Source organism: Sarcophilus harrisii, chromosome 2 (genome assembly GCF_902635505.1).
Source record: "Sarcophilus harrisii chromosome 2, mSarHar1.11, whole genome shotgun sequence".
In the NCBI taxonomy this organism is placed as follows: Eukaryota; Metazoa; Chordata; class Mammalia; order Dasyuromorphia; family Dasyuridae; genus Sarcophilus; species Sarcophilus harrisii.
Genome location: NC_045427.1, coordinates 283,131,790 through 283,275,968, shown reverse-complemented (window position 1 = coordinate 283,275,968; position 144,179 = coordinate 283,131,790). Strand labels below are relative to the sequence as shown.

The 144,179-nt window shown below is 34.7% G+C and overlaps 1 protein-coding gene across 1 annotated transcript; it reads left to right on the top strand.

Moving 5' to 3' along the window:
- Positions 1 to 39,827: 39,827 nt before the first annotated feature.
- On the top strand, positions 39,828 to 143,783 carry PRIMA1 (proline rich membrane anchor 1). The gene is made up of 5 exons (XM_031952329.1): positions 39,828 to 40,602; positions 41,120 to 41,238; positions 48,338 to 48,488; positions 108,132 to 108,261; positions 142,631 to 143,783. The coding sequence occupies exons 2-5, from the start codon at positions 41,146 to 41,148 to the stop codon at positions 142,731 to 142,733; spliced, it is 477 nt and encodes a 158-aa protein (XP_031808189.1). The 5' UTR covers positions 39,828 to 40,602; positions 41,120 to 41,145; the 3' UTR covers positions 142,734 to 143,783.
- The last annotated feature ends 396 nt before the right edge of the window (positions 143,784 to 144,179 follow it).

The following is a 144,179-nucleotide window of genomic DNA, read 5'->3' as shown; positions in this document are numbered from 1 at the left end:
TAAAATATGTGTTAAATCCAATATGTATAAACATATTTATACAATTTTCTTGCTGCACAAGAAAAATCAGATTAAAAAAAAGTAAATGAGTAAGAAAACAAAATGGAAGTGAACAACAACAAAAAGAGTGCAAATATTATGTTGTGATCCATATTCATTTCCCACAGTCCTCTCTCTGGGTATAGATGGCTCTCTCCATCATAAGACATTGGAACTTGCTTGTATCATCTTATTGTTGGAAAGAGTTACGTTCATAGAATTAATCATCATATAATCTCGCTGTTGCCATGTACAATGATCTCCTGGTTCTACTCATTTCACTTAGCATCAGTTCATGTTTCCATAACATTCATATGCCATAACTTATTAAGCCATTCTCTAACTGATGGGAATCCACTCAGTTTCCAGTTCCTTGCCACAATGAAAAGGGCTGCCACAAATATTTTTGCACATGTGGGTCTCTTTCTCTCCTTTAAGATCTCTTTGAGATATAGGCCCAATAGAAACACTGCTTGTTCAAAGCATATGCACAGTTTTATAACTTTTTGAACATAGTTCCAAATTGCTATCCAGAATGGCTGGATCCATTGATAGAGCTAAGAACAATGTATCAGTGTCCCAGTTTTCCCCCATTCCCTCCAATATTCATCATTGTCTTTTCCTGTCATCTTAGCCAATCTGAGAGGTGTGTAGTGGTATCTCAGAGTTGTCTTAATTTGCAGTTCTCTGATCAACAGTGATATAGATCAACTTCTCATATGATTAGAAATGGTTTTAATTTCTTCATCTGAAAATTGTCTGTTCATATCCTTTGACCATTTATCAATTGGAGAATGGCTTGAATTCTTATGAATTTGAATCAATTCTCTATGTATTTTAGAAATGAGGTGTTTATCAGAAGCCTTAAATGTAAAAATGATTTCCCAATTTATTGTTTCCCTTCGGATCTTGCCTGCCTTTAGTTTTTTTGTACAAAAACTTTTTAACTTAATATAATCAAAATTATCTATTTAATGTTCAATTTTGAGTTTCATTTCTTCTTTGGACACAAATTCCCTTCTTCTCCACAGATCTGAGAGGTAAACTATCCTATATCAATCTTTATGTCTAAATCATAAACCCATTTAGAGCTTATCTTAGTGTGTGATGTTAGGTCTGGGTCAAACTCTAATTTCTTCCATACTAGTTTCCAATTTTCCCAGCAGTTTTTGTCAAATAGTTAACTGTTATCCCAAAAGCTGTGGTCTTTGGGTTTGTCAAACACTAGATTTCTATAGTTATTGACTATTTTGCTCTGCGATCCTAACCTTTTCCATTAATTGGCTATTCTATTTCTTAGCCAATACCAAATATTTTTGACTTTATAATGTACTTTTAGGTCTGACTCAGCTAGGCCACTTTCATTAGCATTTTTTTTTCATTAATTCCCTGGAAATTCTTGACCTTTTTTTGTTCCTGAAGATGAACTTTTTACTATTTTTTCTAGATCTTTAAATAATTTCTTGGGAGTTTGATTGTTATAGTGCTAAATAAGTAGATTAATTTAAATAGTATTGCCATTTTTACTATATTCATTTGACTTATCCAATAGCACTTGATATTTTTCCAACCTAACAGATCTGACTTTGTGTGGAAAGTGTTTTGTAGTTTTGCTCATATAGTTCCTGATTTTCCCTTGTCAGATAGATTCCCAAATATTTTATACTATTGACAGTTATTTTGAATGGAATTTATCTTTGTATCTCTTGCTGCTAAACTTTGTTGATAATATATAAAAATGCTGATGATTTATGTGGATTTGTTTTTGTATGCTTCAGTTTTACTAAAGTTATGAATTATTTCTAGTAGTTTTTAGTTGATTCTCTGGGGTTTTCTAAGTATACCATCATATCATTTGCACAGAGTGATAATTTGGTTTCCTCATGAACTACTCTAATTCCTTTAATCTCTTTTTCTTCTCTTATTGCCAAGGTAACATTTCTAATACAATATTGAATAGTAATGGTGATAGTGGGCAGCCTTATTCTACTCTTAATCTTATTGGGAATGGTTTTAGTTTGTCCCCATTACATATGGTGCTTGCTGATGGTTTTAAATAGATGCTTCTGACTATTTTAAGGAAAAATCTATTTATTCCTATACTCTCTAGTGTTTTTAATAAGAATGTGTGTTTGATTTTATCAAATGCTTTTTCAGCATCTATCAAGATAATCATATAATTTTTGTTGGTGTGGTTATTGATATAGTTGATTATGCTAATAGTTTTCCTAATATTGAACCACCCCTGCATTCCTGACATAAATCCTACTTGGTAGGATTATCCTGGAGATGACTTTCTGCAATCTCTTTACTAATATTTTATTTAAGATTTTTACATCAATATTCATTAGGGGGACTGGTCTATAATTTCCTTTCTCTGTTTTCACCTTACCTGGTTTAGCTTTCAGCACCATATCTGTGTCATAAAAAGAATTTGGTAGAATTCATTCTTTCCCTATTTTTTCAAATAATTTACATAGTATTCTGTCTCTATTAAATTTTCTCTGAAGATTTATCATACCTAACTTTTCTGACATTTTGTTTATTTCCTTAACTTCTTTCTTATTTATTTTGTGGTTTGATTTATCTAGTTCTGAGAGAGCAAGTTTGAGATCCCCCACTAGGATAGTTTTGCTATCTATTTCTTCTTGCATCTCTTTTAATTTCTCCTCTAGGAATTTGGATGCTATGCCACTTAGTGCATATTTGTTTAGTATTGATATTGCTCATTTTCTATGGTACCCTTTAGTAAAATATAGTTTCCTTCTTTGTCTCTTTTAATTAGATCTCTCTTTGCTTTTACTTGATCTGAGATCAGGATTGCTACTCCTGTTTTTTTTTACTTCACCTGAAGCATAATAGATTATGCTCCAGTCCTTTACCTTCACTCTGTATATTCACTATGTTTTAAATGTGTTTCTTGTAAACAATATATTGTAGGATCTGGCTTTGAATCCAGTCTGCCATCTGCTTCCTTTTTATGGATTCGTTCATTCCATTCACATTCACAGTCAACATAAATAATTCTGTATTTCCTGCCATCTTATTTACCCTGTTATGCTTTTCTCTTTCCTTTCTCCCTTCCCTCCTCCCCAGTATTTTGCTTTTGATGACCACCTCCCTCAACCAGCTCTTCCCTTTTGGAGTCCTCCCTTTTTTATGTCTTTCCCCTAATACTTCTCTTTTACCTTCTATTAGTCTTTTTCTTTTCCCCTTTTCCCTCCCACTTCCCTATAAAGTGAGACAAGTTTCTCTGTAAAACCAAATATGTCTGATTTTTTCTCTCTTTGAGCCAAATCTGATGAAAGTAACATTCACACAATGTTCATTTCCTTCCCATCTTTCCCTCAAATATAATAATTTTTCTTTGTTTCTTCATGAGATATAATTTCCCTCATTTTACCTCTCTTTTTCCTCTTTTTCCAGTGTGATCCCCTTTCCTTGTCTATTTTCTTTTTCATATTATCATAATAAAATCAAATTATATCCACATTCTCTAAGTATACCTATAATAGAAATATTGGCTACTTACAATATCTGTTCCTTGGTGCAATAGTTCTGAAATTAAGCCATGATATTCCTTGGGGATTTAATTTTGGGGTCTCTTTCTGGAGGAAAGATTTCTTTCAATATCAGTGAATTATTTCAATAACTATTTTACCTTCTGATTCTAAGATATCAGGGCAGTTTTCCTTTATGATTTTCCGTAAAATAATGTCTAGGTTCTTTTTTTCATTATGGCTTTCAGGAAGTCCGATAATCCTCAGATTGTCTCTCCTAGATCTATATTTTCCAGGTCAGTTGTTTTTCCTAGGAGGTATTTTATTTTTCTTCTATTTTTTTTTCATTTTTTTGTTTTTGTTTGACTGATTCTTGAAGTCTTATTGAATTATTCACTTCCATTTGTTCAGTTCTACTTTTGAGTGTATTATTTTCTTCAATTACCTTTTTTAGCTACTTTTGTATTTGGCCAATTTTGTTTTGTTCATTGCATTTTTTCCATTTCATACATTTTGTAGGGCATCATATTTTTTTTGCATTCCTTCTTGCAATTATCTCATTTCTGTTCCCCATTTTTTTCTAACTCTCTTTTAAGTTCCTTTATGAAATCTTCCAAGAAAGTCTTTAGAAATGGGGATCAGCTCATATCTCCCTTTGGGCCTTCATCTGGAGTTGCTTTGCCTTTAGGAACCTTGGGATTTGAGGTCTGTTTGTTTCTCTCCATAAAAACTGTCTATGGTAAGAATTCTTTTTGTTGTTGTTGTTGTTGTTGTTCATTCTTTAAAAGCTTGAGGTCTGCTCAATGCAAAGGAGCAACAGCTGCTTTAGTCTGTAGGGCAGTTCTGCTGATTGATTTCCAGTGCTAGATAATTGTGGCTGGGTAATCACAGCTAGGTCTAGAGTTCTTCTGGGGCTCAGTGGTTTATGATTTGCCTTTTGTAGGAAATCTGCCAGACTACTTGTTTGCAACCAGAACAGAGTAGCCTAAGAGGCTCACAGAAGATTCCCAGATACTTGGAACCTATAATGCTCTGACTCCCCACCCCAGATCTTTGCCCTAGTTTCCCTGTGCTGTGGTCTGAATATGGCAAACTGTCCTTCTGCCCATTTGAAACAGACTTGTTCTAAAGTTCTTCTAAGGTGTCTTTTTCTGGGAATGTGTTGTACTCCAAATATTTATGGGTTCTCCATAGCAAGGTTAGAGATTTAATGTGCTGTTGGTTTGAGAGAAAGTCAGAGGAGGTCACAGAAAGTCATGTCTGCTCTCTGTCATCTTGGCTCTGCCCCAAGTTTATTTCTCTTAGTCTGTTTCTTCACCTATAAATAATAACTAGCATTTCTATAGAACTACAAGGTTATAAAACATTTTCCTCAGACCAGTTCAGTTAAAGGGGTGGTTCAAAGATCTTTATTTTAAAGATTTATAAACTAAAAGTTATAGAGCTTAATTAACTTATACATTTTCAATAAATACTTATTGTGTGCCAAACACTATGCTAGCCATGTCGGAATCAAAGAAAGACAAAAATATGGTTTCTGTTCTCAAGGAGCTTACATTCTAAAGAAAGAGAAAACATATAGATAACTGTAAATTAAAAACACATATGAAATAAATGGGAGATCATTTCTGAGAGAAGGCTTTAGCATGGTGGGAACCCAGAAAGATTTCTTGTAGAAGGTAAGATAGCAGCTGTCTTGAAAAAAGGCAGGGAAGTCCAGCTAGTAAATTATAAAAGTAGGATTAAAACCTAGGGCTTTCCAAACTCTAAACTAAGCCACTCTGTTGAGGATAATCACTGAGCAGATAAGAATTAGAGCTACATCTTAGAGTGGAAAGTGACATCCATATGACTCTCTATTCACTATATAATGTTGCCTTTGACCACTTTGACAACCACCATGTTATGTTCTCCTTTGCAACTCCAAAAATAATGGAGCAAGAAGAAAATAGGGTTAATTGAGAAGAGTGGAACAATTTTAATAAGAGTGATATTGGACTTGTATCCTAAGTTTCATCCTATTTCAGGTATAATCCTTGCATTTTTCTTTCCATGATCCTTCCTCCTTTCCTTCTCATTCTAATGTTTCTTAAACATGGTGCTGCAACAATATTCTTGGGAACATACCTAAACCTTAAATTTTTATCAAGGCTAATGCACCTAAACAAATCTACATGTTTACGCTCTTAATCTACTTTGTTACATAACCTCTAGCTAACCAAAACCCTGGGTAAAAAACAATCTCAAGATAAAAAGAAAATATTGGTTATTCCATACATTTTAATAAACAAAAGCTAGATATTGACAGAAGAAAGTGACATGTCAGCATGTTCAGTACATGACCCCAAAGTCAGACAGTCAACAGTCTTTTAGTAAGTAGCTACAATGTTCCCATTAGCACTGGAATTTCAAAGGAAAGCAAAAGCAAAAAAAGAAGTGGTACAATGTATTATATTGGCCTTGAAATGAGGAAAACCTGAGTTCAAATTCTGCTTCAAAAACTAATTTATGACATCACGTATATCACTTAAACTTTCAGTCTCAGTTTCCTCACCTTTAAAATGGAAATAATAATAATAAATGGTCATTGTGAAAAAATAAATGAGACAATAATTTTTAAGGGCTTTGCAAACTATAAAATGCAACATATACCAGGAGGTTCAAATCTGGTCTCAGACACATAACACTTCCTAGGTGTGTGACCCTAGGCAAGTTACTTAATCCCAAATGCCTCAGAAAAAAATGCTACACACACACACACACACACACACACACACACACACACTACACAGAGCTTCTATTATTACTAAGGAGTAGCCATGTGGATGCAGTGGATAAACTACCAAGTCTAGAGTAAGAAAAACTCATCTTCCTGCGTTTAAATCCAATCTCAGAAACTTACTGTGTGACCTTGGACAGGTCACTTAAAACTCTATTTTCCTCAGCTTCCTCAACTATAAAAGGAAGTGGAGAAGTAAATGGCAAACCAACCCAGTATCTTTGCCATAAAACCCCAAAATGGGATCATTAATAGCCAGACACAACTGAAATATGACTGAACAGCAACAAATAGTTACTATTAAAAACAAGGTTCTAACAGTGATGAAGCTCATATTCTAATGGGGGAGACAATGTGCCAATAACATAGATTTTGCCAATCATAATAACAAGTTATATAAAGAAGAAATGGAAGATTACATAACAAATCAAGTGAAAAGAACAAAAGACAAGGACTTGAGCCACTTAAATTCTAGGACCTGTTTTTCTTCTTTTCTTCATTTATCTATTTATTTTTGTTTATTTTTTTAAAACAAATACAAAATATTATTATGGAATATTATTGTTCTGTAAGAAATGACCAGCAGGATGAATACAGAGAGGATTGGAGAGACTTACATGAACTGATGCTAAGGGAAATGAGCAGAACCCGGAGATCATTATATAATTCAACAACGATACTGTATGAGGATGTATTCTGATGGAAGTGGATATCTTCCTAGACCTAGTTAGAAGACCTAACTCAGTTCCGATTGATCAGTGATGGACAGAAGCAGCTACACCCAGAGAAGGAACACTGGGAAATGAGCATAAACTGTCTGCATTTTTGTTTTTCTTCCCAGGTTATTTTTACCTTCTGAATCCAATTCTTCTTGTGCAACAAGAGAACTGTTCATTCTGCACACATATATTGTATCTAGGATATATTGTAATATATTTAACATGTATAAGACTGCTTGCCATCTAGAGAAGGGGTGGAGGGAGGGAAGGGAAAAGTCAGAACAGAAGTGAATGCAAGGGATAACGTAAAAAATTACATAGCCATATGTTCTGTCAATAAAAAGTTATAAAAAATACAAAATAAGAAAAGAAAAAATTGCCATGTGCACAGCAAAACATGAGAGGATTCAACATATGAAACAAATTTCCATTTCAAGAAATTCTATATAATAAATACTACACATTGTCTTCAGAGTTGTCTATCTTTTCTTTGCTTCCTTATAGCTTTTCTTTTGTTCTCTGTTGTGCACTTAACTATATTTTTTTTCCTTTATTTTAAACTTTTTTCCAACCCAAGAAGGCTACAATTAAGTGCAGATACACATATATGTATATATTAAAAATAAAAACATATGTATACATACATATGCACATGCATATATATGCACATACATATAAATTATTTCTATAAATCATACATACATTCACACACACACACACACATATATATATAAGATCATGCTGTGCTTATTTCCACTTGTCCTCTGTTTTCTGAAGGTGCATTACATCATTCTTAAGTGCAAGTCTTTCCATATTTTTCTAAATCCACCAACTCATCATTTCCTACACTATAGCAACATTCCAGCCTTATACTGTCTAGTTATTTTAAATAGTCTAAAATAATATTGATTAACATGACTGACATATAGTATAGTTATCTATTTTAGCTTTGTCTGAGATCATGATTGATTTTTTAGATAATAAATTTTACTCCTTATCTTTATATTTGTATATATTTTTCATCTTTATAATCTTTTCTGAAAGCAATATATTGTTCATTTTAGGTTTCACTCTCCTATCTATTTCCATTTTATGGGTGAATTCATATTCTAACTACTTATTGTAGGACTTATTTTTCTACTTACTCCTTGAATAATCTGGGACAGATTTTCTATGGTCCCAATAAAATGAGGAGGTTATATTTGATAATCTTCAAAATACCTTCTAAATCTGACACTCCTTTTTCAAAGGTTCCTTCCAGCTTTAGGTTGTTTTAGCAGCAACCCTTTTATGAGCTTAGCTGTAAAATTTACTTTTCTCATAATTAATACATTTTATTTTATCTTCAAATAGTGAAATATGTGTTGCTGTTATGTTGATTTAGTCATTTCTGACTATGATCCCATTTGGGGTTTTCTTAGCAAAGGTATTGGAGTGGTTTGCCATTTCCTTCTCTAACTCATTTTATAGATGAGGAAATGGAAGCAAATAGTGTTTATGGCTTGCCCAGGATCTCACAATTAGTGTGTTTGGGGCCAGATTTGAACTCAAGAAGATGAGTCTTCATGACCTCCATGCTTACCATTCTATTCTATATTCACTGAAATATATACATAAGAAAAAAAAACATGGAAGAAAAAATTTCTATAAATTATTGTGTATAAATCTTTATATTTCTTTTAAGATCTGCATTAATTTTGACCAGGTTTTGACAAAATCATCCTGACCTTCTTTGTGGAAAACAATATAATACTGCAGAAACTAAACTGTTTCTAAAATCAAAGGACCCAAGTTCCAATGCTACCTTTGATAATTATTATTTGTATATAAGTATCGAAGAATTGAGTAAAGAATGAATTAATGAAAATTTTTTTGAATTGTTAAATTGTGTGACCTTGGACAAGTCACTTACCCTAGATGAGTCTCAGTTTCCTCGTTTATAAAAAGAGAACTTGCACTTCATATTCTAGGAGCTCTCTTCCAACTCTAAATTCTTTCCCAGGTATGTTAACATGGTTCAGTTTCTGTTATTGCTATTTTTATTTACATAACTGTGATCATTTTATATATTACTTTTTAAGTTTTGGGGGGAGGCAATGGGGCTTGGTGACCTGCCTAGAATAACACAGCTAGCAAATATCTATGGATGCATTTGAAGTCATGTCCTCCCATCTCCAGAACCAGTGCTCAATCCACTGTGCCTCAGCATATTACTTTTTAAGTTCTATTTTTTCCATTCTGGGTCACTTGTTATATATTCCCATATTTGTTTGTTTCTTCACATTTGGCATGTCTTATGTCATAGTAAGATTCTACTACATTAATATGTTATAATTTGCTTAGTCTTGTCAGCTTTTGGATAAGTAGTTTATTTCCAGTTTGGGGATGTTAGCAAAGGCTAAGAATGTCTCTGTATAAGTATTTTTTCCTTCTTATTAATTTCATTAACTATCTTCCATTTGACAAGCATCAACTGAGATCCTGCTAAGTGTTAGGTTCTTTTCTAAAACGCCTTTTGCTCTTAAGGGTTTACACTCCACTGAAGGAAATGAAATGCATATAGACAAGAAAATACATAATACATAAAAATTAAGTCTGCTAAGTACTTTCTATATAACTTTATTCTGCCAGTGCAAAACCAATTACACCTTCTCCTCAGTGTTCTAGGGTTACTTCTGAGGAGTCAGGACGTTTCTTCATCAATGCTATTGGCTTAAGCCCTTACTCTGGGTATATTCTGCCTAAATCCCTCTGTTTGCCCCTAATAATTAACTCTCCAATTCCATTTAATCAATTTCCATTACTTATACAAATGGATACTTATTTTGAAGCTATAACAAGAACAGAAATACAACCATATTTCCCTAAAGCTTCAGGGACACAGTGTGCTCTGATACTTTTCCCCAAAGACAGTGGATTCAGACTGAACATTGTTTATACATAACATTTATCATTCTGAGTTCATGTCCAAATTCAACATCTGTAATGGATGAAACCTAGTCTCAGCCAGTGATGATCTAGGTCTCAAAGGAGGGTCGTTATTCTGTGTGGCATAGAAATTAGATTAACAGCAAAACCCAGCATAGAATCTACCCTAAAATTTCCTAGTGCCTTGCTTTTCTGACCTCTAGAAGCTTACAAGGTTATAGCATCAAATTTCAAAGAAAGAAAGAAAGAAAGAAAGAAAGAAAGAAAGAAAGAAAGAAAGAAAGAAAGAAAGAAAGAAAGAAAGAAAGAAAGAAAGAAAGAGCAACTGCTGAAACAGATAAAGAGCTTTGGCCCGTATTCCTAGGTCGTATGTTGGCCTTGAATGCAAGTCCTCACCCTTTGATAGAATTATTTTTTCACCTTTTCTCACCAGAACACCACTAGGTAGAATGATGTCAAACTAAAAGAATTAGCAAAATCCAGCCCATTAGTCCCTCTTAATTGCTTCTCCCCATCTTCAAGGTTTTGGCTACACAGCTATAGAAAATCAAAGAGGCTTCTGCCAGCATCTGGTTTAACAAACTAGAATTAGTTACTGTTTTTCTATTTTTTAGTCCAAAACCAGAAAGTTGTAATAATTATTGATTTAAAGTATAACTTAAGGTTTGAAAGTACAAATTATATATATATATATATTTTTTAAATTCCCTCTCAATTTCTTTCAATACTTTTGAGAGGCAGCATAGTATAATGACTAGAAATTTAGCTTCTTTGCCAGGTAGATATGAGTTTCAGTCTGATGTCTGAAACATGTTGACTGTATGACACTGAGCAAGTCATTTAATTTCTCTGTTCTATACAATTTAAGAATTGAAATTGCAAAGAAAATACATTGAAAAGATGCAATTCTTGAATCTAATTTATAAGAAATCAAGCCATTCTCCAATTGATAAATGGTCAAAGGATATGAACAGACAATTTTCAGATGATGAAATTGAAACTATTACCACTCATGAAAGAGTGTTCCAAATCACTATTGATCAGAGAAATGCAAATTAAGACAATTCTGAGATACCACTACACACCTGTGAGATTGGCTAGAATGACAGGGAAAGATAATGTGGAATGTTGGAGGGGATGTGGGAAAACAGGGACACTGATACATTGTTGGTGGGATTGTGAACACATCCAGCCATTCTGGAGATCAATTTGGAACTATGTTCAAAATGTTATCAAATTGTGCATACCCTTTGATCCAGCAGTGTTTCTACTGGGCTTATACCCCAAAGAGATACTAAAGAAGGGAAAGAGACCTGTATGTGCCAAAATGTTTGTGGCAGCCCTGTTTGTAGTGGCTAGAAGCTGGAAAATGAATGGATGCCCATCAATTGGAGAATGGTTGGGTAAATTGTGGCATATGAATGTTATGGAATATTATTGTTCTGTAAGAAACGACCAGCAGAATGAATACAGAGAGGATTGGCAAGACTTACATGAACTGATGCCAAGTGAAATGAGCAGAACCAGGAGATCATTATATACCTCAACAACGATACTGTATGAGGATGTATTCTGATGGAAGTGGATTTCTTCGACAAAGAGAAGATCTAACTCAGTTTCAATTGATCAAGGATGGACAGAAGCAGCTACACCCAAAGAAAGAACACTAGGAAATGAATGTAAAATGCTTGCATTTTTGTTCTTCTTCCTGGGTTATTTATACCTTCTAAATCCAATTCTCCCTGAGCAACAAGAGAACTATTCGGTTCTGCACACATATATTGTATCTAAGATCTACTGTAACCTATTTAACATGTATAGGACTGCTTGCCATCTGGAGGAGGGGGTGGAGGGAGGGAGGGGAAAAATTGGAACAGAAGTGAGTGCAAGGGATAATGTTGTAAAAAATTGCCTGTCATGGGTTCTGTCAATAAAAAGTTATTAAAAAAAAAAAGAAAGAAAAGGTGTAATTCTTTTCATGATTGAATTGTATATACTTGTGAAATCAGAAGCCTTGTCTCTATCCCACTTTTTTCTCCATCCTCCAGTCTATGAAATGTTCCATTAGAACTTTAATTGGTATTGAATTAATTCATAAATTAATTTGGTAGAGTAAATGTTACTCTCTAAGCTGGGCCCATCTGCACTGACTCCAATTACTTCTGCAATTATTTAATTATTGCTCTAGTTTTCTAAAAAGTGGTCTTATGTGCTTTGGTAAGCTAATGCCCAAATATTAAATAAAATTTGGTATTATTTAATTTTCCTGATTCTTCTTAATAACATAAATCAATATTAATGATTTAATGAAGTTGCTTTCTTCAACTTATTATTTTGATTAATTGTGTTGTTGTATCTCTTGGGTTTTCTAAATAAATCATTCTGTCCATTGCATCAAGGCAGTTTTACAATTGACAACTGACCAAAAGGCTTAAAGAACACAAAATCATACTCTGCTTATTGTTTGTCAACCGTCTAAGAATATTTGATATAACAAAGCAAAATAAGTGTCTTGGAGTTTTGCCTCTAACAAAGTATTCCCCACTTCTCTGACAAAATCACACAAGATTCTTTGAAACATAAAAGAGCATAATATGTTTTATTCAATGATCCTTGGATTATTAATCAAACAAGGCTTAAAACAGGGATGCAGATACTTGGCAAGTGTTTTACATCAATATCATAGAGGTGATTGTCTCAGACTTAAAGAAAGATTCCATGCAATGATAAATGCTCGAGTTTGCAAATTACATGGCATTGATTATATCAATTCTCAAAATATAACAGAGGTTCCTAAAGAAGCCCATGTAAACTCCAAAGAGTTTGTCCAAACCATACACAAAAGGGGAGAGGAGAAGGATAAAGAATAGTTATTTTCCAAATTTGGCATGCAGTTGAATTAACATACCTTAGTATTTATTTATCTATTTCTATCTATAGATTTATGAAGAGAACAGATGCATCTATATGTGTGTACATATATATCCATAAATAAATGCAACCATTTCTATATCTATATCCCTCTATCTATAGTTACATATAAAATTTCAATATTATGAATATTCAGAAATTTATTAGCAAATTAAATAACATATGATAAAATCACCATTAAAAAACTATGAAAAGATTAGCAAAGAAAGTGTTTTTTCTTAAAATGACTTTCTGTTCAATTTGCTTCTCTTAGAAAGCAAATTTGTTTGGGGGCACTATGCTGCTATATGATATACCAGCTCCTCCTGAGTTCTAGGTTGGCTCTCTATCCATTTTCCAGGATAATTCTCTATGAGGTTATTACACACCAAGAGTTCTACATCACCAAAAATAAGAACATAAATGAATTCCTAAATTTAATTAGTTAACTGTTTATAAATAACAAATCAGGCATTAATTAATTTAATGACTTGTCAAAATATAAAGCACTTATATTCACAAAACAGGAAATACTTAAGCAATGTCATGAAAAAAACATGAAGATCAAGCAAATTATCAAGAAAATTAAACCAAACATTTAAAGAACAATTAATTCCTCTACAAGATGAAGTGGTTTAATAACAAAGATAGCACGCAAGTAGATACTTTTTGTGAGACAATATGCTTAAATCATAAAAAAGAAAGATACAAGAATATCATCATCAATGATGACTATTTAAAAATATAAATTAAATATGAGAATATATTTTAAATGTATTGATATTGAGTACAATTAAACTAGGAGTACAAGAAAGTTTCAATAATATAAAAATTAAGAAATTTATTAGCAAGATAAGTCACAAATTATAAAATCACAATTTTTTAAACAAAAAGTATAGATTACCATGTTCATTAACTACTGTGTCTTGTGCACCAAGTCTTCCACTGATCCACCACTCTGTTTCTTAGCCATTACTAGATAATTTTGACAATTACTGCTTTATAATATAAGATTTGATATTGCTAGGCCACCTTCCTGTGTAATTTTTTTTTTCATTAATTCCCTTGATATTCTTGACCTTTTATTCTTCTACATGAATGCTATTATTTTTTTCTAGCTCTATCTGGTAATTTTTTGGTAATTTGATTGGTATGCCTCTGAATAAATAAATTTAGCAAATTTTTTTATTATATTAACTCAGCCTACCCATGAGCAAGTGATATGTTTCTATTTGTCTTAAAAATAAATTCCTAAACATTTTATATTGCTTACAGTTATTTAAAATGAAATTTCTTTTCCTATCTCTTTCTGCTGGACAATTGATTTCTTCTTGATTTCTGTTTGTTTTGTTATTGATATGGTCAATTATGTTGATAGCTTTCCTAATACTGAACCAACCCTGTATTCCTAGCATAAATCCCACCTAATCATAGAGTATGATCCTTTTGATAACCACCTTGCTAGTATTTTGTTCAAATTTCTTGCATCAGTATTCATTAGGATAATTGGTCTATAATTTTCTTTTTCTGTGTTGGCACTTCTTGGCTTAGGTATCAACATTATGTATGTGTCATAAAAGGAGTTTGGTAGATCTCCACCTATTTTTCCAAAATGGTTTATATAGCATTGGAATTAAGTGCTCTTTAAATGTTTGGCAGAATTTACCCATGAACCCATCTGGTCTTGGAGATTTTTTTCTAGGGAGTTCATTAATGGATTGTTTAATTTCTTTTTCTAAAATAGTGTTATTTAGGCTTTCTATTTTCTGATCTGTTAATCTAGGTAATTTATATTTTTTGTTTAATTTTCATAGATTTTGCCCAGATGAGATTTATTGGCACATAGTTGGGTAAAATATTTCCTAATGATTGCTTTATTTTCTTCTTCATTGGTGATGATTTTACTCTTTTCATTTCTGACATAGAATTTTTTTCTTTCTTTTTTTTTTTAAATCAAATTAGTCTTCCATGAGCTCATGAAATGTCAAATAAACTATATACAAAGTCCTAGCAATGTTGTGGGGTGATCAGCTGTGAATGACTTGGTTATTCTCAGCAATACAGTGATGCAAGACTGTTCTGAAAGAATGATGATGAAAATGCTATCTATACCCAGAAAAGAAATTGATTGGGTTGGAATCCAGATTAAGCATACTTTTTTTAAAATTTTATTTTTCTTGAGGGTTTTTTGAAGAGCCAGAGGAGATCTATGTTTTCTTTTGAAACATGACTTTTACAAAAATGTTTTGAATAATTTCAAATATGACTTCTCAATGGGGAAGTGTTAAAAATTGTGTTGCATGTAACTGGGAAAAAAATATCAAATATAAAAAAACTTAAGAAGAAAACAAAAAATTCAATTAATAATGACTTATCTATCTTATTGGATTTTTGCATAAAAGCTCCTGAATTTGTTAATTCAATAATTTTTTTTGACTTTAATCTTATTAATCTCAACTTTGATTTTCAGGATTTTCAATTTGGTGTGTAACTGGGGATTTTTAATTTGTTCTCGTTCAAGGTTTTTTTTTTTAGTTGCAAGCCTAACTCATTTTCCACAATGTTGCCACAAGAATTTGGAGAAATAATTTTTCCCCTGAGTACTGCTTTGGCAATATCTCATAAATTTTAGTATATTGTTTAATTTTTGCCATTATCTTTATTGAAATTATTGTTTCTATGATTTGTTTTTTGATCTACTTATTCTTTAGAATTTAATTATTTAGTTTCCATCTATTTTTTCTTTTTTATATATTTATTTATTGAAAATTAAATAAAAAATAGAAAAAATAGAAAGAGAAAAGGGGGGGGATTCATGTGCCCGGTAAAACATCAGGGAGAATTCAAAATATGTAACAATTAATTTTCATTTCAAGAAAGCATATATAATAATAGAAGATATTATATTCATCTTTTATGTCCATCTTTGCTTCTTTATAGGTTATTTTTTTGTTCTTTGCAGTACACTTTTTAATTTTTTTTCATTTTTTCCCCTCATTTTGGTTACATTATTAATATGGCTGACATATAATGCAGATTTTTCTTTTGATTGCATCTTTAAATTTAACTTTATCTGAGGTCAATGACTTCTAGACCTAATTTTTTTCTTCTAGTAAATTCTTCTCCTGGTCCTTGTTATTGTGTTCATGTATAGCTCTCATTTTCTATCCCTGCTAATTCTTCTACTATAATTCTACTCCTTAACTTGCATTGCTATTACTTAACATCTCCCTCCCCAAGGATCCCTCCTTTATGTTCTCCCCCACTCTTTTCTTGCCTTTTTATCCCACTCCCATTAAACTATGTACTTTATCCCATTCCCATTAATCTAAACCCCTTTCTATGCCCCACCCAAATCTATTTTCCCCTCTTATTTCTTTATAGATTTCGGAGAATCCTATGCCCTTCATGGATCATACTCAACTTTATCTCCATCTTTTTTGACCTACCTAAATACTGATGTTGATCTTTTTTTTTTTTTTAATTTATTTAATAGCCTTTTATTTACAGGATATATGCATGGGTAACTTTACAGCATTAACAATTGCCAAACCTCTTGTTCCAATTTTTCACCTCTTACCCCCCCACCCCCTCCCCTAGATGGCAGGATGACCAGTAGATGTTAAATATATTAAAATATAAATTAGATACACAATAAGTATACATGACCAAAATGTTATTTTGCTGTACAAAAAGAATCAGACTCTGAAATATTGTACAATTAGCTTGTGAAGGAAATCAAAAATGCAGGTGTGCATAAATATAGGGATTGGGAATTCAATGTAATGGTTTTTAGTCATCTCCCAGAGTTCTTTTTCTGGGCATAGCTAGTTCAGTTCATTAGTGCTCCATTAGAAATGATTTGGTTGATCTCGTTGCTGAGGATGGCCTGGTCCATCAGAACTGGTCATCATATAGTATTGTTGTTGAAGTATATAATGATCTCCTGGTCCTGCTCATTTCACTCAGCATCAGTTCGTGTAAGTCTCTCCAGGCCTTTCTGAAATCATCCTGTTGGTCATTTCTTACAGAACAGTAATATTCCATAATATTCATATACCACAATTTATTCAGCCATTCTCCAACTGATGGACATCCATTCAGTTTCCAGTTTCTAGCCACTACAAAAAGGGCTGCCACAAACATTCGTGCACATACATGTCCCTTTCCCTTCTTTATAATCATTTTGGGATATAATCCCAGTAGTAACACTGCTGGATCAAAGGGTATGCACAGTTTGATAACTTTTTGAGCATAGTTCCAAACTACTCTCCAAAATGGTTGGATTCGTTCACAACTCCACCAACAATGCATCAATGTCCCAGTTTTCCCGCATCCCCTCCAACAATCATCATTATTTTTTCCTGTCATCTTAGCCAATCTGACAGGTGTGTAGTGGTATCTTAGAGTTCTCTTAATTTGCATTTCTCTGATTAATAATGACTTGGAGCATCTTTTCTTTTTTCTTTTTCTTTTTTTTTGGCTATTTATTTATTTACTTATTTATTTAATAGCCTTTTATTTACAGGATATATGCATGGGTAACTTTACAGCATTAACAATTGCCAAACCTCTTGTTCCAATTTTTCACCTCTTACCCCCCCACTCCCTCCCCTAGATGGAAGGATGACCAGTAGATGTTAAATATATTAAAATATAAATTAGATACACAATAAGTATACATGACCAAAACGTTATTTTGCTGTACAAAAAGAATCAGACTCTGAAATATTGTACAATTAGCTTGTGAAGGAAATCAAAAATGCAGGTGTGCATAAATATAGGGATTGGGAATTCAATGTAATGGTTTTTAGTCATCTCCCAGAGTTCTTTTTCTGGGCATAGCTAGTTCAGTTCATTAGTGCTCCATTAGAAATGATTTGGTTGATCTCGTTGCTGAGGATGGCCTGGTCCATCAGAACTGGTCATCATATAGTATTGTTGTTGAAGTATATAATGATCTCCTGGTCCTGCTCATTTCACTCAGCATCAGTTCGTGTAAGTCTCTCCAGGCCTTTCTGAAATCATCCTGTTGGTCATTTCTTACAGAACAGTAATATTCCATAATATTCATATACCACAATTTATTCAGCCATTCTCCAACTGATGGACATCCATTCAGTTTCCAGTTTTTAGCCACTACAAAAAGGGCTGCCACAAACATTCGTGCACATACATGTCCCTTTCCCTTCTTTATAATCATTTTGGGATATAATCCCAGTAGTAACACTGCTGGATCAAAGGGTATGCACAGTTTGATAACTTTTTGAGCATAGTTCCAAACTACTCTCCAAAATGGTTGGATTCGTTCACAACTCCACCAACAATGCATCAATGTCCCAGTTTTCCCGCATCCCCTCCAACAATCATCATTATTTTTTCCTGTCATCTTAGCCAATCTGACAGGTATGTAGTGGTATCTTAGAGTTGTCTTAATTTGCATTTCTCTGATTAATAATGACTTGGAGCATCTTTTCATATGACTAGAAATAGTTTCAATTTCTTCATCTGAGAATTGTCTGTTCATATCCTTTGACCATTTTTCAATTGGAGAATGGCTTGATTTTTTATAAATTAAAGTTAATTCTCTATATATTTTGGAAATGAGGCCTTTATCAGAACCTTTGACTGTAAAAATATTTTCCCAGTTTATTGCTTCCCTTCTAATCTTGTCTGCATTAGTTTTGTTTGTACAAAAACTTTTCAGTTTGGTATAATCGAAATTTTCTATTTTGTGATCAGTAATGATCTCTAGTTCTTCTTTGGTCATAAAGACCTTCCCCTTCCACAGGTCTGAGAGGTAAACTATCCTGTGTTCCTCTAATTTATTAATAATTTCATTCTTTGTGCCTAGGTCATGAACCCATTTTGACCTTATCTTGGTGTACGGTGTTAAGTATGGATCAATGCCTAGTTTCTGCCATATTAGTTTCCAATTTTCCCAGCAATTTTTATCAAACAGTAAGTGTTGCCCACTATCACCGTTACTATTTAATATTGTATTAGAAACGCTAGCTTTGGCAATAAGAGATGAGAAAGAGATTAAAGGAATAAGAATAGGAAATGAGGAAACCAAATCATCACTCTTTGCCGATGACATGATGGTATACTTAGAGAACCCTAGAGATTCTACTAAAAAGTTATTAGAAATAATCCACAACTTTAGCAAAGTTGCTGGTTATAAAATAAACCCACATAAGTCATCAGTATTCTTATATATCACTAACAAAATCCAACAGTCAGAGTTACAAAGAGAAATTCCATTTAAAGTAACTTACTGATAATATAAAATATTTAGGAATCTATCTGCCAAAGGAAAATCAGAAACTTTATGAGCAAAATTACAGACCACTTTTCACACAAATTAAGACTGATCTAACCAATTGGAAAAATATTAAATGCTCTTGGATAGGGCGAGCAAATATAATAAAGATGACAATATTACCTAAACTAATCTATTTATTTAGCGCTATACCAATCAGACTCCCAAAAAACTATTTTAATGACCTAGAAAAAATAACAACAAAATTCATATGGAAAAACAAAAGGTCAAGAATTTCAAGGGAATTAATAAAAAAAAAATCAAATGAAGGTGGCTTAGCTGTACCAGATCTAAAATTATATTATAGAGCAGCAGTTACCAAAACTATTTGGTATTGGCTAAGGAATAGATTAGTTGATCAGTGGAATAGGTTAGGTTCAAGTGATGCTGATCTTTGTAATGGGACAGAATTCTGGAGAAATTCTTACAAGGTGTTAACTCAGTGGAATTGATAAGACAATGGTTATCTAGTTTTGCATGTTATTAACTATTAATCATAATACTTCTTTAATTCAGTACATGTACTTAGTACTTAATATAGTTCTACAAGATTGACACCTATTCTACAAGATTCACACCTATGATAATGTAATTATATTATAATAGCTGGGACAAACTCAGCCAGTTTCATTCATTCCATCTCCCCCACCGTGGTGGCAGGCCTGTCCTCTTTCATTTCTCCAGTGAGACCAAGGCCCATCTGGGCCAGAGATATTTCATCTTTGGTCAGGCTCCTGGTGGTTCTCCTGAGAGACTGGTTCAGACTCAGAGGGGCTCAGAGACAGACTCAGAAGGGTGATGGTCAGACTTGGAGGGGGCCAAGACACATTCCAGAAGACCTCAAGAAAGCTAGCCCAGGTCCCAGGCAAGGAACTAGACTGTGAAGGAGATATTAAAGAATTTGGACTTTAACACCTGGCTATTCTTGTGGCGATTACTCTGCTGAAATGAAGGCTGATCCAGAGACTTCCAGAAAACCAACCAGGAACACTACAGGAATGTTTTACATTTTCACATATAAAAAAAGTTTGTCCTTGTTGCATCCCTTAAAATTAGTTTTTGATGTTCATTCATATATGTTAAATTTTCGGCTGAGTTTGGGTTTAGTTGAGATAATATCCTGAAAATTTGTAAATTCATTGAATGTCAATATTACACTCAATTTTGCTGGATATGATATTTTGGACCTCAGGCCTACTTCTTTTATTGTTGATATATAATATTCCACTTCCCATGATCTTTTATCATAACTTCAGATAAATCCTGTACAATTCTAATTGTGGTTCTCACATATTTGAATTTTTTATTTTGTTTTGTTTCTTGTAAAATTTTCTCTTTCATCTAGGGGTTTTGAAATATAGCAATAATGTTTCAATGTGTTTTCCTTGTAGAATTTCTTTGAGAAGGTGATTAGTGGGGGGTTTTCTATCTTTACTTTCTCCTCATGTTCTACACAAGAAAATTCTCTTTGATTACTGCATTACTTTTCCTTTGGTCATAGCTTTCAGGTAGTCTAGTTATTTTTTTTTATTATTATTATTATAGATTTTTATTGACAAAACATATGCATGGGTAATTTTTCAACACTGACCCCTGCAAAAACTTCTGTTCCAACTTTTCCTCTCCTTCCTTCCACTTCCTCCCCTAGATGGCAGGTAGTCCCATACATGTTAAATACATTAAATTATATGTTAAATACAATATATGTATACATGTTTATACAGTTATCTTGCTGCACAAGAAAAATCAGATTTAGAAAGAAGGTTAAAAATAACCTGAGAAGAAAAACAAAAGTGAAAGCAAACAATAACAGAGAGAGTGGAAATGCTGTGTTGTGGTTCACACTCATTTCCCAGTCTTCTTTCACTGGGTGTAGCTGGTTCTGTTCATTACTGATAAATTGAAACTGATTATTAAGTTGCAGATCTGATACTCAAATTCAGATTTCTTCTCTCTTAGCCCCACATGACTCTAGTCAATACAACTGTCATAGAAGATTTGATTTGAGCAGCAAACCTTCTATCACCTTGGACTCCTAAATAGCTGATATGATTAGGCTGGCTATGTCATTTGCATAGACCTAATAAGTTTCTAGACAAGACAAGACACAAAGAAAAAACAAGCAAATCACCAAGATACTTTAACTAATAGCTACAATGATCATCAACTATTGCAACTAGACTATTAAAAACAAACAAAAAAAGGATGAAGAAGCTATTTGTGTATTCTTAACAAAAAATAAGAAGGTCATTTCTGATATTTTTATTTAGGGACCCAGAATATTAATTTCTGATGCCTTTCTTCAGGAAAAAGCAGGAATTTGCAGCATGAATTCTCCAATTTGATCCACAAGAAAATGATTTAACATCCATTTTTCTTTGTCTATCATAGTTCAAAATTAAATTGGCCAGCAACAATCCAGTTTTTCTTTTTTCATTTCCTACCCCTGCTTTTTTTACTTCACTTGAAGCATAGTAGATTCTGCTTCAGCCTTTTACCTTTACTCTTTATGCATTACCCTGCTTCAAGTGTGTTTCCTGCAAACAACATATAGGATTCTCGCTTTTAATCTAGTCTGCTATCCACCTCCACTTTATGGGGGAATTTACTCCATTTACATTTATAGTTAAAACTACCAATTCTGTATTTCCTGTCATCATTATTCCCAGATTATGCTTTTCTCTTTCCTCTCCTCCTTACCCCCCTCCCCAGTATTAAAGTTATGAGCACCATTTGCCTCCTGCAGCCCTCCATCTTTAGAATCTCTCCCTTTCCCTTAGAGTCCCTCCCCTTTTCTTAAACCTTTCCCTTACTATTTCTGTATTCCCTTATATTTAGCCTACCCCTTCCCTTTTTGCTTTTCCCCTCTCACTTTTCAATGAGGTGGGAGAAGTTTCTCCATAAACCAAATATGTCTAATATTTTCTCTTTGAGCCAATTTTGATGAGAGTAAGATTCACACTATGTTCATCCCCCTCCTTTCTTTCCCTCAGATACAATAGGTTTGCTTTGTCTCTTCATGAAATGTAGTAGCTCCACTTTTCCCTTTTTATGGTACCATTTCCTTTCTACCTCTAGTTCTTTTTTTATATTATAACAGTAAAATCAAATTATACATATAATCTCTATGTATATCCATAAGAGAAATACAGTTCTCAAGAGTTCATTTTACTTTTTTATGCTTCTCTTGAGTCCTAATTTTGGAGTTCAAATGTTTTGTTTAGCTCTGGTTTTTTCATCAGAAATAAGTGGAATTCGCCTATTTCATTGAATGCCCATCTTCTTCCCTGGAAGAAAATGCTCATTTTGGCTGGGTAAGTTATTCTTGGCTGCATACCAAGTTCCTTTGCCTTTTGGAATATCAGATTCCAGGCCCTTCGATCCTTCAATATGAATGCTGCTAGATTCTGAATGATCCTTATTGTGGCTCCTCAGTATTTGAATTGCTTTATTTTTTTCTAGCTGCTTGTAGTACTTTTTTCTTGATCTGATAGTTCTGGAATTTAGCCACGATATTCTTTGGAGTTTTAATTTTGAGATCTCTTTCAGTAGGTGATTGATGAATTCTTTCAATGGCTATTTTCCATTCTGATTCTATGACATTTGGACAGTTCTCTTTGATGATTTCCTAAAAAATAGTGTCTAGATTTTTTTTTTATCATGATTTTCAGGGAGTCCAATAATCCTTAGATTATCTCTCCTAGATCTATTTTCCATGTCTGTTGTTTTTCCAGGTAAGTATTTAAATTTTTTTTCTATTTTTTCATTTTTTTTGTTTTTGTTTTTGTTTTTGCTTGACTGATTCTTGGTATCTCCTTGAAGTCATTCATTTACATTTGTTCAATTCTGATTTGTAAGGAATTATTTTCTTCATTTACTTTTTAAATTTATTTTTGTATTTGTCCAATTGAGTTTTTAAATGAATTTGTTTTGTTCTATGGAATTTTTTTTCCCATTTCACCAATTTTATTTTTAAGTAGTTATTTTCTTTTTCCAATTCATAAATTCTGTTTTTCAGGGAGTTGTTTTCTTTCTCCACTCTTATCTTTTAATGAGTTATATGCCTTATCCAGACCCTCTTGCAAAACTTTCCTTCTAGCTCTCTTTTAAGATCTTTTTAAATTTCTTCTATGAGAGCCTTTTGTGGTGGGGAGCAGATCATACCCACCTTTGGGTTTTCATCTAGAGACAAACTGTTTTTAGTCTCCTCAGGGCTTGAAATATGCTCTCTTTCAGTACAGAAAATATCTATAGTTAGACCCTGCTTTGCCTTTTTACTCCTTAAAAAAACAAACAAACAAAAAACACTGTGATTTGCTGGTAGGGCAGTGCGGTATTTCCAAGCTGCCTCTACAGACAACAGGAAGTAGCAATGAAGTGGCAGTGGGACAGCAATGGCAGCTCTGGAATTAGTTGTACACTGAGTTTGTGCTGAGTCCCTCCTGGCTCTGGGTGGGTGTGCCCAGGTCCCAAGAGACTCTAGCGTTTTGTGGTTATAATCTTTACCCCCTGTGTTTATAGCTTCTCTGCTGATCTATTGGCTTGCTGCCAGGGCAGAGCAGCCTACACTGTGGTAGAGTTTTCCCTGCAGATTTTCTACCAGTGGAGACCACACCCTGCTCCCCTTCAGTCTGCTCAGCTTGAGCTGTTCTTCATGCTCTCACTGATTATCTGCCTGAATTTGTGCCTAGCCTAGCCCCTTTCTGTCCCTGTGCACAAGCAAAAACAGACCTTTTCTGGCAAATTTTTAGATTATCTTCTATTGGTAATGTGTTGTATTCCCAAAATTCATGGGTCAAGTCAAATCATAGTCAAGCACTAATTCAGAGGCTGAGTTTCATAAAATAGTTTGAGGGTAGAGGAGAGCTCAGAAAGACTTATGTGTCCTCTTTACTATCTTGGCTCCGCCCCAGTCCAGTTATTCTTCTATTTTCTCTTCTTCTTCTTTTTTTTTTTCCTAAAGCAATTGGGGTTAAGTTACTTGCCCAGGGTTGCACGCTAGGAAGTGTTAAGTGTCTTGAGTTCAGATTTGAACTCAGATCCTCCTGACTTCAGGGCTGGTGCTCTATCCACTGTACCATGTAGCTGCTCCTATGTTTTCTCTTTTTGATATGTTCTCCAGATCTATTGATTTTCTTATGTTTCACATTCTCTTCTATTTTTTCATTCTTTACATTTTGTTCTGTTATGTCTTGGTTTCTTATAGTTTCACTGGTTTCTACTTGCCCAATTTTAATTTTCAAAGCATTACATTCTTCTTTAAGATTCTGGATCTCCATTTCTAAGTGGTTACTCATTGTGATGGAGCTTTTGAGAGAGGAAGTTGTTCACTTATGTATTTGCTTATTTCTTTTTTTCAGAGGGGTTTTCTTTTTGAGTTTTTTTTCCCATTTGGTAAGTTTATTGATTTTTAATACTCATAGCTTTATGAATCATGTTGGGAGAGAAGAATCAGAGCGAAAGGGGCAAACAATGAGAGAGATTAAAAAACAGAAAAAAAGAAGTGAACATAGCATGTGTTAATTTAAAATCTGTCTCCTTAGATTTTTTCCTGGATGCAGATGCATTTTTTGTCCAAAGTCTATTGGGGTTGCTTTGGATCACTGAACAACTTAGAAGAACCAAGCCTTTCATCGTTGATCATCTCACATTCTTGCTATTATTGTGTACAATATATTCCTGAATCTGCTCGTTTTGCTCAGCATTAGTTCATGTAAATCTTTCCAGGCCTTTCTATAACCAGCTTGTTCATCATTTTTTATAGAACAATAATATTCCTTTCCCTACAGATACCATAGCTTGTCAAACCATTCCCAAATTGATGGGCATCCACTCCTTTTCCAATTCTTTGTTAACACAAAAAGAGCTGCTAGAAACATTTTTGCACGTGTGGGTCTTTTTCCCTCTTTTATGATTTCCTTGGGGTACAGATTCAGTAATAGCACTGTTGGGTCAAAGGGCATGCACAGTTTTATAGCCCTGTGGACATAGTTCCACATTGCTCTCCAGAATGGTTAGATCATTTCACAATTCTACTTTTTGAGGTTTTAAAATTGTTTCCTATCTATTGCTGTCCTTTTGTGCTTCTGTCTTTGCCTTTTCATCTCTGTTCCTGTCTTTCTCCTCTAAGGTTTTTCTTGCTGTTTTAAGGAGGGATTGTAGAGCTGAGATTTCTTATAATTGTTCACTATCCCAATTTGCTGGAAATTCCTGTCTTTAATTATTTCATGTCCTAACATTTTATCTTATAGAGTCTCTTTTAGCATTAATATACTGTGTTACACTATTTCTTCCAGCTTTAAATTATACATTCTAAAATCTTTTCCAGCACTTACTATTCTGTGACTCTAAATGGAGAGCTGGCAATGATCCACTACAAACTGTGTACATAGTCAATTAGGATAAGCCTAATTTTTTTAAAGATAAATTTTCTTGCATTTCCTTTTTTTGATTAAAAAATGGCCTAAACAGTCTCATACTTAGTAAGATACAGTTTATTGCTATTGTAATTACTATTATTACTACTAGTACTAGTAAGAAGCACTTAATTTGCTTTCTTTGTATCACTGGAAAAAAGCATAGTTCTTCATATATCATTCCCAGAATCTTGAAATTCTATAGTTGAACTGTGTCTACAGTAGTGAAGTGGTAAAATGAGAAAATTATCTAGGTGATTAAAACCATAACCTAGAAATTTTGTGTCAATTATCTAGTTTCCCCCTGGTCTGACTTATTCTCATAATAAGGATTATATTGTTCTACTAGACTTCTGGATCCATAGCTACAGACTTTGGTGTCCACAAAATCTATGAAGAACATTTATTGAATGTTTAATTGTATGGGATATTGTGCTAGACATCAGGAAGATATATTAAAACAAAGTATCCATTGTCCCTGTTCTCAATGAGCTTGAAATCTAATGTGTGCATATGTGTAGGGGATGGGAGGGGGGGTGGTAGTAAGATACATGAAGAAACAACCAAGAATTATATAGATTAGATTTACTTGAAATGTGTAATTATTTGCACAATGATGGGCAACAAGAAGCTTATGAAAGGATATTATTTCTCTGGCTCTTTCCTATGCAGCTGCTTCATGAAACAATGCTTGGATAGTTGACTGAAAAGTCCTACTGGGCTAAAATAGGTCATGTAAATATCATTACAAGCTTGTAAAATAGGTATTATGGGTGTAATTGTCCCTGATTACAGAAAAGCAAAATGAGACTCTAGGAGAATATATGATTAACTTGGGATTATTTGGCTGAATCCAAGTCTTCTTACTCTAGAGCCAGAATTCTTTCTACTACATTTCACTATTCTGAATTTGAATTATCCAATAATAATGATTAAACTAGGGCAGCTAAGTGGTATACAGAGTTCCAAAACATCTGAGTTCAACTTTAGCCTCAGACACTTAATATGTGTGAGTCTAAGCAAGTCACTTAAATCTATTTGCTTCAGTTTTCTCATCTGTAAATGGCAAGCCACTCTAATACCTTCGTCAAAATCAAACAAAACAAAACCCAAAATGGTGCTATGAAGAGTTAGAAATGCTTGAACAAGAAGGTTTTTTTTTTGAAGTTTTAATCAAAATCAAATCTAACTAGACTCCAGCCAGACACAGTAAGGCAAGTCCCAAATACCTGCTACTAGGGAGACTGAGACTGGTGAATCCTTAGTTTGGGATCTGTGAGCTGCAATATGACTAAAAAAGGCACTTAATAAATGCTTATCAAATGAATGATTAATGCTCACTACATTTAATTGGAGCATCTGGATAGCAATGTACTTGGCCTGAAGTCAGGCAGATCAGAGTTAAAATCTGGCTCAGACACTTAGTAGTTGTGTGATCCTAGGCCTCAATTGTCTCATCCATAAAATGAACTGGAGAAGAAAATGGTAAACTACTCCAGTATCTTTTGTCAAGAAAACTACAAAAAGGGTTGTAAAAAGTCTGACATGATTGAAAAAACTGTCCAAACAACAATGACTAAATTATGTGTTTTTTTATGTGACCAGCACTTAGTAAAGGGTTTTGAATGCATATAGTTGCCACAAAAATGTTTGTTGAATTGAATAGGATTAAATAAAATTGGGTTTTCTGTAAACTCAACTCAATCAATTGCTTATGGGGATATAATGAGTTCTTGGTTTTCATATATATATATTGTATATATATATTAATTCACACAAGTACTTGTATATATACTTTCTTATATACTTGTAGTCCTTATACATGTGGTTACTGCCTTCAACAGTGCAGATGACAAACCTACTATCAACTTTTTATTGTTTGTAACACTTGTCCTGTTTTCTAAAAATTTTCTATTTGGAGTCTACTCCAATATGCTGGAGACTTTCCTCTAGATCAGGGGTTCCTAATTTAGAGATGCATATACCCAGAACATATAAGAAACTTGCCAAGGGGATAATTTTGCAAATCATTGAATTATCCCATTGAAATATTCCAAAAATAGTTGCCTTATTTTTTTTAAAAAGTTACATTGAAGTTTTTTTTTTTTAAAAAAAATCAATGTTCTATTTTATTTCTCAAGTACATATGCATGGAAAACTCTGGGATTTATTTAATTTCATATCAAGTAGAGGGTATGTGAATGTCTACTGAATCAGTGCTGTAGATATACCTCTCAGTCAATCAATAAACATTTTTTGTTGTTCAGTCATTTCAATAGTGTCTGACTTTCCATGACTGTACTTTGGGGTTTCTTGGCAAAGACACTAGAGAGATTTGCTATTTCCTTCTCCAGCTCATTTTACAGATGAAGAAACAGAGGCAAACAGGCTAGAGTTTGAAGTTAGTTTCTGAACTCACAAAGATGAATCTTCCTAACTCTAAGTCTAGTGCTGTATATCCACTGTACCACCTAGCAGCCCTAACCTGCATTTATTAAGTGCCTACTATTAGGAACTAGGCTATGCTGGGGATCCAAATACAAATAATGATACAATCTCTCCTCTAAAGCAGCTTATATTTGATCAAAATGAGATCTCTTAATTGCCAAATGGGATGGTTTTTTCTCAGTTCTTATCCTTCATCAATTATCTGCTGTATTTGAGATTGTTGATTACTCTTTCCTCCTGAATCTCTTCTCTCTGTGTTTTCATGATGTAACTCTTTTCTGATTCTCTTCCTAGCCTTTTGACCACTCCTATTCAGTTTTTTAATGTGAACTCATGATCTATCATTCCATCTAATTGTGTTTTCCCAAAGGTGTCCCAGTCCCTCTTGTTTTCTCTATTTTATCTGTCTCTCTGATGCTTCCTCTTGTTCTTTCACTCTCCCTTTCTCTCTTCTTTCTCTTATTCTATTCTTTCCTCCTTCTCCTTCCACTTTCCTTGTCTATCTGTTTCTCTCTGTGTCTCTGTCTATCCCATCCTGTTTCTATGCATTTGTCTTTGTCTCTATCTCTCTCCACCTCTTTTTATTTCTTTATCTTTCTATTTTTGTCTGGCACTCTCACCTCATCTCTCCTATTTGTGACTCAAAGACCTGTTTTTCAGGTCTACCCTTTCTCTTGAGCTTCAATTGAACATCACTACTTACCCATTGAACATCTTAAAGTGAACATCCAAAGTGGATGTTCTAGAAATATTTAAAACCAAACTCATTTATTCTTCTCTCCCTTCTGTTTAGCACTGTTTTCCCCAAAGTTCTCTATTTCTGTCGAAGGCACACCAGCTTCCTTTCAGTGTCCCAGATCCATCACTTCAGTTTTCTCCTGGATTTCTCCTCTCCTTCAACCCATATATCCAATTAGCTGTCACATCTCGCCATTTCTACCTCCACAACATCTCTCAAATCCACCCCTTTCTTTTTATTATTATTATTACAACTTTTTATTTACAGAACATATACATGAGTAATTTTTTCAACATTGACCTTTGCAAAATCTTCTGTTCCAAAATTTCCCCTCCTTCCCCCCACCCTTTCCCCTAGATGGCAGGTAGTCCACACATGTTAAATATGTTAAATCCAATATACGTATACATATTTATACAGTTATCTTGCTGCACAAGAAAAATCAGATCTAGGGAAAAAAAAACCTGAGAAGAAAAACAAAAATGCAAGCAAACAACAATAGAAAGAGTGAAATTGCTATGTTGTGGAACACACTCAGCTCCCATAGTCCTCTCTCTGGGTGTGGATGGCTCTCCATTACTGAACAATTAGAACTGGTTTGAATGAATTCATTGTTGAAGAGAGTCATGTCCAGCAGAATTGGTCATCACATAGTCTTGTTGTTGCTGTGTATAATGATCTCCTGGTTCTGCTCATTTCACTTAGTATCAGTTTATGTAAATTTCTCCAGACCTCTTTGAAATTATTCTGTTGCTCATTTTTTACAGAACAATAATATTCCATAATATTCATATACTATAACTTATTCAGTCATTCTCCAATTGATGTACATCCACTCAGTTTCCATTTTCTAGCCACTATGAAAAGGGCTGCCACAAACATTTTTGCACATATGGGTCCCTTTCCCTTCTTTAAAATCTCTTTGGGATATAAATCCAATAGTAACACTTCTGGTTCAAAGAGTATGCAAAGTTTGATAACTTTTTGAGCATAGTTCCAAATTGCTCTCCAGAATGGTTGGATCTGTTCATAGTTCCACCAAAAATGTATTAGTGTCCCAGTTTTCCTACGTCCCCTCCAATATTCGTCATTATCTTTTCCTGTCATTTTAGCCAATCTGGCAGGTGTGTAGTGGTATCTCAGTTGTCTTAATTTGCGTTTCTCTGATCAATAGTGATTTGGAGAACCTTTTCATATGACTAGAAAGAGTTTCAATTTCTTTATTTGAAAATTGTTCCTATACTTTGATCATTTATCAATTGGAGAATGGCTTGATTTCTTATAAATTTGAGTCAATTCTCTATATACTTTGGAAATGAGGGCTTTATCAGAACCTTTGAATTTAAAAATGCTTTTCCAGTTTGTTGCTTCCCTGCTGATCTTGTCTGCATTAGTTTTGTTTGTACAAAAACTTTTAAACTTAAAATAATCAAAATTATCTATTTTGTGATTAATAATGATCTCTAGTTTTTCTTTGGTCACAAATTTCTTCCTCTTCCACAAGTCTGAGAGGTAAACTATCCTATGTTCTAATTTATTTATAATATCATTCTTTATGCCTAGATCATTAACCCATTTTGACCTTATCTTGGTATACTGTGTTAACTGATGGTCAATGCCTAGTTTCTGCCATACTACTTTCCAATTTTCCTAGCAGTTTTTGTCAAATAGTGAATTTTTATCACCAAAGCTGAGGTCTTTGGGTTTGTCAAACACTAGATTGCTATAGATATTAATGTTTTTGTCCTTTGAATCTAACCTGATCAACTAGTCTATTTCTTAGCCAGTAACAAATAGTTTTGATGACTGCTACTTTATAATATGGTTTTAGATCTGATACAGCTAGGTCACCTTCATTTGCTTTTTTTCCCCATTAATTCCCTTGAAATTCTTGACCTTTTGTTCTTCCAGATGAATTTTGTTGTTATTTTTTCTAGGTCAGTAAAATAGTTTCTTGGAAGTTTGATTGGTATAGGACTAAATAAATAGATTAGTTTAGGTAGTATTGTCATCTTTATTATATTCACTCAAACTATCCAAGAGCATTTAATATTTTTCCAATTGTTTAGACCTGACTTTATTTGTGTGGAAAGTATATTGTAGTTTTGTTCATATAGCTCCCAACTTTCCCTTGGTAGATAGATTCCCAAATATTTTATACTATTGACAGTTATTTTAAATGGAATTTTTCTTTGTATCTCTTGTTGTTGGATTTGTTAGTGATATATAAAAATGCTGATGATTTATGTGGATTTATTTTGTATCCTGCAACTTTGCTAAAGTTGTAGATATTTCTAATAGCTTTTTAGTTGATGCTCTGGGATTCTCTAAGTATACAATCATATCATCTGCAAAGAGTGATAATTTGGTTTCCTCATGACCTACTCTAATTCCTTTCATCTCTTTTTCATCTCTTATTTCCAAATTTAGCATTTCTAATACAATATTGAATAGTAATGGTGATAGTGGTCAACCTTGCTTCATGTCTGATCTTATTGGGAATGGTTCTAGTTTATCCCTATTACATATGATGGTTACTGATGATTTTAAATAGATGATACTGACTATTTTAAGGAAAAGTTCATTTATACCTATACTCTATAATGTTTTTAATAGGAATAGATGCAGGATTTTTCTGCATCTATTGATATAATTATATAGTTTTTGTTAATTTGGTTATTGATATAGTCAATTACGCTAATAGTTTTTTTTACTATTACCAGCCATGCATTACTGGTATAAATCCTACTTGGTCATAGTGTATTATTTGGGGGATAATTTTCTATAATCTCTTTGTTAATATTTTACTGAAGATTTTTGCATCCGTATTCATTAGGGAGATTGGTCTATAATTTTCTTTCTCTGTTTTCATCCTATCCGATTTAGTTATCAGTACCATGCTTGTACCATAAAAGAAATTTGGGAGGAATCCATTATTCCCTATTTTTTCAAATAGTTTATATAATATTGGAGTGAATTGTTCTTAAATGTTTGGTAGAATTCACATGTAAATCCATCTGGTCCTGGGGATTTTTTTTTCTTATGGAGTTGATTAATAGCTTGTTCTATTTCTTTTTTCTGAAATAGGACTATTTAAGCAATTTACTTCCTCATCTGTTAATGTATGCAATCTATATTTTTGTTGGTATTCCTCCATTTCACTTATGTTATCAAATTTATTTACATAAAATTCAGCAAAGTAACTTCTAATTATTGCTCTCATTTCCTCTTCATTAGTGGAAAGTTCTCCCTTTTCATTTTTAAGACTAACAATTTGATTTTTCTCTTTCTTTTTTCTAATCAAATTAACTAGAGGTTTATCTATTTTGATGTTTTTTTCTCAAAAAAACCAACTCTTAGTTTTATTTATTAATTCAATAGTTTTTTTTACTTTCAAATTTATTAATCTCTCCTTTTATTTTTAGAATTTCAAGTTTGGTATTTGATTGGGGTTTTTAAATTTGTTCTTTTTCTAACTTTTTTAGTTGCAAGGCCAATTCCTTGATTTGCTCTTTCTCTATTTTATGCAAGTAAGTCTCTAGAGACAGAAAATTTCTCCTTGTTACCATTTTGGCTGCATCCCACAAATTTTAGTATGTTGTCTCATTATTGTCATTCTTTTGGATAAAATTATTAATTGCGTCTATGATTTGCTGTTTCCCCATTCATTCTTTAGAATGAGATTGTTTAGTTTCCAATTACTTTTTGGTCTATTTTCACCTGGCTTTTTATTGAATGTAATTTTTATTGCATCATGATTTAGAAAAAATGCATTTACTATTTCTACCTTTATGCATTTGAATTTTAGGTCTTTATGTCCTAATATATTGTTAATTTTTGTATAGGTTCCATGAACTGCTGAGAAGAAAGTGTACTCCTTTCTGTCTCCATTCAGTTTTCCCCAAATATCTACCATACCTAACTTTTCTAATATTCTATTTACCTCTTTAACTTCTTTCTTATTTATTTTGTGATTTAATTTATCTAGCTCTGAGAGAGCAAGGTTGAGATCTCTCACTATTATAGTTTTTCTATTTCTTTTTGCAGCTCTCTCAACTTCTCCTTTAGGAATTTTTATGCTATACCACTTGGTGCATATATATTTAGTATTGATATTGCTTCATTATCTATGGTATCCTTTATCAAAATATAGTTTCCTTACTTAAGTCTTTTTAATTAGATCAATTTTTGCTTTTGGTTGTTCTGAGATCAGGATGACTACCCCTGCTTTTTTTTTACTTTATCTGATGCATAATAGATTCTGCTTCAGCCTTTTACTGTTTCTCTGTATGTATCATTCTGCTTTAAATGTGTTTCTTGTAAACAACATATTGTAGGATTCTGGCTTTTAATCCAGTCTGCTATCTGCTCATGCTTTATGTGAGAGTTCACCCCATTTCATATTTATGGTTAAAACTACTAATTCTGTATTTCCTGCCATCTTATCCCCAGATTATACTTTTCTCTTTCTTTTTCCCCTTTTCCTCCTCCCCAGTATTTAACTTATGAGCACCATTTGCTTCAAACAGTCCTTCCCCTTTAAACTCCTTTAGAGTCCTTCCCCCTTTCTTATACCTTTTCCCTAATATTTGTTTTCCCTTCTATTTAGCCTACCCCTTCCCTTTTTTGCCTCCTCCCACTTTTCAATAAGATGAGAGAAGTTTCTCTGTAAACCAAATATGTTCAGTACTTTCTCTTTGAGCCAAATCTGATGAGAGTAAGATTCACACAATGTTCATCCCCCTCCTTTCTTTCCAAATGTAATAGGTTTTCTTTGCCTCTTTGTGAGATTTAATTTTCCCCATTTTACCTCCACTTTTTCCCTTTTTCTGGTACAATATGCTTTCCAACTCTCATTTCTTTTTTTATATTATAACAATAAAATCAAATTATACAAGCACTCTCTATGTATACCCATAACAAAAATACAGTTCTCAAGAGTTCTTTTTACCTTTTTATGCTTCTTGTGAGTCCTATATTTGGAGGTTAAATTTTTTGTTTAACTCTGGTCTTTTCATCAGAAATAAATGGAATTCACCTGTTTCATTGAATTACCATCTTCTTTCCTGGAAGAAAATGCTCAGTTTAGCAGAGTAGTTTGATCTTGGCTACATTCCAAGTTCCTTTGCCTTTCAGAATATCAGATTCCAGGCCCTTTGATCCTTTAAAGTGGAAGCTGCTAGATCCTGGGTTATTCTTATTGAGGCTCCTTGGTATTTGAATTGTTTTATTCTGGATGCTTGTATATATTTTCCTTGGTGTGATAGGTCTGTAATTTAGCCACAATATTCCTTGAAGTCTCTTTCAGGAGGTGTTCAGTGAATGCTTTCAATGGCTATTTTACCTTCTGATTCTATAATGTCAAGGCAGTTCTCTTTGATGATTTCCTGAAAAATAGTGTCTAGGCTCTTTTTTTCATCATGATTTTCAGGGAGTCCAATAATCCTTAGATTGTCTCTCCTATGGGCAGAAACTGGAAACTGAATAGATGCCCATTAATTGGAGAATGGCTGAATAAATTGTGGTGTATGAATATTATGGAATATTATTGTTTGGTAAGAAATGACCAACAGGATGATTTCAGAAAGTCCTGGAGAGACTTACATGAACTAATGCTGAGTGAGACGAGCAGGGCCAGGAGATCCTTATATACTTCCACAACAATACTATATGATGATCAATTCTGATGGACGTGGCCATCTTCAGCAATGAAATGAACCAAATCAGTTCCAATGGAGCAGTAATGAACTGAAGTAGCTATGCCCAGTGAAAGAACTCTGGGAGATGACTAAGAACCATTACATTGAATTCCCAATCCCTATATTTTTGCCTGCCTGCATTTTGGATTTCCTTCACAGGCTAAATGTACAATATTTCAGAGTACGATTCTTTTTGTACAGCAAAATAACTATTTGGTCTTGTATACTTATTGGGTATCTAATTTATATTCTAATATATTTAACATCTACTGGTTATCCTGCCATCTAGGGGAAGGGGTAGGGGGAAGGAGGGGAAAAATTGGAACAAAAGGTTTGGCAATTGTCAATGTTGTAAAATTACCCATACATATAACTTGTAAATAAAAACTATGGAATTAAAAAAAAAAAAAGATTGTCTCTCTTAGATTTATTTTCCAGGTCAGTTGTTTTCCCAAGTTGTTTTCCTATTTTTAAATCTTTTTTGGTTTTGCTTGACTGTTTCTTGATGTCTCATTGAGTCATTCATTTCCATTTGTTCAGTTATGATTTTTAGTGAATTATTTTCTTCATTTACTTTTTTTTACTTCTTTTTGTATTTGCCTAATTGAATTTTTCAATGAGTTGTTTTGTTCCATGGATTTTTTTCCATTTCAGAAATTCTGTTTTTAAAGGAGTTATTTTCTTTTTCCACTTCATAAATTCTGTTTTCCTGGGAGTTATTTACCTTTTCCAATTCTCAAATTATGTTTTCCTGGAAGTTATTTATCTTTTCCATTTCACAAATTCTTTTTTTCAGGGAGATGTTTTCATTTTCCATTTTGTCAAATCTATCTTTTAATGAGTTATGTGCCTTTTCCAGATGCACTTGCAAAGTTTTCCTTTCCTTTCACCATTTTTCTTCAGCTCTCTTTTGAGATCCTTTTAAATTTCTTCTAGGAGAGTCTTGTGTGATAGGGACCAGGTTATATCATCTTTTGGGGCGTCATCTGGAGAAGATCTGCTTTTAGTCTCCTCAGGGTCTGAAATCTGTTCTTCTTTTTCACCATAGAAACTATCTATACTTAGAGTTCTCTTTGCCTTTTTACTCATTTTTTTTTTCAATTAGGATCTGCTTTTAGAACAAGGGAGGTTTTCCAAGCTTCCTCTACAAGCCCCAGTGAAGCAGCAGTGGCTATTCTGGGACTCTGTTGACTCATTCCTGGTGCTGGGTGGGTGTGGTCAGGTCCAGTGAGACTCCCATGCTTTGGGGTTCACTATTTACATTTTGTGGATGTTTTCTAACTTCTCTGCTGATCTACTGGCTTGCAACCAGGGCAGAGTAGCCAACACTGTGGTAGAATCCTACCTGTAGATTCTCCACCACAGAGAATATGCACTGCCCCATCCCACTGCACCTCACCCTAGGTCTGCACAGTGTGTGCTGGCATCCTGCACCTGGCCACCTCCCTCTGTGCCCAAATTAAATAGAACTTTTCTGGCAATCTTTGAAATTATCTTCAGCTGGTAATTTGCTGCAATCCCAATATTTGTGAATTCTGCCAGTCTAGAACTAATTCAGAGGCAGAACTCGCTAATTAGCTGAGAGTCATTGGAGAAGCCCACAAAGAAACGTGTGTCCTCTCCACCATCTTGGCTCTGCTCACCCCTTTCTTTTCACTCATATTGTTTCCCCCCTAGTTCAGGGCCTTATTATCTTTCACCTAAATTATGGTATCTGTATCCTAATTGGTCTTTCTGCCTCAACTTTTAGCACTTCAGTTCATCCTATACACTGCTAACAAAATAATTTTTCTAAGAGTAGATCTAACTGAATGATTTCCCTACCCAATCAATTCCACTGATTTCCTATTGCCTTTAGGATAAAATATAAATTTTTCTATTTATCTTTCAATACTTGGCCTCAATCTATGTTTCTAGCATCTCTGCATATAACCCACATCCTCTGATCCAGTGAAACTGGCTGTTCTTCACACACAACATACTAACCCTTCTCTCCATACCTATCCTCTGCTATCCCCTCTGCTTGGAATCTATGTCTTTTTTCTTTGAGTCCCTTTCTTCCTTTAAGATACAGTTTAAGATCAGTTTTCTATATTTAGTCTTACCTTATCCCCTCACTGCCAATGCCCTTCTTACAAAAACACCTTGTATTTATTTACCTACTTTATTGATATTTGAATCTTTTCACTTTATAATTATACTAATACATGTTTATATATGTACTTGGTATTTTCTATTATATAATAGAATATTATATGTAATAGCTAAAATTATATAGCTCTTTAAGGTTTGCAAAGAACTTCATAAATATTTACCATGTTACCCTTAGAATTCCAGGAAATAGAAACTTATCAAAAAAAAATTATAGATGAGGAAACTGAAACAGACAGAGGTTAAATGATTCATTCAGGGTAACACTTCTAATGTCTGAACCTGGATTTGAACTCAGGTCTTCATGATTCCAGGTCCAGTGTTCTATTCATTAACTTCCTCTTCTCATTTTGGGAGTAGGGATTGTTTCATTCTTTGTTAATTGTCTCTCCAGCACCTAGCACAGTATCTGGCATAAAGTCAGTGCTTAATAAATGCATGCTGATTGATTAGACTATTTCTGCCATTATAGGTACACCAGTGGAGCTCACCAGTTATCCATTTGTTATCTGATGCTTACATGACAGAGTGGTTGGCCTCCCTCCTTTCATGATTTTTCAGCTCTTTAATGTCATGTCTTTTTGGCTCACTTTAATATGACAAAATCTGTTTATGTTTACTATGTATCTCTCCATTGCCTTTTAAGACATTTTAATGGTAGTTTATGATGGTAGTTTATAATGATAATTGTGTCATCATTAGATAAATCCTGATGTTTAAAAAGATGAGCCTTTGCCCTAGGAAGAAGAGGCTATGTGTTCTCATTACATATTTTGTATTTTATTGGAATAAAAATTACTCTCATTGACCTTTAATGAGTTTTTTAGATATAAAGACATAATTGATTTATATATGACTGCTTATTTTATTAATATCAATGCAATTGGGGAAGAATATTTTTAGTAGAAGGCTTAGAGCCTTGTTACTAAGCTACTTCGAGTAATTCTTGAAGAATGGACTTGTGGATACATAAGCTAATATAAACATTGTCCTTTGTCTCTGAGCAAATCACATTTGAAGTACTGTGTCCTATCTTAGGCACTGTTTTTTAGGAAAGACATTGACAAGTACAAGCAAATACAGAAGGGGGAAAATAGGGTAGAGAAAAGGACTGGAAACCAGAGCAGCAACTAGTATCTGGTATCTGGGACAAATACATTTGAGGGGAACATGGGGCATAGAAAGACTCCCAGAGAGACAGCAGTCTGTGGCTACAAATGTGCCCCCAAAAGAAGAAATATGAAGACACAGAATAGTGGATGATCTTAAAGTATGAAGACAGAGCTCTCTAGACTGCTGTGAGAAAAAAAGTGTTCCACCATATGGATGCCTAAGGCAAAAGCCTTGATTATCCTGCCCTAGTTATTCCCCTACTGCCAACCATATCATATGATTGGTTGAAGGAACTGGGCATGTTTAGCCTGGTAAGGAGGAGACTTAGACAGGAAGTGAAAGTTGTCTTCAAACATCTCAAAGCTATCATGTAGGAAAAGTATTAGTTTTCTTCTGCTTGGTACCAGAAGGCAAAACTAGGGCCAATTCCTGACCTCGGGAATGCCATTTTTGGCTCAATATGAGGAAAAACATCCTAACAACTAGACTGCCTAGCAAATGATACAGATTGCCTTCATAGACTCTGAAGACATCAGTGGAACACCTCATTGGAGGTGTTCAGGCAGAGGCTGAATTACCTGTTGGTAATATCATAGTGTGGGTTTGTTCCTTTTTATGGAGAGAGGAACTAGATAACCTTTCAGGTTCCTTCCAACTTTGTAAGCTATGACATTTTTGGAGATTGTGCCAGCTGATGAAGAAGAATGCAATACCAATAGCAGGCTCTTCTTTAATAAGATTTAAGGTTTGGTAGGGCGATGCTGGTAGTGGACAGGGAGCTGGCCTCAAAGACAGGAAGAACTGGGTTTGAGTCCCAATTCTACTGCCTGGCAAGTCTCTAAACTACTCAATGCCTCTGGCAATTTTCTAAAGCTACAAGAAGTGTTATTTGCATTGGTAAAGAAACTTCCTCATACAAAGGTCCCAGGGTCAATCAACTCCAATGTCTGGTAAAAAGAAAAAGGGAATGGGTCTTATTTTCTGTTAAATAGTGAACTATAACTGATGTCATGGTACAGGTTTATATGTACAGCACTTTTCACAGGATAAGAACTTAATAAATGTTTGAATTGAATTGAACTTGGTGAGGATATCAATTTGGATTTCCACGAAGAGAAATGATGGTAAAGTGTTTAAAGTGCAAACCTAATCTTAAAAAAAAAAATGAAAGAAAAGGGAAAAAATAAAAAGGGAAAAGGAAACCAAAGTAGAAAAGCTAAGTTGTTTAATTGATCATAGTATTTCTAATGCCATCTTCTAGACCACTCCCTCTCCTCCCCAATCTCTGGCTCCATCTCTCTTCGGAAAAAGGAATGGCTTCCCGATATAGTGAGTTTCTTTCTCTGGAAGTCTTCATACCTTAACTAAATGACCACTTGTTGTTAGGTGTGACTTCTGAGGTTCCTGACTGCACTGAGCTTCTATGAAAATCAACCCCTTCAGTCACCATAAGGCCACCCGGGCTGCTAGCTAGGTACTAGGAAAGGTATAGGGACAAAATGATGCCCATACAGGACTAGGGGTGGGGCTGGAGAGAGGTATTGAGCCGGGGTTTTAAAGAGCTGGAAGTGACCTCAGGGCGTCGTTTTTACAAATGAAGGAACTGAGTTAACTGAGAGGTAGAATGACTCACTTTGGGACAGCATGGTTGGTAAGTGCAAGATAATAAATCTAGTGACCTTTCCATTATATCCTAGAGATACAATAGCAACCAGGAAGCGTTGCTGGGGGGAAATAGGAGATGCCACAAATCAGGTCCCATCTTGCTGACAATGCCTTATAAAGAGAGAACAAGAAACCCCCGGGGATTTGCATCACGGTGCAAGCCTCTAGACAACAGTAATAGTAAGAATAAAAATTGGCGCTGAGAAAGAGTTCAATACACAATAGACTTAGTAGAAAGGGATGAAAAATCATTGCAGTTGCTAAAGCTCATAGGCATTCTAAGGAGAATTTCTGGCTCCATTCACTTCTATTTTCTTTTTCATTTCATTATTTCTCCTCCTCCTCTTTTTCTTCTTCCTCCTCCTCCCACTCCTGTCTTTGCCTGTGCCTTTTCCCCAGCCTTGTCCTCCCAGCACCCGCCCCGTGGCTCTTCGCCACCGAAGCAATTTCTCTTGCCTGTGCTTTCAGTGTCCCTGGAGGGGGTTTGTGTGATGGACAGCTGCGGGTGCTGACACCCTTGGCGACCCGAGCGCCAGGCAAAGCATTGCGCCGAGACTTTAAAGGGAGGGCGGCTGGGACCACGCGCGCGCGGGGGCAGAGCAGCCCGAATCGGAGCCAGCCTGAGCCCAGCGGGGTAGGGCTTTGGGAGAAGGAACTGCCTCTCTGGGGAATCTTTGAGGTGACTTTTTATTATTATTTTCCTCCTCCTCGCCTTCCCTTTGCACTTCATCTACCTACATTCCAGTTTTTCCTGGAGATGAAAAAGCGGGACATTCTCTGAGTCTTTGCCTTTTGGACCGAGCCGGTCGCATTTCTCTGTTCATTTTTTTCTTTTTTCTTTTTCTTCTTTTTTCTTTTTCTTTTTTTTTTTTTCTCTTACTCCCGACCCGCACAGAAGGCAGGCTCGGACTAACACAACATCAGGACTGAAAAAGGGACAGCTTGCTCCCTCTGGGCCGCAACCGGCTCCTGGCGCCCCTCAATGAGAGGGGGCCGTGCCCCGGGGCTCCGGCTCAGCAACCACAGGAGGCCGAAGCAGAGCGCGGCGCTCATTGCAGTCGCAAACTTTTGCACCTGCGCCCCGCGCGTCTCCCCAGCATGTAAAGCCCTTTCGGCAGCCCCAGCTGTCGCCAGCTTCGCCGCCGCCTCCCGGGGACACGCGGCCACCCCCAGGGTGAGCAGGGAGTGGGGAAACGGGGCGGGGAGAGCGAGGGGTAGGCGTAGAGAAGGGGGCCGACTTAGAGAAGGGGGCCGACTTCTTCACGGAGCTTTGTCCCGCTGCTTGGGAAGGAGGGAGAAGGGAGAGATGGGGACACCCCTTCTTTCCCAGTCTCTGAGCTCCTACGGGAGCTGCCGGAGGAGTTTGTGGAACTGGGGATGGAGAAGGGAAACGTTGGGGTACCCATTTCGCCCAGTGATAGGGAGGGGTGTGTGTGTGTGTGTGTGTGTGTGTGTGTAGCTGTGTGCGCGCGCGTGTACCGAGAGTAGGTGTGTCTCGTGTGCCTTGTCTCCCGGGTGTTTTGCAGTATGTATGCGTAATGTGAGTGTGCATACAAGGTGGGTGGTTTGAGTGTGTCGGGAGCAGGGTGCGTGTGTAAGTGTGCGTGCGTGAGCGCTAGAGAGCGCCTCGCGAGCGTGTCCCCAAGCTCCCTCCTGACCCCTCCGCCTGGCCGTCTTTTCCTCCTTTGCAGTTGGGCTCTGGGCGGCCGGAGCAGGGATGATGATCTGGGACTGGATGCTTCGACCTCGCTGCTGCTGGCCCTCGCTGCTGCTGCACTGTGCGCTGCACCCGCTCTGGGGTTTCATTCAGGTGAGCTCACGGGAGGGTGTCCGAGTCACCCCGGAAGGATGGAGGGATGGAGGGAGCGAGAGAGCAAGGGAAGGAGGGAGGAAGATCACATTCTCTCTACAGCTGTGAAATGGCCTGGGCTGTGGGGCTGCTGTAGTGGAAGTGAGGCTTTTGAGAAGGCTGATTTGAGGATCCTGCGAGGTCCTGCAAGGTCCCACGATCCCTACGGGATAGCTCTTCCTCTCCCAGCTTTTAGAGAGAGACTATTTTTCAGGCTCTCCTAGTTGAACAGGACAGGAGACATAACTAGGATCGACTTTAGAATAACAAACAATACTGGACATCTCAAGTTCCCTTAGCCCTAAAAGGAAAGAGAAACCATGAAGATGAGAATAACAAGACCACCGACATCTTTGCTTCACTTTATGCTTTTAGAGCATATGTTATAAAGAAAAGTCAGGTTTTTCTAATAGCGCTTGGGGTTCTAGAGTTGGGTTTCTGTATCACACACACCATCTATGTAAACCCAGTCCTTTCCTGGCCTAGGTTGTAGCCAGCTAAAAAGCAGGGCTACAAAATGGAAATCTTTAGTAAATATTCTGCTAATGATGTTTGTTCCATTAAGACTAAAAGTTGAGTCTTCTTGGGCTTCAAAAAACTTAAAAAAAAATTATTTTAGGGATAACAAATCTCCATGTTTTACATTTTATTTAGCATCAACCAAAAAAATAAGGTCTTTCCTACATATACTGTAGGAAACTATAGAAGTAATAGATTGATATGTATATAAACTATGTTTACATCTACTGTGTGTACCTTTAGCTTTTCAGATTCCTGTATTCGCCAGGATTAATTTATATTTTCCTGCAATTTAGGAAAATCACTTTTTAAAAATTGTTTGACGTTTACAAACCATATCACAAAATTTTATACTTAAAGAATGTGTCTTTCTTGTCCACAATTTGTCTCTTGGACATTTAACACTCCCCACCCCACCCCCCCAACCTCCAAATGCATTCACACAGTATTAAATCTGGCATATGTGCAGATTCGTGCTCTCTAAGCAAAGGTTCAGGGAACAGCTAAGATGTTTACAGCATATGAGCATTTAAAGGAATAGGCTTTGGGCAAACTCTCTTAATTGGATTTTATCAAAGATTAGACTTTCAGAATCATGTGATTCCAATCTGAGATCTAGCTAAATGTAAAAGCTGAATCAGCTTTGCCCACTCCAACTCTGATGGTAACATGGTGTGATGTGACCTTGATGGTAATTTGGTGTAACTCACTATTGTTTTGCTGCCAGAATACATCTGTTAGGAAATAAGAGAGGCATTTATAAAGAGGGCAACTCTTCAGTTTTGTTTCTCCTTTTCCTCTATCCCAATCCAATGGAAAAGGTGGGAAGAAAAACCCAGCTGATTTTATTTTAGAGCTGACACACCTGTGAAATAAATTAATTGTTAGGAATTCATCTGGAGTGGTGGAAAGAACCTTGGAGTATGAGTTAGGTTAAATAATCTGTGTTGCTAATTAGTCTGTTTCCAAATCTATAAAAAGTAGAGGATAGATGAAATTTTAAGATCCCTTTCAGTTCTAATAGCCTCTGAGTATGGTCAAAGTCTAATATTCTATATCTAACATTTTAATATGTCTATATTCTATGTTTTCTGAGGTTCTTTTTTCAAGCTCTTAGTGTTCTCATTGAGCTATTACTATTCAAACTATGGGCTTTTGTCACTTTATACACTTGCCTACTTTGGTAAGATTTGACTAGAGTTAAAAAGTTAATTCTGCTTTGTTTACAATTTGTGTCCTACTCCTTGGAAAGCTCCCTTCCCCCTTCCCTCCACCCCGTCTTTAATAAGCAGAACAAATATGATAAGACTGTCAACTCCCTTAGGTCTAGAATTTTGGTTGCAGTACTGGCAGGAGTGATAGAGCATCCTTTTGCATTTTTTTTTGACCAAAAAGATAAATACTTGAAATCAATTGAATATGTTAGTGTATATTCTTTAGGCCAGCAGTAAGATACACAACATTTCTGCAAGAGTTTCAAGTACTATAACAAAATAAAAATCAATTTTAATTAAATTGGATTATGGAGAGGTACCATCTTCCAGAAAGGCTGATTTGGTATAAACTTGGCTAAAGTTTCTGTAAAAAACTAATCTACAAATGACAAGAGCACAGGAGTTGGTAGGGCCAAGTAAGACAAGGTCTTGGAATGAACTGATTCAACCTGAAGTAAAGGAGTTGAAGGCAGGTCCACTGTACTTGGGACAAATAGGATAATATAGAAGTTTTTTTGGTGGTTTTAAAAAAAAAGTCTGTCAACTCTCTGCCTTCTCTAGTAGAAAAGGAGAACTGCACAATTCTACCTGCTCCTTAATGAGTAGTTTTCTGGAAAAAGAATTCTTCCTAAGTGGTAAGCATGTGAAAGGATGGTACAGGCTACTAATAATGAATTCATAGATTTTAGAGAGGAAAGCAGAGATTTCCCAGCCTGCTCTTATACCCAATTCTTGCTTCAAAGTAAGCTTAAAGAAATCTCTGATTAGCAATTACTTAGCTTAAAGGATATTTTTAAAATATAAAATTGACTGATATTTGAATTACAGGAAGGACCATTTTGATGGTATTTCTTGGCTATTCCTGCTCATTCCCTGACTAGTTGTTATCAGACATAGTTAATAAGTGAAAGGAAAGAGAACAAGCCTTTATTAAGTGCTTTATGCTTTACAAATATTATCTTACTTGTTAGATAGTAGTAAGTAGTACTTATTACAATATTATCTTACTTGATCATTACAATAACACTATGAAGCAGATGTTATTAATATGCCTATTTTACAGTTAACATAAACTGAGGCAGATTACGTGATAGGGTCACATAGCTAGTAAGTGTGGGAGACCTGATGTGAATTCAGTCTTCCTTGCTAGAGGCCTCTCCATCTATTAGGCTACTTAGCTGCCTTAAAGAGACAGTCTAACTATTTTATCTTACTGATGAGAAAACCAATCCCCAGGGAGATAAAAGCATGTCCATGGACAAATAGTAGAGTTGGGATTCAAACCAGGTCTCTGAACCCAAGAGCTCTTTAAACTTTTTGAAAATAATTTATTGACATATTTTGTTTTTACATCTACATTTCCCAATATAGCACTCTCTTTATCCCTTCCCAGACAGCCTTTAAACACAAAATAAAAAAGAGGGGGAAAAGTTAAGTAAAACTAATTAACATAGCAAAAAAGTCTAATGGTATATTCAGAGTTCCACACCCACAGACCTTCACTTATGTAACAATGGAACGAAGTATCTTCTCATATTTCTTTTTTGGGAGCCAACCTTGCTCTTGATAATCTCATAACATTGTTTCAGTTGTTTTCATGTTGTTCTTCTTTGTATTTATCCTGTTGGGACAGCTAGTTGCACAGTGGATAGACTGATGTGGCTTATAGTTAGGGATACTCATCTTTCTGAATTCAAATCTGGCCTCAGACACTAGTTGTATGATCCTGGGCAAGTCACTTAACCCCGTTTACCTCAGTTTCTTCTTATGTAAAATGAACTGGAGAAGGAAATGACAAACCACTCCAATATGTTTGCTAAGAAAACCCCAAATGGGTCACAAAGAGTTCCACACAACTGAAATGACTAAACAACAGCTGTCATTTTGTGAATTGTTTTTCTGGTTCTGGTTCACTTTATATCATTTCCTATGTATTTTCCATGTTTCTTTATAATCATCATATTTATTGCTTCTTATATCCCTGTAATATTCTATTAAAATCATATACTAAAATTTAGTTAGCCATTCTGCAATCAATGGGAATGTGTTTTGTTTTCAATTTTTCACTACTTTAAAAAGTACTGCTATAAAAGACCTAAATGGAATCTCTGAGATGTTTAAGACAATTTGTTTGTATAATAAATAATAACAATAAATAAATGTATAATAAACCAAATAGTTTCTTTAAAAAGGTTGCACCAATTTACAGCTCCACCAACACTGCCTGATTTTCTACAACTTCTCCAAAATTGATACTTCAATTTCTGGTCATCTGTGCCAATTTTCTGGGTGTGGATTGAAAACCAAGTTGTTTTATTTTGCATTTCTCTTACTATTAAGGATTTGGGTCAGTTTTTAGATGGTTAATAGCTTGCAATTCTTTTGAAAACTATTTATTCATATCCATTGATATCCTTTCTACCAGCATTGATACTTTCTATTTTATGTTTTAGTAGTCTTACTAGATCTCTTAAAATGATAAATTCACTTCTTTCTTTGCAGACTCAGAGCAGGATATTACAGCAAATAATTATGTTTGACAGGTGCATTGTCTCATCCAGTTACAATGGTTTTGTCCTATTCCTATTTAAGATGCTAGCATCCATCATGTTTGTTTATGATTTTCTTCCTTAAAGTTCTTATTGATATCATTTGTTTCAATCAGTTGTCTTTAGCTTTAATACTCTGATGACTGTGTTTTTGAATCACATTTGTAAGACATAAGGAGTCTATGAGAAGAATGAATGTAGCTCTATTTAATTAGCATTTATTCAGTACTTTTTATGTCCAAGGTATTATATAAGGCCTTGGTTAACAACCCAAGTTGTTAGGCTTTTATCCAGCATACAGCCTAAGTTTGCCTAGACCATATAAATTTGTACCTAAAACTAGAAACCAGGTAACATAGTCTAATGGTATAAACATGAGGCCAAGAGTTGGAGACCTTGATTTTTGCCAGCATAGAATCTCAGAACTGGAAGAGATATCAAAGATCATCTAATCTTACATGACCCTGAACAGAAATACCTTTTACAATAATTCCAAGTACTTGTCCATATTCTGTTAAAACACTTCTGTGATGGGGACCTCACTACCTCTGAAACTATTTGCTCCACTTTTTTTTTTTTTTAACCATTCTAATTATGACTTTTTGTCTTCATGAAGTTGGATTTGCTTCCTTACTTTTAGCACTCATGGCTCCCAACTGGGTGACTGGGACTAAGCAGAGCAAATGTGATTGGAATGAATAGTGTTCAAACTTCAAAATACAATCAGAAAAGGTAGTAGATTAAGTACAATGTAATCCTAAACCAAAATCAAGTTAAAAAGAACTCCCCAACTCAATGACACTAATCCTATCTATAGATGAATTACTTGGGCCGTCTGATACTGGACCCAGTCTTGAGGAAGAAAACTAGTTTCATGCATTGTATAAAGTAGTGGACTAGGAAACAGAAAGCCTCATCTTCCCAAGTCCAAGTCTGGGCTCAGGTAGTTACTAGCTGTGTCATCCCAACCAAATCACTTAATTTAGGTTTCCTCATCTATAAAATGGGCTAGTGAAAGAAATGACAAACCACTTCAGTATCTCTGCCAAGAAAATCCCTAGACCAGATTACTATAATTAGTCATCTTTTACCAAAAAGTCATGGATATTTTTTTCCCTATGGTAGTGATGGGATTTGATGAGAGACTTGTGAGAACTAGGTAAATAGAGAACTAGACCTGGAGTCAGAAATAACTGAATTAAAATCTGTCCTCAGAGACTACCTATGTGACCCTGTACGGTAAAATCGGGATAATTTTAGCACTTACTTCTCAGGGCTATTGTGAGAATCAAATGAACTAATGTTTGTAAAGTACTTAACTGAGTGCCTGGAACATAGTAAGTGCTATATAAATCCTGGTTTATATGAGAAACAGGAGTTGTAGACTTTTTTCTACCTGTATTTTTCAGACCTAAAGCACAGACTATTTTCCATTTCATAATATTGTTATCTAAACTTGATCTCTATCCCTATCGTTATGTTAATTTGTCATTGTTTAACCAAATGTTCCTTTTATAGACATTAATTGTCTTGTCAAATTAAAAGGAAAAAACTGCTATTCTTGCAGCTTTCTCACAAAGTACCCTTTGAATGATATAGAAATTAATTATATGGGGAAATGATGTTCCTTGAGATTTGCCAACATATTTGGTGGAGCCCAAGGGAGTCAGAGGTCAAAAACTCTTAAGAGCATGTAGCTTTCAAACAACCTCATTTGTGCATCTAAGTTTTATGAATGCAAATTCTCTGAAAGAAGGGAGTTTATGAAATAATTAGAAAGAAGTTCAACAACATTAAGAGGAAGTGATTTTTAAAGGTGTTGTCAAACTACAGCAGGCATGCAGGGAGTTAATCTTGTTTGCAAAATAATTGAGAACATCTCCACTGGATACTGAATGTGCTATTATCAGCACTAGTCAAGATTGCCTACCAGGATTTGAAAGGCAGTCAATAGTTCTTTTAAAAAGCAGAGGAAGGGGGGAAGGTATAGGAGGCTTTTGGCCTCCACTAACATTATGTTAGGGTTATAAATCAATTCAGTCTATTTCTTATCATCTTGATGATCATGAACACAAAGCTTTTTTTTTTTCTTTTCCATATTTGAAATTGGAGAATAAGTTGAAAAACTCTATCATCTTTAATCACCTTCTCCCATCCCTCTCTTTCCTGAAAAGTTTCTGGGCAAAGATTGTTTCAGTCTCATTCTGGGAGTTGGTTGGCAGACAGCAGACATTATAAGACCTGGGTCTTTAGTTAAATGCCCTGTCTGTTCAAGAAGGATACTATATTACGAGTCAGTAGGTCAGGGTTCAGGTCTTTGCTGTTACTTAATAGCTGTATGAACTTGGGCAGGTTACTTGATCTTTCAGTCCCTTTACTTATAAACTGAGTGGTTTGATCAAATTATTTCCAAATATTTTACAACGGAAGCATTTATCGAGCAATTAAATAAATTCATTGTTATTATCTCTTTAACTAGAGCTGGAGTGAAGATACCAAGAAGAACCTGTTTGCTGATTTTTCTTTTGATAGATTTAATTCCATTTCTCATTTTCATATAGAAATACATAACAATTTTGAATCCTACCCACCTCCTCTTTTCTTCCATGTCTCTATAGATCCTTTCTTCTTCCCAGTTCTATCCCTACCTATTCACTCATCTAATTATCTAAGTCCAGTGTGATCCAGAAGATCATTCTGTATTTTCTCATTTGAAGCCCTGAATTAAACTTAAGCAGAATCTCATACTAATCTCTTGGTATGGGGTTGTATTTCCAGATCACTCACGGTGAGCTCCAGAAGTCATGTTCTAAGACCATCACAGAAAAAGGTACTGATAGCTGCCAGGAGATTTGTCAGTGTAGACGGCCTCCTCCACTACCACCTCCTCCACCACCTCCTCCACCTCCCAGGCTGCTCTCCCTCACACGTAAGTAAAAACTTGAGTTTTCAGATTCTTTTCTTTTTTCATTTTTACCAAGAGAAAAAATTGGATAGAGGTCAGAAGGCAAATCCATTTCATTCATAATTTAAAAAAAAACTGGATTAATATAAGAGAAAAGCTAATAATTTTACATTTTAGTTTCTGGAAAATTTTTAAAGCTTTGTGTTTTATATACATATATACACACACACACATACACATAAATATATGCATGTATATATGTGTGTCACATATCTTTTGAAATATATGTGTATATTTTTAATATATCATTTTCCCAGGAAATGTGAATATATATTTTCTCACAGCTAATTAGAAAATGTCAAGTTCTAGCTGATGAAAAACTTTTTTGGAATAGATTATTACAAAGGACAAACAACTTAAAAGAGGCAGATCATTTTAAATTTCCCCTCCAGAATTTATTCTAGGTTAGCCTGAATCTACTGTCACTTCAAACAATTTTCATATAATTTAGCTAGAAGCTTTCTTTTCTTCAATTATGCAGATAACTACATCTATCCAAATATGATTGCTGGGTTAAATTCAAACAGAAAGTGACTTCTTAGCCCAAAACTGCCTTTACCTTGAATATGGAGTCCTGAATTGAGTTAAATTAGTAGTACTGTGAAAGTTAGATCAAATATGTCATGTTAATAAAATTTCCAAGTGAAATTTCACACTTCAGCTTAGTTTCACCTGAATTTCCTTCTATGAAATGCCCTTCTTAATATTTGGTTTCACCTCATTAAACACATCTCAATTGAATTATTTTGTGCATACTTAAATAACCTTGGAAGAAAGGTTCTTTGGTGCAGTGCTTTGTATTTCATGTAGAAACAATGTAAGTAAGGAATAGTCTAGAGAATTTTTGTGTTGCATCTGAGTATACCACAAAGCTTAGACTTTGTTTAGTAGCCCAGCTTTATGACTCATTCTACCTAACATAACCTTCATAGGAAATCCTTGGTTTACTTATGGTCCCCAAATATACCTTACACATTTATAGAATCATAGGATCATAGAATTTGGGAATTGGGAGATACCTCAAAAATATGTACACAGTAATGTTTGCAAATTGTTTCTCCACATAGAATGTAACTTCCTTGAAGTCAACTTCAATCTTTTGCTTTTTTTTTTTTCCTCTGGTGCTGCTGAGTACTTAATAAATGCTTGTTAACTGACTGACCCATACATGAAGGAATTTTCTAGCATTCCTGTCTCTACTTTTTCTCCAGTTACTCATTGCCTGACATCTTGTTCCCTACCTCTGTTATCATTTAGCTATTCTCTATCTTTACTTCAGGGATGATCTAGACTCTTATTTACTTCATGAAGTCTTCTTTGACTACCACTGTCCTCAGATATTATTCCCATTTCTGAACATATATAAATACTGTTCATCCTATCTATTCATTTGGCACATAGCCTATTCTGTCTTGTATTTGTATTTCCCAACTCTCCAGTTAGGTTGAGGGCAGAGATCATATCTTCCACCACTTTTTATTTCCAGGGACTAGCAATGCATTCTGAATTTAGCACAGACTCATAGAATTGTCAATTGTGATGTGGTAGTGAATCTATTTGAGCTGGGCTGAACACCCTTTTCTCCCCAGTGAGACTTGACCTTTTTTAAAGTTTTTCCAGTCTATCTTGAGCTGGAGAGTAATTAAAAAATATATATCAATGTCCTTTTAAAAGATGGTGCTCAGAAATAAATATAATAATCTAGGTGGGATCTGATCAGGACAGAGTACCCTGAAATTATCATCTTATTTTTGAAGGCAAGAACTACTTAATTTTTTTCTTTGTATCTCCAGTGCTTAATGCAATGACATGTATGTACGTGTGGATGTATGTATATGTGTATATATATATATATATCTATATATATATAGATATATATATACACACACATATATACATATAGGATGTGTAGGTATATGTACATGTGACACATCATATGTCTAATATTTGTCGAATTGAATTGAAATGAAAACTATTAGTGACCTGAATTTGGTTAGTGATATTGCAAAGAGAAGGAAGTGAGAGAGAAAAAATTGGTCATTGATGGCAGAAGAGCAAGGGAGCAGTAAAATATTACATTATAGTTTCAAGCCTCGGTGATTGGGAGAATGATGATACCATTAACAGAAATAAGAAAATGATGAAAAATGATGAAAACAAGAGTGCCAGAAATTTCATGAAATCCTAGCTAGGTTATCATCAAATTGTAGCATCCATTACCCTTAGTAAAATGTAATTTTCCTTGGGTAGCCCAATGGTTTGTTCTTTATTAAACCCAGTTTATTGGTTGTTTTTTTTTTTCCTTTCCATATTTAATCTACATATTCTGTATTGACCTTACAAACATTCACAGATTACACCCACTCCCACTCTAAGAAAGGTTTCTTATAATGAAGTAAAACAATTAAACAAAACCAGTAATATAGTGAGAGAGCTTATCTGAAAATACAGGCAATATTCTACATCCTGAGGATGTCACAGCAGATAGAATGCTGGGCCTAGAGTCAGGAAGATCTTAAGAGTAAATTAGGAATAATAATAGCACCTACCTCACAGTGTTGTTGTGAGAATTAGATATAATAATATTTGTAAATATTATTATATCATACATATTTACTGACATATAGTTGGTGTTATATAACTACTTAATCCTTTCTCTCCACACCTCCAATAGAACCTCTACCAATATTTTTTAACTTTACTTCACTGAAAAAAAAAACAGAGAAAAAAGAAAAACAAATTCCTCATAACAAATAAACAAAACAAACCCCTTTGTTTTGTTTGGCTATTTAAAACATATCTGTATGTGCATATAAAAATACACACACACATATAGTATGTGTTTATATATGTCTGTGTATACGTATGTGTATTTGTGTATCTAGACACACTCACATATTTGTGTTTCATTCTGTATTCTATAACTAACACCTCTCTGTCAGATTACTTGAACAGCAGATACAGATGTAGTCAAAGCAGGAGTTTTTGTCATTTTCTTTGTTTTTTTGAGGCATTTGGGGTTAAGTGACTTGCCTGGAGTTACACAGTAACTGTTAAGTGACAGAGGTCAGATTAAACTTTGGGTCCTCCTGACTCCAGGGGTGGTGCTCTCTGTCCATTGTACCATCTAGCTGCCCCTTGCCATTTTCTTTAGCCCTTTCAGTCCAAGTTTAAACATGGTACTAGAGAAAGAGGTCTCCCTCTTTTTCTTACAAATTGTTATTATTGTTCAATCATTTTAGTCATGCCCTGCTCTTTGTGACCCCCATTTGGGCTTTTCTTGACAAAGATGCTGGAGTGGTTTGCCATTTCCTTCTTCAGTTCATTTTACAAATGAGGAAAGTGAGGCAGACAAGGTTAAGTGACTTGCCTAGGGTCATACAGCTAGTAAATATCTGAGGTCAGACTTGAACTCGGGTCCCCCTTACTCCCTTGCACCATTTAGCTGCTCTAAAGAGGATTGTATTTGAAATAAAATCAGTGTAACAACTCTCTTTCTCTTTCCAAGCCTCACTTTCCTCATATGTAAAATAGGATAATTTTATACAACCTTTCCATGAAGAGCAAAATACTTTTTAAACCTTAAAGTGTCATAAAAATATAACGAATCATTAAGTGAAGCCAAGTGGAGAACTCTGGGAGTATCCCTTCACCTCTCTGCTAATCAACTCAACATGCCCATGGTCTTTAAAGACTCTACTGCAAAACATTGTGATGTTGAAAAGTCACTTAAATTCACCTATAAAGTAAGGGGATTGGACTAAAAGATATCTGGAGTCCTGTATATAGCCAAGAATCTGGGAAAACTGCAGATAAGTTGGTCTCAAGCTAGCCCTGCAAGAATCTGAAATAATTGCTTATCTATCTTATGGCAAATGTTTATGGTTGCTTAGAAAGACTAACTGCTGACTTGGTTTAAGCTCACGCCAAAAGAATTAATAATGTTTTCTTCTCCAACATCAACCACTTTGGGACAGTTGGTGATTTCCTAAAAAAAAGCACTGGAGAGGGATGTTTTTCCCCCTGAAAATGTTTGGGATACTCTTATTGGAAAAATGTTTTTTAAATCAAAACAATTGAAATAGATGTTTCTGAGTTAGAGATTTTTTGTGAAGTAAATGTTTTTTAAATGAGAAACATTAAGGCATTTCTCTGAATGAAACATTTTACTTGGAAAATGAGAAACCTAAGCTAGTGATTGATGCATGATAGAAATATCTATGTCATGGCCCAGAGGCGAATCATAATATCTAACAGTTCTTGAAAATCTATAAAAATCACTACTAATTAAAGGAAATGCAAAATAAAGCAATTCTGACTTCTTCCCTCATACCTATTATGATAGTAAAGATGACAAAAGGAAAATAATAAATGGTGAAAAGGTCAAGGGACAAAAGGCACTGATGCACTGTTGGTAGGCCTGTGAATAGACATAGCCATTCTAGAAAGCAAATTAGAATTCCACATAGCAATAATTAATGAACAGTAAAAGGTTCTTTAACCCATCTGATAGGCTCCAAAATATTTATATTAGATCTTTTTTTGTGCTGGTCAAAAGAAAAAAAAAAGAAAAAGAAAACTAAAGGGATGCCCATCAATTGAGAATATGAATTTTATGTAATATGTTTGTTCTCTAAGAAATTAGGAAATAGATGATTTCCAAGATCCATGAAAAGACTCTATAAAACTGATGGAAACAGAACTAAAAAACCAATTAATACTATAAAATCAATTATAATTTGTATTATCAATAATTATTAATAATATGATATATTATAATAGAAAATGAACCTTTTTGAAGATTTTTCTGTAAACTGATGATGAATGAAATGAACAAAACCAGGAGAACAATTTATGTGATAACAATGCAAGCTATAGGAATTATGAATTTATATGAAAGCTATAGGAATTATGATCGATACAATGACCATCCATGATCTCAAAGGATCTATGGTGAAGCATGCTATACATCTCCTGAGAGAGAGAGAGACTGATTTGAGATACAGAATTTTATTTATGGATAGTTTGTATACATACATAAACACATGTATGTATGTATGTGTCACCTCATACATGTATGCATATATATATATTTTTATTTGCATAGATATAAATAAATTTATACACAGACAATAATTTGTTTTGTTTGATTATATATATTTGCAGCTAATTTTTTTGGGGGGAGAGGAATTTTCCCCCCAATGGAGTTACAGGTATAGAAAGAAAACAGACTTAATTAATTTTTTTATGGGGGAGGTATTGCTACAGCTATGAAGCGTTGCGTGCACGTTCAGCTGAGAGTACTATATTGTTAGCTTTGTTTAATTATTTTACCTTGTTACAAAACCTCTCAGAGTAGACAGTAATCTGTACATATTCATGATATAGAAACAAAATGCCTCAATAAAAAACACTTCTATGAAAAAAGAAAATCTATTAATATGACACATTTCTTATTTAAAAGAATAATGAACTCTTATTCTTCACTTGATGAGCATTCCTTTAGTTTTCTTTTTTTTTCTCCACCATAATAGAAGAACTGATAGAAATTTTTTTTGTACATAAAAGACCCTCTCCTTTTTCTTTGATCCTCTTTGGATATAGACCTAGCTGGTATAGCTGGGTCAAAGGGCATGCACTCTCCCATGAATGGAGTGTATGTAGAAGAGTATTATGAAATGAAGCTAGAAAGGGAGGTTGGGAATCTGACCATGTAGGACTTTAGATGTGAGGCCAAGGAGACCTTAGAGCCTAAGGAATTCTTTGTCAGGAGCCAGTGGGGAGCTCCTGAAAAGGGTGGAATAGGGAAGTCATATGAGCAGAGGGCTACTGAAAGAATTGAGAATTCTTGGAAAAGACAGCAACTGTGCTGGCAAGATGCTGACCACCCCCTCACCATCATCCCCACCCAAAGCTATATGAAATCATTAATTATTCAGGGTTTTATTCCTGATCCTGAAGATCTGCAATGGCGTTCCAATATTTGGAATAAATAAAATAAAGTCTATCTGCTTTTGACCAAGTACTAAATACTATTTAGTGAATTGTTAAAGGGATTGGGGGTGGGTGGGAAGAGGTGTTTCTGAGTCAGTGCATTTTCTCCAAGAAGAATGAGTAGATTTAAGGCAGATTAGAATTAGGATCTGAACTTTTATCTCTGGAAGTAAAAGAACAATGTGAGCCAACTAGTTTTTCTATGTGGGATATTATTTTAAGTTTAGTTCGTGCCCTATTCATTGTTTGGCTATAATGCTGAATGAGCACTATATTGGAAATTCCCATGTGCCTGAGGATTAAATTCCAATTCTATGTTTCTTCTATTACACTGCAGGTATTAAAAAAAAAAAAGTTCTCTTGATACCATAATCTCCTCCAAAAGCAGTGCCTGGTGTGTTGATAAATAAATAAACACAGTAACGTGTTTATTTGGGATGTGCTTCTGCATTCTTGTTGAAGGTGCAATTATATTATTGCCATGGAGCAGCTAGGCAGGACAGTGGACAGCACTCTGGGTCTGGAGTCAGGAAGATCTGAATTTAAATCCAGCCTCAGATATTGACTAGCTGTGCAATCCTAGGCAAGTCACTTCATGGCTTTTACCTCAGTTTTCTCATTTGTAAGATGAGGATTATAAGAAAACCTACCTTACAGGGTTGTTATGAGGCTTAAATGAAAAAATTGTGGAGCAAGTACATGATGCAATGACTAAAGTGCTGGGGCTGAAATCAGAAAGACCTGCTTGTCAAATCCAGCTTCACTTATTAGTTGTAATGACTTAATCCCTATTTGTCTCAGTTTCCTCATCTAGAAAATGGGACAAAAATAGCTTCTTTAGGTTATTGTGAGAATCAAATGAAATAATAATTGCCTAGCAATAAAATCATATTATTAGATAATTTATACACTTAGCACACTGCCTGTTACATAGTAAATGCTATATAAATGTTTGTGATGATGATGATGATGTCTGTAAACTCCTTGAAAACACATCCTATAATCCCCATACTTAGCACAGTTCCTAACATAAAATAAGCACTATATAAATGTTAATTATTATTATATCATCCTTATTACTATTGTGTCTGTAAGCTCCTTAAAAATAGACACTTTATCCCCAGCACTTAGCGCACTGCCTAGCATCTATAGGAAGCACTTAAATGCTTGTTGACTGACTGACTATAATATAGGGCAGGGGCAGATCTTTCCCCAAGTGTTGTCAGAGGGCAGAAAATATAAATGTAGATTTCTGGATTCAGGGTTTTGTTTGCTTTTTATAATGCCATTGATTATTTTCAGCATCTTCAAAAGGGTACAAATAATGTGTATTTAGAAAGCCAGCGCAGTGGAAGTCACTACATGAAAGCCCCCCAGGGAAAGCCAGCATACACATAATTTTTTGAAATCTGCCTCATATTTTGTTCCAGACAGAAATAACCAAGTTCTCCGTGGTGCCTGTAGAGTAAGGGGATGGTTGGGGGAAATGCTTGCATTTTTAAAACACCCTCCTCTAGCAAGTTCAAGGTCCTTTTATAGATTGTTTTATTTCTCCCCTGCCATGTATGCTTTTATCCACAGAAAATGCTCCAATACTCAGAGGTTAAGTGACTTCTCTAAGGGTACCCTGTGAGGCGGTGCTAGTGCCAGGAATAGAATTCTTGACTCCTCTTCATTGTGCTGTTGTGTGACTGTAATGTAGAGCTGGTACCATGAAATGACTTCAAGATGCACCCAGCCCTGAATGGCATCTCTGTATTTTCAGAAGGAGGATTGTATAAAGGGCAGAGCCAACCTTATTTATATAGTCATTTGTTATTAACTGCACAAGGCCTTTTGAAAGTTGTCACCCCCAACAGAGCTTGTCTAGAATTAACCTAGGAGGCGAGCAGGAGTTTCATGGAAAGGGATTCATGAGCCGGGAAATATAGAGTGATTATTCAGTAACCAGGGCAGGGATACTGAAGAACAGAGGGGTGCACTCAACTCTGTACTCATGGTTTCTTGAATGTTTATGTAGTTATTCCTTCTATATTGCAGGAGTCAAGCATCCCTGAGAGCTGGAAAATTCATATAAAATCCATAAAACTAGACCTTTCCCCTTTATTTTCCTTTAGAAAATCATATAGGGACTTAGCCTTTTCTTGTATGATGCCAGAGTTTATTGGAATATCTTTTTAATAGCAATCTTGCATTTAAGAGTTTATAACCTTTTTCTTGTGTTGTCTGCTGGCCTTCATGTGTCACCTGCAGCTTCTGCAAAACTGTCCCCAAATTTTCATTTAATTTCTTATGCTGACGCACAATCTATTGAAACCATGATGGGAAAAATTGTGAAGTGGAAGGAATAACTGTGTTCCTGTAGCCCTTCTTTCCCATTCTGCCAATAGAGAGTGTGTGTGTGTGTGTGTATTAACCATATTAGATTATAAGCTTTTGGAGAGCAAGCTTCTTGCTCTATATATCAGTATGTCTTGTGTGTTCTGAATGCCTAATTCATATTCATTAAATTGGATTAAAATTGCACTGATTTTTGAATGAGAAGTTGTTACTTTCAGTCGCAACTGACTCTATGTGACCCCATTTGAGATTTTCTTGGCAGTTTGCCATTTTCTTCTCCAATTTGTTTTACAGATGAGGAAATTGAGGCAAGCAGAATTAAATGACCTCAGATATATGGTTTTTATTACTGTTTGTCCTTCCTTCTCAAAGAGGACCATGACATGAAGGAACTGATCCATGGCATATGGATTTAAGTGAGGGAGGGCTGTACAAGGTCACCTGTCTCAGGTTTCCCTCCAGAACCATCTGGGTCCATGGGCCAGACAGAGATCAGGGCGTCTGGAGATGACCCTGGATGCAATGGGAGACCGTGACCTTTTTAAGCTAAGGTCTTCCATAGGTACCAGTCTGACTGAGGCTGCATCCATTCAGTGATTAAGGCTAGATAGCCATTGAGGAAAGAATCTCCTCTTTCACCTAGTCCAAAACTTACTTAGGAATGCACAGCTTTCTGACTGAGGTCTTATTTGAACTCAGGAAGACTAGTCTTCCTGATTTCAGGTCCAATGTCCTCTGAACTATTGTTTCACCTAGATGCTCCTTGAATGAGAAAATCTTAGTTCAATCCCAGATCTCTTACTACCTATGTCAATTTGGAACAAGACATTGAATGTTTTGCAGGTCATCAGTTTCCTAATTTATGCTAAGAAGGGATTGAACTAAATAAAGCATTACTGACCTTTTTGTGATTTAGATCCCTTTATATCTCTTTAGCAGTCTGGTGAAACCTAAAAGTCCCTTTTCAGAATATTGTTTTTAAAATTAATAAAATAAAATACAAAGGATTACAGAACAAAACAAAAAAAGGTTACGAGAATAAAAATTTATTTTTCTGATACTGACACCTTAAAAATCTATTCACAGACATTTTATGGTTCATGGAACCTCAACTTAACAAAATATTAAGATGATTTATAAGGTTATGTTTAAGTTGAGGTTTAGTAAACCCAGCAGAGAGTATCAGAAGATAACAAGGTTAGTAACAAAGATGCTATTCGTTCCCTGGAAACCCTGTTACTTGCTGTCTTCCATTAAACATATGTATTATATTCCTACCTGATTATGGCAGATGGATCAAAACTTCTAATGCTTTTGAAAAAAAGTATCAATCAAATATATCAACAAAGTTAATATTCATAAAATATGACACCTTAAAGTTCTAATACTAAAAGGAATTTGTGTCCTCAGTGATGTGGATGCTTCCTCTGTCAATAAAGATTGCAGTCTGTCAATGCTTGCCCATTTGATGTGAATTTTAGTGTTTTCTTCCCATAATTCTCATACAGGATTTCAACCAAGCTACTAGGTGTCTTCTCAGTCATTTGGCATTGTTTAAATGCAAATGAAGGATAAATGCTTTTTATCAGTTATCTCACATTTTTGTTACAGATATTCCTCCATTTTTTTCTAGCCATATATTACTTTGATGACATCCTTTATGTCAGTTTTCTTATGCGATTCCTTGTTTGTAATATGGTGCAGTCTTCTTGTGTCCACTATGTACTTTTCCATTACCTTTTGAATAGTTCTTAACTTCAATTCATTAGAGATTTTAGTATTGTTAAAAGTTTGGCCTTTATAAATCAGGTAAAATTGTAAGGTAATTGTATCTACTATACAACTTCCCAAATGCAATTCAGTCTTCTCTCTTCTTCCTGTTCAATACTAGACTAGATTCATTCTCTATCTGCATCATCTTCCCAAGAAACATGTACAGATGAATCAGCTGCATGAATTGTCTATATTGCTATATACTGTGGACAGGACAATAGTTTTTTTTTTTTAAATCAGTTCAGTTTTTCCTGATAGTGGATAGTTAGGTCAATTTCTTTTGAGTCAATTTCAAGGGATCTTGAATTATTTTAACATGGTCATGGAAATAAATTTGTTGATTCCACTTTGTCCTACTGTATTTACTTTTATAGTCATCAAACAATAAGTACAGTGAGATCTTTTATTCTTTATAACTTTTAAGTAGGTGTATTACTATAAAAATGGTGACTACCATAGAGCATTACTTGTAGAGGGATGCCTGTTACTTTCTATAACTTCATCAAGGATTTCCAAGATGCACATATAAGTTGTTCTCATAAATTTTTTGTTTAGATGGAAAATTAAATATACTGGCTACTAATAATTGATCTTCTTCCTGTCAACTTTTGTTCTTGGTAGAAAGGAGACATGGTATTTTTCTCCAACGCTTTTAGTATCTTTCCTTCCCTCAGAAGCTTTGGAATTTTTCCCTCAATGCTCTCAATATAGTGTTGCTTCCCTCATGGTTCTCCCTCATGGTGACCCCTAGTCAGGGTCTAGTCAAGTTGCATTTCCAATATTCTTTTCAGTGCTATTTCTTCTTTCTAATGAGCAATCTTGGGCTGTGATATTAGATTCCAAATTTGAAGGCTCTAATTAAAAAAGGAAGTTTTTTGGTAATGATCTTTTCAGATCTTTTCCAATTTTTATCTATTTGTTAGCATGGTTCCAGTTTTATCTTTAGAAGTGCACAGGATGATTTTGCTTGGTTGGGTTTCTCCCCAGGTTTTCTTTAAAATATTTTTTTTTCTCTACTGATTTTCACTGTTATATGAGCAGAATTCGGACTTATGATGGAACCCTTCACTGGCTTTCAAGAGCTGATTGTTAAAACTTGTTAAATTTCTGGCATGACCATTTACACTTTGGAATTTGGCAAACATAAGAAATCAATGAAAGGCAGATGGAGCACAGCGGATAGAGTGCCAGGCCTGGAGTCAAGAAGATGAGTTCAAATTTGCCCATAAATACTTAGCCATAAAATTTAATTCAGCCGAGACATGATCCTAATTCTCAAGGAATTTGTAATTCTGTAGGGAGACAAGACCCACAAAGAAAAGTAATAAGTGAAATACTTCAAGTATCTGTGATAGCCATCCTTAATCCAATATATTTTACAACCTGTCCACACAGTTTTTTCAGTTATGGTTTAAAAAGTTAATCACATCATAGAGAAACCTACTAATGACCATTTTTTTTAACAGTTTGCTCTACTGTTTCTCTTGCAACAGACACATTCTGACATCTATTCTGTCCTTTCCACTATGAGGGATAACCCAAAGAGAACTTTAAAATCTTTGTACCTTAATTGATTCAATCAACAAGCAACTATTCATGCCTTCATATTACTGGCCATCTATGTTTAGACACACATGATAAAATTTTTACAGTTATGTTGTTTAATTGTTTTCTTCCTAAGGTTTTTACTTCTTCCATCCTTTGTTATCTGAATGGATTATATTCAAAATAGCCTTCCTACTACCAGCTTTATCTCAGTTCTAGGCAGGTAGATATAAATTGAAAAGATTAGATTCTATAAACAGGGAATATGAGCAAAGTTATAGAAGTAGGAAAGGAGAAGATATGCAGTTTGACTTGTGATCAATCTATTGATATGTTTTGTTTGATTATTAATATTTTTATAAAAGGACATCTTTTGTGAAGGTATAAATTAGTGTGTAGTGATGGAAATGCTCCCCAAAACTATCAATAAAACATTTTCTATTTTACATTTTTTTTACATTTTTAGAGAAAATAAAAAGTAGAAAGCAGAAATAGAACAATTTTGTCACTGCCTTGTTGAATCTATAAAAACAACTTTGTAACAAGATCAATTTTTTATATAAACCTCTTATTTGTATATTGAAATCTATAGTGTATATTGTTATTATTCAGTCATTTCATTTGTATTGAACACCATAATCCAATTTGGATTTTCTTGGCAAAGATACTGGGGTTGTTAAACATTTCTTTCTCCAGCTCATTTTATAGATGAGGAAACTGAGGCAAACAGAGTTGAATTATTTGTCCAGAGTCACACAGCTAATAAGTGTCTGAGGCCAGATATAAACTGAGAAAGACAGGTCTTACTGTCTTCAGATCTGATATTCTATCCTTTGTACCACATATAATTATTTTTTGCATTTTGAAATTTTTATATTTCCTAATGACTATTAAATTCATAATGATTTTTTTAAAGTAGAACATGTTTGGGAATGATATATAGTTTAATTTGGTTGCCACTTAGACTGTAGCAGAAGAAGTCATGTATTATGAAAGCTAGAGCAATAAACTGGAACTATATTGAGAAGGGCTTTGGATGCCAGGAGGAAGAATTTAGACATAATTTGGTAGGCATGGGAGAGCAATTGAATATTTTTAAATAGTAGAGTAATGTGGTCAGAACTGTATTTGAGAAATATTCGTTTGGTAGCAGCAGGTAGAAAGGGTTAGATTCTGATGCTAGGGAGCCCAGTTAGATAATTGTATTAGTTCAGGCAAGAAGCCTAGAGTGAAGAAGAGGAAATGTTTTGGAGAGGGTAGCTATGAGACATATTTACAGAGGTGAATGGGAGAGGGTTGTTTGGATGGATGTGAACCTAAAAGGCAAGTACAAATATAATATAAATATGACTCCAAAATTCTAAGTCTGACTAACCAGGAATGGAGGTGACATTGACAAAGAGGTAGGTCAGGAAAAGAAGGAGTAAAGTTTTGGTTTTTATTTTAATTTTAGGAGTAAAGTTTAAGAGGAAAAGTAGATCATGAATTTTGGGTCTGTGGCATGGAAGGGGACAATAAATGTGCAAGAGATGTCTAAGTAACTTTAGAAGGTGTTCAGATTCAAGAAAATTATTTTTCCCTATTAGAGAATAATTGAATGGAATGCATATAATAACAGTGTACATTTATTTATGTAACACTTAAAAAATTGATGAAGTACTTTATATACTTTTTCTCATTTAATGCCCATGACAAGATTTAAGACAGCTAGTGCATAGAGGATTATTCTTTTATAGTGGAAGGAGATGAGGTTCTGAGAGGCAAGATTAATTGCTGATGGTCATTAAACTGGTAAGTGGCAAAACCAAGATTCAAATTCATTCCTTCTTATTCTAAATCTACTTTTATGATTGAAGATGGGAAGTAGAAAGTAGGGAAAGTAGAAAGAAGAAAAATGAATATTTTTAGATTCAAAACTGATTTAGTGTGTATGGCAAATACAATAGATTTTGAAGATAGTTGGGAAATCAAGAACACAGGAAGCCCATGGGAAACATTAAAAGAACTGTCTAAGACTCTTACTCTGGAGTTACCAATGACCAGTGACTAAAATCAGTATTTTTTTCTTTATATTTGTTGTTCTATAAACTTTGTAGAAGGCACACTTGCATTGGTAGAGAAAATTTCTTTACATTGGAGTTCTTTAGCCAATGCAATTATAAATTTAATCTTTATCCCTAGCCTCTTTTATCTCTATAGCACATTTGATGATTCCTCTTGGAAACTTTCTTCTCTACAGACTTCTTGACATTACTACCTCTTTTTCTCCTCCTATCTTCTGATTGTTTCTTTACAATCTTTCCCTCCCCCCCTCCACCGAATTGTCATTTATATTATTCCCCCTGTGTACAGGTATATGGCTAGGCTCTACTTTGAGTCTTCTCTCCCTACACACTTCTTTGGTGATTTCATCAATTCCCATGGATTCATTGCTCATTTCTATGCAGCTGATTCTCAAATTTCCATATCCAGTCCCCGTCTCTCAGCTGCTTTTTATATATTCTACAATTATCTTAAACCCAATTCATTATTATTTCCTTGAAAATCCCTCCTCTTCCTTACCCTATTTCTATCAAAGTTACCACATTCTTCCCAGTTATCCAGACTTGCAACTTGGGATTAATACTGCAACTTTTATTTTCCCTCACTTGTCATATCTAATTATTTGCTAAGTTTCATCAATTTGAGCTCCACAGTGCCTCTCACATCTGTCCCCTTTCCACTTCATCCACAATCACCTTCATTGAGATATTCAGTAGCCTTGTGATTGGTTTGCCTATCATTAGGATGCCTCTATTCTATCCTTCAGACAGCTTCCAAATTGATATTCTTAAGGCATCCATGTGAATGTGTCATTCCTGTGCTTGAGAAGCTTTAGTAGTATCTTGTCTCTGGGATAAATTATAAATTCATCTGGTTGGCATTGAAAGTCCTTCATAGTCTGGCTCCAACTTCTCTTTCCAGAGCAGATTTTGTATTCCAGACCTCGTATAGATCAATATTTCAACCAAATTAGATTTCTTTCAGTTCTTCATATGTGTCATTCCACCTCCTACCCCTGTATCTTTCAAGGAATATTCTCCCATGTCCAAAATGCTTTTTCTCCTCATCTGTACCTCTCTTCTTAGAACCCCTAACTCACTTCTAGGTTCAGCTCATGCTACCTCTTATATAAAGATTTTTCCCAATTTCTCACTTGCTAGTTCTCTGAAATTTCTAAAATTTCTTTGTATTTAATTCATATTTACTATTGTTTCTCTCCAGTACAAGAACTATTTTTGTTTGTTTTTTAGTCTTTGTGTTATTAGTATCTCTTAGAGTTTCCATTCCATAGTAGATGTTTAATAAATCATTAAAATATTGATTATTCTCATCTTTCCTCTTCCCATCATTGTGCATTTGATCATATTATCTCTCATATTTAAATTAGACTTCTCCCAAACTCCTTTTCTTCTTCCAAAGTTCAACTCAAATGCGACCTTTTCTCTGTGAAGCCTTTCTGATATTGCTTCCCTAAGAAAAAGTCATTTCTGCTTCCTCAGATTTCTCATATGACTTTTTGTGGATTTCTTCTTTATACTTATTTCACTCTCCATTGTATCACATTTATATTTACAGTTGTTATCTCCCCAATAAATTATGAACTTCTTGATGGTAGGGCCTGTGTCATAGCTGTCTTTGTGTCCCCAGTATAGTACCTTGCACATGTCATTGTTATTGTGTGTCCTTTGTATTTGAAGACCAATAGTATCATGATATTGGGGTTGAGGGACAATGCATTCACCTGTGGCTGATCAGTCAAATACAAGGAAGCCTCTACCACAGATTGGGCATGAAGAGTCCATTTGACCACTTGAGATGGAGATATCTCTAGATTTGTAAAGCTCACATTCCTTTGAGCTACTGCAATTCTGCTTTGCTCATGGAGCAGAACATCATCTTTGATTTGGCATGTCATGTTGGGCATTCTTGTGTTAGGATCTCCCATGTCTTAAGTACAGTCTATATTAAGTTCTTCAGAGACTTGGACTTCTTCTGACTTCTATGAGTGATTGCTTTGTGTGAGTTCTTCATAAAATAGTCTTTCAGACAAATGTATGTTTGGCATTTGAACAATGTGGCAAGTGCATTGGAGAGTTCTTCTCTCTGCTGGAAAGTTTGAATGCTTGGCAGTTCAGCTGCCCTTTACCTTATCTTGTCAAGGGATCTTCAGAATCTTTCTAAGACAATTCAAATGGAAGTAGTTTTGTTTTCTGGCATGACACTGGTAGCTTGTATCTTGCACATAGTACTTTGTTTAACAGACTTTTATTGAATTCATTGAAATGTTTGTTAAAGTATGTGATTCATTTCTTAAGAATTATAAGACTATAGGGAAAAATAGGTCAGGGTAATCTGGGAAAACTTAATAGTGGGGGAAGACTTATTTTGGCCTTTTAAAATGGTAGGTTTACCTTTATTAGATTACTTACTGTCTGGGGTGAGGTGGGGGAGGGAAAGAGAAAAATTTGGAACACAAGGTTTACAAGGATGAATGCTGAAAACTATCTTTGCATGTATTTTGAAAAATAAAAAAGCTGCTATTTGAAAAAAGAAAACAATAATAGCAATAAGCATGACTAAGTGAATATATATATAGAATATTAAACATAAAACATTTTTAAAAATAAAATAAAATGGTAGGATTTGGGAAGGTTAATAGCAAGACCAAAGAGGGACATATACAAGAAAGAAGATACCATTTGGAGAGATCAGTGAACAGTTTCCCTGACATGAAAAGGAAATCTGTTTAAGGATTGTAGCAGGATTGTGTAGTGATAGAGCATGAGTTTTTTAGTGAGTCCTTAAGAGATTTTTTCATCTTTTTCATCTGTTAATGAATCGAGTCTGCAGAAGAATAATCCTGACGCAATTCTCAGGCTTAAGCAAAAGGAAGATTAATTGTCACATTATTCTCATCCTAGAATGGAGAATTCAGTCTCTAATAGTGCAGTGGATAGAGCAATGAGCCTGGAGTCCGGAAGACCTAAGTTCAAATTCAGCTTCAAAAATTTATTAGTTGTGTGGCATAAGTCACTCAGTCTCTGTTTGCTCAACTATGAGGATAATAATAGTATCTATCTCATAGGGTTGTTTTGAGAAATAAATGAAATCAAGTGAGATGATATTTCTAAAGCACCTATTGCAGTGCTTGGCACATACTAAATGCTATATCAATGCTAGTTATGACTATGTCATTATTATTATGTATTCTGTAGATGGGGAATATGACTTGACTTGTTTAAGATATACAGGTAAAGGCAGGAAAGCTGGAATGAGATCTGGGATGTCTTACCAGCCCCTTTTCTCATTCAATCATCCTGCATTTTTGCTAGGAGAAATTACATATAAGTAATGATGAGTGCAAGTTAAAATCATTCACTTGGAAAATAATATTACTGAACATGAGATATTCTAGAAAGAACACCAGAGTTGAAATCATAAGATATGGGTTCAAATCATGACTCTAACACATATTCCTTGCATGGATTTGGGCAGACCATTTCTTCTCTTTAGGTCTTCCTAAATAATCATAGTAAATCTGAATGGAAAGGGATTGGTAGAGGTCATATCATTCAACTTCCTCAATTTACAGATGAGACAATTGAGACCCAGAAAGGATAAATTATTTGTTCCAAATCACATAGGTTGATTTTGACAAGAAAGAAGTAACAGGATTTGGCAGTGAAGTGGACATAGAGATGTTAAGTACAATAAATAATGGCAGTCACATGAAAGCCTACCTGATATAATCTGTGAGCCAGAATCATTAAAGAGCAGCATCCTATTTCAGCAAGGTTTTGACAAAGCCGTTTCCTAAGTGGCAAAGCACTGATTTAATTGAAGAGAAGGGAACTGATTTATGCATTAAAAAGTTCTATTGAATTAAGGATGGAAAATGTATTGTGTGGGCTGCTTATGGGGTCTTTGAGCTGAGTGCTTTATTATAATCATTAAAGACAATGATCATTATGATGGGAGCTGCCTCTTTCTAACTTTAGCCCTGACATAGAAGTGGAATTAATATCATATTTTCTGACCCTTCTGTCATTTCAACTTGAATCACAGGAACACCCCATAATCTGTAAAATGCTGGCACTTCTTGTCTGCCCATTAAATCATCCCAAAGAAGTGCACAAAGGTCCTTAGAATATGTTTATTGAATTGACTTGTGAGATATTTTAAGTGCCATGGATGGGATTTGGAAGTTTGGGGATGGGAGAAATAAAAAGGAAAAATAAATGATAGGAGAAGGAAGAAAAAAGTGAGAATTTGTTAAGTGTTTATTGTGTACCAGATACTGCATTAAGTGTTGGGGATACAAGCAAAACTGAGAATGTAAGGAAAAATAATCTCTGTACTCAAAGAGCTTATATTCTAATAGGGAAAGAACATAACATACAAAAGGGAGGGATGAAAAGCTGAAGTGGAGAGGGGGAAAGGAAGAAATAAAGGCTTCTAATGAGGTGGGGGTATGATTTTGAAGTCTAGAAGATCAAGAACAGTATCAGGAGAGGAATGAAAGCAAGTGGTTATGAGCTCCAGGAGAAACTCACCAATAGGAGAAAGATGGGTTAGGAATACTTCTAGAAGGATATTCCATGATGAGCAGGCTGTAGGAAACTTAGGATGATCCAGAGTGAGGGGGCCCCAGATATGAAGAAAATTCCAAGGTAAGTCAGGTGGTGAGGGATGACTTTGAAGTCCAGACAATCAGGAACAAGGCCAGCGGGGGAGTTAAAAGATAAAGAAAAGGAGGAGAGCAAAATATGATTTAGATATAAAAGGAATATGAAAGAAAGAAACCATACACTAGAAATAATCTAGACTAGAATTTCTTAATTTTTTTGTATATGTCATGGACCCCTTGAGTAGACTGATGAAGCCTATGAATCCTAAGAATGATGTTTTTAAATATTTGAAGAAAATGCTAAATTCCAATTAAAGGTTAGCAAAAAGACAGATGTAATTTTTTTTCCCATTCAAGTTTACAGATACCATACACTCTCTGTGCTTGAAATATATTCTTAGACTCTTTGCTAGGATGTTGGGTCGAGAACCCCTGATAAAGACCAACCCTTTCATTTTGAATATAATGAATTAAGAAAAATGAGTTGCTTGAGTTCATTATGACACATTTTTATCTCTCTGCATTACTGCCCCCCATCTGTATTGCCTTACACACAGTAAACATTGAAGGAAAAGACTCTTCTAAGAACTGTAACTTCTCTCCACAAAGAAAATTACAAATATGCTCATTTTAGACTATCCAACATGGCTAAAGCTTCATCTCTTCACCCCAATGTCTCTTCCATTTGCAAAGCAAATTCATGCAGGCTCTATGAGCCACTGGTTTTATCTAGATTATGGAATTTATGGAAATAAAAAATACCCATTTTCCATGGGTACTAGGGATGTCTAGATTCTTTGACAGTCATTTGGCAGACATTTATTAAATATTGATAACTCAGTGAGATGTCATGATAATACAGATATTGCCCTCTAGGATTTCACCATCTTTAGAAGATAAAACAGGAGCACTTAGATAGAAATGAGAACACATGTTTTTAATAGGGCACAAAAATGTACAAGATCTCTTCTAGACCTTTGGTTGTATGGCACCTCTCCTTAGGGATCTGTTACTTTAGTAAGAGAGATGAGGGGGGGAAAAAATACACACACACACACACACGTACATATGTATACATATATCTCTGTATATGTATGTGTATAAACACATATACATATGCATATACATATGTGTATGTATATATACATACATATGTGGATATATATATGTTGTGTGTGTGTATATATATATATATATATATATACCATATGCCATAAGGGAGAATTATGTCATAGTTGAGAAAAGTATGAACAAAGTGCTATTTGGAGTTCAGAGGAGGGAACAATTGCTTTTATCCTGGGAGAAGAATTAATGTAGATGAGAGTATCTTGAAAGATGGGTAAGATTTTAAGACACATAGGTGTCAAGGGAAGGCTGATAAACAAAGACATAAAGGCAGGAATATAGGACTCAAACCCAGTTTTACTGGATCACAATCAATGTGTTGGCAAAGGGTAGAAGAAGAGGATAAAAGTTTAGGATGGAAGGCCTTGAGTGTCAGGTGAAGGAGTTAGAATTTTATTTAATAGTCGAGGGAAAACAATTAATGTAATCTGGGAAGTGTATGTAGTTTAATTTATAATAAATTGTGCTGTGCTTCTTAACTTATCACTAAGTAACAAATAGACCATCAGTTATCTTCCGTATTCTTAAAAATTGAACTGTTTAGTCACTTTTGACAGTATTAGATTTCATTTTTTGAGCTTATTAGTTGAGTGCTGGGGTTGAGTCAAAAAAAAATACAGGCACATAAGACTTTGAGTTTGGTATTTTGTGAGTTGGAATATATAGAATTTGAATGTTTCAAAAACAAATTTGCTCCATGACACTGCACCAGTCACCTCTCTAGGCCTCTATTTTTTTTTATTTGAAAGAATTAGGATAAATTAGACAGGTATTTTGGAGTGAGTAGAGAGCAATCCTTAGACATTAAAATGGGGGCTGCTATAAACTGAAAGGCCAAGATCATCCACTTTATTCCAGGCTATCACCAGTGTTTTTAACTTTTGCTTTGCTACTTGGACTTCAATGACTGGAGGAGAGAATGAGGCTGATGACTTTGTACAGCTTTGCTTCATTTGAATCCACTTCAGGCGCAAGTTGAGACATCATCTCATTGTATGTCATTGGTACTCTTCAAGGGTGAAGAATGAACAACAAAAATGAGGGGGTGGGGTAGGGGGTTGTATGACTTCCAAGACTCCTAGTCATAAATCTATAATCCTAGTCTCTCAACCTGTATATACTTTCCACCTTCTTCCCTCTTTTTTCACTGTCAATTCTTGGAAATGTCTTGGTCTTTTTTTATTCCTTTTCACATTATTTTGTAGAGAAATTTGATTTATTCTTTTCCTGAAGTCTGTTTCTCTTTTAGAATATGGCTATAATGAATTGTATTTGGTTGGGTTTCCTGCTCATGTGTTGTATTTAGTTTATTAAAGTCAGTCATAATCTGTTTGCCATAATTTGACTGTTGAGAGAAGAAACACAACATAAAGCCCAAATATTTTATTTAAAACTCCTTGTGAGTTTTTCCATGCACTGATCCCCTAATTGTACTACTAGGGTCTTTAAAAATAGGCAAAGCACTGATGGAGAATTTCCAAACAGTATTCTCCCTGCCAAGAAAAAAACCTGACAGGGATTTCTTAACTTTCCAACAGAAAGTACACTATCCATTTTCAGTCAAAATCTAACCCAGTTTTAAATTTTAGTACTGTATATTTGTTGCTGCTACATACCAGGTGGGCTGCCAGATGCAAAGCAGTTGTCCTCTTCCTTCTATCTGACTTCACTAGGAGAATCACTGGGATTAAGATTTTCTAAAAATGGATGTGTTTGTCCTGAAAAATCAAGGTTGCCAAGAGTGTTTTTTGTAAAGACTGTTCCCAAATCTCTACCTCTTTCTCTACTCTCCATCTAGGCATGCATGTGTATATGTGTGCTTTACACACACACACACACCTGAGTCATTTAACTCTTACACCATTTTATCTGTCAAAACTGGATTCCAAAGGGGCTAGCCTTTCAGAACTAAGTGATGTATTCATCTGAACCTTGAGGATATAATAATAAGAATAGCTAACTTCTTTTTAGCTCTTCAGTTTATATAATCTTTTTCTCACAGCCATCTTATTGAAGAAGTACACATCTTAATCATCCACATCCTACAGATAAAGAGGCTGAGACTTAAAGAAATGTTGAATTTTTTCCACAGTTGTACCACAAGCAAATAGTTTCATGACTACTAAATGGAGGGAGGTATGGTTTAGTGGAAAGAATGAGAGATTTGGAATCAGAGGTACCGCAGTTTTACTACTGTAACACTTATGTTATCTTGATTGATTCATTTGATCACTGTTGACTTCATTTTTCTCTTCTGCAAATTGAAGGGGTTGATTAAAATGATTTTTGAGATCTCTTTCACCTGAAATCCAATTGTAAGATATATATGTGCATGGGTTTTCTTAATATAAAGATATGGTTTATGGGTAGGGTGAATAATTATGATCTGAAATCTTTTCTAATCCACTCCATCTCCAATGGGTATGCCTTTTTTCCTTTGTGAGGAATAATAGAAGGGCTATGTTGCCACTATCAGGAGCCTAGTTAGGGAAAGGGGGACTGGCAAGGTCCAGGACCATTGAAGCTAGAAAGTTTCTCCAATTTCTATGTCAGGCTAGAATTGTATCTATAATTGCTCTTTAAATACCTCTTGTCTTAGGGAAACTAATTGGGATCACAGGAAAATCTATTTCCCTAATCATTACTAGGATAGAAGATAGATTTTGTACTGTATTCACCAATTTAGCTCCTGCCCACCAAACTCACTCAGATTGCACCAAAGACCATCATAAATGTCAAACAATAATTAAAACCATTCAAGCCAATAAGTAACCAGAAATTCTTATCTTCTCCTTCTTTATCTTTTCTCTCCCTTTTCCTCAGAGATCTTTTCAAACAGAGATGGAGGTGATTTCTATAACCAGCTAAATAAGTCCCTTGCTTTATGCAATTAAATAGAGGGTTATACTAAATATTCTGTTAGACAACCACGAGTCACATCTCCTTCCATGTATACTGCATGAAGCACAGGGTTATCCTTCTCCCATTTAATCTGAGTAAAAGTTGGTTTTATACCATATTCCATTGGAAAAGTAATAAATTGAACCTAAATTCTCAGATTTTATACCACCATATTAAAATCATAGAACATTGAATAGCAAATCTAGATTTATAGAAAATAGTCTATTAGAGAACAGAATCACAGAATATAAAATATTAGAATTGGAAGTTACCTCTGAGATCATCTAGTTCGACTCATACATTGTAAAAATGAAGAAATTAATGATCAGAGATATAGCGATTTTTCTAAGATTACAAAGGTGAAAAAGTACAGCAACTGAGACTGACCCATGCCCTCAGACATTAGTCCAATCCCCTTTCTGGTCTATCATTGCCAAGCTTGTATCTTTGAAATTGTCATTGCAAACAAAGCAGGGAACATCTCTTTTAATAGTGGCATTGCTAAAATAAGGCATGGCATTCTTATACCAAAGGAGAGAAATTTGCTGCCCTTTGTGGAGACATACCACCTCCACCCCCAAAATTTCTTTGCTTCTCTCACATTTTTGCCATGTTGTTTCTGTACACTACAGTTTTTGCACTAATTAAATCGGTTGATTGGCAGATATTCAATGGTATGCTGGCAAATATCTAATAACTAATTCTGAAAAAATGTACACACAACACATTTTTAAGCTTAGTCTGCATTATTAACATTTTTCCATCACTTTCTAAAATCTAACAACTGACAAAATAATAAATCAAACTCTGATTGTCATTGTGTGCTAGTTTCCAAGATATAAATTCTTACACTAAGAATTTAACAATTGGGTCTTGTAAAAGCCAGTGAAAGCTGCCCCCAGCATACTTCTGAATACTTTTCTAGTTGTCTAGCAATGTGGTGGGTCCTCAGGTAAAACTAAAGGTGGGTAGGTAAATTATAGAAAACAATAAAAGATGGCAACTGGATGGCACAGTGGATAGAGCACCAGCCCTGAAGTCAGGAGTAGCTGAGTTCAAATCTGGATTCAGACACTTAATACTTCCTAGCTATGTTACCCTGGGCAAGTCACTTAACTCCAATTGCTTCAGAAAAAAAAAAGCAATAAAAGATAGATCACTTGATTATTCTCTATCTGAAATGAAGCCTTTTCCCATCCAATTATTTATCTATATGCCATTCAAAATCAAGGAAGAAATTATTCCTCATTGAGTTCCCTAATGATGGCAGATAAATAGTATTTATGGTTATGAATTCATTAATACTGAGAAGTCTTTGTCATTCTAACCTGATTTTCTGAGAACAACATATTTAGGTTAAATACTGTGGAAGAACCTTTTGGCTTATAAGTGAATAATGTTTATCCAATACTATTGACATTGAATGGCAGTGCAGTTACCCCTCCTCCTTCATGATGTAGGCTCATAATTATCCAGAGGCTTGGAGTTGAACTAATGGACTTGTAGAGACCTTCTGTAGTCCTAGAAACTCTTTTTATAATGGTTAGGGATTATACAATTTAAAAAATTAACATTTCTTATGATTCATTCTTATTCCATACAATTTTTTCATAAAATGGAATTTTTGGGTTTTTTATAATTAATATTAATCAATGTCTTATTTTTACTTAACTAAGCTTTACTTTTCTATCCTTTCTTCTCTCTCAGAGAAATATCCCATATAGGACTGAATTTTTAAAAAGAGGGAAAAACAAACTAAAATTAACCAATACATAGAAAAAATTTTGACATAAGGTATAAAATCCATACCCATCAGTTCAGAGATTATTTTGTGCTTCTCTGTACTGATCATATTTGCTTTTTCTTATAGTACAACAATATTATATTACATTTAAATATCATTATTTCTTATCCATTTGATGGATTAGGGCAGATAGATGGCAAAGTGGACTCAGCTCTAGGCCTAGAATCAGGAAGACCAGAGTTCATATATGTGCTCAGATACTTATTAGTTTAGTAAATTCCTCAGTGTTTTCATCTGTAAAATGGACTGGAGAAGGAAAAGACAAATTATTGCAGTATATTTGCCAAGAAAACCCCAAATGGAGTCATGAAGAATCAGACATGACTGAAAATTACTAAATAGCAATCTGTTAAGTAGGCATCTGTTTTGTTTCCAGTTCTTTTCTTCCACACCAAAAAGAAAAAAAAAAAAAGCTACTGTAAATATTTTGGAGTGAATGGAGCCTTTATTTTTGTCAGTGACCTTCTTGGGATTTATAGCTACTGGTGAAATCTCTGACTCAAAGTCATGTTAGGACTTTATTTACATAATTCAGAACTACTTTCTAGAATGGTTGTATTAATTTATAGTTCCACCGATTTGCTGGGTATAAGGTGAAGTATCAGGATTGTTTTGATTTGCATTTCTACTATTATTTATAAAATGGAGCATTCTTTAATATGATTGCTAATATGTTACAACTCTTTTGTTGTTGTTGAACTTTTATTTAAAATTAATTTTTCATTTTACAAATAAAAGTAACAAAGCCAACCAAGAAAGAAAACAAATAAAAGAACAAAATGAAGGAAGAATGAAAAAGAATTTATTATGTGCTTACTGTGTGCTAGATATTAAGCCAAACATTGGGAATTAATACATCAAAACATTGCAGTCCCTGCTCTCAAGAAGTTTACCTTTTAATACATGAAGACAAGAGGTACTCATAAAGAATATCAAAATGGTGGTGTTGATTTGATTTCTGTTCTGTTCCATTCAAAGCTGCAAAGGGCATGGGAGAGACTTGTGGTTATATAGCATAGAGATGGCCAGGAAATGTCCTTAGTCTTAGGGCTGGCTAGATAACATGAAAGATCACCAGTGAGTGAAAGAGTTCCAAGAGCAGAGTATAAATTCCAGGCAGAGGAAAAGAATACTGGAGTTCTGGTTTCTTGGCTTCAATATGGCATGAGTCATGGAGAAAAATGATTAATAAAAGCATAAACCACAAACTACATTTTGATAAAAGGGAAAATATAAACTTTTCTAAATGGCATTTTGTTTGTTCTATGGTCTCTTTACCTCTTCTGTGGTTTACCTTTACTCCTAATGAGATGGTCCTCTATTATTCAACATTTATTTTTATGTAGTGCCCTCCTCACTTATTTCTCTTAGTTTTAATTTTTTCTCAGTAATTTGCTTTTATATCAATTCCATTTCCAGAGATATTCCTCTTCCTTCCTACCATCTGCCCTCTTCAATTACTCTTTCTAGCAAACAAAGCAATATACTCATTACCTTCTTCTCTGAAAAAAATAGGGATAGAAGAATGTCATAGAGGGAAAGTAGTCTGGGCCTTGGAAAATCAGAAAGACCTGATCCTAAATTCTCTTTAGGATATTTACTAACATGATGACCCTGAACAAATACTTTCAGCTCTCTCTCCTCCCCATTAATGATTTATTTTCCTGAGTTTTAATCTCACCTCATATATTTCTTAGCTATATGAGCCAAGGCAAGTCATTTAATCCTGTTTGCCTCAGTTCCTCATCTCTACAAATAAGCTGAAGAAGGAAATGGCAAGTCATTCCAGTATCTTTACTAAGAAAATCTAAAATAGGATCACAAAGAGTGAAACATCACCAAAATAATTAAACAACATCCAGTACAATTGAGTGGATCAAATGATGGATAGGAAGCTATTGTTTGCTATAGATAAGTATTTGTAAAAATCTTCTTGTTCACTTCCAGTATTTTTAGTGAAGATACTTTCTATGTATAGAATATTTTCATAAAGTTTTATTTTTTGTATTTTTATTGTGTATTTGTCATACTGTCAGATGTATTAGCTACTTGGGTTATGCAGTATTAGTATTGTTGTCCTTTTATTTTCATCTATAAATATTGGTCAGATTACCTGACTTAGTTGGGTCAACTTTTTGCCAAGCTTTTGGCAGACTCACTTTCTGTTCCAATATTTTGTTATTTTGAAAAGCAATATTAATATTGATCGCAGTCTTCCACCATCCTCTAAATCTTTACATATCAATTTATTTTTATAAACTAATTTCATCTTTCTCTGATTTATCTGTCCCCTGGCAAAGTACTCAGTTGTTTTTAGCCAAAGGTAGCATCTATGTTATTTTAGTCTCTTTGTTTTGGTGATAAGTAACTGTAAAAAATGGTAATGATAAGTTTATATTTAAAGGAATTTAACTTTTTAACTTAAAGATTCATAAGTTTAAAAAAATTAATAATTTTGTTTGGCTGATTCTTGATGTCTCATTGAGTTATTCACTTGCATTTGTCCAATTCTAATTTTTAGTGAATTATTTTCTTCTGTTAGCTTTTTTACCTCCTTTTGCATTTGGCCAATTGTACTTTTAAAGGAATTGTTATGTTTTTTGCCAGAAAAAAATTTCAATAATAATATTTTTAAGAAGTTGTTTTTTTTTTCAGTTAATTTCTATGCTTCCTTTTCCAAGTTGTTGATTTCTCCTTTCTTCCTCTCAATTTTCATAATTCTCATACATAGCTCTCTTTTCTTTTCTTTATTTTTTCTTCTGTCTCTATGATCTTCCAAGAGAGTCTTTTGAGCCTGAAAGCAGTTCATATCCCTTTTTGAGGCTTTACATGTAGACATTTTGCCTATCCTGTCCTCTTCTGAGTTTGTGTTCTGATCTTCCCTGTCTCCCTAGTAGCTTTCTATGTTTAGGATTTTTTTTGCTTTTTTACTCATTTAAAAAAGCTTAAAAAGTTGAACTCTGTTCCTAGGGCACAGGGGAGATTACACCAAGCTTTAAAAAAACATTTTTGGCAGAAATACAGGAGCTTCTCACAACTTTCCACTGCACTGAAACCCATGGTGCTGCAGGGTGGGCCTGGCCTGGTCTCAACTGTTATGCTGGAGGTTGGTGCCTCATGATTTGCCCTAATTGCATTGAATGTCTCACAGTTGGCTGCTGAGCTACTAGCCTTTTAACTAGGACAGATTAGCCCCTGCTGATAAATTTTGGCTAAGAGCTTCTCAATAGATTCCCCCAGACCGGGAACCTTACGCCTGCACTAGATCACATTCCCCCTTGTCCAATTCAAGAAGACTTTTGCTGAAGTACTTCAAGATATCTTAAGTTGGAAAAATTATTGCATTCCGAATGTTTGTGAGTTCTATCACTCTAAAATCCATTCAGAGGCTTGATATACCATTAATTCTGAGGGAAGCTGGGGAGAGCTCAAGCATTGTCCTGGCTTCTCTCTGCCATCTTGACTACCAATTTAGTTATTATTTTTAGTTAATTACCTATAAAATTATCTTGTCATTTTCAGTGTGTTACTGATTGTGATTTTTGCTTGAATTATTTAGTAGTCCAACTAAATAGACAACAAATTCAAAAAATGACCCTCAGATCAATAACCTGTCATTTCTTGTTTATTAACATGATAGTTTTATTTCTTTTTAATGTCAGTGTTCACCATGTCCAACAACTCCTGATTTGCTTCTTAAAGAAAGTTTTCATGAAATATAGATCTGAGGCTTCTTCCTAATCTACAAGCCTTTGTACTCCTTTGGTTTTTAATATTTTATTATATTTTCCAAGTCATTTTCCCCATTTGTGACTATCTCTATTGAAATTACTGAATAAGAAAATTTTCATTGACACAGTTTGGGGAAATCTTATTAAGGTCTTCATCTAATATCTCTACCTCTTGGTCTTTTGCAAAAGATGTTGGTATAGATGCTTAATCTTCATGGTGGTAATCATTTTTTGCCTTTCCTTGTCTTGACCCCTACAAAATATCAAATTATATTTTTGGCTTCTGGGAACACTGTGAAACCAAATCAGCCAGCACCTTCACCTCTCCAAGGAGAACCTTGTGAACCATCCTTCCATTTGTCTGCTGCTTCCTTTGGTTTCATTTAAAGCAAGAATGTAGATACTGATGTGGCTAAGTTTTTTCAATGCATCATCCCATAGTTGATTGGAGCTTACATTTAGGGTGTCCACAATTAAATTACTCTTGAGACATGGTCTATAAGTTGATTTGTTTTACCTCCTCCCCACTTTATCTAATCCTACTATTGTCATTGCTAAAACAATAGAAAGATGCACAGGATTTGAGGGTTATTTTGTATTTCTCTATTCCAGGGAATACTTCAGCCAAAGAATGCATTCCCTAATGAGTAGTCTGGACCATGAACATTGGCAGTCTGTGCAAGGACCACACTTTTGAAGCCTTTGTTTAATCTGGTAGAACCTTTCCCAATTCTGACCATTTTCTAATTACTAATGCAGTGATGAATTGGACTTAGCAACTTTGGTTTTCAGACAACCAGTGTGGTTGGGCCCATATTTAGAGTCTCTCCAGCTTGCTGAAGTTGGCTTCATAAGTATATTCCAGGGTCATCCTCACACATAGTTGAAATTTAGGGGAGGACTTTGTTGGAATTAAAGGTTAGTTGTATATTATTAAAAAAAAAAAAAAAAAAACCTCCTCTGATCCTTCCAACTTAAATGGGTTCCTTTAATAACTCTCTTAGCATTTTATACTTTTTATGGGCATATATAGAAGTCATTTTCCTCAAATACATATCTAATTACATGACTTCCCTATTTAAACAATTCTAATGCTATCTTCTTGTTACTTCCGGAGTATAAATCTCTTTGTTTGACTTTTCAAGACCACTCTATCTGACTTCCCTTTTTAGCCTCAGTGGATATTTTTCTGCCTCCCACTCTTTTCAGTGCCTCAAAATGGCACCCATCTCCCATCTCTGTGCCTTTTAAAAAATTATTTTATATATACAATATGCATTTTCTTCTTGTACATTCCTTAGAATCCCTCTTTTCCTTTAATTTGCAGCTTGGGCAATATATTCTGCATGAATCATTTCCTAATGCTAGCACCCTTCACATAAATTACCTTGTATTTAACTACTTTGTATATATTTGTATTTATTAACTTCACATTTATGCTATACACATACACACACACACATACACATATTTACATTTGTATTTGTCTCCTCTTATAGAATGTAAACTCATACAATTAGGGATTATTTCAGTCTTTGTACTTGTATCCCCAATGTCCAGAATAATGCTTGGCTCATAGTAGATACTAATAAGTACTTGTTTACTGAATGATGGATAGATAGTTATTTGAGTACCTGTCTTATCTCTAATACATCTTAAGGGACTGCTTCTTACTCTGTTTTTAGTCTACAGATGTGTCCTGTAATCAGGAAACAGAACTGTTTTGTTTTTTTTTTTACTTTTGTCCTTTAGAATGTCTTGTACATAATAGTAAATTTCCATTGAGTGATGATGTAATGTTAGGCAGAAAGACACGAGATTAGCAGCATTGGTACAATACAGAAAGAGTACTAGATTTAATGTTAAATGTCATGGTCAGTCACTTAGTAAACATTTATTATGTACTTACTCTATGTCAGACATTGAGGATACAAAGAAAAGCAAAAGTCAACCCCTGCTCTCAAGAAGCCCTCAATCTAATGAGGAGAGACAACAAACAAAAAGAGGCTAAAAACGAGTAGAAAGGCACTTGGCACAAGAGCATAACAAAGTCCAGAGGAGTGAAGCTGGGTGGGAAGTGATAAATTTGCCCCAGGGGCAGGAAGTGCTAAGGAGCTGTGAGTCAGAATTGACCTGATCTTGAAGAATGATGAGATTCCCAAGAGTGGGGATGAAGTCCAGGGGAGTGTGCAGCCAAGATCTGAACATGAGTTCAAATACTAGCTCTCCATTAATTACTTAGATAAGCTTAGGCAAATCACTTAAGTGAACCTCACGTTTCTCCTCAATAAGGGGAATGGATGAAGTGAACTTTAAGGTACCTTCCAATTCTAACTCAGTAGTCTTATGAACTAAAGATGTATAGCAAGGTGATAACCTTTGTTTTTTCTAGCTCCTCTGAACTCATATGGAAATCTTTAGAATTAAAAATAGAGCATGTGTGTATTATCTCACAAAGGCAAAATTGGCTTTTGTTTATACAGGAGATGATTACTTGAATATTGAAAATATTACCTAGGTCATTTGTTGTCATTTTTGTCTTTCTCTTCTCATTTCAGCATTTAGATCACTTTTGCTAATGCTTTAACATTGATGCCAATAGGTGTGCAGAGATAAAATTATTCAACCAGTCAGTCTCGAAGGATTTTGTTGAGTCCCTACTATGGGCCAGGCACAAAAATTGTTAAAATAGCAGCTCACATTTAGGTAGAGATCACAGTAATCCTATGAGATAGGTGGTGTGTGGACTATCCTGACTTTGGTGGGCTATTAAATGGCATAGTGGATAGAGTGATAGAACTGAAATCAGGAAGATCTGAGTTCAAATTCCACTTCAAGTACTATGTGATTCTAGGCAAGTCACTTAACCAATATTTGCCTTAGTTTTCTCAACCATAAAATGAGAGTAATAATAATACTTACCTCTCTTAAGTTGTTGTGAGAAACAAATAACATAGTATCTGTAAAGTACTTAATGCAATGCACATAATAGGTGCTTTCTAAATACTTGTTCCCTTCTGCTTCCCTTGTTGTATGTCCTTGGTCAGGTACATCATTTTTACCTCTTTGAGCCTTAGTTTTGTCATCCATAAAATTGAAATAATAATAATGATAACCACCACAGTTGCAATTAGCAGGCATTTATTTAGCACTTACTATGTGCTATTCCAGGCCATGGGGGAATGTCATAGAAAAATTGTTATGAAATAACTTTGGAAACCTTGAAATCCTTTAGAAAAAAATAAATTATAATTTGTTATCATGGAATCATGTAAAGAGTGATGGATTTGGAGGAAAACAGACTGCATTTTATTTTAAAAATAGCATTATATGGACAAATCATTTAGTTACTTTGGTTTTGTTTTCTCACCTATAAAATTAGAGAGCTGGACAAAGGTGACTTCTAGGGTTCCTTCTGGCTTTAAATCCGATGATTCTATCACTGTTAATAATTGTCAGTGAGTGATAAGTCCTAGGTTGTGTCCAAATGATAACAAATAACTAAGGAAACAAAAGGACAACACAAATTGATCAAGAATAGAATACAGCTATTCCTGATAAAATAGCTTTTTAAAAAATTTGATGATTCAGAAGGTATATCAAGGTTTCTGAGATCAATTAACAAATATTTTTAAGTGGTTACTATGTGCTAGGCACTGGAGATTCAGATATGAAGAATGATGCTACTCCTCTCCCAAGAAACTTATATTCTACTTGTGGATAATTATTATTTATTATATTAAAGTTAGTAAGATCTATTTTACCATCCAGAAAGGAATTTTTTACATTTCAGCCATCAGCAAGTAGATGCCTTTAATTTAACTCTTCTTAAAGATGCCCTTTGTACTTTCAGTAGAGTTTAATATTCCTACCTGCTCACTATTTTTCTTCTGCTTTGAAAAAAGGAGGAAGAGAAACTGATTTGGGGAAATCATTTCCACATCCTTTAAAAAAGAAATCTTAGTTTCAAATTATCTCCTTCCCTTTTCTCCTCCTCTTTGAGAAGGTAATTTGACATAGACTATATATGCTCAGTTATGCAAAACATTTCCATATTAACAATGTTTCAAAAGAAAGCACAATCCCTCCAAAAAACCCAAGAAAAATAAAATTTAAAAAGTATGTTTTAAGGTATATTCAGATTCCATCATTCTTTCACTGATGGTAGTTAGTGTTTTTAAAAAATATATTTTCCTCTGGTACACATAAAAAACATTTTTTGAGGTTAGACATATACATTGATTTAAAAAAACCCACCATTTATGCACCATGTTGGAAGAGAAAAATCAGAACAAAAGAGGAAAATCACAAGAGGGAAAAAAAAAAAACAAAAGAAAAAGTAAACATAGCATGCGTTGATTTACATTCAGTCTTCATAGTTATCTCTCTGGATCTCAATGGAGATGGCATTTTCCATCCAAAGTTTATTGGGATTGTCTTGGATCATTGAACCACTGAGAAGAGCCAAGTCTGTCATAGTTGATCATCGAATAATCTTGCTATTATTGTGTGTACTGTATTCCTAGTCCTGCTTATTTAACAGCTTCAGTTCATGTAAATCTTTCTAAGCCTTTCTAAAATCAGCTTGTTTTTTATAGAACAATAATATTGCATTACTTTCATATGGTATAACTTATTTGGCCATTCCCATTCCCTAATTGATAGGCCCCTACTCATTTTCTAATTCTTTGCCACCACAAAGTGAACTGCTACAAACATTTGTGCACATGTGTGTCCCTTTTCCTCTTTTATGATTTTTTGGGGGTACAGGCCAAGTCATGGCATTGCTGGATCAAAGGGTATGCACAGTGTTATAGTTCTTTGGAAATAGTTCCAAATTGCTTTCCAGAATGGTTGGATCATTTCACAATTCCACCAACAATGCATTAGCGTCCCAGTTTTCTCACATCCCCTCCAACATTTATCATTTTCTTTTGCTGTGATCTTAGCCAATCTGAGAGGTGTGAGGTGGTACCTCAAAGTTGTTTTAATTTGCATTTCTGTAATCAATAGTGTTTTAGAGCATTTTTTCATGTGACTATAAATGGATTTAATTTTTTTCATCTGAAAATTGTCTGTTCATATCCTTTGACCATTTATCAATTGGAAAATAACTTGCATTATAAATTTGACATAGTTCTTTATATATTTTAGAAATGAGCCCTTTATCAGAAATATTGGTTATAAAATTTTCCAGCTTTCTGCTTCCTTTCTAATTTTGGTTTGTTGGTTTTGTTTGTGCAAGCCCTTTTTAATATAATGTAATTATAGTTGTCCATTTTGCATTTCATAAGGTTTGCTAGTTCTTTGGCAATAAATTCTTCCCTTCTCCAAAGAGCTGATCCCTTGTTTTCCTAATTTGCTTATAATATAACCCATACACCCAAATCTTGTACCCCTTTTGACCTTATTTTGGCATGGGGCATGAGATGTAACTCCATGGTTGACATAGTTCCAGTTTTTGACATATTGTTTTCCAGTTTGCCCAGCACTTTTTTGTGAAATAGTGAGTTCTTATCCCAGAAGCTAGAGTTTTGAGGTTTATCAAATACCAGATTACTATAGTCATTAATTATTGTCATTTGTATCTAACTTATTTCATAGATCTACTATTTTATTTCTTAGATATTACCGTTTGCTTTTAATGACTGCTACTTTCTTTTTCTTCTTTCTTTCTTTTTTTTTTAATTAAAGCTTTTTATTTTTCAAAACATATGCATGGACAATTCTTCAAATTAGTTTTGGGTGCCTACTTTCCAAGACAAACCCAGAAACTAAATAAACACAATTACAAAAAACTTTTCACACAAAAAAAGTCAGATCTAAAAAGTTGGAAAAATATCAATTGCTCATGGGTAGGCTGAGCCAATATAATAAAAATGACAATTCTACCTAAATTGATCAATGAGCCATACCAATCAAACTGCTAAAAATTTATTTATATGACTAAATAATAAAATTCATCTAAAAGATAAAAAGTCAAAATGTCAAGGGAATTTATGAAAAAGATTCAAAGGATGGTTGTTTAGCAGTACCAGACATAAAACTCTATTTTAAAGTAGCAGTCATTACATGAACTAATGCTAAGTGAAATGAGCAAAACCAGGAGATTATTATATATGGTAACAACAAGATTATACAATGATCAATTCTGACAGACATGGCTCTCTTCAACAATGAGATGATTCAAACCAGTTCCAATTATTCAGTGATGAAGAGAGCCATTTACATCCAGAGAGAGAACTGTGGGAACTGAGTGTGGTTCGCAGAATAACATTTTCACTCTTTTTGTTGTTGTTTGCTTGCATTTTATTTTGCTTCTCTTTTTTTCTTGTGTGGCACAATAATTGTATAAATATGTATACATATATTGGATTTAACATATATTTCTACCATGTTTAACATATATTGGACTGCTTGACATCTAGGGGAGGGAAAGGGGGGAAACTTTAGGTAGAATTGTCATTTTATTATATTGGCTCAGCCTACCCTTGAGCAATTGATATTTTTCCAATTTTTTAAATCTGACTTTTTTGTGTGTGGAAAGTTTTTTGTAATTTTGTTAATTTAGTTTCTGGGTTTGTCTTGGCAGATAGGCACCCAAATATTTGGTTTTTGTCTCCAGTTATTTTAAATAGAATTTCTTTATCTCTTACTGCTGGATTTTGTTAGTAATATTTAGAAATGCTGAGGATTTGTATAGGTTTATTTTGCTAATATTTATTTTCCTTTGCTAAAATTGTTAATTGTTTCAAGTAGTTTTTTGGGGATCATTCTCTGAGTGTATAATCATGTCTGGAAAGAATGATAATTTTATCTCCTTATTGACTATTCTAATTCCTTTCATTTCTTTTTTTATTATTACTAAAATCAATATTTCTAGTATAATATTGAATAATAGTGTTGAAATTGTGCATCCTTGTTTCACCTCTGATCTTATTAGGAATTAACAAGAAGTTTATCTATTTTGATGGTTTTTTCATAAAATTATCTCTTAGTTTTATTAATTAAATAGTTTTCTTAATTTCAATTTTATTAATCTTTCATTTGATTTTCAGAATTACTAAATGAGATTTAATTGGATTTACTAATTTGTTTTTTCTAGGTCCATGTCCAATTCACTGATTTCTTCTTTCTTTATTTTATTCACATAGCTATTTAGAGATATACAATTTCCCATAAGAATTGCTTTGACGGTATCCCATAGGTTTTGACACGTTGTCTCATTAATGTCATTCTTTTGGGTGAAATTATTGTTTCTGTAATTTGTTGTTTGGCCTACTCATTCTTTATAATTAGATTACTTAATTTCCAATTAAGTTTTTAGTCTTTTTCTGGCCCTTTATTAAATATATTTTTATTGCATCATGATCTGAAAATGAAACATTTACTATTTCTGCCTTTCTGCATTTGATTGTGAGGCTTTTATGTCCTAATATATGGTCAGTTTTTGTTTAGGGCCATGTACTGCTAAGAAAAAAGATATATTCCTTTCTATCCCTATTCAATTTTCTGCATTATTATATCTGTTTTCTAAGTTTCTATTAATTTCCTTCTTTTCTTTTTGTTTATTTTGTGGTTAAATTTATCTAATTTTGAGAGAAGGAGGTTGAGATCCTCCTACTAGTATAGTTTTGCTTTCTACTTCTTCCTGTAACTGGCTTAACTTCTCTAAGTATTTGGATGCTGTCCAACTTGGTACACACACATTTACTATTGATACTACTTCATTGTTTATGGTACCCTTTAACAAGATATATTTTCCTTCCTTATTTCTTTTAATTAGATATATTTTTATTTTTGATTTATCTGAAATCAGAATTGCTACTCCTGATTCATTTTTTTTTGCTTTGACTGAAGCATAATAAATTCTGCTCCAACCTTTTACCCTTACTTTGCATATATCTCTCTGTTTCAAATGTATTTATTGTCAACAACATATTGTAGGATTCTATTCTTTAATCTATTCTGCTACTTGCTTCCATTTAATGGGAGAGTTTATCCCATTCTCATTCATAGTTATTATGAGCAGCTGTGTACTTCATTCTATTTTCTCTCCTGTATACTTTTGTTCTTTCTTTCCATTCTGTCCCTTCTTAATAGTGTTTTCTTTCTAAACTGTCCTATCCTCAACCTGTCTTTCCTTCTATCAGTCCTTCTTTTTTTCCTCTTATCCCTTTTTCTTAGAGTTTCTGCCCTCCCTTCTATCCAGCTCTTCTCTTTTCTTTCCCCTACCTCCTCCTACTTCCTTATAGGGTAAGATAAATTTTTATACTCAACTGAATGTATATATGTTATTCCTTCTTTGAGCTAAAACTGATAAGATCAAGCTTCAGACAATGCTCATTACCCTTCTTTCCCTCTATTGTAATAGATCTTTTGTGCTTTTTCATGTAGTCTAATTTACCACATTTTTTAATCTCCCTATTCCTCTTTTCCCACTACAATTTTCCACTCCTTAATGTATTTTTCTTTGATATCATCATATCAGAGTGCTCATACCCACACCTTCTATCCATGTAGATTCGCGCTTCCTCTAATTGCTCCAACAAAAGAATATAGTTCTCAAGTGTTGCAAATATCTTTTTCTTAAGTACAAACATTAACAGTTTAACCTTTAAATAATGAGATTTTCTCCCTTGTTTACCTTTCTATGTTTCTCTTGAGTCCCGTGTTTGAAGATCAAATTTTCTGTTTAGTTCTGTTTTTTGTTCAATAGAAATGATTGAAAGTCCCTTACTTCATTGAAGATTTATCTCCTCCCCTGAAAGATGCTGCTCAGTCTTGCTAGGTAGTTGCTGATGGTTGTAATCATAGTTCCTTTTCCTTCTGGAACATGGTATTCCAGGCTCTCTAAATGCTTTATTGTAGAAGCTTTTAGATTCTAGGTAAAACTGACTTTGCTTCTTGATACTTGATTTTTTTTCTGGTGGCTTGTAGTATTTTTTCCTTGATAAAGTTATTAAGTTTTGCAACAATATTTCCTGGGGTTTTACTTGTGGGATATTTTTCTGGAAGTGATGGATGAATTTTTTCAATGACTATTTTGCCTTCTGGTTCTAGTGTATCAGAGCGGTTTTCCTTGATAATCTCTTTATGAATGCTATCTAAACTCTTTAATCATGGCCTTCAGGTAGAACAATATCTTTTAAAAATTCTCTCTCCTCAATCTATTTTCAAGCCAACTGTTTTTCCAAGGAAGTATGTTACATTTCCTTCTATTTTTTCATTCTTTTTAGTTTGACAGATTCATGATGTGTCTAATGTTCCATTTCTGCGATTCTAGTTTTTAATGTATGAATTTTTCAGTTAGTTTATCCCTTTTTCCATTTGATTAATTGTCTACATTAGGAATTGATTTTTTCAATAGATTTTCTTTTGTATTTGACCAATTGTATTTTTAAAAGAATTGTTTTCCTTTTTCAAGCTACTGGTTCTTTCTTGCATACCTTTCATTCTTTTTCCAATTTTTCTTGTACCTCTTTTATTTGCCTTTTAAAATCATTTATGAGCACTCCAAGAAGTCTCTTTGGGCTTGAGACCAATTCATATCATCCTTTGAGATTTCCCATGTGGGCATTTTGTCCTCATCTGAGTTAGTATTTTGGTCTTTCCTGTCACCACAGTAGTTTTTTATGGTTAAAGTTTTTTATTTTCTGTTTCTTGTTAATTTTCTTTCTTGTACCTCCTCCCCCATTTTGTGACTTTTAAGATCAAGCTCTGCTCCTGAGATACAGGGGGTGTGTTCTCCCAAGTTTCTTGTGCTCCTCTGAGTTTTGGCCTTAAGAACAGGGGCCCCTCATGTGAGCATCTTGTTCACAGCATTCAGTAGTCCTACTTACTGTCTTCAGACAATAACTTGGTTTTCAGGTATGGCAATTTGCTTTTTGTACTGGGACTGTAAGTTGCCCCACTGACTTGCTCAGGACCAGTCCTGAGACAGGATGGAGGGTCTTTGTTGCTGATCTGTTGTGATTAAAAACCTCTCGCTTGCTTTCCTGGACACCATCTGAATCGCGCTGAATATCCCTTTCACACAGGGATACTGATCTTTTTTGAAGTCTTTTGAGTTGGGAGAGCGGTTTCATTCCATCAAACTTTATTCAGAGACTTGATTTCATGTCGTTTTTGAGGGAAACCGAGAAAGCTCAAGCTGCTTCCAGCTTCACTGTGCTATGTTGGTTCCACTCCTAGAACTGTCTTGGTGGATAGCATTTTTCATCTTGAGTTCTTTGGAATTATCTTGAACCTTTGTCTTGCTGAGAATAAATAAGTCCTTCATAATTGATCATTGTACAATATTGTTATTGTATACAATGTTTTCCTGGTTCTCACTACATGTTTCATCAGTTCATATAACTTCCCAGGTGTTTCCAAAACCATTCTGTTCATCATTTCTTAAGGCACAATAATAATATTCCAATCCAATCATAGACCATAAATTGTTTAGCCATTCCTTAATCAATGGGCATCCCCTCAATTTCCAATTCTGTGGCACCACAAAAAGAGCTGCTATATTTTTGTACATATATATTTTTGTCTTTTTTTCCTTGATTTCCTTGTAAGTACAGAGCTAGTATTTGGTATTGCTAGGTCAAAAGGTGTTTTGTAGAACTTCCAAGGGGATTTCTTAAACCTGCAAAGCTAGAAGAGACAATCATAGAGATCATCTAGTTCAGCATTCTGCTCAACATAATACTCTTCTTAACTGTTTCTCCAATATTTAGTGTTTAATACTTCCAGTGGCACAGAGCTTAACATATCCCAAAACAATTGATTACATGGTTGGGTAGTTCAGATATTTCTTTTTTAATCTCTTTATGTTCTACTTACACTTGGATTAATAGTACTAATTCTTGGTACTACTTCTGAGTTCCAGAATAGCAGATTTGCTCTAACAATCTTGTTGGAGAAATAACAGGGAAATTGAAAGAAATAACATATATTTGTAGGTTTATAAAGTACTTTCCTTACAACAATCCATTAAACATGTAGTATAAATTATTATCTTCATTTTTACAAATAAGGAAACCAAGTCTCAGCATTGTTAAAAGTACTTATTCAGGATCACAGAGGAATTGATATTGGTGCAAGACATTGAATTCTGATCTTCTGAACCCATAGCCAATATACTTTCTGCTTCACTTTATTACTAAATTAATATTATGGAAGTTTAAAGAAGTTTGGAATAATCATTTAGTTTATTTTGGCTTGAGTCATGTAGACTGGAATGGTCAAGGAAGGCTTCTTAGAAGAGATGTTATTTTGTTACTTTTCAAAAATACTGTGGTCAGTTAAAATTGAAAGATATTATATTCTTGAATAGTGATGTGTGAATTTAAAATAAGGTATGATGTAATATGAAAAGTCCAGTTTTAAAAGATAATTTCATGAGAGCAAAAAAGAGCTGATTGGAAGCATGTGTACATAGTGGGTAAAGTTAGAGAACTCCTTTTGACTGGAGTTTGAAAAATTGTAGTCGTAAAATCTGATTTCAGAACCTATTGCTTAGATTTACTACCTGTAGAACTTTGGTCAAATTACTTGACTTCCCCAGACCTTAGTTCTTCATCTGAAAATGAAAGGGAGAGTGAACTAAGTGTCATTTGAGGTCTTTCTGACTCATCTATGATCCTACAAGTCAGTGTAAAGCAGGATAATAAAAATGGCAAAGCATGAAGAGAAAAGGAAGAAAACAAGGAAAAAATAGGAGTTATGGGCTATTGCATCAAAGGACATAATGAAGAATAATGTTAGAGAAGAGAAGCAAGGATGAGTATATTTTATGTTAGCAACCCAGCACAATTAATTTTAATATTGATTGACCCAATGTTCACTGCCTCCTATCCCATTCTCCTACAACTATATAGTCCCTCATCTATTCACATTTCTTCCCTTACTATAGGAAAAGTCATGAGGTCATCCACTAAAATCCCATGAAACAGGATCACCATTTTCCTTCTATAATTCACATGGGGAATTAGCTGTGAGTTATTTTTAATAATTTACGAAGGGCCCGCCTCAAAAGCAGTGTCTGGGTACACTGTCCGTGATGATAAACAACACAATGAAACCAACCTGGGCTCTGTGCCCAGAAAGCTGGGCTCAGATGAATAAATCAGAGCAGCTCTGGAAAACCTCACCCCTCCCCCCAAATGGAGAGAAGTGAATGTGGTCAGGGCTTTACTGACACAGATGGAAAGGTCCCACATGAAATCCTGAACATTATCCCAAAAAGCTTCTAGAAGGAAGTTCTGACTTCTCATTCTTCTGGGAAAGGGAAGGGAGATACTGAGGTAGAGATTGTATCTCTATAACTTTTCTATACTGTATATATTCCTATACTTTGCAGTCCAGCAACATAGCTTATTTATATTGACCTGTCTTTTATGCCTAACACATGGCCAATGGATGTTCTCATAGACTTTACCCTGTCTTGGTTTTTACCTTCTCCCTCCTATACCCTCTCTTAGATATTTCATAGAGGTACTCCCTTCTTTTAATTTTCCAATTTCCATTGGGGGCACTATCATCCATCTAGTTACCCAGATTCATAACCTCAGCATCATCTTTGATTCATTCCTTTCCCATGACCTCCATATGTAGCAGTTGCCAGATCTTGTCTAGTTTATATTCAATACTTTTCTACTCATGTGGCTGACATCTCAATTCATTTAATCAATAAACTGACATTTATTAAATTATTAAATTGTCATTGTGCTTGGCAGTGGAATGTTATTTTTGGCAGTGGAGAGTTATATCTCTCATTTATATATTGTTACTGCCTTCTAAACTCCCTGCTTCTAGTCTCCTCCTTTACCTCAACTCATCCTGCTGCACAGCTGCCAAAAATGATCCATTGGCCGTTTTCTTATCTTCTGATCTCAGAAATATTCAATGCTTCCCCACTTTGCTTCTAGAATGAAATGAAAATTCCTTAGTCTGGCATTTAAATCCCTACATCACCTTATTACAGTCCTCCTTTCCATGCATACCTCATATTATCTCTTTACATATTCTGCGTTCCAGCCAAACTGGCTTTCTTATTATTCCTCAGATAGTCCATCTTCTACTCCCCACATCTTTCTTCACACTACCTCCTTACTTCTCTTGTTTAGAATCTTTAGCTTTCTTCAAGGTACAACTTAGCCCTAGGGACTTCCTAGGGAAGTCTAATAACTCCTATTTACTATTCTTTTCTATCCTTGAATGATGTTGTATTTACTTGTTTTTGTATGTTGTATCTATCTCCAAATAAAATGGAAAACCAGGAACTTTTTTATTCTTATTTTTATTTCCTGGTATAATTTTATCTGGTATGACCACTAGCATTTATTTAATACTTAAAAGCTTGCAAAAAATTTTACACATATTATTTCACTTTATCCTCACAACTCTGTAGGAGGTAGATACTATTTTAGGACTATTTAAAATATGATAAAACTGAGGCTAGTGAGGTTAAGTGACTTGGCTTTAAGATAGCAAATGATTAATAAATTGTTGTTGATGGATAATGAATTCAGCTGCTGTGTGGAGAGCTCCTTGATTGAGGAATTCAGAAACCTTTGGAGCATTGATTCCATTTTTGACTAGCTTATTATATTAGGTCAAAATTTGCTTCCTTACAACTTCTCTCCATTGGTCCTAGTTCTCTACTCTCAAACCACAAGGAGTGTACCTCTTCACTAGTTAATCACTAGTTTACATAATGTGTATACATAAATACATATTAGAGGAAGGCAAAATTATTTCTTTGAAATAGCTTCATGACTTTGGGTTTTTCATCTATAGAGAGAAAGTAGTATTTGTGTTGCCTAATTTACAGGTTTAGCGTCAATGTGGTCAGCTTTCAAGTCTGCAAATATATGACCCATTGTACTTATTAAATATGTGAAGGAGAGATCCAGGAAATCTAACTTCAAGAGGGTGTTCTAGATGAAAAACCAAATATGTTCTAGGTCAAATGGGATGAGACGAGAAAAGTTGCAGATACAGAAAAGGGCAAGAAGTCAATCAGCAAACTTTATTAAGTGCCTACTCTATATCAGGCACTGTACTAAGCATTAGGGATAAGACAGACTCCCCACCTGCCCCATCTCTCTCTTAAGAAGTATCCGTTCTAATAATGGAGACAACATGCAAGTGACTGTACAAACAAGATATATACAGGAATAACCAGAGGTGAGTAATAAAGGGATGATATCAGTATTAGTAGCAAGGGGGAAAGTCTTCCAGTAGAAGGTAGCATTTTAGCTGGTATTTAAAAGAAACTAGGAAGTGGAGATGAATCATGAGAGGAACTGGATTTGAATTCTAGATATGCTACTTACTGGTTGTGTGACTTTGGGCAGATTTTACTTATCTGGGTCTCAGTTCATCTTTTAAATGAAGTGGGTGGATTAGATGTTCTCTAAATTCCCATTTAGTCTTTTTTTTTTCCTATTATCCTAATCTCAGTTTTTATTCTGTGTGTTTCAAATTTAACCTAGTAGTTCCAACTTTGCCTTTCTTTGTCACCATCCGAACTTTCTTCTGCTTTTTTTCTGTTCATTTTTGAACAATTAGTTAATGGTCCTTTTTTCACTTTTTTTTAAAAAATCATAATTGTTGTCCTGCAATCCACCTCCTTCAAAAACTCTCTCTTTCAACAAATAAATATAGTTACACAAAACAAATTTACACATATGCTATGTCTAAAAGTGTATGTCTCATTCTACTCTTCTAGTTGGTTGCCTCTCAAAAATACGAGGTTGGAAGAGGGAAGAGCATGATTCAGCATTAATCTTGTATAATCTTGATTGGTCATTAACATTGATCATAGTTCTTAAATCTCTTAGAAATGTTTATCTTATAATGCACTTATGTATTCTGCTTCTGCTCACCTCATTCTGCACCAAGTCCACTGAATATGTTATTTTCCTAATTTCTTATGGAAGCTTTATATTATATTACATACATAAAAGGCATATTATGACATTCATACCTCTGCAGTCCCTTTATCTGTTATTTTGTACAATTTATATCAAATGAAAAGTTATCGATTCAATCAAAATACATGCTCATATAATTCCCCTGGTTTTTAGCTGAACTTTCAAATATTTTATTCATTATATGGTTATTTTGAGTGAAATGTCTTATATTTCTTTTTATAAGGTTTTGTGAATAGTATAGAGAAAGACTGAGGATTTTGCTACTTTGCTGAAATTCCCAATTGTTTGAAATATTTTTAAAGGTTCTTTAAGTAAACGATCAATTGCAATTAAATTTGGGACATTTCTAGCTAACCTCTGTTTTTTCCTTTTTTCCTCTTCCCTTAACACAGATATACAATAGATACAATCCTTCATGCCTGCACCCAGGTGCATTTATATAGGAAGCAAAATTATAATACAGGAAAAAATTAAATAAAAAGAAACAGGAAGAGAATATAAGAGTAACTGGAGAGGCATGGGCAGGGGCATGAGGCAAAGAATAGACCTTTTGGAACTTTCTTCAGTTCTAGAATTTATTCTGAAGAGACTATTATGATAAGTACTTTCTGTCTAGGTTCATTAAGCTGTCTGAAGGGACCAAACAGTCTACCTTAATTTGCCCCTTCTCTGCTATAGCTCAATTCTTGGGTTTGTTTGTTTTTTTTTTTCTTTCTTTGTTCACTACTTCTATAATTATTGGTTCTTTCTAGTTCTGTTCATTTAATCCCCGGTGGGGATGAGAGAAACGCTTCTCTTACTCTCACTGCTTTGCTCATGTATTTCTCATTCTTTCCATTCATTCCAGTTTCATATAGAATTTATGTATCTTTTCAAAACTCCTGGATATTACTCACCCATCCTTACTCCCAGGGCTAAGAGGAAACACTAGCCCCTCTTAACTAAGAATGCTGGAATGGCAGTTAATTTCCAAATTCTTACTGAAGATTCAATTTTTAATTTGTTTTCAATTTTGCTTACATTTTTGATTTTCAGAATTTCTCTTCTTGTATCTGGCTGGGGGGTTTTAATTTAATTTTCCATGCCTCTCCAGGCACTCATAATCTCTTCTTGTTTCTTTTATCTAATTATTTCCCATATTCTGATTTTGCTTCTTAAATAAAAGCACCTGGATTCAAGGATGTAGGGTTGTATTTATTGCACATCTGTGTTAAGGGGAGAGGAAAAGAGAAAACCAGAAATTAGTTGGAAATGTACCAAATTTAATTGAAGACAGACAAACATCTGCCCAAATATTTGGCATTTTCCTAACTAGTGGCTCTGAGCTATTTTGATTGGACCAATAATTTCTAATTTATTTTAGTTGCATAACTAATTCAGTGATTTGTTACTTCTTTTGTTAATAAAAGTATTTAGAAATAGAAATTTTATCTTAAAAACTGCCTTTCTGTCTCCCAAAAGTTTTGTGATATTGCTGCAATTTTGTCATTTTCTTTATTGAAACTACTTATCATTTGGAATGTTGCGTATGGGGGACAACAACTGCACTACTTACTCTGAAGCATATAGAATGTGAGGGGGGGAAATGAGAATGTGACTGGAAAAATAGGCTGGCACCAGATGGTGAAGGACTTTAAATGCTAAAGAAGCTACTGGGAGTCGTCATGCTTCTTGATCAAGGAAGTTATGTGTTATACCTGTGCTTCAGGTATGTCAGTTTGACAGTTAAATGGAGGATGGACTGGAGAGGGGAGCAGAGAGGTGTAAGAAGACCAATTAGGAAGCCAAAGTCATTAGTAAAATATAATTGATATTGATATTTTTAGATTTATTTATGGAATTTTTATTTTTTTAGGATATGTTCACATCTGAGAAATGTTGTATATTCCTGTTACGTTTCAGTAATTATTAGGGATCTCTCATATATAACTTTTTCTAAAATTCTATTTATGTCATTAATTTTTTATTATCTTTTCAATAGGTTTGTTCAGGCCTAAAAGGAGTACAGTGAAATCTCCAACAATATTTATTTTGTCTATTTGTCTCTATAATTTGATTATTTTTCTGTCAGTTTCTTAGATCTATGTATTTGCTATCATGTTAAGTAATAATATTATTCCATTACTTTTGTATTTTTTAAGCATAGTTTGGTTTCCTTGCATTTCCTATTAATTATTTATTTTGAGTGTTGCCTTGCCACACATATAATAGCTCCCTTTGCTTTTTTAAATTTGTTGAAAGCCTAATAAATCCTGCTCCATCTCCTCATCTTGACAGTCTGAATCTTTGTTTCAAGAATGTTATTTAAACAATGTTATTAAGTCTGCTTTCTCATCTTCTCTGCTACCTTATTCTGTTTTGTGGGTGAATTCATTTATGTTGAACATTATGATTGCTACTTTTGTATTTTCTCTGAAGTATAACCTCTTATGTTTTTATTTTATTTATTTACCACCTTCCTTTATGTTACCAAGAATGTGGCATGAAAAGGAAAAGGAAACTGCTCAATACTAACAATTTATAATTAAAGTAGACTATTCCTACTTCCCTGCCACCTTTCCCTTGATGAATCTTATACTCTAATCTCTTGGTTCTTACATTTTCTTTCTCTCTTTGTAATCATTCCCTTTTTGATCAATTTGCAAAAGTTGAAGTTTATTTTGTTTTTGATTACTCCTTCTCTGAGCTTTTTTCTCTCATACCTACCTGCTTTCTCCCTTTCCCTGCCTCCATTTGCATTCTTGTATTTAAAAGCAAAACAAATCATCTCTGGCCTGTATCTTATTTAACTCTTACTGTGATAGTTATGTTCCATAAGTAATATTTATCTGTTCTCCCATTATTAGAATGTTGTTGTTTTTTAAATCATTATTTAACCCCTTCCAATTTATCAGATGAGTTTACATTTTCAGGGTTCTCTTGAGTACCATGTTTACCTTCAAAGTTTCAGCACAATTCTGGGGTGTGTGTGTGTGTGTGTGTGCGAGTGCATGCATGTGCTCAATAATGCTCAAAAGCTCTCCATTATTTCAAAAATTCCTTTCTCCTTCTGTGTAATTATAATTTTTTGCAGGTAAGTCATTCCTGATTGTAAATCTTTACCTTTTTGGATCTTATATTACAAGATTTTCTTTACTTTTTAATAGCTGCTTCTATAGTTTCTGAGCTCCTAGCTGTATACTTGGTACTTGAATACTTTGTATTGGCTGTTTGCATCATTGTTTTTCTTTGACTTGAAAGTGCTACATTTTGGCCACAGAATTTCTGAGGGTTTTCAAGTTGGAGTTTATTCCAGGGGGTGATTTTTTTTTTCTATTTTCTTTTCATTTACTGGTTTTAATAGATCTGATGGTATTATTTTGTGCTTTCTTGAAGTTATTGTTTCCAGGTTTTTTGCTTGGTTTTGGTTTTCAGGGAGGCTGATTCTTAAATTATTTCCCCTTGACCTGTTTTACAAGTTATTTGTTTCTGATAGTGAGATATTTTACATTTTCTTTAAATTTTAAAAATTGGATTTGCTCCTAATACTTCTTGTTTGATAAGGTCCTTTGGTTTTTGTGGCTTGAGTATATTTTTCAGGAATGCATTATTCGGGTAACGTTTTCCATTCCCTATTCTAATCTATTTAGCCTCCTTTCCTTCTTCCTGAACCTCATCTAATTTATGATTTCTTTTTTATCTCGTTTCATTTCTTCCAGCATCTTATAATCTTCTAAGCCAAGTCATTTTTTTCCTCTAAGGATCTGCTTCTTATTTGTTGGGGGATTATTCGCTCACTTTGAGTTACTGCATGGTTTTCTCTACACACAATATTTCTTCATTGTAGTTGGTGTTTTATCATGTTATTCCTATTGTCAGCTCTAGTTCTTGGTTTGGAATTTTGTACTCAGTTTTCTTTCTTCCAACTCTCCTAGGTGAGTTGAGTGGTGCTGATTTGGTCTTGTTCCTTCTATAATTTGAATACAACTAAATGACATGGTGAAGAGAGCACCAGACCACAATCAGGAAGACCTAAGTACAAATGTTGTCTCACATATATAGAAGCTATGTGACTCCAGAGAAGTCACTCTCTGTTTGCCTCAGTTTCTTTCAGATGTACAATGAGGATAATAGCATCATCTACTTCAAAAAAAATTATTGTGAAGATAAAATGAAACAATTTGTAAGTCCTTAGCTCACTGCTGGCACATAGTAGGGATTATATAAATGTTTATTTCCCTGTCAAATAGTGTAATTGGTATTAAACCTCACCCTCTGCCTTGATCCTTAGCTTCTCTCCTAGTCTCTTGGTAGTCCCCTATGGGTCCTAGCATCTGCCATTCTCTGCCTTCTTGCATGGCCCCTAATCAGAAATTGATTACATTGCCTGCTGTGGTCCTGACAGGCACAGCTATGATACCAGAGATTTTATTGGTCTTACGTACAATCTTCTTAGAGTTGAGGTGCTCTGACTCCCAGTGCTCCAAGGATTGCATGGCCATTTCCCTATAAACATTAACTTCTGCTTCTGTCTCCCACTAATTTTCTGACTAGTTAGAAGCAGTGTTTGACTTCATGTTCTTGATTACTAGATCCTGCACTCATAATGTCTCCAATCCTCCAAACTCCACCTTGTTCATTGTTGAATGGCTTCAGTTCTGTTTGCAAGATTTTGTACTGGCTTACCTAATACCACTTCTGTGTCCACCTTGGTCAGCTTCATACTATTTATTTGAGTTCCCCTTGCTCAGCCTGCATGCCTTCTTTTTCTGGAGGAGGTGCCCATGTTTACCTTAGTGCATTGGCTTTTCTGGATGACTTCCACCTTCTTCCTGCTTCTACCCATCTTTTTATGTGGTTCTGGACTTTACATAGGAGAGATGCTTCTGTTTTCTTAATTACTCATCTTTATGGAGTTCTTCTAGAGATATTTTCTGGGGTTTAAATGGGATAAGTGGCTTCTTTATGAATTTTCACACTAACATCATGACAAGCAGTCTCTTATATCTCTTTCACATGAAAGCTAAATCATGCTGTCAAATCTCCATTCCCTCCTCTCCCTTGCATGGAAAGTCTAATATGGCTACTCTTTGTTCTTCTTTCATCCCTACTACATTGCCATTTTATTCCACTGTTATGTACTTCCTACCCATACTGAATATGACATATCACTCAGTCATCTGTACTATCAGAATCATAATTCAGACATTTTTAAAAACATGTCCACTGGGGATTCTGATTTCTTTTGAGTCCTATTGATATATTACCGGTGTCCCTATTCTTAGAAATAGTAGACCAAGTTTAAATGTATAGTAAGATCATAGATTAGGAGCTTAGAAACCTGCTCATGGTATTAAGGATTTATAGATGGAAGGGACTTCATAAGCTGTCTAGTCCAGTCCTCTATTTTGCACACAAGGAATGTAGCTCAGAAAGGTTACGATCATACAAATAATAAATGGCAAAAATAGGTTTTGAATCTAGGTATCCTGACTCCAAATTCACTCTTCTTTCCTTTGTGCTATGCAACTTCTCTCAGATATGGGCATAAGAGTGAGTTACTACAAATTCCCACTTATGGACTATTCAGAAATCTCAACCTTTTTTCCCAGAAGAAAATTAAAAGACATCAGAAATGTAAATCACATATACCGCTAGTAACATGAAATTGGCTGCCTCTTTACATATTATTTTCTGATGTGAGAATAATTTAGAATCAACTGTCTGTATGTAGTCAGACCAACATCAAATTAGAAGAATAACCAAGAGAAAGTGCTACATAAAATTGGGATAGCTTTAATAACTATTTAAACAAACCACTGGGGCTGAAAAAATGGAAAAGGCAACAATGTTTACCTTGATAATCACCATTTCTTATAAAGTTTTAACTGGAAAGGCAGAACAACCAGAACAAACAATTTCACAAACTGCATTAGCCAACACTATATAATTGTCATGCCAATGGTAGCTGGATTATTTGTAAAACGCTAGGGCAGGGGTCCTCAAACTACGGCCCATGGGCCAGATGCAGCAGATGAGGACGTTTAACCCCCTCAGCCAGGGCTATGAAGTTTCTTTATTTAAAGGCCCACAAAACAAAATTCTAAAATTTTTTTTGTTTTTACTATAGTCCGGCCCTCCAACAGTCTGAGGGACAGTGAACTGGCCCCTATTTAAAAAGTTTGAAGACCCCTGCCCTCTGGGAAAGGATCAGTAAAAGAGTGAGACATGTTATCACTTTATAAAAATAACAAAAAGTAATATTGGTAAAAATTGGACTTTAGAAAATTTGGCATGAAGAATATTTTATAGATGAAACTGGCAAGAAAATGACAAAGACATATATATTTCTATAATATTATATTTTCATCATCATTGACAATAAAACTAATAAAACTAATACCTCATAGAACCATAAATTTAGAGGCAAAAGAAAACTTGGAGGCCATTGGGTCTACCTTCTCTCCCAAAATTAGAGATGTGAATTCTGAGCCCTAGAAATGATAAATGTGTTATCCATGGCCATATAGGTAACTGTATTTAAAGTGTTAATGAACAAAGAAATTGAACTTGAACTTAGGAAAATGAAGTTAGAAACTGGATCAGTTTAAATGCTCTCAAAGGAAATCCAAGATAGTGGCAACTTGGTTTTAGACTATTGAGAGATTGTTTTATTCAATAGATTGACCTGCGATGGTGATGGTTGAAAATGGAACATAACAAAGAATGGAAAAACATCACTGATGTCTACTCCAAATAGATGATCAAGAAGGCATTAGCAATTACATACTTATGTCTTCTTTTTCATCTTTATAAAATGTTTAAGAAAATTATGACATACTTTTTAGTGGTTAATGAAAATATAAAAAGTAAGCAAATCCAGGATTTTCTATAGCACAGGATAGCTTCTCAATCATACAAAAATGTTGAGAGAATATGATCCCATTATATTGCTTATTGATGTTTAAAAGTATAACAAGACAAATAAAATTGATGTTAGAACAAAAGTTATCAGAAGCTCTCCTCCAACAAGTAGTTTCTTATGCATATATTAAAGTGATATAAAATTCCTTGGTGAACACAATCTGAAAGGTTTTTTATTTTAAAATTAACTTTCTAAATTTTTTAAATTGTAAAATTAAATTTTGAATATTTTAATTTTAAAATTTACATTTAAAAATTCTTTTTAAATGTCCTTCTGATTATTGATTTCATGTTTGCCATTGGAAAATATCCTTCCTAAGCCATGGGAAATTTCCTTGTTAGGATTCAAATAAGAAAAGCATTCCCTATAAATAGTAAGATCTTACAGTTGTTCATATTTGCTTATAAAAAGGTGCTATAGCATCAAGCCTCAGAACTTTACCAGACTTCCTTCATAAGATCCATATTTATCTAAAAGAAATCAGCCTAACAATTCTTGAAGGAACAACTAAATGAATATAAAATACAGATCACTGAAACATTTCCTTTGGGAAGTTAGTATATTTTAAACTTAATACATGCATATCCATATCTGGGACTGCATATGGATAGTGAATTGAGCCCAGCGTGAAGAGCTGGCTTGCAGAATATAGTAAAACATGATAAACTCTCCAAGAATTATGTATTTAAAAGCTGGAAGAGATCATAGAGATCATTTTGTTTACCCACCTCATTTTACTTTTTCTTATTTATTTTTTTTTACCTACTTCATTTTAAAAATGAAGAAGCTGATGCCCAAGGAGAGGAAATTCATGATTTTCACTGTACCATATGCAAATAATAATGCTGCAATTTGATCCCAGGACCATCTATTTCAAATCCAGTCTTTAACAATTATATTTTTTACAGTGTTAATAATAATAACTAGTATTTACACAATGCTTTGAATTTTGCAAAGTGCTTTACACACTGTCTTCCTCATCAGTAAGAAAGGGGGATAATAATTACATTTACCTCCCAGGGTTGTTGAGAGGATCAAATTGTAAAGTTCTTAGAGTAGTATCTAGAACATAGTAAGTGCTATAAGAAAGGAAGCTATTATCATTATTGTTCAGGTTGTTGTATTTATGCCTCATACCCATCCTGGGGTTGTATGAATTGAGGAAGCCATATGGTGGTCAGGGAACCTTGTGATCACCAAGTCTTGAAATATTGAAGTACTAAATATTTGGGGGCAGGTTGTTGTTCAGTCATTTAAGTTCTGTAAAGCTCTCTGTGATCCCATTTGGGGTTTTCTTGGCAAAGATATTGGAATATTTTGCTATTTCTTCCTCTAGCTCACTTTGCAGATGAGGAAGCTGAGGCAAACAGGGTTGAGTGACTTGCTCAGGATCATAGGTAGGTGTTTGAGGTTGTATTTGAACTAATGAAGGTGAATCTTCCTGATTTCAAGCTTGGTGCTCTACTCACCATGTCACCTAGCTGCCCTGTTTATTACTAGAGAATAAACAACAGCCCCTGTGCCTAAAGTAATTATAGTTTTACTTGGAAAAAATAATAACTTCTACAAAGTAATGAAGAAATAAAACATATACCTTCCATTAAAAGTTTCTAGTGCCTATGAGATTGCCTCTGGATTCCTGAAGGCTCCACCAAAAAAATAGAGATTTGGCAGGTCTAACCAAGTTGAAAAGACATTAAATACCCATTCACTGTACTTCAGTTATCTGAAGAGAGCATAGCCAAGTGCAGAGAAGGCTGGCACTAGAATCCTGAACATCCTGTAATGATGGGTTTGGGGGGGCAGAATTGTTTTGCTTTTGTTTGGCATTCAGGTCATGATAGCTATCTGTTCAAGTTTAGTGGGGATTGTGATTTGTGTCAGTAGAAAGGAATACTTACATGATTAAATCGAAGATATTTTGAAATCTAGAATTAAGCATGTACTAAATTGTACAACACACTCCCGCATCATAAATTTTGGAACAAGCAACAAATGTTTTCTTGGGACAGCATATGTGTAAGTAAATCCTTTGCAGATGTAGAATTCAGTGCTACTAATAATTCTCATTTTTGAGGTGCTTTAGCATACCCAGAGTTCTTCTGTTAAAGCAAATCTGTGAAGTAGGGAGTGTGAGTATTGTCTCATTGTAGAGGTGAAGAACCTGGACATCAAAAAGAGCAAGTTACATACCTTGGTCACATGAATCACAAGAAGCACCACATAAGTGATCTTTCCTATAAAGAAAATCTAGCTTTGAGATTGTTTCATTTAACAAATATTTCCATTCTGCTAAATACAAAGGGGATTGCATTGTGTTGATCAGTGTTTTGGGTGCTGAATTCAAACAATGCCCCATTTTGCCCATGCTTTCACCAATATGTGTTACTTCTCTGCCATGAAGGAAAGTTTTTCTTCATCTTTCATGAGCAGATTTACATAAAAGTTTCTGTGGCCTGAAAAATCCATCATTTTTTGACTCCTGACATTTTCATTGGCTGTCCCCATGCCTGAAATTCTTGCTCTTCTCTTCTCTAACTCCACTATCCTTAGTTTCCTTGAAATTTCCTTTAAGTGCCACTTTCTGCAAAAAGTCTCTTCCAGTCATCCTTAATCTTAGTGCCTTCCCTCTGAGCTTATGTCCAATTTATCTTGTCTCTATCTTTTGTGAACAGTTGGTTACATGCTGTTTTCACCATTAGCTTGTGAGCTCCTTGAGAGAAGGGATTATCTTTTACCTTTCTCTGTAGAATTAACTCTCAGCACAAGCATCTTAACACATAATAGTTGTTTAATAAATGCTTTGACTTGACAAAGTCATTAATTTTCTATAATTTACTTTTCTGTGAAGCTAGTAGTTAAAGCAAAGAGAAATTGGCTTCATTGGAAAACCTGTACTTGGAAATGTAATGAAATAGTCAATCAATCCTTCTTCAAGCATGGACTCTACCATGTGCCACACATTGATGGCAGAGAAACAAAAATTCTTGCTTTTGAGGAATTTATATATGGAGATAATATGTACAAAGATAATTATGCATAAAATGTACACAAAATAAATTCAAGAAAACTTAATCTTGTTTGCCTCAGTTTCTTCATCTGTAAAATAAGCCAGAGAAGGAAATAGCAAACAAGTCCAGGATCTTTGCCAAGAAAACTCCAAATGTGGTCATGGAGAAGTTGGACATGATTGAAATGACCAAACAACATCTTTTGTGGAGAGATACTAATAGCTGAGGGGAAATAAGAAATACATGATTTGGGGTATGTGGCATTTGACCTACATCTCATATTTTGTAAGGAAGTCAAAGAGTCTTTGGCCTAATTTATTTTTTCTGAAGCATGAATCCTTTCTATAATATGCCAGGGAGTGTTCATCCAGTTTCCAATTAGAGAGTTCCATTGAGGGGGAACTCCATACTATAAATTCAGCCTAATGCATATTTGGACACCTAGAATCATCCATATAAGGACGACTGTGACATTTGCCAAACTTAGATTGTCAACTTTAGGTTATCATCCTATCACTTGACTCATTACCATATTTGATCTTACCCTCCCAGGCTTTAGAGTAGGGAGTCCTAATGTGGTTTCAATGGACCATCTATAAGTAGATTTCTGAAGATCTTAAAAGAGGAAAAGTTCTTTCACTACTACTTGAAGATAGTGTGACTTTTTCAAGTCTTTCCTTCTCTATATTAATTATTCCTAGTTCTTTCTATTGATTCTCATAAGGCATTATTTTGACTCATCTCAACATCCTGAACACTTTTCTCTGGATGTGATACGGTTTTTCATTGTACCTCTTAAAATATAACAAACAGACAAGGACAGTACTTCAGTTGTCATCAAAATGGGCCAAAGTATAATGAAACTTTCACATCCTTCATTATGGGCCATATAGGTTTTTAAATTGCTGTTATTTTATTAAGGTGTATAAAATTGAGAACCAAAGGAAACATGACAATGAACCTGAAGGAGTGGTATTATGATCACAAAAGACACTGAAGCCTTTCAGTCCTAAAATAGATTATTTCAGAAGTCAATTTAAATTGCTTAAAATTAATTTCCTCTTTCCTGACCTCTTTAAAAAGTTCAACACATGCTAAAAACCACAAGCTAAGACAAGAGAGAATTCTTAGACACATTCTGGGGACTCCAAGCATTATTGAAGCTATAAATAGGAGCTAAAGGGCCACAGGCACCACACTCTCCTTTTGTACCCATGTTTCCCCAGCATGTTGTTGACATTAGTGTCAATGGACATTATAGTCCCTTATATTCAGAAAACAATGGATCTGATTGTACTCGTGCTGGTAATGGGTCAGGAGGGGTGGAAGGAGGAAGAAGGGAGCTATACACTCTTGACATTTTGTTTGCTGAGTTTGGATTTTTGCCATGGACATTTAGCATTGAGTTACTGATGATAAAATGTCTAGCTGAGGATGAAATGATATGGTCTAGGTCCATTAAGGAAATTATGGGAAATGTTTCCTTGCATCTCCGTAAAAGTTCTAATTCATTGTCTCATGGTATAGAGGTTACCCTAGGTTCTTGAATGCAAACATAACATTTCTGGTAGAGCTTAATAACCTGGAATTTTTTGAACACATAGGGGTCTGGAGTTGTATTTTTTTGTCCATTATCTGAGGATCAAATTAGCTAAACTCAGAGAGACTGATTAGTATAAGACTGGCCATAACCACTTTTTAATAGAAATAAATTTTATTGATATTTTATTTCTATTGATATTTTTGTTTTTATGTCACCCTAATTTGCCCCTGTGTTTTTTTTCTTTCTTCTCCAGAGAGTGATCTCTTATAACAGATTTTTTCCTCAAAAAAGAATAGGAAAAAGTAGAGAGAAAAAATTAATGTACCATTTCATACACTGAAAAAACTGACAGTACATTGTCAGCATTGTACACTTGCAGGCCCCTTACCTCTATAAGGGAGTAGGGTGAGGCATCTACTCATTTCCCTTCTTTAGAGGGCCAAGTTTGTTCATTGTAATTTCTCAATATCTATTTTGAATTGTTTTGTTCTTTCCATTTATATTGTTGTAATCGTATATATTGTTTTCTTGGTTCTGCTTACTTTGACTTGCATTAAGTTCTATAAGTTGTTCCTTGTTTCTCTGTATCCATTATATTCATTGTTTCTTATGGCGTAGTAATATTCTGTTACATCCATATATCACAATTTCATTAGTTATTCCTCCTTCTATGGGCTTTACTTTTATTTTAGTTCTTTGCTACTACAAAAAATGCTGCTATAAATTAAATATGTGAGTGCATATGAAAGTTTCCCCCCTTTTTGTAGCTGCCTTGATATATGAAAACCATATAATCTTTCAATAAAAGGCTAAATACACTTTAGTAATATTATCCTCATAATTTCAAATTGCTTCTCAGAATGTTTCTACTAAATCACAGATCACTACCAATATGTTAGTATTCCTGTCTTTCCACAGCTTCTTCAACACTGAGTATTTCCATTTTCTGTTATCTTTGTCAATATGTTGGATATGAGGTAAAATCTCAGGGTGATTTTAATATGTATTTGTTTTATTACCTGTGACTTAGAGCATTCTTCCATATGATTGTTAATAGTTTGTAATTCTTTTGAGAATTGTTTATTTTATTCTTTGACTACCCTTTTGGCCGCTAGATGGAATAATATGCTTACTTATTGTGCAGATAACTTCTTAGCTGTATGTCCCTGGAGCAATCATTTAATCTTTGCCTCAGTTTGTTCAATTATAAATGGGGATGTAATAGAATCCCCTCTCAGAGTTGTGAAGATCAAAGGAAATAATATTTATAAGGTACTTAGCACAGTGCTTGAACATAGTAAGCACTTAAAAAATGCTTTTTTCCTTCCTCCCCATCTTCCCCTTTGACCATTTTCTACAGGAGAATGATTTTTTAAAGTTGCGAATGTTTCTGTTATTTCTCTATAAATCTTGGGTGCCAATTCTTAATTCAAAGAATTTGATAAAGATTTTCCCCCATATTAAATCATTTCTCTTCTTCTCCTGAGTGCATTAACTTGTCACAAGGTGTTTTAAGTTTAGATAATCAAAATTTTTAATTTAATCTTGCATAATTATTTCCCTCCTTTAGTAAGAATTCCTCATCTACATAAGTTGTGAAAATCATATGAATTGCTATTTTTCTGATTGTTTTCTGATATTTAGGTTACATATCCAATTTTTTTATTATAGCTTTTTAGTTATAGAATATATGCATGGGTAATTTTTCAACACTGACCCTTGAAAAATCTTCTGTTCCTACTTTCCCCCTCCTTCCCCTCACCTCCTCCCCTAGATTATCCATTTTGATTTTATTGTAGAATATGGCAAAAGATATTGGTCTAAGCTTAATTCTACCAGACTGAGCCCATTTCCCTTTTTTTTTTTTTTAATGTGTTGTTATTTTTGGAGAACCAATTGTTTTTTTTTTAAATAATTATAACTTTTTATTGACAGAACCCATGCCTGGGTAATTTTTTACAACATTATTTCTTGCACTGGCTTCTGTTCCGACTTTTCCCCTCCCTCCCTCCACCCCCTCCCCCAGATGGCAAACAGTCCTATATCTGTTAAATATGTCACAGAATATCCTAGAAGCAATATATGTGTGCAGAACCCAACAGTTCTCTTGTTGTACAAAAAGATTTGGATTCAGAAGGTAAAAATAACCCTGGAAGAAAAACAAAAATGCAAACAGTTTACATTCATTTCCCACTGTTCTTTATTTGGGTGTAGCTGCTTCTGTCCATCATTGATCAGTTGAAACTGAGTTAGATCTTCTCTTTGTCAAAGAAATCCACTTCCATCAGAATACATCCTCATACAGTATTGTTGTTGAAGTATATAATGATCTCCTGGTTCTTCCCATTTCACTTAGCATCAGTTCATGCAAATCTCTCCAAACCTCTTTAGTATTCATCCTGCTGGTTATTTCTTACAGAACAATAATATTCCATAACATTCATATACCACAATTTACCCAACCATTCTCCAATTGATGGGCATCCATTCGTTTTCCAGTTTCTAGCCACTACAAACAGGGCTGCCACAAACATTTTGGCACATACACGTCCCTTTCCCTTCTTTAGTATCTCTTTGGGGTATAAGCCCAGTGGTAGCACTGCTGGATCAAAGGGTGTGCACAGTTTGATAACTTTTTGAGCATAGTTCCAAATTGGTCTCCAGAATGGCTGGATGTATTCACAATTCCACCATGTATCAATGTCACTGTTTTCCCACCTCCCCTCCAACATTCATCATTATTTTTTCCTGTCATCTTAGCCAATCTGACAGGTGTGTAGTGGTATCTAAGAGTTGTCTTAATTTGCATTTCTCTGATCAATAGTGATTTGGAACACTCTTTTATATGAGTGGAAAAAGTTTCAATTTCATTCTCTGAAAATTGTCTGTTCATATCCTTTGACCATTTATCAATTGGAGAATTGAGCGCATCACTCTTGAAGACACTACCAATAAAAGGACTTAGGGAAGAGGGGTGCCCACAGGAATGAAATCATAGATCCTAGAAGTAATGCAGTATTTCCCTGATACCTCCCAATTTAATTTATCTCTTCAATGCCCTGGGAAGCTAAATAATAAATAAGGACCCATTTTAAAGATAAGACCAAAGCAGTGAGGTAGAAACTTAGTTCTTTTCAACATGTATTTATTTAATGCCCTCTGTGGACAAAATACTTGGGATACAAAGTCAAAGATTTTAAAAATCCCTTCTCTCCAAGACCTTACACATTTATAAGTGATAAAATGTATAAACAGATTAGTACAACCAAGATAATTTAAGGATAAAAATACTGGAAACTAGGAATGTAAGGAAATGTGTCCTATAGGAGTCAGTACCTGAGCTGAATTTTGAAAGAAACAAAGGAATTTTATAAATAAAAATGAGGGGAAAAGTGAGGTATTGGGGGAGGGAGGTATGCAGAAATTTGTTTATAATAAGTTATGGAAGTTAATTAAATGTCAGGTTTAAGGAATTCCAAACAAGATAGCTAGATTAGACAAGAGAATATTTAAAGAGAAGTAATAAGTCTGGAAAAGTAGTCTGCAACCAGACTGTGGAAGGCTTTGAATTCCTGACAAATGAGTTTGTGTTTTATCCCATAGTACTGTGAGTTGGATTTTTGAGTAGGTGAATGACATAGTCTCTTCTCAAGGAGCTTACAGATTAATGGAGACAATGATTTGAGGAGGAATGGACTGCTTTTAGCTGAGGGAAACCAGTGGAAGCTTCAGGAGGATAAGGTACTTGAACTGTGCCTTGAAAAAGAATTTCCTTTTTATCAATGCCACTTAAGACAAGCCATTTACGTGCTCTGGTTATCAGGTTCCTTAAGAACAAATGATGCTCAATTAGTTGATTTTTAGGTCTTTTTTTTTTTTTCAGTTCTGAGAAGAATTTAAACACGTATGCATAAGGAAGAGCTCAGGGGTATAGATTGCAGCCTGCTTGTAATTCCTGAAAGTGGAAAAAGAATGAAATGAGCAAACAGAAAGTCAGCATGTCTGATGGATAGGGCATTGGACTTGGAATCTGCACCATGTAGCTTTAAATCTCACCACTAAATCTTACTGTATGAGCTCTTCTCTTCATGACTAATCTCTTTGAGAAAGCAGTCCATATTGACCTTTTTGTCCTTACTCTCTTCTATTAAGAGTAATCTCTGTAATCTAGCTTCTTATCTGTTCATTCAACAGAAACTGTCTTCTCCTAAGGGCACGTCTACTGGCATTTTCCTCCATTGACATCCTTCTTGACCTCTATGCAGTATCTGATTGTTCATGACTTTTTCCTCTTGAATGACCACATGAGCCGTCCCTTCCAACTTGATAGTCTCTCAGACAATATTGTTCTTTTTCGTTTTGGAGGAATGGTGGTGATATAATAACAAGAACACTTGGTTAAGAGGACCTGGGTGTGACTTTGGGCAAATCATAACTTTTCTGAACTTGTGACCTTGTTTATTAAAGTGAAATAGTTAGACAGATGGGCTTTAAAGGTGTCTAGCTTTCTGACCTCCCCTAGGGTCAAGCACAATATCAGGCACCTAATCAGTGCTTGTTATTAGGTAGAATGGTAGACCTGGCATCAGGAAGACCTGAGTCCAAATCTAGCTGCAGACTCTTATTAGCTGTGGATATTTTGCAAGACACTTAACACTTCTGTCTCAAGTTTCTTCAGCTGAAAATGGGGATAACAGTAGCATCTCCCTCACAAGGTTGTTATGAGGATTAAATGAGATGATAATTGTAAAAGTCTTGGCATATTTCCTGGCGTATCTAGTCACTGTATAAATGTTATATATTGTTATTGTAATTAAATCTGTCGAACTGAATTTCCCAGTGTTGTTTTTCTTTTTTCTTACATTCCTCATCCATTCCCAAAGTATCAATATGCAGTTTTCATCTTGTTGTTTCAGCTATCCACCTCAGCTCCAAATGAATTGAATTTAATGCTTGAACAAAGAGAATTTAAAATGTGGGGATGCAATATTTTCATGGAAAATCAAACGGGTGCCATTAATGACCTCATGCTGAGAATAAATTGTTAGTGATGTGATGTTTAACCTCTGATCTGAGCTAACTGTTCTCTGATGCAGAGCAGGACTAATTGAAAAATGGCCAATGATGTCATCTATTGCATAGCATGGACATTAAAGCATGACTAACCCAGAGCTCAGGAGAGCTGATGGCTTCCAAATGAGATCTTTTGAATACATTTTTTTGCCCCTGCTCTTTGACAGCACAGTGAACGATAGTTTGCAAATGAAGCTCACCATGGGCTGCTTACTCAACGCGAGCTTAATTAACCATGTTCTCTCCCTGTATCTTTCTTATAGCTCCTAACTCTACCTCGTGTCCTGCTGAAGAACCCTGGTGGTCAGGCTTGGTCATTATCATTGCAGTATGCTGTGCCACACTCGTGTTTCTGGTTGTCATTGTCATCATTTGTTACAAAGCTATAAAGAGGTAAGATTGTAAACTGTCTCCCTCTTTAATCTCAAATAACACCATCCCATCTCCAACCTGGTAAGAAATTTCTTTGTGGACCAATGAGAAATTCTCCTCCTCCCCCCTTTTTACAGTTTTGAGTTCCAAATTCTGTCCTTTCACTCCTCACTCCAAAACAGTAAACAATCTGATCTAGTTATACATGTGCAATAATGTAAAATATGTTCTTGAACAGGAATTTCTTTGCATGTCCCCAAAAGTTATGACATGATGTTCTCTGCCCCTATCGGTGGGGATATAGGATCTAATTTAATAGCATATCAGTATTTACAAGTAAAGACAGCATAATCAGTCACCTTTCAGGGGAATCACATATCAGTTTCAAATCCCAGCTTTTGATACTTATTAGCTTATATGGATGTGGTCAAGTTAATTACTATACTGGGCAAGTTAGTTAATTATATGACCCTCAGGTTTCTCATCTATGAAATGGGAAGAATCATATGTGAAATGGGGAGAGGCTTAACCACACCTTACTTCCCATGATTATTTTGCTAATAAATGTTGAAGCATTATAGAAATTGTGGTTATTTTCTGAAATAAAATAGGTCGTGTATGTTAAACACTTTGTAAACATTTCATTTAAACAGGAATCCCACTTTTGGATTTGGGCATAAACCCAAGGAAGTCAAAGACAGAAAGGTTTCTTAGACAGCAAAGTGTTTTTTTGTGGTAGAAAAAGGAACTGGGAACAAAGTTGAGTGTGTAAACATATTGGAAACTTTGAGGGATGATTCACAGATGTGGTTCATTAACATACTGGAACATTATTGTGATATAAGAAAGCATGAATATTAAGGATTCGGGGAAATATGGGTAGACTGACACGAACTGATACAAGAGCAAAGTAAGCAGAAGCAGGAAAATGGTGACTTCCAATAAATATGACAATGTAAATAGAGGGGACTATAAAATGAAACTGAACATTGTGTAATTATAAAGGTTGTCCCAGAGAAGAAAGGAGAAAATGTAACCCCTTTCTTTCATTGAAGTTGAAGAAGAGGGAAGACTGTGAGTGTGCTATTTCCTATGTTTTCAGAGATGGTCAAAGCATCAATACCATTGGCAGAATTTTTTTTTTAAATTTTTTTCCAAAGCTCACTGATTAGAAGGGGAAGGCAATGTAATAGAGAGCCAAATGAACTCAGATCTCCATAGTGTAATTAAAGAATTGGCAATTGTGATTCCAAGGATTGCTGTCAGTGTTCTTTGAGAAATCATCAATAATGGCAAAGGTCCTAGAAAACTGGAAATGGGAAAATGTTATCCATCTTTAACGATCCCTCTCTTTTACAAGCACTTGGTCTGTGCGTTTTAAGACATAATTCTGTATCAGAGTTATGCATGATCTATTCTTGTTCCATACTATTGAATTTGTCTGTAAAGGCAAGGACTATTTATTTAGTCTTCTCTCACATGTCTGTCCTGTGTTTGAAGTCTCATGAAAGGTGAGATTCTTTCTTCACTTGTTACAGAATGTAACCTGAATACTCAGAGGAAGGATAGAGACAAAAATTTATTAATTAAACTTCCACTATACCAGGCTCTGTGCAAATACTATTTCAATTGGTTCTCACAACAAGCCTAGGAAGTAAATAATTTCATTTTTATCCTTATTTTACAGTTGAGGAAATTAAGGCAAGCAGAGGTCAAATAATGTGCCAAAGTTCACACATCTAGTAAATGTCCATGGCTATATTTGAACTCAGGGGTACAATAAAGTCTGGAAGTCCAGGAATTTTGGCTCAAATTCAGGATCTGGCCTAAGTAAAGGCTCTTATTTAACTCTTCTGAATCTCAGTTTCCTCGATCATGACAACAGTATTTGAGCTACCTGTATGACAGAATTTTAAGGAAAGACTTGTTCCAGCTCTCAGCATCTAGGCATAGTAGATTTTTAGGCAGCCAGGTGGCTCAGTGCATAGTACTAGCCTTGGTGCTAGGAAGGTGATCTTAAATCCTGCCTCCAGCACAAGTTCCCTTATAATTTCTGTCTGACTCAAATTCCCTCAACTGGAAAATGGGGATAAGAGCACCTATCTCATGGGGTTGTTGTGGAGATCAACTGACTTGACATATGTAAAGAGTTTATTATTATTGTATGAGGGTTTTTCCCAGGCAACCTTTTGACTAAGATGACATTTTGGCCAAGAGGAGTGCTCAGCAGTACTTCAGAGAATGAATAACTCTTCTTTCTTTGCTGACAAAGAATTCTCTGGCTCCATTCTTTGGCAGAAAGTATACTGATGCTGTCTGGCTGTGTTTTTTATAGTGGATATTTGATTCTTTTTTTCCTAACTTGGATACAGCTTGGGAAGTTAAATGAACACCACCAAGCTGAGGCCATTAATTCTGCTGTTTCTGACCTGAACATGCAGTTTCACATCTCATAAAATTAAGTCTAAACTCCGGTTGATAGCAGTGTCAGCTTACTGGGCCTCGTTTTGGCCAGAGATAATCAAGAGATTGTTTGCTCTAATTGCATATATTTAGGGAATTGCCAGCCACTGAATTTATAGTGCAAAAAAAAAAAATGTTGGCTCACAGTAAATATAAATATCAATATACTATAATGTTAATAGCATTAATATAATGATGACAGTGCTGCAAATTTGTTCTTCTAAGATTTAAATTAACCAGATCTATTTGGCTAAGCCCAATGTCTCTTGTTGATATTAGAATCCAGAAGAATATATCCAAGTCATTTTCAAGACTGGCTGAGCTTCAACTCTTAAGGACATTAAAAGTCAAGATCAATTCAAAATCTAGCCATTGAACATTAACTGCTGAAGAATGTGTGGCATCTGAGGGCAATGGTGATATAAAGAATTTTAATTTGACATGCTATGTGGCCAAATGGGTCTTATGGAGATTCTGTAAAAACAAAACAAAAACTAGGAAGAAAAAGACAGAGAGGCAGCAAGTTGTTCAAAGTCAACTGGCCTTTGTATTAAGGGCTGTAGGTTTAAATTCTAGTTCCAACTCCTTATTATTTGTATATCCAAACAAAGCACATCAGCTTATTAACCATTGCTTTAACTACTCTTTATAATGAAAGGCTCATACTAAATTATCTCAAAGATTTCTTCTAGTTCTATATCCTCTGATCCTGTTAATTTCTTGTTTTAGAATAGTATTTTTCCAATTACATGTAAAGATAATTTTCAACATTCCTCCTTTCCCCAAAATAGCAAGCAATCTGATGTAGGTTATGCATGTACAATCATTTCCATATTAGTCATTTTGTGAAAGAAAAATCAGAACAAAGGGAAATAACCAAGAGGAAAGAAAAAGCAAACAAAAAAAGGTGAAAATACTATGCTTTGATCCATATTCAATCTTCATAGTTCTTTCTCTTCAGGCAGATAGATATTTTCAATACCAGATACTGTTAATTTCAACATTTTTAGAGTAAATGTGTGACTTCTGATTCCAAATTCAATTCTTCTCTTCTGTACTATGGTGTTTTCTCCCTAACTAGGTGGTAAGCTTTCTAAGAAGAAGAGAACAGGCACAAAGTATTTTGTTTTTCTTTTTTGTGTCTTCCTCTGCTCCAAGCAATAATGCTTAATATGATGTTCTGCATCAAATAGGTGTCGACCATTGCTATGATCCTGTGAAATGTCTTGACCCAGCTTATAAATAAAATTCCACTTTTGAAATACCCTTTTTGATGTTAACTAACTACTCTATTGCCAGTCCATAGAATTTAAAATACAATTCACACTGAGTCTCTGAGTCAGAAGGAATCTAGGAAAGTACTAGAATAATCTTTACTTGAACAAGAAACTTAGCTAGTGGTCAAGCAGTTATTGTTCAAGACCTTCTGTGTGATCATTAGGCAACAAATACCTTTGACTTTGAGATAACTGTTAAGAAGTATTCTGCCTCAATCTGACTTTTTTCCAACTTCCTTTCATTCTTCCTTATTCTGACATTTGGGAAATGAGCAGAACAAAATCTAATTTCTTTTCCAAGTGGGAGAGATAAATATTTACCATTTGGCAAATTTACACACACACACACACACACACACACACACACACACACACACATACACACACCCATTATCCCTTTTGACACACTGTATTTGTTCATAAACACTCTTTGCTCTGTTAAGAGATATAGAAGTGATCTTAGTTCTGATATTCTCCACTGAAATGAGCTTTGTAATGTTTCCCTGTCAATTGTATTGACCCATTCTCAGGAGGGAAGACCTGCTTAGGTCTTGTGCAAAGTGAGAAGTTTCATCAATTATATTTTTTTGTTCATCTAGAAGAGATGAACGTGTAGCTTTTTTTCTCTGCTGACAAACAGCTTTTTCCCTTAGGTCATAGGCATATTTCATCCCATATCCAGCCAGAGTTACCAGAAATCAGTGGTTGTCTGTGTTTAGGGACTTCATTCTGGCCTTTCTTTGTCTCTTGAAATTGATTTTCTGCTCAACTGTTCAGCATCCATTTAATTATAATTTATAGCCTCTTCTGCTCTTAGGCCAGTAAAGATCTATGGAATATTTTGTCCAATCTTCTTGATCATGAATAACATATAAGAAGAGGATAATAGATTTAGAACTGGGCTTTTGAGACCATCTAGTCCAATTCCTCTTTTTCCAGATGAAGAAATTGGGTCCCAAAAAATGATTTGCCCAAGATCACATAGGTAGCAGAGACAGCATTTGAACCCAAGTTTCCTGACTTCAAAGCCACTGACTACACTTCTCAGGTGAAATAGAGAAATAATTTGAGTGTTGTGTGTATGTGTGTGTGTGTGTGTATGTATGCATCTCTATCTATCTATCTATCTATCTATGAGCTAGGTAGTTCAGTGGATTGGCCTGATGTCAGGAAGACTCCTCTGTCGCCAGATAGAATCAAAAAGAACCAGACATGTCTGCAAACAACTGAACATGTATATAAATCTGTGTGTGTATTACAAATATACTTAATATATTTATAAGAGACATATATATTGTGTATGCATATATATTTGTGTACATACAAAAATATATTTACATATATGTTTACAGATGTATATTTTATGGCATGTTCAATTTATTATACATAGTAAAAATCAGAATTATAATTATAGTTGGGTGACAGATTTTGTCCTAGAGCACTAATATTTAGAGGACACTTACATCATCTGCACTCTATTTGGTAGAAACAACTGAATTTGATTCCTGGTTTGCAGGAATAATTCATTAAAATAGGGAGTTAACAAGTGACAGATTTCATCTTCTATCCCTGGCAGCCATACCATTCTTAAGTTCTGTCTCCTGAGCTCTTAGGATTTTATCCTATAGTTCATAGTATCTTCTTGAGGTCTGGCTCCACAAAAACAACTAAATTTGGCTTATAACTAGATATTAGCATCATTAGTAATAACTCTGGTGAGAACTTAATAAATGATTATTGAATGAATGAATTGTTTTCATTTTATATAAAGATTCTTGGACTAGAATACTTTGTGGGGAGCCTTTTTAAGTTAATGTTGGGTTTATGCTATACTCTAAACTAGTAGTTCTTAACCTTTTTTGTGTGGGATGGCCCCCTTTGACTGGCTGGTAAAGACTTCTCAGATAAATGTTTTTAAATAAATAAAACAATTATAATAAATAATTCCAAATCTAATGTCCTTTCTTGTAGATCAGGGTCCTTGATCCAAGGTCTCTGAACTTGGAAATAGTAATCTTTTATTTGATCCTGAACCTTTACTTACTAATTATTACCAGTTGTCCTGGTGGGATAACTTATCTTATTTGAATCTTATTTCCTCAACTCTAAAATAAAATAAAAATATTTCTACTTCCTCACAAGCTTGTTGTAGAAAAAGTTCTATGCCAACTTTAATGTTATAGAAATTAGTTATTCGTGATGTTAGCATAACTGTTGTGTCTATACCTTCCCCAAAGAGAATTGCTTAGAAATTCCCATTTATTCTGTATAGCACAGCATAGTGCATCATGAGGCATAGGTACAGTGGGAAGAATAAACAGACACAGATGGTTTGGAAAACATGGTAAGTGCATTACACAACTCAAATATTCATGAAAAATGTACTTTTTTGAGAATGAATACTGAATGAAATACTTCACATGTATAAACTACTTCCTCACAGCAGTTTGGAAGCTATGTTAACCCTTTCAGGCAAGCTAATGAGTAATCAGTTAGTCAGGAGGTATTTTAAAAGGTACCTGATATATACTAGGTACTATGCTAGGAGCTAGGATGACAAAGCCTGAAATGAATTAGTACTAATCTTTAAGAGCTTTTTATTTTATCAGAGGAAATAACACATATACAAAAAGTATAAAGTAATGTTATGAGGCAGGTAGGAGGTGATAAGGAAAAACCTTATGTAGAAAACAGCACATAAGCAGACTAGTGAAAAGAAAACTAGGGATTCCAGAAGGTCTCCTTTTAAAAGAGAAAACATTTCCAGGCATGAGAGGTAACCGCTGGAAAGGCATAGACAGTAGGTAGAGTGAAATGTATAAGGAGCTATATGAAAGCCAGTTTGACTGAATCATAGAGTGAGTTTAGAGAAGTTATATATAATAAGCTTAGAAGGGTAAGTTGGGTCCAGGTTGCAATGGACTGTGCATGTCAACAGAAGTGATAAGGTACCAATAGAATTAAATGAGTAAAAGTGTTACATGTTCAGACCTGTGCTTAGTAAAAACATTTTGGCAGATTCTGGAAAATGAATTGGAGCAGAGAGAAATGAGGCAGGGAAACCAGTTATAAGACTATTTTTGATAATGCAAGTGAGCAGTAATGAAGATCCAGACTAATATTGTGGCCATGTGAAAAGGCCACAGTTATAGGAGATATGCTGTGGAGTGGAGATTTGGCAAGTGACTAATCCAGTGGGATAAGGGAGAGTGATGTTACAAACCAGGCCCAGGTAATTAGAAGGATGGCAACCTTAGCAAAGTCAGTGAAGTTTTGGGGAAGCAACATGATAGAATGGGAAGAGCATTGGTTTTAGAACCTGAGTTCAAATCCTGTCTTTAACTTTTACAACCTATATGAATTTTTTTAACCTTTCTGGGTCTCAAGTTCTTCATTTATAAAATGAAGTGATTAAATTAAATGTCCTTAGAGATAATTTCTGACTCTAGAATTGATTAGCATTTAAGTTCAGAAGAAGTTTGAGGGAACAATTTGAGTGAGAAATGCCTCAGGGATATCTACCTCCACGTGCCCAATTGGCAGTTGGTAATGCCATTCTGAAGTTCAATCTAGAGTAGAACTGGAAAAAATAGATTTCAGAATCATCTGCATAAAGATGACAATTAAATCCATGGGAGCTAATGAGGTGACCAAATTTAAACAAACTAATTTAAATAGTAATTTAGTTATCCAGAGAACTTACCATCTGGAAGACAGAGAAAGAGATTTTCAATATAAGAACACACAGTTCATTAGCAGTAAGGAGACATAAATTATATGAAATTAATAATGCTTTTTAATAAGTAAAAGCAAAGAGAAGTAGTCCGTGATGAAAGGAAATGACTTAGGTCTCAATTGATAATGGAATTTCATCCCTTGTATTTTATCTTGTGTACTTGTTTCTTTTCTACTATGGCTGCTAAATAAAATCTGACCTCCGAAATGGGTCCAGGGACTTAGAATCTAGGGGATTTTTAAGATCTCTCAGCAGAGACAGATTCAAATCTCACCTAATAGACTTGGAGAGAAACTGATAACTGTTTTCAAGTATTTGAAGGGTTGTCGTATAGAAGAGAAATTGAGCTATTTCTATTTGGAACTTGAAGCACAAAACATTATTGGTAGAAAGTGTAAAGAGGCAAATTTAAATTCACAAAGTGAAATGTACTTTTTCCAAAGTACTAAATGTCCTTTCACTGGAGAGAGGGAAGAGGAAGGAGGGAGGGGAAGAAAGAGAGGGACAGAAAGAGGGAGAGGGAAAGAGATCCTTAATGAGGATCATTTTCAGAAATTTATGGTCCTAGAGAGTTGCTTAGGCTACTGAGAATTTAAGTGATTTGTTCAGTATCAGATAGCTACTTAGTATCAGAGACAGGATTTGCAACCAGCTCTTCCTCTTTCTGAGACAGATCTCTGTTACATTATGTTGCTACATCAACAGAAATACAAAATATAAGTAATAAATAGGTTGAACTGGAGGTTTGACACAAGGTGGCAATTCAATTCCTTAAGGATCACTAAGACTGGTGGGATGATACTCATCTAGCCACACAAAATTAATTTAAGTAATAAGACAAATTATCTCAATCAACATGAAATTTTGCTCCAGATAAGGATGTTAAATAAAAAAAGGAGAATTACTCAAATAAATCTGTGATCTCATCAATTTTTGAGTTCCCCCAAGCTGTAGAGAGAAACCTATCCTTATTCCCCATCTCATACAACTGTTTTCCATGTCTTTGCAAAAAAATACTATGGGATAGCAATATATGCTAAATTCATATAATCATATGAGAAAATGCAAGAATATAAAGGAAGAAACTAATGGAAAGTACTTAATTCATTATCCCTTGAGGTTAGAAGCAAATTATATTACTGAATTCCATTCATTAAGCATGTATTAGGTGCCTTCTGTGTGCTAGGCATTGGAGTATATTGCCTACCATCTTAGGCTTCACCAGACTGCCAAAAGGAGTCCTTTAGCCCGTGGTACACAGAAAAAAAAAAGATTAAGAATCTCTGACCTAGATAGAAGAATTAAATGAGCAGTTTGGAACTTAAAACTGGCACAGAAATAGGTTACTGTAATGATGGTGACTTCAACCATTTGGAGGTTTGGAACTCTCCCTCCTTCTGCCAAAAGCAGAGGGGATGATGAATTTGTGACTTGCCTCAATGATAATTTCAACCTTCAAAAAGTGGAGGAAGAAACAAAGGGAACTGCTATTCTGATTCTCACCACCAAGGAAGAAGTGTTTTTTGAAGTTGAAATGAAAAAATCCTTGGGGGCAAGAGTTCACTCTAGAGAAGAAAATGAAAGTCATACAGTCTGATATGCACCCCAGATTTTCAGAGAACCGATTTTGAAGGGCTCAAAGAAAGGCTAGATAAGATCCAAAGGCTTCATATGTTGAAGGAAAGGTCAGCCCAAGAGGGACGTGAAGCTCTTAAGTAGGGAATTTTGAAGACTTGAACATAAATTATTCCAATGAGGAGAATAAAACAGAATTGCCCAAGAGAGATCAATGTGGATGCCCAGGGAACCTATCAGCATACTCAGATTTTAAAAAGACATTTTCAGAATAGGGAAGCCAGTGCAAGTAACTAAGAATGAATACAGACAAGGAGAATGATTCTGTAAAAATCAGATGGGGAATTTTAAAACCCAGAATGAGCTGAGACTGATGATCAATCCTAAAGACAAAATTGGGGATTATTGAGTTTTTTAAAGCTATATTAAGAAAAGGGTCAAATGAGGTGTGAGATTACTAACTACAATGATAGGTGGGCAACAATGGGAGGTTGATGCACTCAACTCTTAATTGGCTTTTTTTTTTCTTCTTTTCACTTTTGAACTTAGAAGTATTGACAACAAAATCATAGTTGAGATTATAACTCAAAGTAAATGAAGGGATAACCAGGCAATATCTTGCCACCCAAAATTAATTCAAGTGACTAGACACATTATTTCAATCAACATTTCTTAAGGGCCCTTGAATACTAAAAAGAACTGGTATGCATAATTATTGACTGCTATTAATGGTCTTTAAAAAGTCTCAGAGAAAGGGAAAGTTAACACTATTGAAAAAAACCAATGTCCTAGTTTTTCAATATAGGTAGAGCCAGGAAACTGTTGACCAGTAAGCTTTATTTCTATTCTTGGAAAAATTCATATCATTGAGGGTATGATTTCAAGGAATTTGGAAAGGGAAGCAGAGATCATGTGATTTCATCAAGAACTGGTCATATTAAATTAACTTTGTTCCCTTTTTTGACATCATAACTAGACCAAGGGAAGTAAGTGGGCATAATGTACCTAGTTTTCAGCAAAGCACTTAATGTTTATCATTAATGTCTGTGGATAAGGTGGAGAAATACGGGCTAAATGTGTAAAAATTAAATGGATTTGGAAATGATTGTATCTTATACTGTCTCACTCTGTGCTCATTTAATTCTTTTTTTCTGTCTAGGTATATATAATATAATTCATTACCTAGCAGAAAAAGTAGTTGTTAATTAATGCATCTATATCAACTTGGGGAGAAGTGTCTAGTGGAATAGCCCAGAGTTTGGGGGCTCTTCATCCCAGAATGTTGAACATTATTTTTTATTAAATGATTTAGATAAGGGTACAAATGACATTATTATAAAATTTGCAGATGATACCACTGTTGTAGAGGTATCTAACTTTGATATGGCAAAGTACAGATCTGAAAACATCTTATCAGGCCTGAGTGCTGGATCAAATCAGATGAAATAATATATCATAGGAATAAATGTAAAGTTCTGCTTCTGGTTCCAAAAAATAAATTTCGAAAGACATCTGATGAGACACCTGACTAGATAATGATTTCTGTGGGAAAAAAATAGAGCTTTGAGTGCTTGTATACTCAGTATGAGCCAGAAATTTGATGTAGCCAAAACAGTTAATACATTTCCAAAGAGTATCAAGAGAAGCACAGTGTCTAAAATGAAGAAATGTATTTTGCCTTTGAATTGCTGTATCAGTTGTGAGCAATCCCATTTTAAGAAAGATACAGACAAGCTGAACCATGTCCTTTAGACGATAATGAGGATGGTGAGATGATAATGAGTGAAGATGAGAGACTGAACACCATGCTACAGAGGGAACTAGGAGTGTTTCTTCTAGAGAAGATAACATTGCTATCATGTTTGTTGCCTGGAATTTATCTTCTAAGTATCTGAAAAGCTTCCATAGGCAGCTAGTACAGTAGCTGGAGTGTTGGATCTGAAATAAGACCTGAGTTCAAATTTAGCTTTAGACCTTTATTAATTATATAACCCTGGGAAAGTCAGTTAACCTCACTCATTTTCCTATCTGCAAAATGGGAATAATATTAGTGCCTACTTGCCAGGGTTGTCCTGAGAATCAAATGAGATAATAATTGTAAAGTACTTAGCATAGTATGTAGCACATACTAAGCACTATATAAATATTAGCTATTATTGTTATTATCATGAAATTCAACAAGCATTTATTGAGATACATTCCTTACTCTGGGAATTACAAAGAAAAACAAAATATTCCTGCTGTCAAAAAGATTCTGGAAGGTGAGGGAGAAGGATAAAAAGAAGTAGACAATGTGGACACACAAAATAAAAACAAAATATATGCAAGAGTGGATGGACTGGGCTTCTCTTGGTTGTCCTCAGGCTAAGGAACTGAGCAAATGGCTGTAAATTTCAGACCAGTAGATTTACACATGATTTAAGGAAAATTTCTGAATAGAGCTTTCCAAAAGTAAAATGGGGCCTGATGCTGAACATTGTGACTTCCCTCCAAAAAAAGGTCTTCCCATTGGATAATTGCATGGTAATTAATGAACATTGAAAGAATTATTTGTCAGGTACAAGCTGCACTAAATACTGTCTCAAGAGCCTTCAAAGTCATAGTCACAGGAATAATACTAATATTCATCATAATGTACAAAACATTTTCATCGGAACAACCCTCATGAGTAAATAGTATTTGTATCATTACTCCATTTTCCAATGAAGAAAGTTAAAGTGAAAAAAGCTTGTCTGTCTGTTGTTACCCAGTAAATGGCAGAAGCAGCATTAGAATCCAAAACCTCACCACTTCCCAGAAAAAAAAAAAAAATTAGTCTAGAGTCCATTCAATGTGACCTCTTTCTCAACTGCATCGAGTTCATTTTTGAAATTCACAGCTTCAAGCCTCTACCAACATATCTGTTTATATCAGACCAAGCTGGAAGGTAAAAGAATTCAAAGATAAAGGCAATTAATGCAACAGAATTAAAAATGGTAAATAACTAGAAAATGAAGTAGGTATTAAACGAGTATGCATGGCCTGTATCCACATGCCTGCAACTCTCAGTGCATCTCTTTAAGTACTAAACAACTCCCATTAAATCCTTCTCTCTCCCTAAAACAATCAAAGAGACACACATCAGTTTACTCGCAGAAAGATTCTAACGAAATTCACTACAGTGCCAAACCTGGGATAGCTGTCCTCTTGGAACAGCATCTAAGAATTCTTCTAGAAATTGCTGTTGATTCCTGTAGAAGAGACAGTCTTGTTTATGCTGACACTTCTCAGTGTCAATCCCTCCTAACATTATGTTCACTTCTGCCAACCAGGCTAACCTGAGCATGGTCTAGAGATGGCTTCTACTTTTGCTCCCCTCTCTCTCATCTCTTCCTGTGCCACTTAACCTTGAAAGACTACCCATCCATTTCACTGCATATGCTGGAATCACAGCTTCCCAATCAAAGTACATTTTGAATTATATCATAACACTGTGGAGCTCATTCTCAAGCATCTGGGAGGCATCCTCAAAAGAGAGAACACATCCTCTCTCAAAACAAATTTAAAACAAAACAAAACAAAACACAAGTTTAAAAACAATTATTGAAATTGAATATGTTGTTCAAATCATAAGGATTCAATTCAATAACAACAACAAAAATGTTAAATTCCCAATACCAACCAAAAAAGAAACAGAAATGTGTATTCTACTAAGGGGCAGGTGACATGTACATGGGTAAGTAAAATACAAAGTAGGGAATTACAGGGAGTAAAAAAAAGATGCAGATATGATAATGTGAAAGAGTACTTTCAGCTGGAGTGAACTGAGAAGAATTAAAAATGCCCATTGTACTTAGGAGTCTATCTTCAAAGAAGTTGGAGTGCAGCTTGTAAAATAAGCTGTTTATATTCAGCTTTGATTTTTGTTTCTTGACTTTTGAGACTGCTAGGCTTTTAATTATAGCTCACATGTTTAATAGAGATGAATATTTGAAGAAAACTCTCCTTTTTCTATTTTTTACATCATCACAGAATCATAGATTTTGAATTTGGTGGAACCTATAAGTTCATCAGATCTAATCCTCTTGTTTTACAGATAAGGAAACAGAGCTAAAATGGTTTATTAGTTTGACCAGAGTTACAAGAGTAGTAGGTATCTGAGCCAAGATTTGAACCTATGACAGAAATCCTGTCCCTCCTTCCACTCAACTCCAGTGTTGTCTTCTTGATGTCCCTTCCCAGTTAAAAGTGATATCTCCTCCTTGAATCCATCATAGTATTTTACTTGTTCTTTGTACTGATCATATTTTAATTTGAATTTTACTGATTCTTTACATTTCTCATTTTCCCTGCAAATTGCCTTAGGATAGAGACCACACGTGATACATCTTTGTATTCCCCAAATGCAGCATAGAACTTTTATTATATAATAGGTGGTTAATGTATTGATTTTTGCTGAATTGAAAGGTTTCATCTTGCAGCAATGTGCTTTCCCATCCACTTTGTTAGAAAAATTCTTTTCCATAATCAACAAGAACATACTATATGCCAGATACAAAATAATAGCTACAAAATGTACACTTAACTCTTCTGAATCTGTGGTTCTAGAAAAACCCCAAAAGAAATAGATTAAATATTTCTGTGACAAAGGAAAAAGCTGAGGGAAGTTAAGAGTCAATTGGATTTGTGCTTTGTCTGTTCTAGTACTCTCTTTAATCTGCTGGGCTTTTAGTCAGTCACTTTAATGAATTAGAGTGCAGCCAATTGCCTCAAGCCAGTGGTAACCAAGCTGAGCATCTCTCTTAAGTTTGGATTGCTATATAGCCCCAGGAGGTTATTTAGTTACATTAATAAAATACTAAACCCAAAATATGACTCAAAAGGCTTTCCAGTGTTAAAATGGTTCCTGTTCATGCTTCATGTACATTTCTTGCGAGAGTACATCTTTGAAAAAAAAAAAAAGAGAGAAATACATCTTTGATAGATCGAGCTAGATGACAAAAGGAAATTGACTTAGGTCAAAAGCTGAGATGAATCTTTTTACATAGTTTAAAAAAAAAGCTTCACAGAACACTTCACAAAAAATTATTTCATTTTATCCTCACATCCCTAAAAGGAGATGCTATTATTATCCCTATTTTTACAGATGAGATTAAGTGACTTGCTCAATCTTACATTGCTAGTGTTGGAATTTAAATTAGGGTCTTGCTAACTTCAACACTTGATAGTAAGAGAGTGTCTGTGTTTCTGTCTTCTGTGAGTTCAACTCATCAGACCCATATGAATTATATCTTACAATATCAAAAGTTCAGATTAAAAAAAATAAAAATAAAAAAAAGTTCAGATTGATGTGATTGCCTTTAAGTTCTAAAAAATCTTGAAAGTGAAGAAGGTTGTTAGGAGTTTACCTAATTTCCCCTCTCTCTCAAAATAAATAAACAAAAAATACAGGGGCAAAATTTGCAAACCATAGGCCAGAAATCTCGAGTTCTGTTTAGGAAAATTTGAGGACATATTCTGAAAGAAATGACTTATGAGCATTGAGAAGGAGAATTAGTACATAGCTTTATTACAAATAAGTCATTACAGATCAACATTTCCCTTTTTTTTTTTTTTTTTTTTTTTTTTGACAGTTTGTAGTCTGGTGCATCAGGACACTTTCTGTAGACATCATTTACCTAGATGTTGACAAATTATCTGATAAGCTTTCTCTTGCCACTCTTGTAGGGAAGATGGACAGTTGTGGGCTAGTTGATGCAATTAGTTGACTTTAAGAACTTTATGCCAGGAATGGTAAGTGGTCAATGCCAACTTGAAGGAAGCCTCTAGTGGAGCAGCCTAGAGATCTGCCTCTCTTCTTTCCCATCCTCTTTCTTTTAATTCCCCTTTAAATATATCTTAAGAGTCATAGAGTTTAGAACTGAAGGGGCCAGTTTATTTAAAGTTCTCCTTTATTACAGATTGCTCGAGATTGCAATTAATAAGCATCAGAGGCAGTATTCAAGCCCATGTCCTTTGTTTTCAGAACCAGAACTTCTTTTCACTGTATCATTAGGTATCGTCTTCTTATAATGGTTCAGTGGACCCCATTTGGGGTTTTCTTAGCAAAAATACGGTAGTAGTTTGCCATTTCCTTGCCTATCTCATTTTTACAGATGATTTGTCCAGGGTCACACAGCTAGTAAATGTCTGAGGCCAGATTTAAATTCAGGAAGTTGAGTCTCCCTGACTCCAGGGCCAGCACTCTGTGCATTATGGCACCACTTGGCTGCTCTTATTTGTCTTAGTGTTATTTTTGTTGTCTCAGCTCCCTTTGGTGTTATATTACTGCATGTCAATGATTTGGTATCTAATATACTCCAATTCTTGAAGCAGCTAGCAAGTTTAGGCTTTTTTAGTTATTTGGGTACAAAGGTTTCATGGACTTATAGACTCATAAACCTGGAGGAGATCTTAGAGATGAGGGACAGTGGAAAATAGATTAGAGTTTCAAGAACTTACCTTTTTGATTTCTCCATTTCCTGTGATCACTGAAAGTTCTCACAGCACCTCATGCATAGGCTATGGCAGTAACCTATTACTGACTTTGCTTCCCTAGGCCATGCTGTGTGCCACTCAGACTGTCAAACTGATCTTCCCAAAATCCAAGTCTTACCTTTTTACCCCCCTATTCAAATGAATAAAGGTTCCTGTTACCTCCAAGATCAAATATAAAATCCTGTTTGGCTTTTTCCCCCCCTTTTCTGAGACATTTGGGGTTAAGTGACTTGCCCAAGGTCACACAGCTAGGAAGTGTTAAGTGTCTGAGACCAGATTTGAACTTGGGATTTCTTGACTTCAGGGCTGGTGCTCTATCTACTGCAACACCTAGCTGCCCTTCCCGTTAACTTTTAAGGCTCTCCATAACCTGGTCCTTTCCTACTTTTCCATTCTTACACATTGCTCAACTCCACATATTTGTGATCACTTGACACTAGTTGTCTTGCTGTTCCTCAAATATCTGCAGAGGTGGGCAGTTTCACTGGTTCTTCCCTTGGCTTGGAATTTATTCCCTCTTCTCTTTTCCACTTCCTGGCTTCTTTCAGGTTCCAGATCAAATTCCACTTTTTCCTTTATGTTCTATCCACTACACCCCCTAGTTGGTACTAACTTTGCCTAGAGTCAACTGGGTGGTATATAGAGCACTAGGCAAGAGTCAGGAAAACCTGAGTTCAAATGCTATTTCAGATGGTGACGTTGAGTAATAAGTCACTATAACCTCTATTTTCCTCAGTTTCCTTAACTTAAAAAACTAGATTTGTAATAGCACTTTTTGTGGCGGTTCAGTTGTTTCAGTCTCATCCAACATTGAGTAACCCCACCTGGGGTTTCTTGGCAAAGATACTGGGGTTTTCTCATCTGTGGCAACAAGGTTTAGTGGCTTGTCAAGGGTCACAGAGCTAAGAAGGATCTGAGGGCAGATTTGAACTCATGAAGATGAAGCTTCCTGATGGGAACCCATCTACCATATGGTGGATATTCTACATCATATGCTGATATTCTACATAAATCATGTAGAGATAGAAAGGTTCTTACACTGCGCCTCGAATTTGAATGTAATGTTCACTACTTGTTTATCAAGTTATGAGGTTCACTTGCACAACCCCAAGAATACTCATAAATATCTCCATTCTACTTTACTTAAATTCCTTGTCCAAATTCAGCATTAGTGGGATGCCTTGATGCTTTGGAAAGTCCCCCAACTTATTTTTATACTTCTGGATTATTTCTTCTTGCCCAATATGAACAGGTGATCATCTTATGACAACTTAGTGGAAAGGCCCCTTTGTTAATATGTTCTTTTTGACCCTCAAGAGCCTGTACTTTACCCTGCCTCTTTTGCAATTAGAGGTATCAAAACCTATTAAAAACAAGGTCCTAGGAAAAGATGGATCACAGATCATGAGGAAGATCTAAGGTCTACTTCATTAGAGGGGACCATGGAGCTTTTACTAAAGTGACATTGGCTCAAAATTTGACCTTAATCTCTTTTATTGTAGGTTGGACAATTTTAATAACCATACAGGATTGTTGCAAGGATCACAAATGAAGTAATTTTTGTAAAGTATTTAGAACAGTGCCGGCATAGAGTGGGCAATTGCTATTAATCTCTTGGATCTCCCTAATTTTTTTCATCTAATCACTGAATTGTAGCCATATTTTTAATCAGGATTTTCATCTGTGAAGTGAAGATGTAAATAATCTTATTCTCTGAACCATCTACTTTTAATTGTTTAACACAAGTGTAAATACCAACTACTATCTATCCATTTATTCCATGATTTGAAAAAGGTCTTTAAATCAGTCTATGACTAGGGTAAAGTGCAGGAATTATAGAGATGGGGTAAGGATGGGATGAGAAAGAGAATTTGTTAGAATAAACACAAGGAAGGAATCTGAGTTGTTAGGATGTGTTTTACAGTAGAAATCCCAAGACTCTCCCAGTTCTATTAATGACCTATGTGAATACTGGCCTAATTACTTAGACTCTGGAAACCAGAGGATCTTAATCTATTGCACAGACATAATACCACTCAAGAGCTTTGTAGTATCATTACAATAACATTGATGGAGCTCTTTAAACCTCACCAAGCAGATTTTTCTACAAGTGCAGAGGGGATTTTCTGTTAATTTTTTCCATCACCTTCCATGTCCCTAGGTCTTGCTTTCATAGCTAAAAAGCTTTCAAATATGGGAGTTAAATTAAGGACAGTATCTCCTCTAGCTGAATTACTTCACATGATTGATTTTTTTTTCTTGAAAAGGCACTACCATGAAAAATTACTTTTCTTTCCTTCCCTGTCCCCTCACATAGAGAACATCTGGTTCCCTATCTCATTCACTTGACTCTTGACCTAGGCAAGATATTGAATCTTATTTTGAGCTCTCCTATGATGCTCAATTTTTGGTCAAGCTATTTCATGATAGAGGCATCATGGTGTAGTGAACAGAGATCTGGATTTTGTCAAGAATAAAAATTTTCAAGAGACAGTTTCTAGATAACTGAAAATCTTATCAATCACTATTAGTGAGTGGTTAACAAAAAAGGATCATTTGTCAACCAAAGAGGTCTAATCTGTGAAATCTTCAATACTTTGGAAAAGGGATGCACCTGAGCATGTAAACCACTCTGATAGGCTAACAAGTAATGAGAGAATGGAGTTTAAATAAGAAATGGGCTTATTTTAATGAGGAGGAGGGGGAGACATGATTTTGATCACTCAGTTTTGGTCGAAGAGATTGATCTATACCCATATCACCCATCTACGGTAATCTAAACAAAAGAGAATCCACTTTTCCCAGACCTGTTTGTGTAAAACACAATGGGCTGGAAATCCATCAATTCACCTAATTTTTTTTTTTTTTTTACCTTTTGCACAGATCTGAATTTTCCCTCTCATTATCAGACTGGCACTTCAGAGACTACTTGAGTAACCTATAGGGACTGGTTTCTGAATCAGGAAGTAGAAAAAAGGAAAAAAAAATCTTAGTCCTGATTCAGTAATTATTAATATTGGGAAATAATCATTTTTCTCATGAGTTCTCATGAAGAATATCCTTCAGTATATTCAGATAAAGAAAACTGGGAGGGAACAACTCTGGAGTCTCATCTCACACCCATTAAATTGGCAAAGATGACAAAAGATGGGAATAATCAATGTTAGAAAGATTTTAGAATGATGTGATTTGTTATATGGAGCTACAAGTTGGTCTTACTATTCTATAAAACAATTTGTAATTATATCAAGAAAGTGACTCAACCATCCATGTCCTCTGATCCAGAGATTGAACTGTTAAGCACTTCTGCCAGAGAGATTAATAACAAAAATAAAAGCTAAATACACAAATATTTCATATATGTATATACATATATACATGTATATAACCATCATATACACATGCATGTCTCCATACACACAGTTATACATGTGTGCATATATGTACGCACATATATATATATACACACATATGTGTATGCATACACTTAAATGTATTTACAGAAAGGGAGAAAGGAAAGGCTAAATACATGAATGTAATAGAATATTGCTATATTATAAGAAGCAATGAATAAGATGAATACAGAGAAGCATAGGAAAACTTACTAAATGAAATAAACAGAAGTATAATATACAAGATGACTTCAGAAATGCAAATAAAAAGAATGACAAAATATTTTAAACATAAAGCTGTGAAATTATAATGAGCAACTTTGACCCCAAAGAAGATGTTTTTCTCCTTTTTTGCAGGGGGAATGGGAGATTAGAGATATGAACCAGTATTGATAATGTCAGATATTTCTGATGTTCTGGTTAAATTTGTTGAACTGCTTTTCCCCTTTTTATTCTTTGTCATCCACTGGCAAGGGGATGGGGATGCATTGGAAAATGTGGGTAATATAAAACTAAGATATATTGATAAAACATGTTTTTTTTTAATTGGGAGGGAGTGGAGTTAATACTGGGCATATCTTTGAAATGTCAGATATTTGCCCTCCAAGTATAAACCTAATTAAGTTTAACTCTGTAATATATTCAATAGCATCTTAAGTTTATTTTTGAATGGCCTGAAGATGTTTGAATTAAGAACTAGGAGGTTTAAAGCTAAAAATGAGAGTGGATTATTAATAATCCAGAGATCTTGAAGTTAGTGACTTGTTTGTTAGTATGTTTTAGAGTAGATTCTTATCAAGAAACTGAAGAATTAAGAAAGAGAGACCAATTAGTATTCTACTGTAATCCAGTCTAGAGGCAGAGGCTATGAGATCCTAAACTAGTATAGAGGCTAAGTTAGTGGAGAGGGTAGAATGGATGTGAATAATATTGTGGTGGTAGCATCAACAGGATTTGGCAATTGAATGGATGTAGGGCTGAGGGAAAGGAAAGAGTCAACTGTGCCTTTGTTGTTATTGTAAATATGGGTACCTATAGGATTGTAGTGCTTTTAACAGAAATAGGAGAGTTTGGAGAAGTGACAGATTCTGGGGCTTAAGGGATTATAATGATTTCTGTTTTGGACATCTTGAGTTTGAAATCTTTATGAAATAGCTGCATGGAAATTATAGTTCTAGACCTGAAAAACTTTAAAGGTCACCTCATCAAACCTTATTTTTTTTTAATTTAATAGCCTTTTATTTACAGGATATATGCATGGGTAACTTTACAGCATTAACAACTGCCAAACCTCTTGTTCCAATTTTTCACCTCTTACCCCCCCACCCCCTCCCCCAGATGGCAGGATGACCAGTAGATGTTAAGTACATTAAAATATAAATTAGATACACAATAAGTATACATTACCAAAACGTTATTTTGCTGTACAAAAAGAATCAGACTCTGAAATATTGTACAATTAGCTCGTGAAGGAAATAAAAAATGCAGGTGGGCATAAATATAGGGATTGGGAATTCAATGTAATGGTTTTTAGTCATCTCCCAGAGTTCTTTCTCTGGGCATAGCTGGTTCAGTTCATTACTGCTCCATTGGAAATGATTTGGTTGATCTCGTTGCTGAGGATGGCCAGGTCCATCAGAACTGGTCATCATATAGTATTGTTGTTGAAGTATATAATGATATCAAACCTTATTTTATAAATAAGGATAATGAGACCCCAAAAGTTTTAGTAATAACCCAAGGGAATTGACAATATGAGGATCAAGTATAAAAGACAGAATAGGATTGGATATATGAATTTAGGAGATGTCTTTACTCAGGAGTTACAGTGATGAGTATACTCAAGAGAGCAGATAAGATCATAGAGAGATAGAATAAGAAAAAAATGGAACGTAGAATCTTGGAGAACATCCACATTTAGTAGGCAGGAATAGGTTAAGCCAGAAAAGAACATTAGGAATAAATGGCCAAATAGGTAAGAAAGAGCATTGTCGTGTCATGGTAGTCAAGAGAAAAAAATTAGTGGAAAGAGTATCCTATTTGCTTCAGTTTCCTCATCTTTAAAGCTGGAGAAGAAAACAGCAAATCACTCTAAAACACAATGAGGCATTAATAGTCAAACACAACTGAAAAATGATTCAACAGCAATAACTACTGTGTGCAGCTGCAGTGTAATTGCAAATACATGGCTGTTTTCATGTTGTCTCCTTTTTTAGAATTTGAGCTCCTTGAGAGTAAGGACCATCTTTTGATGCATATGGATAGGCACTTATTAAGTGCTTAATAAATACTTGTTGAGTAACTTTAGCAAATTCCTAGTGGAAACTCTTGTTCTAAAGAAACAAGAATAAAACTTATGAGTAATCTGGCTATGAATCAGTATTTCCTTAAAGAATTTATAAGCAGAAATTTTTGTTAGGATATCTGCCATGTGATCCGTGGGGACAAATTTTTATTTCATCAGCAATCACTACAAGTGTTTTCCTTGTTTATGCTTAACAACTACAGGTGATTAAATTAGTTGATTTTGAGGAAATTAACCTCTTTTCCAGCATGATCATCATTAATTGAGAGTGACCTCATCGAGATGTAACTCATAAATGACTCATAAGAAGTGTTGTAATTATAGTTTTGTGCTTGGCAGAAGTTACCCAAAGGTAAAGCACTGATACAATATGAAAGTCTCATTAGTGACCTGATGAGAACATGACAAATTAAAATCAACACCATTGGCCCTATCGGTGTTTTTCTCTTCTCTTGTCAGATATCTGTGAAGCCAGGAAAGTTTAGAACAGACTTTCAATCAGATAGATTCTCCTATTGCCTGGGAGTATGGTGTACTCTACTCTGTTGGCTCTATTCTTTATGATTCTATAAAAAGTTAAATACTTTGATTTCCACTGTAATTCTCAGTGGAGTTTTAACTGTTTGTTGAATTCCACAGATACTTACTAAATGTCTGTTATTTATCAGGCTTGGATCATAGGTTTGAATAGATACCAAGACAGGGACTTGGTTCTCCAAGGATTTTACAATGTAGTGGGAGATAAAACACATAAGGAGTTAATTGCAATACAAAATGGAACACAAGAAGTGAATAAGGGAATTGCAAATGAGCAAAATTGAGGGAAGAAAGATCATGTCCAATTTGAGTTTTGTAGAGATGGTAGGGAACAGGAAGGTTTTAGAAGTATTCTTGGAGTAAGTATCATTTGGCTGAGCCTTGAACAATCAGGAGGTTTTCAAAAGGCAGAGAAAATGTTGTATTAATTAGAAAAGTGTATCATGTGGTTATGGCATGGTGAATAGTCCTGTTTAACTGAGATAGTTATTATAGATTTTGCCAAAATGATGGGATAAAGGCAGGGACTCCCCTAAACTCTTCTCCAACTCTCTACAAATATCTTTAAATAATGAATTTAAACAAATTCTAGGGCAGAAAAACCTACAAAAAAAACAAAATGAAAAACATTTCCATCCCAAGACAATTCAAAGGTGAACAGAAAAGGTCTGTTGCACTAAGGTGAAAAAGAAATATAATCCAGCATAGATGGCATTAGCACAGACTCGGCTCCAGTAAACTAAAAGCATGCCTTGAGGCAACCAAATCAGTAGCAGTAGGGACAGTTTCCAGTCCTCTTAGCTTGTAGATGGTAAGGGTATTGGACAGAAGAAGATTTACAGGGGTCCCTTTGCTAGAGCCAGGTTCAGAACTCTGTTGCATTGCTCATATTTGGATTTGAGTCTTAATACTCATGAAAGGAGGAACACTAATACAGCAGAGCTTGTAGCTGCAGAGAAGGGTCACAGTTCTAGAGTTGAAAAGAGTGCCTATGGCCATTCATAAACCACTGCGTGTTACAGGAAAGTAGTAAACAAATCTCTCCCTAGAACATACAACCTTGGAAAAGTGAAAAATTTATAGTTCCCTAGAATTATCACTGAAAACACCTGAATAAAAAGCAGAAGTTTGGGATGATGTTCTCTCTGCTTGAGAAGCAGAGGCCCACCTTAGCATAGAATTTAAAGTCAAGAAATAGACTGGAAAATGAGCAAACAATAGAAAAAAAATCTGACTATAGAGGTTACTATAATGACAAGAAAGATCAAAATATGCACTCAGAAGAATACAACAAAGTCAAAATTTCTGGCTCCAAAACCTCAAAAAAAAACAAAAAACAAAAAAAAAAAAACATGAATTTGTTTCAGGCCATGGAAGAGCTCAAAAAAAGGATTTTAAAAATCAAGTAAGAAAAGTAAAAAAAAAATGGGAAAAGAAATGAGAATGATGTAAGAAAATCATGAAAAAGAATCATCAGCTTGATAAAGGATGAATGAAAAGTAATCATGATAATACCTTAAAAAATAATAATAGGCCAAATGATAAAAGAGACACAAAAATTCAATGAAGAGAAGAATGCCTTGAAAAGCAAAATTGGTCAAATGGAAAAATGGTACAAAAGCTCACTGAAGAAAATATTCTTTAAAAGTTAGAATTGAACAAAGTGGAAGCTAATGTCTTTATTGAACCGCAAGAAAAATCCAAAGAATGAAAATATAGAAGTTGTGAAATATCTCACTGGAAAAAACCACTGATATGAAAAATGAATCCAGAAAAGATAATTTTTGATCTACCTGACCTGAAAGTCATGATAAAAAAAGAGCCTAACCATTATCTTTCAAGAAATTAATTTGGAGAACTGCCCTGATATTCTAGAACCAGAGGATAAAATAGAAATTGAAAAAATGAGCCTCTTACCTCCTAAAAGAGGACCCTAAATTGAAAGCTTCCAAGAATAATTATAGTCAAATTCCAAACGTTCCAAATCAAGGAGAAAATACTGCAAGCAGCCAAAAAGAAACAATAAGAATACCATACAGCCAAGTCACGATAAAAGAAGATTTAGCAATTTCTACATTAAAGGATCAGAAGGCTTGGAATAGGATATTCTGGAGGGCAAAAGAGAGGCTTACAACTAACAGTTACCTACCCAGGAAAATTGAGTATAACACTCCGGAGAGAAAATGAGTATTTAATAAAATAGAAGACTTTCAAACATTTCTGATGAAAAGATTAGAGCTGAATAGAAAATTTGACTTTCAAATACAAGATGCAAAAGAAGTATATAAAGGTAAACAGGAAAAAGAAATTATAATGGATTTGATAAGTTAAACTGTTTACATTCCTACATGGAAATATGAGATTTATAATTCCTAAAAGTTTTCTCTTTATTAGGACAGTTGGAAAGAGTATACATAGACAGAAAGCAGAATTGTGAGTTGAATATGATTGATTATTTTTTAAATTAAATTAAAAAATGAGGAAGAAAAATGTGCTGGAAGAAGGTGGGGGGAAAGGAGAAATAGACTTGGTTGAATTATCTGACATAAAAGATACCTGAAAGAGAATTTAAAGTGGAGGGAGAAACTAGGGAAGCAAGGAGGGAAACGATGAACCTTAACTCTCATTGGAATTGATTCTAAAAAGGAATAGTTGCTTAGTTAGAGGTAGAAATCCATCTTACCATATAGGAAAGTAGGAAGGGAAGGGGGATGGGAGAGGGAGAGAGGGCTAAAAAAAAAGGGAGCACAGGTTAGGAGAGGTAAAAGTCAGAAGCAAAATTCTTGAGAATAAAAGGAGAGAAAGTAGGAGAAGTGGGGAAAATAGGATAGAGGGAAATATATAATTAATAATCATTATTGTGGAAAAGATTATTGTGAGTTTCTCTGATTTCTCAAATATAGAAAACTGAGTCAGATTTATAAAAATAAATACTGAAGTTGTATATTGATTCATGCATTCTGGAGAACAATTTGGAACTATGTCCAAAGGGCTATAAAACCATGCAATACCACTGCTACCACTAATAGGTCTATATCCCAAAGAGAGAAACAACAAAAAGAAAAAGGTTCTATGTGTACAAAAATATTTATAGTAGCCCCTTTTAGTGGTGGCAAAGATTTGAAAAAAGAAGCTATCCATTAGTTGGGAAATGGCTGAACAAGTTGTTGTACATAATTGTGATGGAATATAATTATGCTTTAACAAATGATGACCAGGATGCTCTCAGAAAACCATGAAGAGACTTAAATGAATTGATACAAAGTAAAATGAGCAGAACCAGGAAAATATTGTACACAATAATAGCAATATTATATGATGATTTCCTAAGAATAATTTAGCCATTCTCAGCAATACAATGATCCTAGAAAATTCTGTTGGACTTATAATAAAAGCTGCTATTCATATCCAGAGAAAGAACTGCTAGAGCCTGAATATGGATCAAATATACAAATACACTTTCTATTTACTTTATTTTCCATGAGTTTTTTAACCATTTTTTTTTCACAGAATGACTTACATGGAAATGAGTTTTGTATGATGATTCATGTACAACCTATATCAAATGTCTTGTCTTCTCAATGAGAAGAAGAAGAGAGGGAGGAAGAGAATTTGGAATTCAAAATTTTAAAAAATGAATATTAAAATTGTTTTTACATGTAATTGGAAAACATAAAATATTAAATAATTTTTAAATAAACACTTATTAAAAATCCACTCCAAAATTTCAGAAAAAGTTTTATCAGAGGAAACAATTACATTTGAGGAAAAAAATTAAGATAATTGGTTTTTATAGACATAACTGCCTAATCAATTGGTAAGGAAACAGTAGAATTATGGAATTTTAACTCACATTAGTGATTGCTTAAACATGGCAGCATATTTAAAAAGAGATTAGGTTATGTAAAAAGATGTCTTCCAATTAGAATATTTTATTATAAAATTATTGTAGTTATAAACAGTAATTACAGAATATATATTTAGTCTTCATATTATCCCCTTCCTTTACCTTTGAGGGCTTATAAAATTTTACTGAATTAACTTCTTTGGGCCTGAACTTTTTCATATGAAACAAGAGGTTGGATTGGATTCAACTCAATTCACTTAATATTTGTTTAACATCTGCCATCAATAGATCATGATCTTGTACTCAATGGAGAATATGGTGGTGGACAAGTTGAAATTTGCTCCATACTCTGAACCATTGAGAAGATTTCTGTTTTCTGGAAACACCCAGAATAAGTCATCTCCTTCAGTAGTTTCCTTTCAACAACTAAAAATCTGTTAGTAGTAAACCTTTAGCAACACCCAGAAGAAGGTTCTAAGCACCTTGAAAATTGTTCATTCCTTTTTGTTGTCCCTAGCACCTGCTTCCTACTTCCATTTTTATCCCTTAATCTTTATAAGAGTTCAAATCTAGTAACTATTAACTATGTGAGTCAAAAATTAATAAATATATGAATAAACAAAAGACTAGGTTTATGTCAGTGAGTGAATATGCATGTTAGGATTTATTAACCTTATTAAATGATAGATTTAAGAAATTCATGAAAATTTGATTTCTGTATCTTTTGACAATTTATCCAAGTTTCATCTCTGATCTTAAAGCATTTTCAGATTTGGGACAGTTGTAAATTGACACTATCCCACCTTACCTCATTATTTTGCCAGTTCGCTATTTCAGTGCTCCCCATTCCTGAGACCAAGAAAACAATACAAGCTTGTATAAAACATAAATTAATGAATTGATGAATGAACAAAATGCACTTAATTTGTACATTTAGAAGTCTAAGATTAAGTGTTTCTAACCAATCAAGTCACTCATAAGTGAGGATGAGTAACTTGGAACCAGTTGGAAGCAAGACAAAAAGTTAATAACTATAATCCAGTGAAAAGTAACATTAATTCAAAGGAAAAAATGTTGAAAAGTTCTATGAAATGTTTAAAGATAAAGGGTAAGAATACTAATATATTTTGTGTGATGTGGAGATAAAGGTGAAGATTGGAGTATACCAGCAAGGTTTCATGCTTTGAGAGACTATGTACTGCTTCTATGGTCTGATGCCCTCCCATAGTGAAACCAACTCCAGATTATCCAAAATAAAAGAAGGAGAGATGGTGTAAACAATCCTCAAACGTAAATTTAGTGATTTATTTCAATAACCTTGCCAATATTTTTAAAACTATAATCACTAATATAATAAAACTGAGATGTTTTTATTTCAATTGGTTTTAATTGTTTTATAGGTTATGCTATTGCATTAATTGTATGATATAACACATCTTATTTAGTAAGTAGTCAAAAGTCATTGAAAATATTAAACAAAAGTATTGCAATAAGAAGCAAGATAAATCTGGGAACAGAGTATATCATGTATCATAAGAAAGTGAATTTAAATATGTGTTAGTTTTTATTGTCAGTATCCAAAAATACTTTTAAAAATGAACTGTGATTTCAATGGAAAAGGAAATTCTCATCTACAAATTGTTCTGCTCTTCTAGTCTTAGAAAGTTTCCTAAGACACTGAGAGATCACATGACTTGCTCGTGATGACAGTCAGTATCACTCTGAGACAGGACTTAGCCTGAAGTCTTCTAACTTTGAGGCCATTCCTCTTCCCCTTTTGTTATGATACATTCCCTAAAGCCCAGATTCTAAAATTGGGGTCATGATTCCATGGATCTTGTAACTGAATATGAGGGTCACAAAATTATGGTTTGTCATCAATGTTTGATTTGCATACCTATTTTACATATCTATATAATGGGGTCACATGTGGAAAAAGTTTAAGAAGCCCTGTTCTAAAGTACTTGTTAAGAAGCTGTTTTGTCAGGGGCACTTGCTAAGCTATCTATATAAAGGGTAAACTATAGACACAAACCCAGAGAAAACCTACAGACAATTACTTAGTATGGAATACATGATGATGATGCAAAGCTAACACATAGGGAAGCAAAATGGTTTCATGCAATGGTTCCCAACATTTTGGAATAATATGAGAAGTTTTTTTTTTTAACAATTAAAAAGTTAATAGATCCTTACATGATAATAATAGTGCTGTTATTGTACATTGAATGAGGAATACAAGCTGAGAAAAAGCTATGAAAAATTCTGCAATGCCCTACTTATCAATACAGTGTTAATATACATTTGGAAAATACACCTGCATACAATGTTACTCAGGCTACAGAAGCTATATTTACCTATTGTATGGAGTTATTCTGTATATTTGGTTGGTACTTATTAAAAAATCAATCTGACAACCTTCACAATAATTCTGTGGTCTCCCAGAAATCCTCAGCCCATAGGATGAGAAACCATTGGTTTAATGGCAAATTATATAGGCCTATATATAACTAATTAGCGTAGATTCTAAACCTTTTCTATAATTTACTTTATCACAGATGTTCTCATGTTCATGTCACACTTACCTTCTTCATGAGGACTTTCTTTGTGTATATGTTCTCCATCTATGCTATCTTTCCCCATTTAGAGATTATGGGGTTCTCAGAAAAATATCATCTGATATATAGAATCTTAATTTTTATCTCAAATTGGTATCACTGTGGGAGGGAGATCACAGATACAATCCACAATTTCTCAGAATATGATCTCTTTGTGGCATAGTCCAATCTGCATCCTCACCTCTATAGCATATTAAATGTACTGGTATTCTTACTCTTTATCTTTAAATGTCTCAGAACTTTTCCAGGTTTTTTTCCTTTGCATTAGTATTATTCTTCACTGTATTATAGTTATGATGGATAGATAGATAGATGGATAGATAGTTCAAATTCTGTCCTGATATTTACTAGCTTTGTAGTCATGGGCAAGATGTTTACTCTGTAATCCTCAGTTTCCTCATCTATAAAATGCTAATAATAATATATATTGGACTCAAATATTTTAAAATTACTTCTTATAGTCACAAAGATCTGGAAACAAGAGGTGGGCTCATTATTTGGGAAGTGGTTAGATGAATTGTGATTCCATTACTATAATGTAATATTACAACTGCCACAAAAAAACAATGACTATTAATAATACCTAGAAGCATAGGAAGCTGTATGAAATGATGCAAAATAAAATAAGCAGAACCAGATCAACAGTATGCATAGTGACTACAGTGGTGTAAATGGAAAGAACAAAATAAAACCAGATGCTGTATAATTATACAAGCTTGTCCCAAAGGAAGAAAGAAGATACATTTCCTCCTCCATCTTAGAAGAGGTGGATGCCTATCGGTATGGAACATTAAATATACTTTCAGATTCAGTCATCATGTTGGTTCACTTTACTGGATGTTTTCCCCTCCTTTTTTGCTCCTTGAATCTTTGGAGATAGAGAGTGGCATGAGGATGAAGGTATACATTTGGAAACTAAAGAGATGTAAAATAAAAGCTACAATATAGATTGTGTGTTGTGAAGTCCATGTGAGATAATTCAGGTAAAATATTTTGCAAATGTTAAAGTGTTATAGAAAATGTCTATTATCTTCATTATATAGTTTCATATATTTGTTTGTTATTATTACTATAAAGTTGTCCATCTCTTAGATGTATAAGCTCCTTAATAGTGAGACTTCAGTCATATTTGTAAGTATATTCTTGGAACCATAGACAGTGCCTTGCACTTAACCACGCATTTGATAAATGTGAACTTGAATTGACTAACAGAACTAAATTACTCCAAAAATATTGAGCAAATCGCTAGAAAAGCTGAACATTACAATTGTAGCAGTTGTAAGACTCATATTCCTTTCTCTTGGTTTTAGGAACCATGTGATTTAGGGAACAGTTGGTGGAGCATTCTTTCTCTCACCTCTCAGGTGGAAATGCCTCTTCATATATGTGCTGGAATAACTAAGGTGCTCCACAGGGTTGAAAGCATGCTGTTTACAGAGGCATCTCTGTATAAAGTATACATCAGTCTCCTGAATGGGAAATTAGGCAAAGATCGGGTACAAGCCTGATTTAGAAAATCAGAAGTTGTTTTTTTCTGAGCCTCTGAGTGAGTATGACATGAAGTATATTTCCACTTATCCCTTTACTAACCCATACTATCCATCTCACCATCCCCAAGAGACGAGCCACAGAAGGAATGTATGAGCTATGGCCCATCACATCTATTCAATCATTTTAAAGTGCCTCTTAGCTACATATTGAGATTACAGAGGAGACAGTGGTACAAAACCAGCTTGGTGTCCAGGAAGGGAAAAGGGGTTGTTGTTGGAAATGAGTCAAATGAGTGACTTTGAAGAAAACAAAGAAAAAAAATAAAAAAATAATTTCATATCATGTAGAGAAAGACTATTGGGAGAAGATGTCATAATGGAAATTCATTGCCAAAAGATTATGTTTTATTCCTGGCTCTTCTATAAATTTACAATATTCATGGATATGTGAAATCTCTTCCCCTCTCCAGACTTTGTTTATTTTCTCTATAAAATTGAGGACAATGGCATACAAGATTTCTAAGGTTTCCCTCTGTCTCTAGAATTATAATATAATAATGTGAGAAAAGATTATAAAAGGAGGTTTAGAGATGGTCTTTCATTCTACTTTCATGGGCAAACATTACTTCAGATTTGATTTAAGTGAAAACAAGCAAGACCGAAACCTTAGGCATTTGTGAGTTAGTTGTAAATCTAACCCTGGCCTATTGGCAATTTCTTCAGTCTGCCTTTGACTACACAAAGCTAAGGAGCCAGACCAGACTGCATGTTCCAGATGCAGAAGGGAATTTTCCACCAGAATTACTTCTCAAATTTATGCTGATCTTCTGACATGTGGCACCACAGTAAAAATAAGCCATGGCAGTAGAAGACTAAGTCAAGTTTTCAAAGGACCTGAATTAAGGCTTCATGCTCTACTTGAAAGCTCAGAAGAGCAACATTTTAGAATACTTCCTTTTAAAAAATCTTGTATCCAAAGAAACTCGAGCTCTCCACAGTTTCTTTTCATCCTTTTTATTTCTGTGAGGGCATAAAAGACAACTTATTGACCCTAGTATAAAAGACTAGCTTAGAATAAGTTATGCAGTAGAAATAAGATTGGGAGCCCAAAAGCCTGTTTTTTTTTTTTGTTTGTTTGTTTGTTTTTATCTTATCCCCACTACTTACAAACTATGTGACCCTCCTTAAGTCAAGTCAATTATCTTTAGTGGGGCTTGATTTCTTCACTGGTTAAATGAGTTGGGATAAATGAATGCTAAGGGTCCTTCAAAGTCTTAACACCCTACATTCTAAAATTTAATCTCTGATTAGATCTTTCTTCCATTTCTGTTGTGGGATCTAAGATCCCTTCTGACACTAGTATTATATATTCTAATATCCCATTCAACTCCAAAATTTATTTTTATACTCTATGTTCCAAAGTTCTTTCTGACTCTGACAATGTTTTAGGCCCTTTCTATGCTAGGCATCTAGGTCTCACAGTGGATAAAGTGCTGGGCCTGGAGTCAGGTAGACCTTAGACTGGTGTGACCCTAAGTCACTTAAACCTGTTTATCTCAGTTACTCATCTGTAAAATGAGCTGGAAGTATAAAAGACAAACTACTCCAATATCTTGGCCAAAAAAATTCCAAATGGGATCACAGAGTCAGATACAACTGAAAAATGACTTAAAAAATGATATCATGGGGTTCCAAAGCATGAAATTGTCTAACCCCTGCCCTGAAGGAATGTATATTCTAACATCATTTGACTTGAAGCCCCAATTTTGCCCTGTGATTCTACTATCACATAAAAGCTATAGACAAGGGAAATAAGATTCCCCTACCCAGATCATAGTGGGAGACAACAATGAAACAAATAAAAATCTCTGACCCCAAGATACAACCATTTTCTGGACTTCAATTTCTTTATCAATTATGTAGGGAAAATAATACCCGCTCTAGTTTTCTATATTGTGATCAATAGTCTTTTCTGACTTCATAAGCTCAAAGAAGATAATGATATAAAAGTGCTTTGAACAAAGTATTAAACACTATAGAAGCTACTTTGATGAGCATGAGCCAACTGATATGCATTAAAGGAAGGATTAGTGACCCCAAACTGCTATTAAGAAATGAATGGGATTTATTTTCTTGTTTATTTCCCCTGTGGTATTCCAACTGGAACTGAAAAGAGAAAATAATTTTCTTCTCTCTGTGTGGGCAAATATGCTGATGGGAACTTTTATGCTGATCATTCAATATCATCAATCTAACTGATAACTCATTTTACTGTACTTTCATCCATCTGTGCTTAAACCATTGTACCTTACCAGTGTCTCTCAAGTGGGAATGAGGATGCCCAAGATGGACTTTGGGGAGCTTTAAGAGAATAGGTGCTACAAGTTCCTGAGTAACTAGATTTTAGTGAGAGTGGTTAATTTTAGTTTGTTGTCAGTACAATTGAGAAAATGGTCAATGCAAATATCACTAGGAGAAGGCATTGTGGGTAATGAAAATAACACTGAACTTAGAGCTAGGAGGCCTGGGCTTGAAATGCAGTTTTATTATTCAATAAATATAAGTGATAAAGCTAGGAAGTCAGTTTAATCATTGAGCCTCCTTTTCCTCATTCTCAAAAGGAAGGGAATATCCAATGCATGAGCAAGGAAAAAAAAGTGAAAAAGAGAGAGAGCAATAAACAGTCAGTAAAAGGACTATATGCTTCATCATGAACCACTCTTGCAAACTAAAAATAAGCGAGGTTCCTATTACTTAAGTGTACCCCATGTAGTAAATATATGGGACAATATGGCTACAAGATGATCGGCAGTGATAAATCATTTGGGATTTCCAGCAATGGAAAGAATGACTGCAATGTGAGAGCATAGATACATTGGAGGAAAAGGAAGGAGTTGTATGAAATGATCTCTAAAGTCCTTTCTTGTTTATTTGCTTTAAAACTAAGTGTAGTGTGGTGCAAGACTGCTGTATCTGGACTCAAAGAACCTGCATTCAGATGTCTTCTCTGATCATTTATTGCCCATGTGGACTTGTACAAGTCCTTGCACATCCATATCCCTCAATTTTCTCATCTGTAAATTAAGGGGTTTGCTTAATTTGAGACCCCTTCTTGCTCCATGGTTCCAAGATCTGAGTCACATTTTGTTATTCCACGCACTATTTGTGTGACCTTGAACAAATCATCTAACTCCTTTGGATCTTGTTTTCTCATCTGTAAAACATAAGGGAAGGGGTTAGACCAGATCTCTCAAGTTTTTATAATGATCCTATCAGATGTTGTCTTTGCCTTCAATCTCAGGGAAAAAGTCAAATATATACATATGCTAAATGGAGAACAACATACTAAGTTGAGATTATTATTTAACTGTGACAGTGCATGGTATTAGATAGCAAGAGACAATAGTTTGGGGAAAATTAGGAAGTGCAGGAGATAGAATGCCAAGCCTGGAGTCAGGAAGACTCATCTTTCTGAGTTCAAATCTGGCACTTAATAATGTGACCCTGGCCAAAGCACTTAATTTGCCTCAGTTTCTTCATCTGTAAAACAAGTTGGAGAAGGAAAAGGCAAACCACTGCAGTATCTTTGCCAAGAAAATCCCAAATGAGGTTGTGAAGAATAGGAGATGACTGAAATGACTAACAATTAAAGTTTGGAATATAGTCAGAAAAGTCTGAGAAAACTTCAAAGAGGGAGTTAGGCCTCGAACCATAGGTAAAATTTAGAGAAGTAAGGAGATGAAGATTAGTTATGTTTCTGTCCTTTTGCATCCCTCCTTCTCATCCTTTAAATTTCACTCTGATGATAAAGGGTAGGATTGTGAGACTCAAATGTAAACCCTCAACGGATATCCTACAAGGACATACTTGAGAACCACTGGTACATACTAATTATATTTTTCTTGGCACTATTATGATTTTTTTTCCTCTATGACTCTATAGCCAAATCAAGGTAAGAATGCCTTATGCAGCAACTTGGTACCTTAATGTTGTAAGAGAATTAGGCAGTCTTGTGGAAGGATTTTGGGATTAGGAATTAAAGGATTTGGGAATCAGACTTGCTTCTAGTCCTCACTTACTGTGTGCTTAAGAGTACATCAGGTCCCCTTTCTATGCCACAGTTTCCCATGTAGGAGGATCAAATAAGATCTAGCATGTAAAGAAAACACTTTGTAAACCAAAGAGTGCCATCTGTTAGGTTTGTTATGAACTAATCAGAGTCCCATTCAAAGGGACCAGCATGAATGCTTATCGAGTTGCCATGAGTCTCTATGAGGCTGAGAAATACAATGATGCTTTAATAAGACTCCTGGAACAGGAAACATTTCCCCTCTCCCATCCAATATGTTCATATATAGGCTTAGTAAAGGATTTCCCCCTTTCTCTGGACCAATGTTATCCTCTGTGAAATGAAAGGGGTTATATTGGAATGGTTTGTCATATCCCTTCAGAAGTAGTGTAAGAGAGAACACCCTATGAAATTCACAGGGTACATCTTAGAAAATTATGTAATGTTGGGTTAAAAACTAGGAGTGTCCTCATAGTTTTCGAGTTCTAAGTGCCCCAATAAATAATTTCCATGTTTTTCTCTTGTCCCTTTTTTCTCCCCTCTTCTCCCACTTTCCACTTCCCAGGAAACCACTAAGAAAAGAAGAGAATGGAACAAGTGGAACCGAATATGCAATGACCTCCTCTCAAAACAACAAAACAGTGGATGTAAATAATGCGGTTGTGTAATCCCTGCTGACTCCCAGACAGCCTGACTGGAGTGAGATCTCCTCAAAGCACATAGGGATACAGGAAAAAGGGAGGGAGCAAAGACACAGCAGGTGACTGCTTGGTGGGCCTAGGATTTAATTTCCCAATTCTTGCACACCTCAAGCATTCAAAGAGAGCAACCTGACTGCTTTTCAAGACTTTGCTGAAGGTCTAATGAAAAGGAATTTGCCTGCCAGCCAGAGGCAGCTCAGAGAGGAGAATATATAGTTAGAAAAGGACCCTAGAGATCACACCTCATTTTACTGAGGAGGAAATTGAAGGCAAGGGAGTTAAGTGATTCATCCAAAGTCACACATCTTAGAAGGAGGGGCAATGTTGGAATTGCAACCCAGATTCTCTTGCTCCTAATACAGTGATCTTCCTCCTATGCCCAGAATGAGGCATGATGACCACATGTAATGTCTGTCAAGGGGACAAACATCAGCATGCCTCAAGCTTCTCTCTTGTCAGGCTTGCCGTTCTCATTTTTGTTTGATCTTCAGTTAGCAAGAGCTACTGACAAAAGAGGACTTGCTGGCCTTGGGAATTTAGAATGGGCATTCTATCCTACTTGCTGGTTACATTCCTCTGGCAAGGCAATAGCACCCTCCACTTCTTTATCCTTTAGAGGGAAGGCATCTATGAGTGTATACTATCTGCCCCCAACCTGCATGCCCTCACAAGCAAGGCTGGGAAATATTATCAGCAGTCTGGTGACTATGCAATTTCCAGTGACCCAAGGTCCTTCGATCGCAACAGGCCTCCTTCAAGTGTTGGTATGACTGTGAGAATTTTCATTTTTTAAAAAGGTGCTTTCAATACATTCCTCCTCAAGAGCCTCCATGCTTTGCTTTGGGTTTCTGTCTTACCTTCTTTTTTCTTCACCCCAGCACAATAATTGAGTTCCTTGTTCTTCTGCAGCTCTCTAAGTTTGTACTCTAAGGACCCACTGCACAGCTAGTTCTTCATGAAACTGCCTGATGAAGGAGAAAAAAAAAAGAACAAGAAACTTGTTTACATTAGTATGGATAAACAGCTGTGTTCATGGTCTCAGATATGGAAAGGATGAGCCAGACCAGAAACCAAAGTTCTCTTTCTATTCTTTGGGTGAGCTGTTGAATAGGGGAAGGTCCCTTTCCCCACTTAGTTGTTTTGGTTTTGGTTTTTAATTTCTTTGCATATTTTCTCAATCATTAAGAACTTAATAGACCTAGCTTGTAGTTAGTGTTGTTTGTGGAAAGACAGGCAAATGATTGTGAGCTCAGTTCTCTGACTGGCTATGATGGAGGCTGCCTATTGTGCCCAATTCTGCATGGGAACTTTTGGTCATATTTATGGGTGGTATGACTGATGCTTTCCCTAGAGCCAAGATGCCACTAGGACTGCAAATACCAAGGCGTTGAGTTGTTCCCTCACTATAAAACA

Coding starts and splice junctions, on each gene's coding strand:
- PRIMA1 (XM_031952329.1), top strand. CDS start 41,146: ATGATGATCTGGGACTGGATGCTTCGACCTCGCTGCTGCTGGCCCTCG. Junction 41,239..48,337: donor CGCTCTGGGGTTTCATTCAG/GTGAGCTCACGG, acceptor TTGTATTTCCAG/ATCACTCACGGTGAGCTCCA. Junction 48,489..108,131: donor CAGGCTGCTCTCCCTCACAC/GTAAGTAAAAAC, acceptor TCTTTCTTATAG/CTCCTAACTCTACCTCGTGT.